Source organism: Nyctereutes procyonoides, unplaced genomic scaffold (genome assembly GCF_905146905.1).
Source record: "Nyctereutes procyonoides isolate TBG_1078 unplaced genomic scaffold, NYPRO_anot_genome, whole genome shotgun sequence".
NCBI lineage: Eukaryota > Metazoa > Chordata > Mammalia > Carnivora > Canidae > Nyctereutes > Nyctereutes procyonoides.
The window spans coordinates 35,966,698-36,074,031 of NW_026575049.1; the positions used below are offsets into that span (position 1 = coordinate 35,966,698).

The 107,334-nt window shown below is 35.9% G+C and overlaps 1 protein-coding gene and 1 pseudogene across 3 annotated transcripts; one reads left to right on the plus strand and one right to left on the minus strand.

Annotated features, from left to right (window-relative positions):
• The first annotated feature begins 2,395 nt into the window (after positions 1-2,395).
• LOC129512252 (U4 spliceosomal RNA) lies at positions 2,396-2,572 on the plus strand (annotated as a pseudogene).
• A 7,697-nt stretch (positions 2,573-10,269) lies between these two features.
• CCDC138 (coiled-coil domain containing 138) lies at positions 10,270-104,674 on the minus strand. Of its 3 annotated transcripts, none has more exons than XM_055328528.1 (15): positions 104,543-104,674; positions 102,918-102,975; positions 100,908-101,028; positions 98,149-98,276; positions 93,475-93,659; positions 88,975-89,133; positions 79,746-79,865; positions 70,131-70,208; positions 69,914-70,021; positions 67,810-67,974; positions 47,910-48,026; positions 33,963-34,155; positions 27,089-27,265; positions 12,547-12,685; positions 10,270-10,751 (listed from the first exon to the last, which is right to left on the minus strand). In XM_055328528.1, the coding sequence occupies exons 1-15, from the start codon at positions 104,633-104,635 to the stop codon at positions 10,586-10,588; spliced, it is 2,007 nt and encodes a 668-aa protein (XP_055184503.1). In that variant the 5' UTR covers positions 104,636-104,674; the 3' UTR covers positions 10,270-10,585. The 3 variants fall into 3 exon arrangements, with proteins under 3 accessions (XP_055184503.1, XP_055184502.1, XP_055184501.1); XM_055328527.1 differs by having other exon boundaries at positions 93,475-93,662; XM_055328526.1 differs by lacking the exons at positions 10,270-10,751; positions 27,089-27,265; positions 33,963-34,155; positions 47,910-48,026 and having other exon boundaries at positions 12,587-12,685.
• Between the last annotated feature and the right edge of the window lie 2,660 nt (positions 104,675-107,334).

Sequence of the window (107,334 nt, forward strand, 5' to 3'; positions counted from 1 at the left end):
TGCTCAGGTGGCACCTGGGGGGCTCACTTAGTTAAGTGTCCAACTCTTGATTTCAGTTCATAATCTCAGGGTCATGAGATCAATCCCCGAGTGGGGCTCTGTGCTCAGTCCTATTAAGATTCTCTCTTCTAAAAAAAAAAAAAAAAAAAAAAAGATTTCTCTCTTCCCTTTCTCCCCTTTGCCCGTCCCCTCGCTCATGCTTGCCACCCCCAAATAAATAAATAAATAAATAAATAAATAAATAAATAAATAGAATCTTTTAAAAAGAAAAAAAAGAAATGATACCCTGGAACACTGAAATGAGCCCTGAAGAGAAAACTTGAAAAGGTCTCCAAGAACAGAAAAGGATAAAAAGAGGACAGAGATGAGAGAAAAAAAAAAAAGTTATGAAAAAATAGAAATAAGACCTAAAATATATAAATATTTCAAAACAAAAACAAACTAAAAAAACTGCAACAGAATAAATAATCCAACATGATTTTTAAAAGTATTCTGAGATAAAAGATAAAGAAAGATGCAAATCTAAGTAATCACCATGTTACAAACAAAATAAAGGGGCCCTGGATACATTATGAGTAAATTTCTGGGTTTAAATGCACATGTACTAGTTTTTTCCACTCCCTAAAGGAACAAAATTCAAGCTGCCCCAGCACTTCCTACTACTTCTCACTCCTAGCAATGTGACATTTTGTGTTGTCTCTCTCTTGTTAACGATCAATCTTGTCAGAGATTTTAGTCTTTCAGAGCACTAGCTTTTAGTGTTGATCCTGTTTTATATCTTTGTTGCACTGCTTTTTTCTTTTTAATATTCCTTCTTTACACTTTATTTATATTCACTTTGTTGTTCTTGTTCCATCTTCTCTTGATGTTTGGTTCACATATTTTCAGCTTTTTTCCTTTCTGATAATTCAATCCCACGTTTCTGTGTAAAAATGAGTTAGCTGCATAAGTTTGATAAGCAGCATATATATTATTGTTTAGTTTTAAGTATTTTTCTAATTTCTGATATGATTTTGTCTTTGACCCTTCTGTTATTTAAAAGAATGCTGTAAATGTATGAGTTTTTACATTACTTTTTGTTACTGACCTCTAATGATTATACTGTAAGTCAGAAAATGTGTTCTTTGATACTGATTCATTGAAATGTTAAGACCTGTAGGTGGCTTGTAGGTGGTTAATTGTTGGAAATGTTCTATGTGCATGTAAAGAGTGTATTTTGTTCAGCTAACATTCTATATATATTAAGCTTATTGCCTTGTTCAAATCTTTCATATGCTTAGTCCTTTTTATGACATGATTTATTGATTACTGAAAGAGATGTATGAAAATCTCCACTTATGATAATGGACTTGTCTTACTCTAAGTCTTCAAACATTTTTACTATGCTTGAATTTTTAAGCATATATATATAAAATTGTGATATTCTCCTAACTAAAATTTTTATCACTATATAATGACCTATTTCTGATTTTTAAATATCATTGACATTTTGTATTTTAGAGTTGTACCACCTTTTTGTTGGATAGGTCTTTCACTCTTTCTGTGTCCTTATGTTTTTAGAATGGTTCTTGAAAACAATTTATAGCTGAATTTTTAAAATCCATTCCAATAATCATTGCCTCAACTGTGAGTTTAATCCATTTATATTGATTATGAGTACTGATATAATTATATAACTTCTATCTTATTTGGTAGATATTTCCTTTCTTCATGCTTATTTTTTTTCTTGCCTTCATTGGTAGAGTCCTCTACCTCTTCTGTTAGTTTAGAAATTAATGTTTTTAATCTTTTGTTTTTTCCTAAAAATTTTAACATCATGTTTAATTTAAAAGTCTGAGTTACCTTGCTAAACAACATGGTACCTTAAAACATTTTAACTCTAATTCTAGTTACCCCTCATTCCTGAGTCACTGTCCTTGTCCTGGATTTAAGTTTTTTTCTAACCAAACTATGGCTAATTCACAGAATGGTTTTATTCATATTTTCATCATTCTCTTTGTTATGTCTTTGCACCTCAACTTCCTGAGACCATTTTGCTTCTTCCTAAAGTACGTCCTTTAGAAATTCTCTTAAATGTAGTTTATTGGTAGTAAGAATTTAATTTGGTTTCCCTGAAATATTTTTATCTTGCCACTGTTTCTGAAAGATATTTTGATGAGTAGGCAAACTCTAGACAGCCATTGTTTTTCAGTACATTGAAAATATTCCACCATTTATTGGACCATTTTTACACAGAAATGTGGGATTGAATCATCAGAAAGAAAGAAAGGCTGAAAATATGTTGTTGAAAGTCATTTTCAATCTATGTTGTCCCTTTGAAATTAATCTGCCTAACCTCCGGCTGCTTTTAAATTTCTACTGTCTTTGGTGTTCTTGGTGTTCATTTTCTACCATAAGCTTTGCACACTGGCAGTACCGTAGCCAATGAGGTTTATCCGAGGCACAATTATTGATAATTGAAAACATTTTCTATTAATATGTTTTTAGATTTGAGTATCTTTTTATTTATCTTGCTTTTAACCTGTTTGGATTCTTGAACTGGGATTCGTATTTTTCACCAGTTCTCAGTAACTTATTCTGTCATTATTTTTTCATGTGTTATCTCTGCCCCATTCCCTTCTGGAACCCATTTACATATATGTTAGATCTCCTTATGCTTTATCCTTCATGTAATACATACTCTTAGACTTTTCGTTTCTCTATGGGCATTCTGTGTAATTTCTACAACCATTTTTCTTTTAAATCATATCTTGAATTTCTCATTTCACTATTTTCACTTGTAGAAGTTACTTTCCAAAACTTTTCAAGACAATTATTAATCTTCTGTTTCATTTTATTTCTAATTGTCTCTTGTTTCTTTAAAACCACTGAACATAATTTATGTTGTATTATTGTATCTTAGTTGTGAGTCTATTCTGTTGTTTGTAATTTCTGGTCTCACTTGTGTGTGTTCATTGTGAACTCATGTTCCTTGGCACCTTATCTGAGGAAACTTCTAAGGTCTGGGATGCTTCTAACAAGCTCCTGAGAGTAACCAGTCTGGGACTTATTTCAACTAGATTCTCTGCTTAACTGTTTTGACTGTCAACACAGTGTGAATTCAAGCCCCATGTCCATGTAAATGTGGACCATTCTAAGTAATCACTTCATCTGATCTTTTTATTCTCCTTTCCCAAAGTTATGCTTCCTCAGTGAACTCCTTTATTCCTCATCTGAAGCATGTTTATACTGCTTCATAGTAAATTTGTTACTGATTTCATATTCCTTTAGGCACATTGTAATAAGTTTTATCAGAGATGTAAACTGAATTATAACATTTTTAGACATTTATTAAAATAACGATATGACTTTCTTCCTTTAAAAATACAGTAAAATATACTTTTAAAAATTTTATTTAAATTCAATTTCATTAATATATACTGTATTATTGATTTCAGAGGTAGAATTTAGGGATAAAATATATTTTTCTTACCAGAAGGCCAACCTTGTATTTCTAGAATGCATGTTAGTGTACTTGCTCATGGATTGTTCTGGTGATAAATGATTGGTATTGATTTGCTCATAATTCTTTAGACTTTTGAATCTATTTAATTCTTTCCAACTTCCTTTGACACTTTTGGTACTGGGTTCATGCTAACTGTATAAAATGAATTAGGATTTTTTTTTTTTTAGGATGCTTTTTCTACACTCTGGGACAGTTTACATGCATTTAATAAGTATTTCTTCCTTGAAATGTTAAAAACAATTTGTCTGTAAAACACCTGGACTTGATGTCATTTTTATTTTATTTAATTTTTTAAAGATTTTATATATTTATTCATGAGAGACAGAGAGGGGCAGAGATATAGACAGAGAGAGAGAAGCAGGCTTCCTGTGGGAAGCTCGATACGGAACTCCATCCCAGACCCCCAGATCACACCCTGAGCCAAAGGCAGATGTCTTTGGTGCCTCTTGATGTCATTTTTAAAAAGAATTCTTCCAAAATTTTATCAAAGACTTCACTGATTTTTATATTGCAGATTTCTTGTTTTCTAGAAAATAGTTCATTTCATCCAGATTTTCAAATTTATCTGCAGAGGCTAACACAGAATTTATAATTTAAAAATTTACAATTTTTATACTTTTATTTATCCTAATAAATAGTTTTGCTCTTTACAAGTTACTATTTTTCTATTTTTTTTTTTGCTAAGACTATACATTTTTTCTTCTTCAGTTGGAATATTTATCCTGTCTTTAATTTTTTATTTATTTTTTTATTGGAGTTCAATTTGCCAACATATAGCGTAACACCCAGTGTTCATACCATCAAGTGCCCCCCTCAGTGCCAGTCACCCAGTCACCCCCACGCCCACCTCCCTTTCCACTACCCCTTGTTTGTTTCCCAGAGTTAGGAGTCTCTCATGTTCTGTCTCCCTCTCTGATATTTCCCACTCATTTTCTCTTTCCTCTTTATTCCCTTTCACTATTTTTTATATTCCCCAAATGAATGAGACCATATAATATTTGTCTTTCTCTGATTGACTTATTTCACTCAGCATAATACCCTCCAGTTCCATCCACATCGAAGCAAATGGTGGGTATTTGTCGTTTCTAATGGTTGAGTAATACTCCATTGTATACATAGACCACATCTTCTTTACCTATTCATCTTTCAATGGACACGGAGGCTCCTTCCACAGTTTGGCTATTGTGGACATCACTGCTAGAAACATCGGGGTGCAGGTGTCCCAGCGTTTCACTGCATCTATATCTTTGGGGTAAATCCCCAGCAGTGCAATTGCTGGGTCATAGGGGAGATCTATTTTTAACTCTTTGAAGAATCTCCACACAGTTTTCCAGAGTGGCTGCACCAGTTCACATTCCCACCAACAGTGCAAGAAGGTTCCCCTTTCTCCACATCCTCTCCAACATTTGTGGTTTCCTGCCTTATTAATTTTCCCCATTCTCACTGGTGTGAGGTGGTATCTCATTGTGGTTTTGATTTGTATTTCCCTGATGGCCAGTGATGCGGAGCATTTTCTCATGTGCTTGTTGGCCATGTCTGTGTCTTCCTCTGTGAGATTTCTGTTCATGTCTTTTGCCCATTTCATGATTGGATTGTTTGTTTCTTTGCTGTTGAGTTTAATAAGTTCTTTATAGATCTTGGATACTAGCCCTTTATCTGATACGTTATTTGCAAATATCTTCTCCCATTCTGTAGGTTGTCTTTTAGTTTTGGTGACTGTTTCTTTTGCTGTGCAGAAGCTTCTTATCTTGATTAAGTCCCAACAATTCATTTTTGCTTTTGTTTCCTTTGCCTTCTTGGATGTATCTTGCAAGAAGTTGCTGTGGCCCAGTTCAAAAAGGGTGTTGCCTGTGTTCTCCTCTAGGATTTTGATGGAATCTTGTCTCACATTTAGATCTTTCATCCATTTTGAGTTTATCTTTGTGTATGGTGCAAGAGAGTGGTCTAGTTTCATTCTTCTGCATGTGGATGTCCAATTTTCCAGCACCATTTATTGAAGAGACTGTCCTTCTTCCAGTGGATAGTCTTTCCTCCTTTATCGAATATTAGTTGACCAGAGAGTTGAGGGTCCACTTCTGGATTCTCTATTCTCTTCCATTGATCTATGTGTCTGTTTTTGTGCCAGTACCACACGGTCTTGATGACCACAGCTTTGTAGGACAACCTGAAATCTGGCATTGTGATGCCCCCAGCTATGGTTCTCTTTTCTAATTTTCCCCTGGCTATTTGAGGTCTTTTGTGATTCCACACAAATCTTTTTTTTAATTTTTCTTAAGATGATTTGTTCCAACTCTCTGAAGAGAGTCCATGGTATTTTGATAGGGATTGCATTAAATGTGTAAATTGCCCTGGGTAGCATGGACATTTTCACAATATTAATTCTTCCAACCCATGAGCAGGGAATATTTTTCCATCTCTTTGTGTCTTCCTCAATTTCTTTCAGAAGCATTCTGTAGTTTTTAGGGTATAGATCCTTTACCTCTTTGGTTAGGTTTATTCCTAGGTATCTTATGCTTTTGGGTGCAATTGTAAATGGGATTGACTCCTTAATTTCTCTTTCTTCAGTCTCATTGTTAGTGTATAGAAATGCCACTGACTTCTGGGAATTTATTTTATATCCTGCCACACTGCTGAATTGTTGTATGAGCTCTAGCAATCTTGGGGTGGAGGCTTTTAGGTTTTCTATGTACAGTATCATGTCATCTGTGAAGAGGGAGAGTTTGACTTCTTCTTTGCCAATTTGAATGCCTTTTATTTCTTTTTGTTGCCTGACTGCTGAGGCTAGGACTTCTAGTACTATGTTGAATAGCAGTGGTGAGAATGGACATCCCTGTTGTGTTCCTGATCTTAGGGGAAAGGCTCCCAGTGTTTCCCCATTGAGAATGATATTTGCTGTGGGCTTTTTGTAGATGGCTTTTAAGATGCTGAGGAATGTTCCCTTTATCCCTACACTCTGAAGAGTTTTGATCAGGAATAGATGCTGTATTTTGTCAAATGCTTTCTCTGCATCTATTGAGAGGATCATATGGTTCTTGTTTTTTCTCTTGCTGATATGATCAATCACATTGATTGCTTTACGAGTGTTGAACCAGCCTTGCATCCCAGGGAAAAATCCCACTTGGTCATGGTGAATAATCTTCTTAATGTATTGTTGGATCCTATTGGCTAGTATCTTGTTGAGAATTTTTGCATCCATGTTCATCAGGGATATTGGTCTATAATTCTCCTTTTTGGTGGGGTCTTTGTCTGGTTTTGGAATTAAGGTGATGCTGGTCTCATACAATGAGTTTGGAAATATTCCATCTCTTTCTATCTTTCTGAACAGCTTTAGTTGAATAGGTATGGTTTCTTCTTTAAACTTTTGATAGAATTCCCCTGGGAAGCCATCTGGCCCTGGACTTTTGTGTCTTGGTAGGTTTTTGATGACTGCTTCAATTTCCTCCCTGGTTTTAGGCCTGTTCAGGTTTTCTATTTCTTCCTGTTCCAGTTTTGGTAGTTTGTGGTTTTCCAGAAATGCATCCATTTCTTCTAGATTGCCTAATTTTTTTTTTAAAAGAGAAGTTTTTTTTTTAATTTTTATTTATTTATGATAGTCACAGAGAGAGAGAGAGAGAGAGAGAGAGAGAGAGAGAGAGAGAGAGAGGCAGAGACACAGGCAGAGGGAGAAGCAGGCTCCATGCACCGGAAGCCTGATGTGGGATTCGATCCCGGGTCTCCAGGATCGCGCCCTGGGCCAAAGGCAGGCGCCAAACCTCTGCGCCACCCAGGGATCCCCATAGATTGCCTAATTTATTGGCATAAAGCTGCTCATAATAAGTTTTTAAGATCATTTTTATTTCCTTGGTATTGGTGGTGATCTCTCCTTTCTCATTCATTATTTATTAATTTGAGTCTTTTCTCTCTTCTTTTTAATAAGGCTGGCTAATGGTTTATCTATCTTATTAATTCTTTCAAAGAACCAACTCTGGTTTTGTTAATCTGTTCCACAGTTCTTCTGGTCTCTAGTTCATTGAGTTCTGCTCGAATCTTTATTAACTCTTTTCTTCTGCTGGGTGTAGTGGGATCTATTTGCTGTTTTTTCTCCAGCTCCTTTAGGTGCAAGGTTAGCTTTTGTATTTGAGTTCTTTCCGGTTTTTGGATGGATGCTTGTATTGCGATGTATTTTTCCCTCAGGACTGCTTTTGCTGTATCCCAAAGATTTTGAACGGTTGTATCTTCATTCTCATTAGTTTCCATTAATCTTTTTAATTCTTCCCTAATTTCCTGGTTGACCCTTTCATTTTTTAGCAGGGTGGTCCTTAACCTCCACGTGTTTGAAATCCTTCAAAACTTCTTCTTGTGATTTAGTTCTAATTTCAAAGCATTATGGTCTGAAATTATGCAGGGGACAATCCCATTCTTTTGGTATTGGTTAAGACCTGATTTGTGACCCAGTATGTGATCTATTCTGGAGAAAGTTCCATGTGCACTTGAGAAGAATGTGTATTCAAAGTTTGGATATAAAGGTCTGTAAATATCTGTGAAATCCATCTGGTCCAGCGTGTCATTTAAAGTTCTTGTTTCTTTGGAGATGTTGTGCTTAGAAAATCTGTCGATTGTAGAAAGCGCTACGTTCAAGTCACCAAGTATAACTGTATTATTACCTAAGTATGTCTTAAACTTTGGTTATTAATTGATTGGTATACGTGGCAGCTCCCACATTTGGGGCATAAATATTCATGATTGTTAGGTCCTCTTGTTGGATAGATCCTTTAAGTATGACATAGTGTCCCTCTTATGTCTTACTACTCTCTTTGGGATAAACTTTAATTTACCTGATATAAGGATGGCTATTCCTGCTTTCTTTTGAGGACTATTTGAATGGTAAATGGTTCTCTAACCTTTTATTTTCAGGCTGTAGGTATCCCTATGTCTAAAATGAGTCTCTTGTAGCAGCAAATAGATGGGTTTTGCTTTTTTATCCAGTCTGAAACCCTGCGCCTTTTGATTGGGTCATTAAGCCCATTCACGTTCAGAGTTACTATTGAAAGATGTGAATTTGGTGTCATCATGATACCTATTCAGTCCCTGTTTTTGTGGATTGTTCCCTTGGACTTCCTCTTTCTATTACAGAATCCCCCTCCTGTCTTTAATTTTAATAGTTACCTTGACCTTTTCCAAAAGCATTCCTTTATCCTTCATTTCTCTAATTGTCAAAGTTAATTTTGACTCTATTTCTGATGAATATATAAAACTTTACTTACTTCCTCCTCCATCTATACGTCAATCTCAGGGTCTCATTTTCAGCTTTTAATACCAGTTAATAAAGCTTATCCAAATATCACTAAATTATTGCTTTTCCCATTATTCATCCTTTTGAAGAACTTAACATTTCACTCCATTTCATAAAGAGATTTACAATTATTTAAATTTATTTATATTTAAGTGGTTTCAGTTTCACTACAGTCTTTTGGTATGAGGTGGATTTAATATACCCAATTTTCTTTTATGTCTAAATTGGCTAGAATAATCTAAGTAGCTTCTTTTCTCAAAAAGTGGTATAATTTCTGAACACTTGCATATCTGAAAATGTCTTTCTTCCATTGTTTTCACCTGTGCAGGTATCTTCACTAGGTATAAAGTCTTGGGTTAAAAATTTCCCTCTCCAAAAGTTGAAGGGATAGTTTCCTATCAACTCCTGGCACTCCATGACGCTCACTGGGTTTTTCTTCTCTTGCAGGTAACTGACTTTTGTTTGTTCTTGCCCTTATCCTCATAATTTAATACTTATATAATTAAATTATAATTTGTGTCTAAATTACAGGATGTGTCTAATTATTGAATGTTTTTCTCACCGATTTTTCTGGAACATGATGAGTTCATTCAATCTCTACATGTAGGTCTTTCTTCGGTCCCCCAAGTCTTTTTTCCCCCCCAAATCTTTATTCAACTCTTTGAACAAGGCTTCTGCTCCACCTGTTCTGTTCTCTTTCAGAAACATCAAATATCCAATGCTAAAGTGCCAACTTTTGTTCTGCCATCAGCTGTCCACTCTCTTGTTGGCACCATCTCTAGGTACTCTGTATTTTGAGAGCTGCTTTCTTTTCTTGTGACACTGATTCTATTTTCTGATATGTCAATAATGATATATTTTTGTGTCTGCTGTGCATTTTTGCTTCTGCATTTAGTTCCTGTAAGCGTCACCATACTCACCTTACCCTGTTCTCTCTTTATGGCTTTCTGTTTCTGCTTCACAAACAGCAGATTTTCTTATATTCTTTTGAAGAGATCAAAAGTTTCCTGAAAATTCCTCCCAGTTCCTGGAAATGAGATTACATACTGAGAGAGCTTAATTTTATGAGTGTTTAGGACAATGCTCCTTTTCTTAGTTTTGCAGTATTCTGCCCCAAATCCAACCACTTCTACCTTACCCCAACCCGTGGCTACTTCATTCATCTTTGGCTGTAGCAAGAAATATCCCCGGGTGTTCAGACTAAGATATTTTTGCTTATTTTTCAGGTTTTTTTTTTTTTAAGATTTTTGTTGTACATATATACTTTGGTGATAATTATTTTGGAAAAAATAAAAATAGAAAAAAATTCTTTAAAGCACTCTGAACAGCAGTTTTTGTGAATGCACAAAAATCAGTTTTTGTGAATCTAGGATATATACAAAAGTTATGATATGAAGATGGAAGGTAAAAGTTATGTACTTTTGCTTCAAAAAGAAGAAACTGGTAACATATTAAGAAAGAATGACAATATGATCTAATCTTCTTTCCCACACAAACACCGATTTTATTCCAAATAATCACATAATTTAAAAAATTTTCCTAAAACATTCTTACAAAAAGTAACCCCAATGTCATTAATTCGGAAAATTCCATTTTGTACATTAGTGAGTACTACCTTAGTTGAACTGAAAGAGTTCAAAAATTCTATAGCTTCTATAGATTTCATTTTAAAAGTTAAAAAAAAATCTATTTTTCATGATAAATGATGCTACTGATAACTTACTTGGTGGACTTGTAGTTTAGTAATTTTTACAATCTTACAAATAAGCAACACACATATAATATATATAAAATAATAATCAGCTAATCTAATGGCTTGCATTGGAGGCCAAGGAGTTGCATTTTGTCAAACCCAAATTGAACAGAGTGGAATTTAGGTTGATACAGAGAAAGGCATGCTCTGGATGTGTTGTCCTTTGTAATTCTTGAAGCATCAGATGAATAGTAAAAAGTTCAAAGAGCTTCTTATTACTCCTGTAAGAGAATGAGTATATTGACTTAGTCGGACACTCTTAAGGAGTTTGTCTGAAATGACAAGAAGAGGTCATCTATTTGTAAATATGGGCAAACAGCACCTGGTTTCAACACAGTGCAGAACATAGGTAACTAAAGGATTAATATGCCGAGACAGACAAAACTGGTTTTAGGAGATAAGCCTAAAGTGGAAAAGTATTCAAGGAAAAACAAAATATGCTTTATAATACTTAAATCTGCAACCTCATCACCATCAAAATGCTTGAGAATTTTTCCTCACAGCTAAAAAGAATAAAACACTTGATCATCTTATTTTAAGCAGCAGAGTACTGGGTTACCTTTTGACTTAGCTACAAAATATCTTTTCAACCATCTTCCTTCTAATAATCAGTAATTTCATTTTCAATTAGTTATAACATCTGAAACACATTTATTTCCCTGTCTCCATATGTTTACCTCTTGAAAGAGATTATTAAATAACCTAAGTAACCACCCACTTAATACAAAAGGATTCACATCTCTGTGGTTTTAAAGCTTTACTTGAAGACTTGCTTGCACATCAGCTGTTGCCAGCCCTCCTGCAGGGGCTTTGTTTCAGCTCTTATCTCTGGCTAAAATGAACATAAGCTATAACACACAGCAGGAATAGGGTAGGGTTGCAAGTTGGGACTGCATAAAAAAATCCCATGAATTAAGACCTAAGACCCAGTTAAACCTAAATAACGTTACTGCAGCTTCGTGACAGCACAGGTAAACTAAAACAGCTCTTCCTGAGAATTTACAGACTATAAATTAAGACAACCATGGTACAGTCAGTCTGCAAGCAAAGGAAGACGATGAATTGGTAAGTTTAACTGATACCAGTCCAAAACCTGCTGAGTATGAGGTTAGAGTTTGACAATAACTTACTGTGGTGTGGTATTGTGTGCTAGGCACCAAGCAGATCATATGGACCTTCTATCACACAACTACAGATAATTTTAAGATGTATTATACTTACTATTCAAGTATACTGAGGCCTGGTAACATATCTAAGTTCATGACCATGCAAATCACAGGTGAGAGGAAAGGTAGGGCAGGGGCAGAGGAGGTGAACCAAAACCGAAATTTTACTGTTACAACATGAGACAGGCGTTTAATCCACCTCCAAAGAAACTATAGACTGGTATAGCTAGACTATACCAGGATCAGGAAAATAAAGCTTAAAATCTGTGTCCTTTATTTGTAATTTAAAACCTGGTTATACCAATGTTTGCATCAGGGGAAAGAAGAGGAAATATAAAAAGAAAGCCCTTGGTTCTTACAACGATATCCAAATTAGTGGCATAATAAGCCCATAATTATTTCCTAAAATAAAACCAGTTACCAACATTATTTTAAATCTCTTCTGCCTGCTTCATTCTCATTCCCCAAATTCATTTCAGTATGTCAATAGGATCTGATATATTTTTATTTTTATCTGTGGTACTACAGTGTATCAGTGTGTAATAATTCACTCTGATACTACCACTTGGTTGCTAAAAACTGCTTACTTCTGCATCCTCTATGGTTCCTAAAGTTTACTTAGCAAAAATGAACTACAGAAACAAGACATGCCTAGACAGACACTCTGATTCTCATCTATCACTGAGTATGTATCTTAGACATGCATTAATAGTTCAAGAATCTCAAGATTCTACATTTATTGGGAACTGTTACTTAATAACGTTGAACCAGTATAGGATTCAGAAAGGCCTAAATCCTCACAATAATATGTCTTTCAATAAAAAAATATTGGAAATAAAAAAATTCTTACTTGATTTTGGAAAGCTTCTGCAGGATAATACTGAGCTTTTCTAGAATCTGAAGGTCAAGTTTAGGCGTTCGGAGCAGCACAGAGCAAGTACGGAAAAACAAAGTGTTGCTACAGGCTTCCAAGAAGGGCTGCAGGGACTCTGCAAAACAAAACACCAGGGCTTTACTGTTACAAAGTAGCTGGAAGGGAAAGTGATAACAAAATAAACCAGAACTATGTGGTACTGGTACCATGTGGTTCATCAAGTACTGATTTGGACTTTCATTCTTTCATACTTAAACTTTGGGGCAACAATACAGTCATTTGAAAAAAGAAAATCTCTAATGGCTGTTGTGGAACAAGGCAAACCAAAGATCCAACCTCCAATAGGTATTATGTAGCAGAAATCTCATGTTTGAAAGAATGTGGGGAGGTCATTCGTCAAGAAGTTCATAATAGTAGGCTGCATTTAAAAGTAATTAACAATAAGAAATACTTTGGGGATAGAATTTTTTAAAAAATATTCTACATTTAAGAATTTTATTTGAGTGACAATTCACATAATCAACAGATGGGCAATAACTTTTTAAGCACAGAAGCCAAAGGGTGAAAAGATTTATAAAAGACTGAAAAATTTTACAAAATAAAAAATTTTAATGTCTATGTAAGGTCTGTATAAAAACAACTACAAAACTTAAAAGGCAAACGCTCTAAAAAAACAAAGGGAAATGTGAAACTCGAGGCAGAGGCATTGGGAAGAAAATCCCTTGTAATATATTTGCCAGGAGATTGATACTATTAAAAAAAGCCCTTATAAATCAGTAAGAAAAAGATTGATCTAATATTTTCAGTAATGAGCAAAGAGCACAAACAAGCAATCACAATGGAATAAATACAGGAAAAATATTCAACCTCAGTAGAAATAAAATAATTGGAATTTGGCAAATTTGTATCAAAAGCAATGTAAGGAAAAAAAAAAAGCAATGTAAGTGGGGATATCCTTTGATTCAGCAATCCTGCCTCTGAGACTGTGTCTGCATTGAATGTATGCACAGGTTTGATAATTAGGGCCACAGTAAAGTTTGCAATAGTGAAAACTAAAAGATCTGTTAAGGTGGTTATGAGTTCAAAATACAGCATCTATTTCTGATTAAAACTCTTCAAAGTGTAGGGATAGAGGGAACATCTCTCAATATCATAAAAGCCGTTTTTGAAAAGCCCACAGCGAATATCATTCTCAATGAGGAAAAACTGAGAGCCTTTCCCCTAAGATCAGGAACACAACAGGGATATCCACTCTCACCACTGTTATTCAACACAGCAGTACTAGAAGTCCTAGCCTCAGCAATCAGAAAACAGAAATAAATAAAAGGCATTCAAATTGGCAAGGAAGTCAAATTCTCCCTCTTTGCAGATGACATGATACTGTATATAGAAAACTCAAAGGAATCCACCCCAAGATTGCTAGAACTCATACAGAAATTCAGCAATGTGGCAGGATACAAAATCAATGCACAGAAATCAGTGGCATTTCTATACATTAACAATGAGACAGGGATGCCTGGGTGGCTCAGTGGTTTAGTGCTTGCTTTTGGCCCAGGGTGTGGTCCCGGGGTCCCGGAAGCGAGTCCCATGTCAGGCTCCCTGCATGGAGCCTGCTTCTCCCTCTGCCTGTGTCTCTGCCTCTCTCTCTCTTTCCTCTGTGTATTCTCATGAATAAATAAAATCTTAAAAAAAAATAACACAGAAAAATGCAGAAGTCACAGTAAAATAACTATTCCTGAGCACTTAATATAACTGAATGTAAAACTAATTTAAGTAGTAAGAAAACCAGTATGAAGCATATGTGCAAACTGTGGTCACAGAACAGAATGAACTGTGATAATGAAAGGGAAGTGGAGGAAGGAGAGATGGAAAGTGCACAGTGCTGCTGTCTTCATCTTTCCTGGCTGGGAGCCAATGAATGGCTAAAACTGAAAACAATACTTAAAAGACAGGATACACTTAAAAATGACTAATATGGTAGGGGTGCCTACGTAGCTCAGTTGGTTGAGTATCTGACTCATGATTTTGGCTCAAGTCATGATCTCTTGGGTTGTGGGATCAAGCCCTGAATTGGGCTCCATGTTCATCATGGAGTCTGCTTGGGATTCTCTGCCTCTCTCTTTCCCTCTGCCCCTCCCCCTGCTTATTCATGCTCTCTCTCTAAATTAACTAGTTAATTAATTTTTTAAAGTGACTACTATGGTGAATTTTGTTATATTACTTTACAATAAAAAAAAGAAAAAGAGAGACTCAATGCTTTTTACCTTTTCTTAACAGAAGGAATTTGATACAAAATATTTGTAATTCAAATCCATTTCATTTTTCCTGTTAATTTACTCTTTTGCTTAGGTGGCTAATGACTTTTATCTTTGAAGTTAGGGTATATCTTGCTGTTGAATATTCTGAGGCAAATTTTCCTGAGTCACTATTGGGCTCTTTCAATCTTCATCTTTCTTTGTTCATTTAGCATTTGTAATTCAAATCCATTTCATTTTTCCTGTTAAATAGATTTCAGTAGGCTAACTGGAATTTAAATAAAAATTTGAAAAAAAATAGATTTCATGGGACGCCTGGGTGGCTCAGTGGTTGAGCATCTGCCTTTGGCTCAGTTTGTGATCCTGGGGTCCTGGGATTGAGTCCCGCATTGAGCTCCCCACATGGAGCCTGCTTCTCCCTCTGCCTGTGTCTCTGTGTGTCTCATGAATAAATAAAATCTTTTAAAAAATAATTTTCATTAAGTACATGTATAATAAATCCCATTTCTGTAACAGTATTTTCATCTGTTTATCCATTCAATATTTTCATATGTACAACTACAGAAAAGTATCTGAAATAATATTTAATGATGATGATGATTACTAAATGATGAAGTTTATATGGTGATGTTTTAAAAAAAAACATGCTTTCTACATTTCTTCTTGGTCTCATTTTTTTCTTTTTAGCTCTAAAAGCTTATTATATTTAGTTTCTAAACTGTGGTTAAATATGCAAAAAAACCCCAAACCCTTACATTTTAACCATTTTTAGGTGTACTGTTTGTTAGTATTAAGTACATTCACATTGTTGTGCAACCATCCATCTCAAGAAATTTTCCATCTTGGGATCCCTGGGTGGCGCAGCGGTTTGGCGCCTGCCTTTGGCCCAGGGCGTGATCCTGGAGACCCGGGATCGAATCCCACGTCGGGCTCCCGGTGCATGGAGCCTGCTTCTCCCTCTCCCTATGTCTCTGCCTGCCTCTCTCTCTCTCTCTCTGTGACTATCATAAATAAATAAAAATTAAAAAAAAAAAAGAAAAAAGAAATTTTCCATCTTCCCTAAAAGAAACTGTACCCATTAAACACTAACACCCACTTCCATCTGTCCCCCTAGATCCTGGCAGCCAACATTCTACTTTCTTTCTTTGTAGATCTGACTATTCTAAGTATCTCACATAAGTGGAACCATATAAGATTTGTCTTTTGGGGGGCCCCTGGGCAGCTCAATGGTTCAGCATCTGCCTTTGGCTGAGGTCATGATCCCAGGGTCCTGGATTGGGCCCCACATCAGGCTCCCTTCCCTGCCTATTGGGGAGCCTACTCCTCCCTCTCACTTGTGCTCTCTCTTACTTTTGCTATCTCTCACTCTCAAAAATAAATCTTTATTTTTTTAATTTTTAAATTTATTTATTCAGAATTTATTTTTATTCATGACAGACACACAGAGAGAGGCAGAGACATAGGCAGAGGAAGAAGCAGGCTCCCTGTGGGGAGCCTGATGTGGGACTGGATCCCAGGACCCCGGGATCATGACCTGAGCCAAAGGCAGATGTTCAACCACTGAGCCACCCAGGTGCCCCAATAAATAAAATCTTGAAAAAAAAATTGTCTTTTTGTATCTGGTTTATTTCACTTAGCATAATGTCCTCCAGGTTCATTTGAGGTGTAGCAGGTACCAAAATTTCCTTCCTTTTTAAGGCTGAATAATATTCCTCGTTATGTATATACCACATTTTCCCTTGCTGCTTTCAAGATTCTATCTTTGACTTTTGGAGTTTAATTATTATGTATCTTCTCTGTGGGCTCTTTGGGCTCTTCCTGAGGTTCACTGAGCTTTGGAATTTTGTGAGCTTCTTAGATTTGTAAAACTATGTCTTTCCTTACATTGGTAAATTTTCAGCCATTATATCTTTAAGTAGATTATCGAAGAGGCAGATTATTCTGCCCCTTTCTCTGTCTCTTCTTCTGGGACTACCAAAATGTGCATATTAATCTGCTTGATGGTGTCCCGTAAGTCCTTTAGGCTCTGATCTGTTCCATTTTCTTCATTCTTTCTTTTTTGCTCCTCAGTCTCGATAACTTCAAATGTCCTGTCTTTAAGTTCATTCTTTCTTGTGCCTGTATGAATCTATGAATCTGATGTTGAACTTCTCTAGTGTTTTTAAAATTCAGTTACTGTATTTTTCAGCTCCAGAATTTCTATTTGGTTCTTGATAATTTTTGCTCTTTGTTCAAATTCTCACTTTTTCATATATAATTTTCCTGATTTCTTTTGGTTCTTTGGTCTTCTTTTAGCTCTTTGAGTGTATTTAAGATAGTTGCTTTAAAGTCTTTGCTGAATGAGTGTACTGCATGTTTCTTTGGGGATATTTTTCAAGATTTATTTTGTTTCTTTGAATGGCCATGTTCTCGGTTTCTTTGTATGTCTTGTGATTTTTTTTCTGAAAATTTATCATTTGAAAAATAGCCACCTTTCCTAGTCTTTGCAGACTAGGATGAAAGATCTTCTTCATTAATTAGCAGTAACTTGAGCCTTTGGGAACAGTGCCAGGCCTAAGGCCTAATGTCTTCTCGGGTATTTTATAGGCATAAGTCCTATCTGGGCCTATGAATGTGCTTCTTCCTTTCTAATTTCCCCCTGACTGCTTTTATAGGTCTTAATTTCCCAGAGTCTCACCCCAGCTTATTCTCAAGACCTCAGACGTTGTACTGTACTCTTCTGTCCATAATTTTTTGTCCCAGGCATCTGCAAGTCTATACTCTCGTGCAGCTTTCAAGCGCCATGGTACTTACCACTGCCTTTCTCGCTTTCAGTCTGAGATCCAAACTATTTGCATATGTCCCAGTCTGTGCTCTGAGTCAGGCAAGAGAGAAGAACCCAATCCTTTGGACCACCCAGAAAGGCCAGAATATTGCATACTAGTTCTACTGTCTTTTCTGTCTCAAAGAAGGAACAGGAATGAGCCACTCTCTCCCATCTGCCCTGTACCACACCAGGGGTGGGGCAGTGTAAAGACAATTAAAAAGTAACAAAATTTCTTAATGTTTTGAATAAGGCTTTTTTTGAATGTGCATTAGGTTGACTGCTACAGATCTTTGACTAGTTTTCAGAGCTCCTATAAAGTTAATTTAGTCAGTCTATAGTTGTTAGTTTGATGTTTCTGTGAAAGAATGAGGGCCTGGAGCATCCTAGTCTACCATCTTGCTGACACCTGTCTTTACTTGAATTTTAAAATGATAAACCTATACAATTTTACCTTCCAAAGAAAGACTTTAAAGAAAATAGAATTTTTATAGGGTAAAATAAAACTAACTTCAATTATGATGTGAAGTATATGTTGGTTCAGTTGGAAATGTAACAGAAAGTCCAATTTATAGTGGCTTAATCAAACAGATTCTTGGTTCTCTCTTAAAAGGAGGCACTTCCTGTAACTGGTTCAGGTACAAGACAGTGTCATCAAAAACCCAAATTCAGACTCTCTGTTTCTTCATGTGTAATTCATGGTCAAAAGGCTCTAGACAACAAGGCAAAAGAAGGGAGTCAAGTAAGAATAGTACTTATCATCTGTTCCCTCTTATCAGAAAATCAAAACATAAAGTGTCTCAGAACCTCTCAGTGGATTTCCAACCTCACATGCATGACACATGTGGACATTCCTGCCAGCAAGAGGGCTGAGAGCAAGGGAAGGAGAAAGAGATGAGAATGGTGATGGGGAAGCCAGCCCATAATGTTTGCCACAAAGGACTAAATTAAATTATCTCTTGAAAACAATTATTTCCAATGCTTTCTTGAGTCACAGTATTTCATGTAAATTTGCAGTTCACAAGCTTGGTGGGCAGTACTTAAGTCTTCAATCTCAGTTACCCATTACTTTCAATATTTAGGGGAAAGTGGCATAAAAACTCTCTGTACCAACATTACACTAATATCTGACAAAATACTGTATTAGTGGGCAACTTAAAATAAACACATTCTTATTAATTTAAAAGTCAATCACTGAAATCTCTCAAGAGAATTATTTATTCAAGATCTGCCAATTCAAAAGTGGTTGTATGTTTTAAAAAGTATGTGCTGTCAGCAGTTCAGTACACTTTTTGGTAATGATTATGTCTCTGCATGTTAGACATCAACCTGTTGTTAACTGATTAGAATACTTTATGTAGTTCATATGCTAAGAATCTAAGTCTGTATTTTCCAGATAGCAGTTATTTTAATCTTTTCAGAATTCTTTTTTTTTCTTTTCAGAATTCTAAGGCAAAGTGGTAATTAGAATAAAATTATTTTAAAAGCAAACTCTCAACTCTCAGATATATATATATATATTAACATGTTATTACATGGGACAAAATATATAATTTTTAGATAGTATGGCTTTTTGTATTTCTACTTCTGATGGTTCAAAAGTTAAAAGCTGGGGTGCCTGAATGGCTCAGTTAAGCAGCCAGCTCTTGATTTCAGCTCAGGTCATGATCTCAGGGTCCTGAGATCAAGCCCTGGAACAGGCTCCACGTTTAGTGTGGAGTCCACTTGAGATTCATTCCCTCTTCCTCCTCCTCCTTCCCACTCCCCTCCCCCTACTTGCCCACTCTTTTTCTCTCTCTAAAATAAATAAATCTTCAAAAGTTGTAACATCGTGACATTCAATATCAACCAAAAAATGTCAGCTGCCCATCCTTGTACTGAATAAAGGTCAATAAACTCTTAAAAAGTAAACAAGCAACAGTAAGAAGGATATACATAGGCAATCTTTCGAAAACACCCAATTCTACATAAATTCCCCTCTTTAGTTTTTTTCCAAGTCTACCTTCATTCCTTTATGGAACAAGGCAGGTTGTAAAACACACTGAAGATGACCTACTACTTGAAAGACAAGTAGGAGTTTGTCAGGTGCCTAAGTGGGAGAAGTGCTAGTCCAGAGACAATCTCTCTTCAGAACAGAACAATCCTAAGCAAAGTTCCTCGTCTGCTCAAATTCCTGTTCCTCCCTCTACTTCTTCATTCTGGAGAGAGAATTCCAAAGCTCCCCCGCAACCAACGCCATCTTCCTTTCTTTCTTTCTTAATCCCTGGGACATAGTGAGTGCTGCAACTACTTTCTGCTCTGGAATCCCTCAATTCTGGGGTCCTAAGTCCAAGGGAAGCTTCTCCCTTGTCTCTACCTCCTTTTTCTGAAAGACTTACTTATTCCTCATCACCACCCTGTCCATAACCATGTGACATTAAACAAGTCATGTAATTTCTCAGAGCATCGGGTAATCATTTATCTACAAGCATACCATGTTTTATTCACTTCATTTGTTTCACTGATATGGTGGGGTTGTTTTGTTTTCCTAATTGAAGGTTTGTGGCAGCCCTGTGTCTAGTAAGTCTATCAGTGCCATCCTTCCAACAGCATTTCCTCACTTCATGTGTCTGTGTCACATTTTGATAATTCTTACAATATTTCATTATGATTTTTGACTTATTATTTTTGTTATGGTGATCTGTGATCAGTGATCTTTGTTGTTACTATTTTAATTGTTTTGGGGGGCCACAAACAACATCTGTATATAACATGTTGAACTTAACTGATAAATGCTGTATGTGTTCTGACTGCTCCACCAACCGCCATTCCCCCATCTGCCCTCCTCTCCTCAGGCCTCCCTATTCCCCGACACACAACACTATTGAAATCAAGCCAATTAATAACCCTACAATGCTCTCTACATGTTCAAGTAAAAGCAAGAGGAAGACACTGAGGAAGGCATGTCGAAAGCCAAGATATGCCAAAAACTAGGCATCTTATACCAAAGAGTTAGCCAAGCTGTGAATACAAAGGAAAAGTTCTTGAAGGAAATTAAAAGTGCTATTACAGTGAGAATATGAATAAGAATGCAAAACAGTCTTATTACTGATATGGAGAAATAGTGGTCTGGATAGAAGATCAAGCCAGCCAAAACATTCCCTTAAGTCAAAGCCTAAACAAGCAAGGCTCTAAACTCTTTTTAATTGTATGAAAGCTAAAAGAGGAAAGGAAGCTACAGAAGAAGAGTCTGAAGCAGGCAGAGGATGGCTTATGAGGTTTAAGGAAAGAAGCCATCTCCATAACATAAAAGTAGGAGGTGATGCCCCAAACGCTGATGTAGAAGCTGCAACAAATTATCCAGAAAGTCTAGGTAAGATAATGAAGGTGATTACACTAAACAAAAGATTTTCAATGTAGATGAAATGTCTACTATTGGAAGAAGATGCCACCCAGGACTTTACAGCTAGAGAGAAATCAATGCCTGGCTTCAAAGCTTCAGAGGACAGGCTGATTCTCTCATTAGGTGGTGCGCAGCTGGTGACTTAAACTGCAGCCAATGCTCATTTACCATTCCCAAAATCCTAGGGGCCTTTAAGAATTATGCTAACAGGAAATACAACTGAGTATTTTAACTGTTACAGTAAATGTAAATGCTAATATTCAGCCTAGGATTTTGAATAGGTAACCATAAGTGAGACTAGTTTATTATTTTCCTTTGTGATGCAAACAAACAAAATCAGCAGTACACTATAAGAAAAACATCCCATGGCCAAATGTAGTTTATTTCAGTAATCTAAAGATTATCACTTTTTTTTTAAAGATTTTATTTATTTATTCATGAAAGACACCAAGAGAGAGAGGCAGAGGGAGAAGCAGGCTCTATGCAGGAAGCCTGACATGGAACTCGATCCTGGGACTCCAAGATCACACCCTGGGCCAAAAGCAGACGCTCAACTGCTGAGCCACCTGGTGTCCCAAGATTACCATTTTTTTTTCCTTTATTAATCACATGATCCTTTTTTGATATATCAAACTCCATAGATACTAAAAGTTCATTTGACAAAATTCAACATCTACCTTTAAATATAATTGTATGGAACAGATGAATATTTTCTTACAATGATAAGATATATGTATCTCAACCCAAGCCAGCAACATTTTGCTTAATGAAACAACACTAGAAGCATTCTTATTTAAAATGAGGACTAAGATGAAAATGTTTACTATCATTGCTATTATTTAGCATTGTACTAAAGGTGACACCCAAATTCAATGAGACAAGGCAAAATAAAATTTTAAAGATTGTTAAGGAAGAAATAATATTTATAGATAATATGATTATGTATCTGGAAAACCCAAGAAAATGAAATGAAAAACCATTACAAACAATAAGGGAATGGAAACGGGCAGTTTTTAGGCCACAAAATAGAATGAACTAAATAATACAAATACAAACTTAAATCCTTCTATTTAAACTAAGTCGGATAAGAAAAGAAAAGTACTCTTTGAAATAAAATAAGACTCAAATTCTTACACAGCTAACCCCAGGTAAGTGAATAATCACTTTTAACCACTGACAGGAAAAAGAAAAACCACAAAGTAATTTTCTAAAATCAACACTACTAAGTTATTATATATACTCACACCCTAAAGGAGGTATTATCAGAAACCCTCAATCTAAAAAAAAATGTGCTCATAACATATAAGTTGAGGTATATCAATGAATAGATCTCAATTTATACTCAAATGTATTTTAAAATAAAATATATTTAGATCATTTTTTAAAAAAAGAAATGCATTTTAGTAGCTTTCAAAAAACAGTAAATACCAATGCAGCTAATAACATTTCTCATATCTGAAAAGATGAATCTTCTGGGGAAAAGCACAAGGGGGACAAGAAAAAAACAATCACTCTGTAACAGTACAAACTACAACACAGCTTAACATGAAGTATCCGGTGGAGATGAAGTATTGTATTGCTCCTCAAACTATTGTAAGAACTGGTCTGAGATTTTCAATCTGGCATACAGAATGCAACAGATAAAATACTGTTTAAAATAGTCCAACAAAAGGATGTGGAGAAAGGGGAACCCTCTTGCAGTGTTGGTGGGAATGTGAACTGGTGCAGCCACTCTGGAAAACTGTGTAGAGGTTCCTCAAAGAGTTAAAAATAGATCTGCCCTGCGACCCAGCAATTGCACTGCTCGGGATTTACCTCAAAGACACAGATGCAGTAAAACACCGGAACACCTGCACCCCAATGTTTATAGCAGTGATGTCCACAATAGCCAAACTGTGGAAGGAGCTTCGGTGTCCATCGAAAGATGAATAAAGAAGATGTGGTCTATGTATACAATGGAATATTACTCAGCCATTAGAAATGACAAATACCCACCATTTGCTTCGATGTGGATGGAACTGGAAGGTATTATGCTGAGTGAAATAAGTCAATCAGAGAAGGACAAACATTATATGGTCTCATTCATTTGGGGAATATAAAAAATAGTGAAAGGGAATAAAGGGGAAAGTAGAGAAAATGAGTGAAAGTATCAGTGAGGATGACAGAACATAACAGACTCCTAGCTCTGGGAAACAAACAAGGGGTAGTAAAAAGGTAGGTGGGCGGGGGGTTGGGATGACTCGGTGACAGGCACTGAGTGGGAGGGCACTTGACAGGATGAGCACTGGGTGTTATGCTATATGTTGGCAAATTGAACTCCAATAAAAAAAAAAAATCTTGTTGGTAAGGTTGGTGTTTGATGAGGAAAAAATAAAAATAAAAATAAAATAAAATATAAAATAGTCCAACAAAAAGGCTATATAGACTGGGGAGCTCTCATGCCTTCAGCAGGATACCCTACCTTGACATTTTACAAGTCAAATTCTAATACAGTCAATAGACTTGAATCTAAGAAAATGAAACTCAAGAAAAACTAACCATCAACAGTCAGCTGGAGTTTCTCAAATTGGAGAAAATGAGCCTCCAGAAAAAACTATCATAACAGCCAACTAATTAAATTTTAATTAAATGTTTGCCACAACAAGGCAAACATTTATATTACAGCCAATTAAATAATTTCCTTGCTTTGCTTCCCTGTCTTTTCTATAAAGACCTCTGCTCTAGGCCCCACCTGCAGAGCACACCCCTAACCATTTTCAGATTTGGTGCTGGCCTACCGTAGTCACTGTTCAAATAAATTTTTCAAAATTTATCTTATTTTTAAGAATGTTATTTATTTATTCATGAGACAGAGAGAGAGAGGCAGAGACGTAGGCAGAGGGAGAAGCAGGCTTCCTGTGGGGAGCCTGATGCGGGACTTGATCCCAGGACCCCAGGATCACAACCTGAGTCACTCAACCACTGAACCACCCAGGTGCCCCAATTTATCTTTTTACAATACCATTAGAAAACATTAGAAATGAAATAAGACAAACATAAAAAATCCAAATCCAAATGTTTTAAGTTATCATTGAACTTGATAAAATTAATAATCTGACAACTACCATACAGGTTTTATTTTATTTTATTTTTTTTAAATATGGATTTTTTAAATTTTTATTTATTTATGATAGTCACACAGAGAAAGAGAGAGGCAGAGACACAGGCAGAGAGAGAAGCAGGCTCCACGCACCGGGAGCCCGACGTGGGATTCAATCCCGGGTCTCCAGGATCGCGCCCTGGGCCAAAGGCAGGCGCCAAACTGCTGCGCCACCCAGGGATCCTCCCATACAGGTTTTAAATACTGTTTCTATACTAACTTGTGTTAGAGAACCAATACTAAGCACTTTGAGTGCTGCAGGGCTAGAGCTTGCCCCACTGACACTTTCCTCCAGCCTCTTGCTCCAAAGCCCTAAACGGACATTGGAGGAAGCCCTAGGCTCAGCACCAAAGCACTGCAAACACAATGCTTGAAACATACTGCCTCACGCACAGCTGGCTACCAAGTCCCATCGTGAGATAAGCATCTGCAAATCCATTCTACCAAGATTTCTCTTCCAACAACTTTTTCCTAGAAACTTAAAAAAAAAAAATGGCATGTGGAAATTATGTATATGGTGGAATGAGTTTCTCATGTCAAATCTCATCTCTTTCCCAAGAACAGAACAGAAAATCAACAACTAGGTAAGTATTTGCTGCATTTTTATCTATCAATCATTTAATCTCTTCAACACATTTCTCTGGTTAACATCAGGTACTGGATTTATATTAAAAATGAAAAATATATCAAGCAAATAAATATACTTCAGTCAGAGATCTCAAAGATTCACTCATTTCTAATCTTCCAAAAGTTTTCCATCACTAAAAATGATATGGCTTTCTAGCAATCCACATTAGAAATTGCTTTATTTACTCAATTTGAACGAGAAAGGATAACCTTGGATTTGAGCATAATCTGAACACGTGGGAATGAACTGAACACCTGTTGACTTTATCTACCATTATTTCTCCAAATGTGAATGTCATGGTGCCACAAAGTCATTTCACCCAAGTAGGTCCACTATTTGATAAAATTATATTTAGTTTTCCTTTGGCTATAAGATTTCCTCTCTGTTAGAAATATTCAGACAGATTTGTTTCTAACAAATAGACATTTGCATCTGATAACATTTTTGTTTTCCTCATTAAGAAAAATCCTATGGGGGTGCCTGGGTGGTTCAGTCAGTTAAGCACCCAACTCTTTATTTTTTATTTTTTTTATTTTTTTATTTTTTATTTTTTTTAGCATCCAACTCTTGATTTCTGCTCAGGTCATAATCTTAGGGTCATGAGATTGAGCCCTGTGTCATGCTGTCTTGGGCTCTATACTCAGCAAGAAGTTGGCTTGAGATTCTCTCTCCCTCTGTCCCTCCCTACGCTCTCTCTCAAATCTTTAAAAAGAAAGAAAAATCCTATGAAAGTAAACTATAAATCTACCCACTTTAAACAAGTAATCTTGAGTATCTCTCATTTTACTAATTTTTCACCTTTTTGCTCCATAGCATATATTAGTAAATCAAGATATAAAACCCCAAGATTATTTAACTAGGTAGCTAGACCCTCAACTATAAGTCCAATATCTTAACAGTCACAAATGGCTAAAAATATTAATAAAATATGTCAGAGAAAATTTAACATTTTGGGGAAGGAAAAAAGCCTCTGGAAAACCTAATCACAGTGCCATAGGAGAATGCATCTTGTTACTTCTAGAATCAGAAACATGGTTTCAAGTCTAAGTCTTACATGGTTTCAAGTCTAAGTCTTACGATGGCCTAGCAATGGAAGCCATGGACAAGTTACCGGATTTTTCTTGGCCTCAGTTTTTCTACTCAGGCCCTTCATAGGGATGTTGTAAAGGAAAAACAAGAAAGTATATAAAATGAATTGAAAATGTGAAGTCATACACTGAAGGTACCTAGTTAGAAATATAACTATGCTTGGGCACCTGGGTGGCTCAGTGGTTCAGCGTCTGCTTTTGGCTCAGGTCCTGATCCCAGGGTCAATCCTGGGGATCAAGTCCTGCACTGGGCTCCCTGAAGAGAGCCTGCTTCTCCCTCTGCCTGTGTCTCTGTCTCTGTGTGTCTCATGAATAAATAAAAACAATTAAAAAAAATAAATATAACTATGCTTTACATCCAGCTGTTAGGGATTCACCCACAAGCAGCAAGCAGCACCAAGTACCAGACTGCTTACTACCACACTGAGCAATGACTTTCCAGTTTTAGTTTCAACCTTCTGGAAGGCGTAAACATTTCATCTTTAGAAGTGCCACAGAAAGAGGAGAGAATAGGGAAAAAGAAAAGCTACACTGAAAAAGAATTACTGAGGCAAAATCGTTGCTTATTACAAGTCAAGGGGCTATTTGAGGTTCAAAGAGCACTACCAACCAAAGCAAATGAAAATACATATTTTCATATGTACCCATACATATCTGGGCTAAATTAGGAACCATTAACAGCAAGTTAAAAGAAACTGTTACACCAACATAAGAACCGAATAGAAAAAGTAAAGCCACAGGCTACAAAATGTTACAAATATGCATGAAAAAGAGTAGCCACATGTACAACTGAGTGCCTTTCCCACCCCCCACCCCACCTTCCCACAAAACAGTAAGGTTGAAGAGGAACAGGAATACAGCTCTGTCATTACTCTCCTTTAGACAGGAACACACCTGAACATCTCGCTCCCTCTGAGAAAATAGGGAATACAGGTTTAGATCTTTCAGAACGATGAGACAGAGATGCTTGAAAACAGGATTCACGATGCAGAGTATATCCACGTGACTGAGATAAGTACTGGAAATTGTGCTAGGTTAATGGAAATTTGAACATACAACTTCTAGAAATGTTATTAACCATTGTATTACACAGCTATCAAAAATACTTTTTAACCATTTCTATTATAAAACACATTATGTCTGATATGTAGTTACATATTCAAAGTGCAAAGAAAATCATCCTACTGTCACTTCTTACTGTATCTAAAAACTTTAAAACTTACTAGATTCCACTGTCATCTGAAGCAAACTATCAATGACATTAGAGAGGAGTCCTTTACTGGAGATTCTTAGATGATTCAGTATTACCGGAACAGCTTGATACTCCAAAAACAAGACTTTTCCTTCATCTGTCTTCAAGTCCAAACATAGAGAATCAAAAGCCTGAGCCAGGTAGTCAGCTGAAAAACAGTACATAAAACCAACTGACATTATCAGTCAGGAGTATAGTTGGTAATAAGAAACAAAAGAAAGAAAAAACCACCATTTAAATTCAAAAGGGAAACAAAAATAAAATGACCAGAGATCACCGGCTAAATTTAAAATGTTAGAACCCAAAGGCTTGAAACACGAAGAGGAATTACACTATGATGGGGTAAATTTCATTCATATTTTAATATCTAAATAACAGTAAATTCCATTTTTAAAGAAGACAGTTGATATTTAATAGTAAAGACCATAAATAATGTTTATTTTCCATATTTGATAACTGCCATATGCTTCCAAAAGCATATTTATCTTTACCTAGCTTTTGAGATATTTTTTTGCTAAGTAACTTTATGCAAATTTTTAAGCAAGGACTTTTAATCTCTTAATAAAAATCAAACAGCCATTCAAAAGACAACTTCAAAGAACTAGATGTGCTCTGGCGTATTACCTTTTGTGATATATCTGCCATTAATGCAGCAAGGTTTTGCCAAGGCCAATGTTATGATGGAATCCATTAGATTAGAGTCCCTGGAACTCTCTTAAAGATGATTGGGAAGCTTAAAGCCAGGATTGAGAAGCATTAATTTAACCAGAATCAATGCAAGTGAGATATTAAGATACTTAAATTGTTACACTTCAATACACTAAATCCAACTCAATAGTCTTAACAAAGTTTTACATTGTGCTTTTAATTGTACAAGAATACTCCAGTTTCCTAAACTCCTTCAATATACTATCGAAAGGAATTTAAAAAAAAAGTGTTTGTGCTGTTCAAATAGTAGTGAGCTAATTTTTCTATTGAGATTTCTGTTTAAAGAAGCCTTGAGAGTACTTTGAAAGACTGAAAATATGACAGAGTCACCTCCATTAAAATTTACTATCTTCTGGTTGATGTGTTGCATTTCATTTAAAAGCCTATTAAGAATGAGTAGCTGAAAATAACCGGTGTGAAATACCTATGAAAGAATTGAAATGCATAAACACATATTAAAATACATATGAAAGAATTTTGAGAAATTAAAATCTGTGCCTCAATTTATAGTATATTCTATTCTTATTTTTGGTAGAATTTAGTTCAAGGAACACTGCTACTATTACACTTACTTTTTGTGATTAAATAAAACATTGCAAACGAGTGTTAGGGTAAGCAAAGCTGCTGGATTCTGTTCAGGTTTACCTCATTAGGAACCTATCCTTATTTAGCAAAAAATCAGTAGAAGAGTATATACATTAATTCTGAACTCAATTCTTCACAGAAAAGTGTTTATCACAGTGCCACCTGCTGTATTTGACACAGATTACTTCACTTCTCATTAATATATTATGAGATTAAATAAGCTAAATGCTACATAATACAGCAAATTTATAAACTTAAAAAATTGTCCCTTATTAACTTGGGGAGGGGGAGATGGTATTTGGTGATTTTTTTTTAAGTTGACTTACCTTTTAGGGAGAAGTAAAAGAATCATATTCTTATTTTCATTTCTCTACTAGTGAAGATTTTCTAAAAATCAAGACCAATTTAACTTCTAAGAGAGTATTTTAAGAAATTTGAGTTACCAATTTTACCAAAACTGGTTGTTGTCTTAAGCAACAAGTGTTTGGTGGTTTATTATGAAACAGTAGAAATCCAACGCAGCCTAAGAGACCTCAATTCTGATCTCAAGTAAAACCAACTCTTAGAAGTTAAATAAAATAAATAATAATGTTTATGATAATGATAGCAGCTAGTGCTTACTGTATGTCACATTCTTTTCTAAACTTTCACATTAATTCTAATTTAATCTTCAAAAAAAAATGTGGTGAAACAGAAAAGAAGGGACCTGCCCAATGTCACATCCTTAGTTATCTGACTGTAAAACTGAAGTTCTTAATACTACATTGTTCCTGCTATCTGAGAATGGCAATAATTCCTACATTTCTACAGGCCTCAAGTATAAATAAATACATAATTTATAAATATATAAGTCTGCATAAGTTGGGGACCAAGTGTTGCAGGAGCAGGACAGCACAACTGGCCGATGCAGACAACTAAACAGGGGAGAGAGTCTAATGAGAAAGACAAGAAATCTGTCCCTAAAACAATACTATCACATAAGATTCTTATCTTTCAGTTCTCATATCTTTACATAGATCAAATGAGTATGTACATACTGAAGGTTTTATTAATTAAAATATTTTTACATTGACTGCCACACCTACATACTTAAAATTGCTAATAACATATAATATCCTACTCTCCTCATGATGACACTGTTAAAGCTCTGAATATTTAGGGTCAAGAAAAGATCTAGGTCCCTTACGAATGCCTGACCCTCAATTTGCTCTTTTGTAAAAATGACATCATCATCTACCTCATAAGGTTACTGTGGGGAATAAATTTGAAAAAACCAAATGAATGATTAGAAAAATGTCAACAACAGTGCAAGAACTTATTTCTTTCACTATTCCAATTGTGGGTTTGTCAATTATTTATCCTTTGTCATTATTAGACAGCACAGTAAATCTTATTAAAGGTTATGATACATTTGGTGGTTCCTGTAAGCATTTTGGTGGTTCCTGTAAGCTACAACACAATCAAAATTGTACTTGTTTCAACTCTGAACTAGACAGCACAAAGTTACCAGAGGTTACTAGAGGGGAGGTGGTAGAGGGGTGGGGATAGAGTGAAATAGGTGATGGGGATTAAGGAGGGCACTTGTCATGATGAGCAATGGATGACACATGGAAATGCTGAATCACTCTATTGTACCCCAAAAGTTACATAACACTGTATGTCAACTAATGGAATTAAAATAAGAACTTTAAAAAAAAACTCCACATTTCTAAAGATAGTTTTGGTAAATATTATATATTAATCTTAGAAGTGAACTATTGCATTATAATTTGAAATACTGAATATCGAAATATTGTATTATAATTGGAAAATACATGAATTTTATCAATAAAGACTTTTAGTTGGCATTATATTCAATTACTTTATTTTTGTGAGTGTAATGGATATAAGACTATACCTTACAGTTAAATTTTATTTCAGAGAATCAGTGTAGCACAGTGACTAAGAGTGCAGACTTAACCTCTCTATGCCTCAATTTCCTCATTTATAAAATTTTATAACCTTGTTATAATAAATGAGTTGGTACACATAAAGTGCTTGGCCCATAACACAGGAAATGCTATGTAAGTATTTATTATTATTTCTTTCATTATCTCAGGAGTACCGGCTCTTAGGAAGTCACACAATAGGTTCAAGAGGGTGGGCTCTAGATATGGATTAGAGGTGAGCTGAACCAGACTCTGTCAAATACTGGCTGTGTGGCCTTGACACAATTATCTAACTTCCATAAACTATTAACCACTAATATAGGAATAATAATATTCAGAGACAATCTATAAAGGGCTTAGCATTATAGTGTCAAATTTATACCAAGTATTATGTTTTTGAACAACCTATTTGCACTGTCTATTCAATGGAAATCAGGTATTATCTTACAAATATATTTAGGTTACTGAGTATTTAATATTACCTAACACATTTATCTATTTCCTCTTTACTTTTTATAATAAATTTATCAATCTTGTAATGTATACTTTTCTTTTTATAAATAGGAAATATCTTCTTACCAGAGTTTTTTTTGTTTTTGTTTTTGTTTTGTTTTGTTTTTTTTATTTCTTACCAGAGATAAGACAAGTCTGTTACTCTAAGAGTTTTTATGTATGAAATTTTAGTTCTTCCAAATTTGCTGCAGCACGTAAGACGATATATCTAACTTTTATTTTTCTCTATACTTTTAATTATTTCCCTTAATTGTATTTAACACATGTCTTTTTTCTTTTCTGTTCTTTTACTTGGCTGGCTTTGCTCTATCCCAAGAGACTATAAACTAAGGTCCACCAGCTGTCTTTCAACCCTCAGCCTACTGAACCTCTAGAGCACCTGACAATGAAGGCAGAAAACACAAGGTCAAGAAGGATCAGTTCATTAGCTCTAGAATTTGATACCAATGTGAATTTCACCTTTCATCCATTCACCTTTTTTAACATTAATTTTCTCTCCCTGAAAGTGTTCCTCAGGGTAATATGAACCTTCATAAGGTATTACAATTTTGCCTCATAAACTGAAAGACAGCATTTCCCAAATTGTTCTTTGCAGAAAATTATGCTGCATATCACTTTTCCAAAAAGGATTTGGAAGTTAAATAAGTTTCGGAAATGTTGGATAAAAGTGTATTCAAGTTTTATAGATTCATAAAGCCCACTAGTAATGAAATTAAAGTACTGGCATTATTAAGTTTTAGTTACTCCCAAATTTCTCAAACATTTTTAACTGAAGGCCATAACAGTGAATTGAATGAAAACTAATCACAGATGTGTTTGTCATAAATGGCAAATTAGGAATGGTTTTACAACTTTAGAGAACCATATTATTGCTTTATATGCTTTGTTAATCAAAATTAGGAGAGGATCATGGGTGGTAATTTTTTTTTTTAAGATTTTATTTATTTATTCATGAGAGACACAGAGAGAGGGGCAGAGATATAGGTAGGGGGAGAAGTAGGCTCCTAATGTGGGACTTGATCCCAGGACCCCAGGATCACGACTGACTCTTGATTTTGGCTCAGGTCATGATATCAGAGTGGTGAGATGGAGCCCTGTGTCGGGCTCTGAGCTTAGCAGGGAGTCTGCTTGGGATTCCCCTCTTCTCCCTCTGCACCCATCCTGGCTTGCTCTCTAAAATAAATATATATATTTTAAAAAGTGTTATGAAATAATTTGTATGTTTTTAAAAGAAGATAAAAGTAATGTGCTTTGAGAGGTTGATAACATCATTTGAGGAGCAGCTTGTGACTGTACCACATGTTATTCTGTTGAATAACTCACTGTTCTTCTTGCATGCCATGCTTTTACATAATTCCAAACTCTGGCTCATACTGTTCCTTCCGGAATGGCCTTCTTTATTTTCTCCCTATAAAATCCTACACATCCCTGATAGTCCAGCTCAAATCCTAACTCCTTATACTAAATCCTATCCTGATCTCCTAATTATACCACCAGAACTAATTTTTATCATCTCTCTTTAACCAGAAGCACATTATTTAAACTTCTGTATCAATAATAAGATGAAGCAGAAAAATATTTACAACCTACTTACCCAACAGACTCTAAGGACTTTGAAAGCAAGAACTGTCCTATAATTCTTTCTTCAAAAAGTGACTTACATAAGAAAGCAACCAATTCACTAATTCAATATGTATATATTAAGTGCAAATTGTGTCATTTCTGGACTTAATATTCCTATTGCCCTACTTTAATGTTTTAGAAGTACTTATTTTTATTATATATCATGACTATTTCAATTTAACTTTAAAATTTTATTTTTATTTTTTAAACAAAAATACAGTTGATGTATAATGTTACAATTGTTTCAGGGTTGTGAGATTAAGCCTTGCATCATGGAGCCTGCTTGAGATTCTCTCCCCCTCTGCCCTCCCCCACCCTAAAAAAGTCCTTTATTTCTGTCATTTAATCTCAGCAATAATCTTTATTACCCTGTCCATTCATCTATTATTTACCCAGATCTTTTTTTTTAAGATTTTATTTATTCTTAGAGAGAGCACATATGAGCAAATGCAAGTGGAAGAAGGGGCAGAGGGAGAGGGAGAATATCTTTATTTATGCCCTATTATATTTCACAAAGAAATGAAGTTTACAGATACCATACTAGATTTATATCCAAATTTTACACTCTTTGTTTTACTTATATTAACAAGATTTCTTTACATATATTATTGCTGTTAGTGATATTCACAGTAGTCATGATATACAGCCATAGGTAGTCATAGATAGTAATGATAATATTGAAAGTCAACAGACTGTGAATTTCTTTGAAGCTCATTTTCTGAAACACAAATTTTATCAGGCTACTATAACAAATATCAGAGACTGTGTAGCTCACACACAACAGGAATTTTTTTGCTCACAGTTCTGGAGTCGGTGAAGTCCAAGACAAAGTTGCCAGTATGGTCGACAGTATGGTGAAGACCCTCTTTCTGGTTCACAGCCTGTACCTTCTTTCTCACTGTGTCCTCACAAGGTGTAAGAGCTAGAGATCTCTGTGGAAATTCTTTTATAAGGGCAGTAATCCCATCCATGAGGGCTCCACCCTCACGATCTAAGCACCTCCTAAAGGCCCCAACTAGTATTACCATCATCTTTAGGGGTCAGCATTTCACCATATGAATTTTTCAGGAGACATAAATATTCAGAACCCAGCATATGATATTCAATAAATTTCTTAGCTAGTTTCATTGAATGTCCTCGATTTATATAGAGTATCCATGAATGAATAGTTTTCTGTATTCCTACTGGACATTCATCTTTTTTTTTTTTTAATGACTCACTGAAGATGGTCATCATGTCCAATACTCTACTACTGCACAGAAGTGGTATTGAGTCCCACATCGGGCTCCCTGCATGGAGCCTGCTTCTCTCTCTGCCTGTGTCTTTGCCTCTCATTTTGTGTCTGTCATGAATAAATTAATAAAATCTTTAAAAAATAAATAAATAAAAAAAATGGAAAACATATTTGGCTATGTAAGAATTATTTCATTACGTAGAATTCCCTTCTGTTTATGAAAAACTATATCATAAGCACATGTGAAAGCTTACCTTGAGTGACTGTTTTGAGAACAATTAAAGTTGATAAAAATCTCAATGGTAAATTGGAGCTTTTAAAGAAAGCAGCTGTCTTTGGTTTATTCTCCACTGAATGTTCTAAAGAATTATCCTGAATTCCCTTAGTTACTACTCCTTTGAATATGTCTTCACCCAATCTCCTCAATGTTGATGTCATGGTTGAATGCTGTCAAAAATATGTACCATCTTAATATATTTACTTATATCCATGATATATTTCAAATATGACAATCAAATATAGAAAATAAAAATGTCGATTTTTTCTAATTAAAAAATGGGTTAGAAATATGCAAGATTAAAAAGAAGTAATTTTATAATCAACTTTTCTAAATTATTTATGACTTTTCCTAAAAGAAATGAGCAGCCTACAAGAATTAAGAAATTGGAGATGTAATTTTCTAAGAACAAAATTAGGAGAATTGAGTCAAGATTCAATTTGAAAATGTTTAAGAATATAAGATTATGATATGTTTCTGGCACATACAAATCAAAGGAGCAGAGACACTATAGGTTCTTCACACTCCTCCACCATTACTGACAAATGGCTTGTTTGGGTATATCTTACAGTGTTGGCTTATAAAGTGATCACCTAGGGCCTTCCTGTTTTATAGCTCACTATGATCATAACCATCACAGTAATTTTGATAACTTTTAACAATTGCAGAAGAACAAGACACTAGGTTAGAATCATGGATAATTCTCATGATGAATAAACTAAAACAATGGGCAAAACAGAAATACTGACATAAATACTTCTAAATAATATAGGCTTTTATGATATTCCATATATATTTTAAGAACCAAGTAAAGGAAAATCATTTTACAGATGAGAGTGCATGAGCTAGACTCAGAAGTAGCTTAAACATAGGTAACAAGTATTTGCTTTAGAATTTCAATATATTAAAATTAGAGAGATATGGGCACGTGGGTAGCTCAGTTAAGTGTCTCTTGATCTCAGCTCAGGTCATGATCTCAGGGTGTGAGATGAAGCCCTGTGTCAGGATCCACACTGGGTGTGGAGCCTGCTTGAAATTCTCTCATTCTCTGCCCTCCTCCACTGCCTCCCTAATTATAATAACAATAATAATAATAATAATAATACATTAATATTAGAGAGATATATTGAGATTTTATGGGTATCAAAAGGCACAATGTTTCGGTGGTGAGTAGCATAACAAATGCAATCGAATTTAAATATATGGCCAATAAACTTTAAATTTGAAAAAGGAATACTTATATACTATTGGTGGAAATGTAAGGTGGTATAGCCACTGTGGAAAACAGTATGGAGGTTTCTCAAAAAATGAAAAAAAGAAATACCACACTACCCAGTAATTCTATTAGTTATTTACTCAAACAAAACAAAAACATTAGTTTGAAAAGATGTGTAGGGCAGCCCAGATGGCTCAGCGGTTTAGTGCCACCTTCAGCCCAGGACGTGATCCTAGAGACCCAGGATCTGAGTCCCACATCAGATTCCCTGCATGGAGCCTGCTTTTCCCTCTTCCTATGTCTCTGCCTCTCTCTGTGTGTCTCTCATGAATAAATATATAAAATCTTTAAAAAGAAAAAAAAAAGATGTGTATACTCCTTTGTTTATTGCAGCATTAATTTACAAGAGCCGAAATAATGGAAGCAACCTAAGTGTCCATTAACAGATAACTGGATAAGATGTGGAGTGTGTGTTTATATACATATATATATATATATACACACATATACATATACATACATACATACATACATACACACACACACAATGGAATATTATGCTGCCAAAAAAACAGATGAGATTTTGCCATTTGTGACAACATGGATGGACCTAAAGAGTATTATGCTAAGTGAAATAAGTCAGACTGAGAAAGACTGTGATTTAACTGCTATATGGAATCTTAAAAAAAAAAAGGAATAAACAAACAAAAAGCAGAATCAACCTTTAAATATAGAGAATAATAAAAAAAAACAAAAAAAAAAAAAAAATAATAAATATAGAGAATAAGCTGATGGTTGCCAGAGGGAAGAGAGGTGAAAAGAAGGGCAAGATGGGTGAAGGGGAGTGGGAGATACAAGCTTCCAGTTATGGAAGGAATAAGTCACACTAATCAAGGCACAGCACAGGGAATATAGTCAATGATGCTGTAATAGTGTTGTAGAGTGACAGTTGGTACTTATACTTCATGATGAGCAGAGCATACATATAGAAAATTTGAACCAGTACGTTGTATACCCAAAACTAATGTTAACACTGTGCATCAACTATATTCAAATAAAAAAAAAAAACTAAGTTTTTACAATCATTAGGAAAAGATAATACGTATGTATGTGTTCTAAAACTCTGGTATAAAAATAGAAGAAAATATCAGAAATTCTAGAAGTTTGTTGATGCCTCACATTTCTCAGACTTGGAGTTGAAAAAGCTGACAACCTGGAAAATGCAGACAAAAAAGACCCGACATAAGCTTGTTCTCTCTAGCCAAAAGGCTAGGAAAAGAGCAATCTTGCAAGACCAAAAACGTTTTTAAAAATTTTATTTAGATTTTTTTAAAGATTTTATTTATTTACTCATGACAGACACACAGAAAGTGAGGCAGAGACACAGGCAGAGGGAGAAGCAGGCTCGATGCAGGGAGCCCGACGTGGGACTTGATCCCGGGTCTCCAGGATCACACCCTGGACTGAAGGCAGTGCTAAACCACTGAACCACCCAGGCTGCCCTAAAATTTTATTTAGAGAGAGAGAAAGAGAGCAAGGGATGGAGAGGGAGGAACAGAGGGAGAAAAAGAATCTAAAGCAGGCTTCACACCTACGCTAAGCCTGATGTGGAGCTCGATCTCAGAACCCTGAGCTGAAATGAAGAGTCAGGGGCTTAACCAACTAAGCTACTGAGGTGCCCAAGACAAAAAACTTTTAGACAAAGCCACAATCCAACCAAATATCCCACCAAATATCTAGATGATCTAACGCCCACCTAGATGAGCAAAATTCCAAGGAGAGCTTACACTTCTACCCTCAACCAGGCAGTTACAAGGTGTCCATGAAGGCGATGTGAGGGGTAGTAATTAGATATTCCCATCCCTCCCAGTTAGGGAGGTATCAGTAGAGGCCTAGTGGGGAATATGGACTTCTACTTCACTAGGCAATAAAGAGAAGCCAACATGTATTTCCTCTGCAAGAGCAAAGTCAAAAGAAAGTCACATAAAACAGAGACTGAGAGTCTTATAACAGAATACCAAAATGTCCAGTTTTCAATAAAAATCACTAATCACACAAAGAACCTGGAAGATCTCAAACTGAATGAAAATCAGTAATTGCCAACACCAATGGCACAAAGATTTAAGAATTATCTGACAAATATTTTAAAGCAGCAATGATAAAATTAGTAATTATGCATTTTTTTTAAAAATGAAAAATAAAAAACCTCATCAAAGAAATAAAAGTCTTACTAAAGAAAACATAAGGAACCAAATGGAAATTTTATAACTGAAAATACATTAACCAAATTAAAAACAGATGGGTTTACTAGCTAATTGAATCCAACAGTACATTAAAGGGATTATTCACCACGACCAAGTTGGATTTATTCCTGGGCTGCAGGGGTGATTTAATATCTGTCAAACAATCAACATGATATATCACATTAATAAAAGAAAGGATAAGAACCATATGATCCTCTAAATTTATGCAGAAAAAGCATTTGAAAAAATACAGCATCTTTTCTTGACAAAAACCCTCAAGAGAGTAGGGATAGAAGGAACATACCTCAATATCATAAAGGCCATATACAAAAGATCCATAGCAAATACCATCCTCAATGGGGAAAAACTGAGAGCTTTTCCCCCAAGGTCAGGACCATGACAGGGATGCCCACTGTCACCACTATTGTTCAACCTAGTACTGGAAGTCCTAGCCTCGGTAGGTAACAGAAAGAAATAAAAAGCATTCAAGTTGGCAAGGAAGAAGCCAAACTTGCACTCTTCGCAGATATGATACTCTATGTAGAAAATCCACAAGACTTCACTCAAATATTGCTACAACTAAAATATGAATTCAGCAAAGTCCAGGATATAAAATCAATGTAGAGAATTTGTTGCATTTCTATACACTGATAATGAAGCAGCAGAAAGAGAAATGAAGGAATCAATCCCATCTACAATTGCACCAAAACCAGAAGATACCTAAGAATAAATTTAACCAAACAGATCAAAGATCTGTAGTCTGAAAACTATAGTACACCAATGGAAGACACTGAAGAAGACACAAATAAATGGAAAAATATTCCATGTTCATGGATTGTAAGAATAAATATTGTTAAAATGTCTATACTACCGAAATTCACAGTTTAACACCAATAAAAGTAACACGAATATTTTTCATAGACCTAGAAAAAACAATCCTAAAATTTGTTTTTTTTTTCAATCCTAAAATTTGTATGGAATCACAAAGACCCCAAATAGCCAAAACAATCTTGAAAAAGAAAATCAAAGCTGGAGGCATCACAGTCTCAGACTTCAAACTGTATTACAAAGCTGTGATCATCAAGACAGAATGACACTGGCAGAAAAACAGACACATAGATCAATGGAACAGAAGAGAGAACCCAAAGATGGGCTCTCAACTCTACAGTCAATTGATCTTCAATAAGGCAGGAAAGAATATCCAATGAGAAAAAGATAATCTCTTCAACAAATGGTGTTGGGTAAACTGGACCATGACATGCAAAAGAATGAAACTAAGACCACTTTCTTACACCATGCACAAAGATAAACTCAAAATGGATGAAAGACCTAAATATGACATAGGAAACTATCAAAATCCTAGAGGAGAACATAGGCAGCAACCCTTTGACCTCAGCCTCAGCAACTTATTACTAGACACATAGCTGGAAACAAGGGAAACAAAGGCAAAACTATTGGAATTCATCTAAATAAAACACTTGCACAGCAAAGGAAACAACAAAACTAAAAGGCAGCCTACAGAACGGAAGAAAATATTTGCAAATGATATATTGGATAAAAGTATAGTGTCCAGAATGTATAAAGAACTCATCAAAATCAATACCCAAAAAATAAATAATCCAGTTAAGAAATGGGCAGAAGATATGAACAGACATTTCCCCAGAGAAGACATACAAATGGCCAACAGACACATGAAAGTGCTCAACACTGCTCATCATCAGGGAAATATATATCAAAACCACAATGAGATACCACCTCACACCAGTCAGAATGGCTAAAATTAACACCACAGGAAACAACAGATGTTGGCTAGAATGAGGAGAAAGGGGAACTCTCTTACACTGTTGGGAATGCAAACTGGTACAGCCACTCTGGAAAATGGTATGGAGATTCCTCAAAAAGTTAAAAATGTAACTACCCTATGACCCAGCAATTGCACTACTAGGTATTTATCCAAAGGAAAAAAAAAGTGCTGATTTGAAGAGGCTCACATACCCCAATGTTCATAAAAGTCCTATGGACAATAGCCAAATTATGGAAAGAGTCCAAATGTTTATGAACCAAGGAATGGCTAAAGAAGTAGTAGTGTATATACAATGGAGTATTACTCAGCCATCATAAAGAATGAAATCCTGCAACAAGGTGGATGAAGCTAGAATGCATTATGCTAAGTGAAATAAGTCTGTAAGAGAAAGACATATTGTATGATTTCATTCATTTGTGAAATTTAAGAAACAAAACTGATGAACACGGGGGAAAAAAAAGAAAAACGAGACAAAAATAGGGAAGCAAACCATGAGAGACAACAAACTAAGGGTTGCTGGAGAGGAGATAAGTGGGGGGATGGGCTAAAGGCTGACAGGTATTAAGAGGATACTTGTTGGGATGAGTACTGGGTGTTATATATAAGTGATGACTCACTAAATTCTACTCCTGAAACCACTACTACACTATATGTTTACTAACTTGTATTTCAATTAAAAAAGAAAAAAATACACAAACAAAAAAAATAGGTTCAATAGCAGAATGGAGGACACAAGGAAGTAACTGGTTAACTGGAATTTAAAACAATCTGAACAATGAAAAAAAAAACTGGAGGGGAAAAATAAACAGAGATTCCAGGAACTGAGGAAATATAACGAAAGATTTAATAATCATATCAATCAGAATTCTGGAAGGAAAAACAAACATGAGGTGAGGCTGAAAAAGAAGTAATGGCTGAAAACTTCCCAGATTTGGAAAAAAAAAATTTAGAGACTGAAGAAGCTGACCAAACCCTAGAAAGGATAAATCCAAAGTGATCAACAAGATATATCAATAGACCATCTTATGAAACCTAAGGAAAAAGAAAACAATTAAAAGCAGTAACAGAGAAATTAACATAAAAGAAGCAAGCAATTCAAGTAACAGTAGATTCCTTATCATAAGCCATGGAAGTTGTCTAGAAGAAATTAGCACCTACATTTTTCAAGTATTAGAAGAAAAGAACTATCGTCTCGGAATCCTCTACCAAGGAACATGTGGGTGGCTTAGTTGGTTAAGTGGCTGCCTTTGGCTCAGGCCATGATCATGGGGTCCTGAGATCAAGCCATGAGTTGGGCTCCCTGCTCCCTGGAAGGTCTATTTCTCTCTCTCCTTCTCCCTCTACTTGCTGTTCTCCTTGCTTGTGCTCACTCTGTCAAATGAAAGAAAAAAAATCTTAAAAAAAAAAAAAAAGAATCCTATACCCAGTGAAAATATATTTCAAGGATGAAGAGGAAACTTGGACACTCTAAGATGAAATGAAACTAAAAAAAAAAAAAAAGAAAAGAAATGAAACTAAAATAATTTGTCATCAACAGACCTATTCCAAAACTGCTTAAGAGAAGTTCTCTATGGTGAAATGAAATAATAAAAGAAGGAACCTTGGAATATCTGGAAGGAAGAAAAGAACTCAATAAGCAAAACATAGACAAATGCAATAGACTTTCCTTCTCCTTCTGAGTTTTATGTTTGACAGTTGATGCAAAAATGATAACACTGTCTAATGTGATCCTTAATATATGTAGAAAAATATTAGCACAATAATATTATAGACAGAGGATTAATAAAGGGATGAAAAGGCAAAGTTTCTATACTTCAGTCAAATTAGCAAAATGAAAACACCAGCAGACTGTGGTAAGTTATTTATATACAGTGTGGTACCTAGAAGGACTAATAAAAAAAATACTATAAAAAGAGACTCAAAATTCTATAAATAAACCAAAATGGAACTTTAAAAAATGTTCAAGCAACCCACAGCAAAGCAGGGGAAAAGAAAACCCAGAGAAGTGAAAAAGATACACAAAAATAAACAGTAGCAAAAAATAAACTTAAGCCCTAACATATCAATAACTACATTAAATATAAATGGCCTAAATATACCAGTTATAACACAAAAACTCAGTAAAGTTGATTTAAAAATAAAATCTAGCTATCTGCTATCTATAAAAAATTCATTTCAAATATAACAATGTAAACAGATCAAAATTAAAAGAATGGAAAAGACACTATGAATCTAAGGAAAGTAGAGTGGTTATATTAATACTAGAAAATAGCTCTCAAAGCAAAGAAAACTACCAGGGAGAGTGAGAAACTTACATAATGATAAAAGAGTCAAACCACTAAGAACACGCAACAATCATAAATTTATATTCATAAAGCAAGAGAGTTGCAGAACATATGAGGCAAAAGATGATAAAACCAACAGGAGAAAAATTTAAATTCACAATTACAGCTGAAGACTTCTCTGAACACTCAATACAAATAGACAAAATATTAACAAGGATATAAACTAACTCAAAACACCACCAACCAGTAGGATCTAATCCACATTTCTAGAACACTCCACATAATAAGAGCAGAATACACACGGTCAGCCAAACAATGTCAACAATACAACCAAACCAGAAAAACAGAAAGGTAAAAGATCTAAAACGAACTTCTAAATAATTCATGAGTCAAAAAGGAAGTCTCAAGGGAAATTTTTAAAATAAATTAAACTACAAGAAATGAAAATGCAATATACCAAAATTTGTGGGACACAGTTAAAGCATCACTGACAGAAAAACAGCATTAAAAATGGCAATATATTAGAAAAAAAAGGAAGTCTCAAGTGAATAATTTAAGCTTTTACCTAGTAAACTAAAAAAGGAGAACAAAATAAATCCAAAGCAAACTGAAGGAAGGCAATAATAAGGGATAAAAGTGAAAACTATAAAATACTCAAACTAAAAGATGATCCTTTTAAAAAAAATCAACATAACAAACTTCTGGCAAGAAAGACAAAAAAATGACAAATTAATCAATACTAGGAATGAAACAGAGGATATTGCTACAAACACTGAGGACATCAAAAGGATAATAAAAGAATACTATGAAAAACTTTACACATACATACTTAACATGTTTGAGCTTAGACAAAAGGGTTCACTCAATTCCTTGAAAAGCACAAACTTCTACAAATCACTCATATAAGTTACATGATATCCCTATAACTATTTAAGAACTTGAATTCATTAAATCTTAAAACCTCCCTGGTGCACCCAGTGGCTCAGTTGGTTAAGTGTCTACCTTCAGCCAGGTTATGATCCCAAGATCCTGAGATCGAGGCCTATATTGGGCTCTCTGCCCAATGGGGAGCCTGCTTCTCCCTCTGCCTGCTACTCCCCATGCTTGTGCTCTCACTCTTTCTCAAATAAAATCTTTAAAAAAATTATTAAAAAAATTCCCCAAAAAAGACATCTCCAGGGTGACAGTTTCATAGAAGAATTCTACCAAATGTCTAAAGAAGAATTAACAATAATTCTAATTTCTTTCAAAGAAAGATGTAACACTTACCAATTAATTCTATGAACATAGTATTACCTTGATACAAAACCAGACAGATAGTATAAAAGAAGAGAAAACTGCAGGCCAATATCCCTAATGAATATATACTCTTTAACAAAATATTAGCAAACAGAATTCAGTGAATATAAAAAGAACTATACCACATAGCTAAGTGGGGTTTATTTCAGGAATACAGGGCTAATTCAGTATTTGAAAGCCAAACAGTAATGCACCACATTATCAGGTTAAAGAAAAAAAAATCACATGATTATATCAATAAATGCCAAAAAGTGTTTGAAAAAAGTTTCAATACTCATTCATGATTAAAAAAAATCTCAGAAATATAGGAATAGAGGGGAACTTAAATTTGATAAAAATCATCTATAAAACCACAGCTAAAATTATGATTAATAGTGAAGGACTATTTTCCCCTCTAAATTCAAGAAGAAGCCAAAGATGTCCATTACCATTCATATTTACTATAGTCCTACATATCATAGCTAATGCAATAGAAAAATTAAAGGCAAATGTATCAAAAAAAAAAAAAAGGAAAACAAAAGAGCTTTCTTTATTCACAAATGCATGACTATATAGGAAATCCCAAATAATCTTTAAGACAAATCCTAAAACTAGTAAGATCATGGTCACAGGATACAGAATAAACAGAATATCAACATGGATACCAAAATTTAAAAATAACATTAAATATGCAGCTGAAAATCTAACAAATAATGTACAGGAATTTTATGCTTAAAACCATGTAACATGGATGATAAAAATCAAATTTCTAAATAAAATGGAGAAACATATCATTTCCTGAAATGGAACACTCAACACAGTTTTCTCAAATTTATATACAGGTTAGCGCAATTCTATCAAAATCCCTTCAAGATATTTTGTAGATAAAGAAGATTATTCCAAAATTTATAAGGAAAGGCAAAGGAACTATTATAGTTAAAACATTTTTGAAACACAACAGTAAAATGAGAGAAAACCAATATACCCAATTTCAAAACCTATCATAAAGGTATAGGAATCAACGGTATGGAATTAGCAAAGAACAGACACACATATACCTGGAAAATAACAAAGAACTCAGAGACCCACACAATTATTTCCAACTAACAAAGGTACAGAGGAAGGAAAGCCTTTTTAATAAGTGGAGCTTCACAGTCTAAGATTAGTTAACAAATTCTTACACTTGACCCCAAGAGCAACATCTGCAAAAGGAAAAAATCATTAAAACTTCAAAGCTCTGCAAAAGACTATTTGTTAAGAGGATGAAAATACAAGCTACAAAAAAGAAAAAAAATATTTCCAAACGACATACCCAATAAAGGACTAGTATCTATAGTAAATAAAGAGCCCTCAAAACTCAACAACAGAATACAAAGAGTCCGATTACACAATGGGCAAAAGACACAAACAGAATAAAGAGGCTACACATGTGGAAAGCAAACACATGAAAACATATGTTCAGCCACTGGTGAGATGCAAATTAAAACTCCAATGAGAAAACAATACTATCAGAATGGTGAAAATAAAAAATAGTAACAACACTAAATGCTGGTGAGGCCATGGAGAAACAAGATCACAGATATTGCTGGTGAGAGTGTAGGCCCATTAGCAAACTAGACATGGATGAAGAAATAATCTTTAAAGATACATCAACAGAAACTTCAAAAATTAAAATATAAAGAGAAAAATACACAGAACAGAATATCCAGAAATTATGGGATAATTAAAAATGGTGTAACATATAGGTAATGGAAATAAATACCAGAAGGAAAAGAAAAGAAAGTAATAAGAGAGATATTTGAAGCAATAATGACAGAATTTCCTCCAAATTAACATAGGAAATAAAACCAAGAAGTTCAGAGAACACCAAGGAGGATGAATACCAACCCCATCCCCAAAAGACGACACCAAGGTATATCATATTTAAATGGCAGAAAATGAAAAAATAAAGATTTTTCAAAAAATTGATAGAAGCCAGAGGAAAAATATAGCTTATTTATATGGAAGCAAAGATAAGAATTATATCCAAATTCTCTTCAAAAACCATGTAAGCACAAAGAAGTAGAATGAAATTTTTTAAATATTGAGGAAAAAAAACTCCACCAACCTAGAATTCCAAATACTGTGAAATTATCCACCAATAATAAAGATTTTCTCAGACCAACAAAAATTGAAGGAATCTGTTACCAGTAGACCAGCCTTGAAAATAATATTAATAAAAGGTCCTTAGAGAGAAGGATAATTATATCTGGATGTGCATAAAAGAAGAAATAGCATTAGAGAAGGAATATGTACATAAAATACTTTTATCTTATTAATTGATCTAACATAAATTTCTTGAAAATAGCAACAATCATTGATGCTTCTGTGTGTGCACATGTATGTGTACATATGCATGCTTATGTATGTCTATGTATAAGTGAAATGAACGACAGGAATGATACAAGGGAATACAAGACAGAAGAAATGAGCAGTATTTTGTTACAGTAGTACCCCTTTATCTGAGGGGCAGATGTTCCATGACTCCCAGTGAATACCTAAAACCATGAATAGTACCAAACTATTTATAAACTATTCTTTTCCTATACATACATATGTATGATAAAGTTTAACCTATAAGTGAGGCATAGTAAGAGATTAGCAACAATAACTAATATTAAATAGATTATAATAATATGAGTTATGTGAAAGTGGGCTCTCTTTCTCTCTCCCTCCCTCCCTCTCTCAAAATATCTTATTGTAACTGTACTCACCCTTCTTATGATGATGATGTAAGACAGTAAACTATTTACAGGATGAGATGAAGTGAGGTGAATGACACAGGCATTATGACCTTACTTACTTAGCATTAGGCTAATAATGACGTTCTGACAAAACTTCAGAAGAGGATCATCCACTTCCATACTGTGGTTAACTGTGGGTAACTGAAGCCACAGACAGTGAAACCACAGATAAGGTGGGTCTACTGTATTATAAAACACTTATATTACATGTAAAGCTGTATAGTGTAATTGTAAAGTGGATTTACATTAGTTGTAAATTGTATATTGCAAACTGTAGGACAACCACTAAAAAAGGTAAAGAAAGAGATGCTAAGAAAGAAGGGAAAGTAGAAGCATATAAAATGTCCAATTAAAACCACAAAAGGCGGGAAAAGAGAACAAAACAGGAACAAAGAAAATTGTTAATGAATAAAAACAGTAAAAACTTATGGTAGATATTAATTCAACAATATCAATAATCACTTTCAATATCAATAGTCAAAATACAACAATTAAAAGAGACTATTAGAGATGCCTTGGGTGGCTCAGCAGTTTAGCTCCTGCCTTTAGCCCAGGGCGTGATCCTGGGGTCCTGGGATCAAGTCCCATATCAGGCTCCCTGCATGGAGCCTGCTTCTCCCTCTGCCTGTGTCTCTGCCTCCCTCTCTTTCTCTGTGTCTCTCATGAATAAATAAATAAGATTAAATAGAGAGAGAGAGAGAGAGACTATTAGAGTGAATCAAAATAGAAGACCCACTATACAATGTCTATAAGAAACTCACTTTATAAAGACAAATACAGACTAAAAGTAAATGGATAGGTAGATAGACCATGCTAACACTAATCGATAGAAAGCTAGAATAACTGTATTAATTTCAGACAAAGCAGACTTCAGAGCAAGGGAAGTTACCAGGGAAACAGGGGCACTACATAATGATAAAGAGTCAATTCTCCAAGAATACATAATACCTTTGATATAGTAAATACTTTTTAGATACAACACCAAAGGCATGATCCACAAAAAATAACTGAGAAGCTGGACTTCATTAAAATTAAAAACTACTCTGTCAAGAGATTGAGAAACAAGCTACAGATTGGGAATAGAAAATATCTCCAAAGACAAATCTGATAAAGAACTGTTAACCAAAATATAGAAAGAACTCTAAAAACCCAACTGTTAGAAAACAAACCAATTAAAAAAAAATGGGGAAAGAACCTGCAAACCTCACCAAAGACATACAGATGGCAATAGGCATATGAAAAGATCCTCAACGGTATGTCATTAGAGAATTGCAAATAAAAACGAGATCTGACTACACGCCAATTAGAACAGCCAAACTGAAAACACCAAATGTTGATAAGGATGTGGAGCAACAGGAATTCTCATTCACTGCTACTGGAAATGCAAAATGGTGTAGCCACTTTGGAAGGCGGCTTATAGTTTTTCAAAAAAACTAAACATACTCCTTTTACCATATCTATCCAACAATTGTGCACATGCACATGTGCATACCTGCTCACATTGCCTACTTATGCACCACAGAGGCAAAATATTTGAAATACTACCCGAGGAAAGTTATTTCTCCTTAAGTTTAATAATCATACTATATAATAATCAGTGTTATTACTATGATTTATATATAATTATAATCAATTAACACTACTTGATCATCAATACTACACTAAGTGGTTTAGCTGTGTGCTTCTTAAATTCCACAGGACCAAGATTAAGATTACATTACCCAAGCATAAATTTGCATCTCTCCTTTAAGTAAATGAAAGCTATAACAGTGTTTACCAATATTAACTAGGGAAATAAAATTTTACAAAATTACTACAGCTAATAGCACAAATGATTACATACATATGACATAATTTAAATTGAATGAACCTTATATAAATAGGTAACATGTATGATTCATTTTATAGATACTGGAATAATTTTTCTGCTTTGATTAGGCTACTGTAAAAATCACTGTCCAATTTACCTAGTGTGCACTTATTGGCATTAACACAAGAAATCTTTAATTTCTATTACCTTCAGTAAAATATGAAAAATTATAAGTTAAATAATGGGGGAAGGGGACAGTGGTTTTAACAACAACCTAACAGTGATATTTACTAAGTACTCCAATTTTCAAACTTAAAAAATGTTACATATTAAATAAAACCTATAGCACTGAGAAACAGTATTTATAAAAGATAATAGTGAATAAAACGAAGAAGGCAAAAAGTCCTGAAATATAAACCAAACAAAGAAATCTGTAAAAGAACAAGATCAAGAGAAATAATACTGAACAGAGTATCACTTAAAGAGACTCCTATCAATCAATTACCTGTGCTGCCGCATCCAGCTGTCTTAGAGACCAATATATAAATTTCACAAAAGGCTCGTGAAGTTTGGTATTCACAAATGGCATCCACTGTAGCTGCTCTGTCATCAGAGGCAAAAGCTAAAGATAAAATAATGGAAGTTATAAATGTACAGTAATGTTAGGTGGCAAAAATCAATTACCATGATTTCCCTAATATTTCCTTTTTCAAAAGAATAAAATTCTGTAACAAAAAAACCTCACTTTGGAACCATGTGCAACACAATATAGAAATACATATTTGAAATTTTAAATATGCACATCCTTTAACCCACCAGTAGCACATCTAAGATTTTAAGGAGATGAACCTATATAAACATATTCTCTGGACTTTATTATTATTTTTTTTTTTTTACTTTTTATTTATTTATGATAGTCACACAGAAAGAGAGAGAGAGGCAGAGACACAGGCAGAGGGAGAAGCAGGCTCCATGCACCGGGAGCCCGACGTGGGATTCGATCCTGGGTCTCCAGCGCCCTGGGCCAAAGGCAGGCGCCAAACCGCTGTGCCACCCAGGGATCCCCTATTCTCTGGACTTTAAATGGTTAAATAAATTTATGATAAATATATAACCATTAAAAATAATAACAGAACCTGTATATAGATGATAAAAGCAGGTTACAAAAGAGCAGATATAACTGGGTCCCATTTATATAAAATACCTATATGAATTTATATTGAAAAAGAGATATATGAAAGAATGTTTTTTAAAAATATTAACAGTAGAGGCACCTGGGTGGCTCAGAAGGTTAAGCCTCTGATTCTTGGTTTTGGCTCTGGTTATGATCTCAGGTTTGTGAGACTGGGCCCCATGTGGGACTCTGTGCTCAGCTCAGAGTCTGCTTGAGATTCTCTCCTCCCCTCACTTGACCCCTCCCTGCCACACTCACCCTCGCTCACACACGTGTATGCACACCTGCTCTCTCTCTAAAATGAATAAAAAACAAAAAAATAATAGCAGTAAAATTTTAGCAGTTGCTGTAATACTTTCCTCTTAATATATCTGCCTTGCATAAATAAATATCTTCATTAAAGTCAATTTGTAAAAATAATAAAATGTTTAAAAAAGATGTCTATGAACACTGCTTCAAAAATATGTTACTTGGCTATAGGACTTCAAGACCATAGAGATATTCTAAGACTTTGATTGAATAATCCTACTTCTGGTATATTACCTAAGAAAAACACCTAAAATACAACCCTCCAAAAGTACAGTATTATTACACTGCTTGTAAGAATAAAAATGCAAAAAAAAAAAAAAAAGAATAAAAATGCAGAGGTAACTTAATCACCTAGCAACACGGAAATGGTTAAAGTCAAGTGTACAGCCACTCAGGGAACTAAAGATTATGAACAAAAAAAATATTAATGTTAAATTAAGTGAAAATAATAAAAGTTAGGATACAAAATCATATGTAATTAGATCACAGATATGATCAATAAATATGGAAATAAATGTATGAGTTTGGAAGGACATATATGACCTGTCATAGTACCATCTAGGGACTACTGACCACCTCCTCCTTTTGTTTTTTTTTTTTCGTTTTTTTTTTTTTTATAAAATTTTTTTATTTATTTATGATAGTCACACAGAGAGAAAGAGGCAGAGACATAGGCAGAGGGAGAAGCAGGCTCCATGCACCGGGAGCCCGACGTGGGATTCAATCCTGGGTCTCCAGGATCGCGCCCTGGGCCAAAGGCAGGCGCCAAACCGCTGCGCCACCCAGGGATCCCCACCTCCTCCTTTTGAAATACTCATTGGTAGTGGGGGAGGCAAGATGGCCGAAGAGTAGGGGACCTCATTTTATCTGGTCCCTGAATTTAGCTAGATATCAAATCATTCTGAATACCCATGAATTCAACTTGAGATGTAAGAAAATATCTGGAGCTCTACTCATAGTTTTTGTAAGGTAGGACACGCAGAGAAGTGATTCTGAGGGGATATGTCAGAGGACAAACAATGAGCGGGAGGGAGCCTCTTAAGCCAGCTACCAGAAAGTGATATAGCTCCAAAGGGCAAAATAGGAACTCTTAGAAACCCGCTCCAGTGAGAGACATCCCTACTTGAAAGGTGCTCAGGTGGTGAAATGGGGCAGAATTCTAGGCAAGAAAGTATGTTCTCAGGATCCCTGGAGTCACAGAAAGAATGGGGGTGCCTGAGCTGGTAGAGTTCCCAAGCACTGGAGCGGAGAAACATTATAGTCAGGGAGCCCAGGAGAGGGCTCTCAGCTCAGTTTGCCATAAAACATGAGCCACAGCCTAATCAAGTGATGGTTCGCTACATGGGGACCCTACAAAGGACAGGAACACAGGAACCCTCCACCTTCCCCTGGGAGGGTCCGGGTGGCTGTGCATACCACCAAGGGGAGAGCTCTCAGTGCCAGAGCCCTGTAAAAAACAGCAAAGCAGCGATCCTCTCCTTACCCCAGAAGGGGCAGATCAGCTCTCAGGGTGGGGGTCTGTAAAGGACAGTAATAGGCGACCTTCTGCCTTCCCCTGGGAGGAGTGGAGCAGGTTCATGCAGGATTGGGCGGATCACTCTCTGAGCCAGGGCCCTGCAAAAAGCACAAATCAGTGACTCTCCACCTTCCCCTGGGAGAATCCCACCGCAGGAGTCTGTAGAGTTTGGCAGACATAAAAGTGAAGACCATTTATTCCTGAGGGTTTATTGCAGAGAATGGACCACGATCTTTTGATCTTTCAAAAGGCTTTGGGGCTAGAGATCCAGCATGGCCCTTTTTGTTTTGATCCTCTAAAGAGGCACAGAAAGTCTTCAGAGAACAAAAGCCACATAGAGCAACCAAAAACAGCTTACACTGAGCTCTGCCCCTCAGTGTAATGAGGGGCCCAGTACAACTCTGCCAAGGTACGAAACCTGAGAATCAGCATAGCAGACCCCTCCTGCTGGAAGGAAGATGAGCTGGAAGAACAGTGAACAGCAAATTTATAGACCACATAAGACTGTAAAACTCAGAGTGAGAGAGGAGAAATAGTATATAGAATTCAAGGTTTTTCCTCATGATTCACTTATTTTTCAGTCTAAAATTTTCCATTTCTTTTTTTTTCTCTTTTCCCTTTTCAACTAGTTTCTTATTTTATCAATCTTTGATTTTAAAATATTTTTTAACTTATTTTTTTATATTTACATTTCATATGTATACTCTTCATTTTTGGCTTCCTTTCACTCTATTCAATTTTATTTTTGTATATATATATATATATATATATACACATATATAAATTTTACATTCTTTACAATTTGGGATTTAGCATCTCCTAATACACAGACCAAAATACACTCAGGACCAACTGGATCACCCTGTTTTGTCCATCCTGTGAGATTATAGTCTTTTATTCCATTCCCCTTAATTTTTCTTCCTTTTTTAATTTTTTTTTTCTTTTTCTTCTTCTTTTCTGGTTTCTAATCTCTTTGGATTTGTCTAGTGTGTATCTTACTTGGGTTGTGGTTGATATTTTTGAAAGTACTCACTCATTCATCTTCTCTTCTCTGGGCAAAATAACTAGAAGGAGGAATTCACAACCAATGAAAGAACCAGAGGTAATACTCTTTGCCACAGATATAAGTAAAATGTCAAAGATGGAATTCCAGATAACAATTACAAAGTTACTAGTTGGGCCTGAAAAAAGCATGAAAGACTCTAGAGAATCTACTAGTACAGAAATGAGATCTAATGCTCTGACATGCAGTCTAAATTGGATGCTCTAACAGCTAGGGTAAATGAGGCAGCAGAGAGAGTAAATGACACAGAAGACAAGTTGATGGAAAGGAAGGAAGCTGAGGAAAAGAGAGAAAAACAATTAATGGACCATGAGGGCAGGCTTCGAGAAATCAAAGATCCAACACAACTTAAAAATATTGGTACTACTGGAATCCCTGAGGGAGAGGAAAGAGAGAGAGAGGACCAGAAAGTATATTTGAGCAAATCATAGCTTAGAACTTTCCTAATCCGGGAAAGGAAATAGGCATTCATGCCCAAGAGGTAGAGAGGTATAATAGTGAAGACTGAAAATTTCAGGGATAAAGAAAAAATCCTGAATGCAGCTCAATACAAGAAGTCCTTAACCTCGAGGCATAGGAACACTAGACTGGCTTCAGATCTACCCATAAAGACCTGGCAGGCCAGAAAGGGCCAGCATGATATAGTCAGGGTACTAAATGAGAAAAACATGCAGCCAAGAATACTTTATCCAGCAAGCCTCATTCATTTGGAAGGAGAGATAAAGGGCTTCTAGGACAGACAGAAACTGAAAGAATATGTCACCACCAAGCCAGCCCTGCAAAGAATACTAAGGGAGATACTGTAAGCAAAGAGAGAGCCTAAGAGTAACATGAACCAGAAAGAAACAAACACAATCTACAGAAACAGGGACTTTATAGGTAATAAAACGGCACTAAATTCACATCTTTCAATAGTTACTCTGAATGTAAATGGGCTAAATGCCCCACTCAAAAGACACAGGGTATCAGATTGGATGAAAAAGCAAGACCCATCCGTATGCTATCTACAAGAGACCTAAGGACACCTCCAGATTGAAAGAGGGGGTGGAGAACCATTTCCCACGCTAAAAGCCCTCAAAAGAAAGCTGGGGTAAGAATCCTCATTATCAAACTAATTAGACTTTATTTTTTTTATTTTTTATTTTTAAAACTAATTAGACTTTAAACCAAAGACTGTAGGAAGAGATACAGAGGAGCACTATATCATACTTAAATGGTATACCTAACAAGAAGATCTAACAATTTTAAATATTTATGCTCCTAATATGGGAGCAGCCAATTATATCAACCAATTAATAACCAAATTAAAGAAACATTAATAATAACACAATAATAGTAGGGGACTGCAACACCCCACTCACAGCAATGGACAGATAATCCAAGCAGGAGATCGACAAGGAAACAAGGACATTGAATGACACACTGGACCACATGGACTTCACAGATATATACAGAACATTCCGTCCTAAAGCAACAGAATACACATTCTTCTTGAGTGCAAATGGAAATTTCTCCAGAAGAGATCACATACTGGGTCACAAATCCAGTCTCAGTACCAAAAGACTGGGCTCATTCTCTGCATATTCTCAGACCACAACACTTTGAAACTTGAACTCAAACACAAGAGGAAATTTGGAAGGAACTCAAACACTTGGAGGTTAAAGAGTATCCTATTAAAGAATGAATGGGTCAACCAGGAAATTAAGAATCTTAAAAATTCATGCAAACTAATGAAAATGAAAACACAACTGTATGAAACCTTTGAGATACAGGAAAGGTGGTCCTAAGAAGGAAGTACATTGCGTACAAGCCTCTCTCAAAAAATTAGAATAATCCCAACACAGCCTAACCTTGCACTTAAAGGAGCTGGAGAAAGAGCAAAGTCTAAGCCAAGCACGAAAAGAGAAATAATAAGTATCAGAGCAGAAATCAATGAAATAGAAACCAGAATAGAACAGATAGGCAGAACTAAAAGCTGATTCTTTGAATTAATAAGATCAATAAACCCCCAGCTAGACTTAGCAACAAAAAAAAAAAAGAGAGAGAGAGAGAGAGTAAAGACTCAAATTAATAAAATCATGAAAGAGAGGAGAGATTACAACCAACACAAAGGAGATACAAATGATATTACGAACATATATGAGCAACTATGTTCCAACAAATTAGGAATTCAGGAAGAAAACAGATGCATTCCTGGAAACTTAAAAACTACCAAAACTGAAAGAGGAAGAAATAGGAAACCTGAACAGACCCATAACCAGCAAGGAAACTGAAGTAGTCCTAAAAAACTTCCCAAAACAAATGGCTTCCCAGAGAATTCTACCAAACATTTAAAAAGAAGAAATAATACCTATTCTTCTGAAGCTGTTTTAAAAAAATAGAAATGGAAGGAAAACTTCCAAATTCTTTCTACGAGGCCAGCATTACCTTGATCCCCAAACCAGATAAAGACCCCACCAAAGGGGATCCCTGGGTGGCTCAGTGGTTTAGCGCACCTGCCTTTGGCCCGGGGCATGATCTTGGAGTCCCGGGATCAAGTCCCACATCGGGCTCCCTGCATAGGGCCTGCTTCTCCCTCTGCCTGTGTCTCTGCCTCTCTTTCTCTGTCTCTCATGAATAAATAAATAAAATCTTCAAAAAAAAAAAAAAAGACCCCACCAAAAAGGAGAATTACAGACCAATATCCCTGATGAACATGGATGCAAAAATTCTCATCAACATACTAGACAATAGGATCCAACAGTACATTAAAATGATTATTCACCACAACCAATTGGGATTCATTCCTGGGCTCCAAGGGTGGTTCAACATTCACCAATCAAAAAACATGAGAGATCACATTATAAAAAAAAGAACCACATGATCCTCTCAAATAATGCAGAAAAAGCATTTAAAAAAATACAGCATCCTTTCTTGATTAAAACTCTTCACAGTTTAGGGATAGACGGAAGATACCTCAATATCATAAAAGCCATCTACAAAAAGCCCACAGCAAATACCATTCTCAATGGGGAAAAACAGAGCTTTTCCCCTAAGATCAGGAACATGACAGGGATGTCCATTATCACCACTATTGCTCAACACAGTACTGGAAGTCCTAGCCTCAGCAATCAGACAACAAAAAGAAATAAAAGGCACTCAAATTGACACAGAAGTCAAACTCCCAGTCTTCACAGATGACACGGTATTCTATGTGAAAACCCAAAAGACTCCACCCCAAAATTGTGAGAACTCATTCAGCAATTCAGCAAAGTGACAGGATATAAAATCAACACACAGAAACCAGCTGCATTTCTATACACTGACAATGAGACAGAAGAAAGAAATTAAGGAATCAATCCCATTTACAGTTGCACCAAAAACCGTAAGATACCTAGGAATAACCAGAGAGGTAAAGGATCTGTACTCTAAAAACTAAAGAGCACTTATGAAAGAAACTAAAGAAAACACAAAGAAATGGAAAAACATTCAATGCCCATGGATGGGAAGAATAAATATTAAAATGTCTATGATACACAGAGCAATCTACACATTTGATGCGATCCCTATCAAAATATCACTGACATTTTTCATAGAGCTGGAACAAATAATCCTAAGACTTGTATAGAATCAGAAAAGACCCCAAATAGCCAGAGGAATGTTGAAAAATAAAACCAAAGCTGGGGGCATCACAATTCCAGATTTCAAGCTGTATTACAAAGCTGTGATCAAGACTGTATGGTACTGGCACTAAAACAGACACATAGATCAATGGAACAGAATTGAGAACCCAGAAATGGGCACTCAACTCTATGGTTAGCTAATCTTTGACAAAGCAGGAAAGACTATCCACTGGAAAAAGGACAGTCTATTCAATAAATGGTGCTGGGAAAACTGGACAGCCACATGCAGAAGAATGAAACTAGACTACTTTCTTATATCTATACACTAAGATAAACTCAAAATGGATGAAAGACCTAAAGGTAACATAGGAATCCATCAAAATCCTAGAGGAGAACACAGGAAGCAACCCCTTTGACCTCAGCCTCAGCAACTTGTGCTAGACACATCCCCAGGGGCAAGGGAAACAAAGGCAAAAATGAACTACTGGGACTTCATCAAAATAAAAAGCCCAGGGGCAGCCCTGGTGGTGCAGCGGTTTAGTGCCGCCTGCAGCCCAGGGTGTGATCCTGGAGACCCAGGATCAAGTCCCACGTCAGGCTCCCTGCATGGAGCCTGCTTCTACCTCTGCCTGTGTCTCTGCCTCTCTCTCGCTCTGTATCTCTCATAAATATCTCATAAATATCTCTCTGTAAATAAAATCTTTTAAAAAATAATAAATAAATAAATAAATAAATAGCCTTACACAGTAAACAAAACCGTCCAAAAAGCTAAAAGACAACCTACAGAATGGGAGAAGATATTTGCAAATGACACATCAGATAAAAAGTTAGTAACCAAGATCTAGAAAGAACTTATCAGACTCAACACCCAAAACACAAAACACCCAACACCCAAACACAAAACACAAAACACCCAATCAAGAAATGGGCAGAAGACATGAACAGACATTTCTCCAAAGAAGGTATACAAATGGTCAACAGACACATGAGAAAATGTTCCACATCACTTGGCATCAGGGAAATACAAATCAAAACCACAATGAAATACCACCTCACACCAGTCAGAATGGCTAAAATTCTGACATGAAACAACAAATGTTGGAGAGGATGTGGAGAAAGGGGAACCCTCTAGCACTGTTCATGGGAATGCAAGCTAGTACAGCCACTCTGGAAAACAGAGTGTAGGTTCCTCAAAAAATTAAAAATAGAGCTACTTTTCCACCTACTAATTGTACTACTAGGTATTTACCCCCAAAATATTAATGTTATGATCTGAAGGGGCACCTGCATCCGAATGTTCGTAGCAGCAATGTCCATGATCGCCAAACTGGAAAAAGCCGAGATGTCCATCAACAGATGAATGGATAAAGAAGATGTGGTATACATAAAATAGAATATCACTCAGCCATCAGAATATTACTTCAAGATGTCCATCAATAGATGAATGGATAAAGAAGATGTGGTATACATATACAATGGAATATTACTCTGCTTACCATTTACATCAACCTGGATGGAACTGGAGGTTATTATGCTGAGCAAAGTAAGTCAAACTGAGAAAGAGAATCATCATATGGTTTCACTCACATGTGGAATATAAGAAAAAGCGCAGAGGATCATAGGTAAGAGAGGGAAAACTGAAGAAGTCATCAGAGAATGAGAAAAACCATGTGAGACTCTTATCTATAGGAAACAAACTGAGGGTTGCTGGAGGGGAGGTGGGTAAGGCGATGGGGGTAATTGGGTGATGGGCATTAAATAGGCCCACATGTGATGTGATGAGTACTGGGTGTTATACAGAACTGACAAATTATGAACACTATATCTGAAACTAATGATGTACTATATGTTGGCTAAATGAATTTAAATAAATTTTTTTTTAGAAAGAAAAGAAATACTCTTTGGCTTTTGTGACACCAATTTCTCCTAGTTTTCCTTCTACTACTCTAGGCACTATCAATCTCCTGGGCTGGTTCACCATCACTTGCCTGATCATTAAATGTAGGGGTTCCTCAAATTCGGTATTAGCCCATACAGCCTAATGACATATCTAGCATAGACCTCTCTCTCTGCTGAGCTCTGGTCCCTTATATCAAAACCTACCAGAAACACCCACTTTGGTATCTCAAACTCAGCTTTTGCAGAATATATCAGATTAAGGAGGCTCAAACCGAGATGCACTCCAACATTTCCTATTTTGAGTGAATACTACTTACATTCATCGAGTTGCAAAAGCCAGAAACCCGGGAGCCAAAACGGTCACATCAACTGATATATTAGATGCCTTACCAAGTCTCATCTGTGTTACCTCCCAGTTTACTTTTAATTCCATAACACAATCTCATTTCACCTCAACAACTTAAGAGTTTCCTAACTGTTCTCCAGCATCTGCTCTGGTGCCATGTAACCTGTCTCCATGTAGCAGCCAATGGGATCTTTTTAAAAGCATAAACTTGATGCTATTTTCTCCTTAAAGGTCTGCACTGGTTTCCTACTGTCTTAGTAATCATTTTCTGGAATGAAATCTCAGGGAAAATTGAAAAATTACACACATGTCAAGTTGAAAAATGTCTAAACTGTACTTCTGTGTGTGAAAGGAATTTAGTACATACCTACTCTCTTAATTCCAGTAAGATCTTGTATACTTAATTCCCCCCCACCCTATATTTTAATATGAGATTTAAAACTAGTAAGGAGTCAGTAGAGAAAATGATCCTTGATCTTGGGATTGTGCGAGTTCAAGCCCCAACGTAGGCAAAATAGGCAAAAAAAAAAAAAAAGGAGAAGGACGAAGAAGAAGAAGTAAGTAAGTTTGGTCAGTGATTTTTTTCAGAGTGAATCTTTCAAATGCAACTACAAATATGTAGGCACAATAAAATACACAGAATTACCTATAAAGTATCTGTCATACAAATTACATAACACCAAAAGAACGTATGTAGAAAAATTAACACTGTGACATACTCAACTGAATTTGACTCTTCAACAAGTTATTAGCATAAAAAATGGGAAGGAATGGGCGGACCCAGTGGCCCAGCGGTTTAGCGCCGCCTGCAGCCCAGGGTGTGATCCTGGAGACCCGGGATCGAGTCCCACGTTGGGCTCCCTGCATGGAGCCTGCTTCTCCCTCTGCCTCTCTCTCTCTCTCATGAATAAATAAATAAAATCTTAAAAAAAAAAAAAAGCGAAGGAAGGAAGATAGTGGAGAAAGTGAAGTATCCCAAGGTTAAAGAGACTTAGGAGACACTAAGACCAAGACAACCACAAAGGGCTGGTTATATTTTGTTTCTGTTGTGGTGGTGGTGAATTTTTTGTTAATAGTTTTACAATTTGCTCATCATACAATTCACCTAAAGTGTACGATTAAGTAATTTTTAGTATATACACAGTTGTGAAATCATCATCACCATCAGTTTTAGAACATTTTCATTGCCTTCTCCCAAAAGACTAACATTAGCAGTCACCTCAATAGTTTGCTCCAACTACTCCAGCCCTAGGCAACCACTGTTCTGTCTTCTTTATATACATTTACCTTTTCTGGATTTTTCATATACATGGAATCATATAGTATTTGGTCTTTTGTGACTTGCTTCTTCCACTGTCAATATTTTCAAAGTTCTTTCATGTTGTAGAATACACCAAAAATATCATCCCTTTTAACCACCAAACAATATTCCACTGTACAGATGTAAACCATTTTATTTATTCATTTGTCCACTCATGGACATCTGAGTTATTTCCACTTTTTGGCTATTATGAATCATGCTTCTATGAACATTCATGTATAAATTTCTCTTGTGCACACATAACTTCATTTCTCCTGTATATACCTAGAAGTGGAGTTGCTGAGTCATAGAGCAAATTGATGTTAAATCTTTTCAGGAAGTGCCAGACTTTTTCCAAATGTGCTACAGAGTTTTACATTTTCACCAGCAGTGTATGAGTTTCAATTTCTTCATTCACATTTTGGTCACAATTAAGATTATCTGTTTTTATTGTCGTTTTTTAATTTTAGTCATCCTATGCGTAGGATATATCAATGTTTTGATTTGCATTTCCCAAATTAGTAATGCTGAACATTTCATGTTAATTGACCGTTTGTATATGATTTTTAGAGAAATGTCTAATCAGATCCATAGTACATTTTAAATTACGTTTTCTTTTTATTACTGAGTTATAAGCCTTTTTAAAAAATATTTCAGATGGAAGTCCCTTATCAGATACATGATTTGAAAAATAGTTTCTTCATTAAATAGGGTTATCTTTTGACTTTCATGATGGTATCCTCTGAGGTATAAAAGTTAAAAAAAATTTCGTCTCAGATTTCATTTTTTATTAGTTAGAATTTTCTCAACAATGGAGGTTTGTGTGTCTTCTGGATTTGGCCTCAACAACAATTCACATTTACTGGAATGTGGTTTTATCAAGGCAATGTAATAAGCTGCAGAGATGCAGAAGCCAAATTTGTTGGCAACGCCCCCAAAGATAACCATACTCCAACCCTGCCTATTACTCTGTTCATATCCAAATCTTTAGTAAATAATTAAAATACACTGCTCTTTCCCCCAATTCCATGTTTTTTCACATGTTATTTCCACATCCCTCCCATTACTGAGATATGACTGACAAAACTGAATATATCTAAGGTCTATAATGTGGTCTTAATATATGCATACTTTGTGAAAAGACTACCACAAGCAAGCTAATTAACATATCCAGTTATCCATTTTTTTTTTTTTTTTGGTGGTAAGAACACGTGAGATCTCATTGTAGTTTTGTTTTCATCTGTACTTCTCAGATTATCAGTGATACTGAGCTTTTCATATACCTGTTGACCATGTATATGTCTTCTTTGGAAAAATGTCTATTCATAGGGCACCTAGGTAGCTCAGTCAGTTGAGCATCCGACTCTTGATTTTGGCTCAGGTCATGATCAGGGTCATGGGATCAAGTCCAGCAAAGGGCTCTGTGCTCAGCAGGGAGTCACTTGAGATTCTTTCTCTCCCTCTGTCCTTCTGCAACCCTCCACCACACACATGCACGTACACTCTCTCTCTAAAATAAGTAAATAAATCTTTAAAAAAAAAAGTCTATTCAGGTCAACTCGTTTATTTAAGTAGTTAATTAAAATATTTTGATAAAGCCCAATTTACCCTTTTTCTTTGGTTTCTTATGCTTTGTGTCATATTTAAGAAAACACTGCCAAATCCAAAGGCACAATTTACTTGTATGTTTTCTTTAAAAGAATTTTGTACTTTTTAACCTCTTGTGTGTAGGCCTTGGGTGCACTATGAGGTTCAGTTCTGGAGTCTGAATTCTATTCCCTTGATTTGTATATCTATTCTTATGCTAATATCACACTCTATTCATTACTGTATCTTTGCAGGAAAACTTAAAATCAAGAAGTGTGAGTCCTCCAACTCTGTCCTTTCTCAACCTTGTTTTGGATATTCTGAGTCCCTGTATTTCCATTTGAATTTCAGGATGAGGTTATTAATTCCTGCAAAGATGCCAGCTGGGATTTTATAATAAAGGTTGCACTGAATATGTAGATCAGTTTAGGAAGCATGCTAGCTCAATCCATGAATAAGGATGTCATTCAATTTTAATTTCTTTCAACAATGTTTTACAGTTTTCAGAGCATGAGTTTTACACTTCTTTTGAAAAACTGAGTCCTAAGTATTTTATTCTTTTTGATGCCACTGAAAATGGAACTGTTTTCTTAAACTCATTTTCAAATGGCTCGTTGCTAGTATATACACACAATTGCTTTTCTGAATATTGAACTTGTATCCTTTAATCTTAATTTGTGTAATAGTTTTAACAGTTTTTTAGTGAATTCCTTAGGCTTCTACATAAACAAGATTATGTCATCTGCAAATAGTTTTACTTTCTTCCTGGATGGCTTTATTTCATTTCCTTGGCTAACTGCCCTGCACATGTCGAATAGAAGAGGTGGGAGTATTCCTCTCTTCCTAATTTTAGAGAGAAATCATAGTTTTTCATCACTAAATATGATGTTCGCTGTGTAGGTTTCGTAGATATGCTTTATCAGGTTAAAGAAGTTCCCTTTTATCTCTAACTTTTCACAGCTTTTATCATAAAGGTATGTTGGACTGTCAAATGCTTTTTCTGTATCTACTGAGAAAATCTTGTGATTTTTGTCCTTATTCTACTGTTATCATGTATTACATGAGTTGATTTCTGGAGGTTAAGTGAACCTTATATTCCTGGGATAAACTGCACTCGGTAATGGTATATAATTCTTTTTATAATGGCTGGATTCAATTTGTTTGTATTGGGTTGAGAGTTTTTGTGTAATAGTAAGAGATTGGCTTCTCGTGTTTTTGTGATATATTTGTCTGGTTTTGTTATCACTATGATACTGGCCTCATAAAATGAGTTGGTAAGTGTGAGATCCTTCTCTATATTTGAGAAGAGTCTGTAAAGAATTTATATTAATTTTTTAAATGTCTGGTAGATTTCACCAGTGAAGTCATATGGGCCTGTATTTTTCTTTCTAGGCAGACTTTTGATTAATTTAATGTCCTTGTTACAGATCAATTTAACTTTTCTATTCCTTCTTGAGTCATTTTTGACAGTTTCTGTATCTCTAGGAAGTTGTCACTTATTTATCTTATTAGCTCATGATTATTCATAGTATTTCTTTATAACCTTTTTACTTCTATAGACTGGTAACGTCTCCACTTTTATTCCCAATTTTAGTAATCCTGGTTTGGTTTCTTCTTTACTTTGCCAATCTTGTTAAAGGTTTGTCAAGTTTCAAAATCTTTGCAAAGAACCAACTTTCAGTTCTGTTGATTTTGTTTTTTTTTTTTTTCTTTAAGATTTTATTTATTTATTCATGAGAGACACAGAGAAGGAGGCAGAGACATAGGCAGAAGGAGAGCCAGGTTCTGTACAGGGAGTCTGATAAAGGATTTAATCCCAGGATCACGACCTGAGCCAAAGGCAGACACTCAACCACTGAGCCACCTAGGTGCCTCGCTCTGCTGTTTTTCTACTGTCTGTTTCATTAGCTTCTGCTCTACTCTTTAGTACTTCTTTCCTGCTGGCTTTAGAATTAGTTTATGGGACTATTTCAGTGTCTTATGGTAGAAGGTTACATTACTGAGATTGTTCATCTTTTCTAAGGTAGGCATTTGCAGCTGCACATTTCTAAGTATTGTTCTAGCTGTATCCCATGCATCCTAGTACATGCATTGTCTTTTTTTTTTTTCATCTTGTTTTCTAATTTTCCTTGTGATTATTTCATTGGCCAGTTGTTTACTTAGGTATATATTATTTAATTTCCATATATTTGTGATTTTCTCGAATTTTTTCTGTTACTGACTTCTAATTTCTTTTTTTTTTTTAATTTTTGTATTTATTTATGATAGTCACAGAGAGAGAGAGAGAGAGAGAGAGAGGGGCAGAGACACAGGCAGAGGGAGAAGCAGGCTCCATGCACCGGGAGCCCGACGTGGTATTCGATCCCGGGTCTCCAGGATTGCGCCCCGGGCCAAAGGCAGGCGCCAAACCACTGCGCCACCCAGGGTTCCCCTGACTTCTAATTTCATTCTACTATGGTCAGAAAACATACCTTGTATAATTAAGATTTGTTTTATGAAAAAAAAAAAAAAAGATTTGTTTTATGGCCTGCCATATGGGCTAGGCTGGATAATGTTCCAGATGCACCTGAGAGGAATGTATACTCTAAAACTGAATGGAGTGTTCTAATGAATATGTGCCTTGTTAGGTTCTAATTTGAACTAAATATAATAAAGCACTGAGAGAGCCACCTATAGACATCTATATATGGACCAGTTAATAAGTATTTTAGTAAGATCTCTAAGCTTCCACAATTTTACTGATTCTTGCATTCCAAATATTTATAACAGAAATTATTACTTCAAATCTTATAGGCTAGAAATTCTAGGTTATTTTTCTTCTGGAATCAATACATAGAGGGAAACAATACTAAAAGCTTCATTTTGGGTCTCTAACAGTTTCCCAAAATATGAATGAATTTTGACGTATAGAATCAAGATGTTATAAGCAGTTATTTTTAAATACACAAAACAGTCAATTACTTAGCATTCAGGATATATGTAGAAATAAGATAATAGCCAGTGCACAGAAAATACACAGTAATGAAAAGACCTGACAGGAAATCTATTGATACCAAATGTGTCAGTCCTAAAGGAAGCTCACAATTCTTTTAACAGTTTTTTTGCATGTCAACCTTCAGCTTTTCAACATGGAGAAAATACCCACATTTATCATATATTAAGAATAACAGGAACTTAATAGATATTTGTGAGGTAAAGCAAAAGATATAAAACAGTTGATCCTCTAACGGATGGATAAATGAATGGATAGATACAGATGGAGAGATATGGCTATCTTAGGGACCAGTACTTATGACAATCTTAGCTACCATATAAAGTTTCAAAGCTGTTTTAAACCATTATTTCATATTCTTTTACTATTTTAACTATGCAGTTTAGAATAGACTTTTGTACATCACTGAAACTTGAACTTTAATATTTTAGTGGATAATGAGTTATATCAACTTTAAAGAAAATTTTTATTTACAAAGGTAATAAAGCGATGAATAGCTAGCTCCTCATGGAAAACCGTATTGATGCTTATAACCTTAATAGAAATTTATTTCAATTTTGTTTTTCACCATGTATTATTAGAGACAAGACAGTAGAAAGTACATGTATTAAGTTCCAAATTTGCCATTTCCTTCCTAGCCATGTAAAATACTAAAATCTCAAAACACTCTTATCCTGCTTGTAAAATTGGCATGATAGGTGTGCTAATTATCTCACAAAAACTGTTATGAGGTTTATGTGAAAAAATAAATGTGGAAGCATTTTTAAAACTATGAATAATAGGTGATCCTGAGCTTACCTTGTCCCATGGATGCACCCACACTAAACAGTTACACCGATGTAACTTACTATGCAAACAGCATGAAGACTGGAAGAAAGACAGACATTCCACAGTTAATTGTAGAGAGGAGGCAACTTCAAAAAGTGTAAGAGGGGTGGGATATGGTTGGAAACCAAACCTCTGGTAAGACTAACCACAAATGGGAGGAATACCACAAGTACAGAGAAGCAAAATCAGACTCTATAGAGGCACTCCAGCCACTGGAGAGTTGAACTGGGAAGACTCGGAAGAGGAGTTACTATAACATCTGGCTTTGAAAACCAGTGGGGCCTAACTCTGGGAGCTTTTGAAATCAGATGGGCTTAACTCCAGGTATTTTGAAAATCAGCAGGCTTAACTCTAGGAGAGCCAGAGGGCAACAGGAAACTGAGTCCCCACCCTTAAAGAGCCAGCATAACTCCAGCCCCAAGACACAGCACAGAAGCAGCAGTCTGAAAAGCACCTGGAGTTTATATAAAGAAGATTCATTTACTAATCTCAGAAGGTACAATGGAGAGGCAGGGATCTTCAGATTCCTCGAAGAACAAAAGTGCCAAAGGGCCCCATTTCAATTTCCCTCCTCCAGACCTGATAGCCAGACACTTGTTGGAGCCAGGGCTAAAACTCTCCATCTATCTTGCTAACACTGCATGCCTCATGCCAGCCCAGTGTTCCCTTAAAAACCTGCCCCAACCGAAGGATCGCTCACCGGGGATCCATCCAAAGATGCTCCAGCCCCAACACACCCTGCAAATGCTCCAGCAGGCATGGGCACCACTCCAAAGTGACTCTTGCTCTGGGGAGGAGAAATAACCCCACACACTAGCACACCCACAGTTCCAGCAGCTGAGTCTTCTAGCTGGCTGCACTGGGAGAAAGCCCTGCCATTGGGTGCACTGGTGTCTATGGTAGAGAAGCCAAGTGCAGAATCTAGTCTGACTGCCAGCTCCACTCACAAAGGAAAGCCTCTTAGTTGGTCCTGCAGGTAGAAAGTAATGCTGCTCAGTACCCTGCAAGTGCAGCTGAGAGGTTAACTGCAGACTGCTGGCACCACCCACCTACAAGCCCATGGAAGCCTCAGACAAGCCCCTGAATGGCACAAAAACCAAATTCTGCCCAGTATGCCAAGAGCAGGCAAAGCAGGATCACTGTAGCCAAGGGGGCTAAAGGCTCAGATCCAAAAGGAGAGCACACACAGCCTACATCAGAGACACATCTGGAGTACCTGGTCCTGGTCACTGGGGGCACAGCGCTACAGGGCACAAAGGGACCTCTTTTACACAAGGCCAGCATTTTCAAGATGAAGTGATACTGCTGACCTACCTAACACGTAGCAACAAACAAAGAGAATTACATGAAATGAGAAAACAGAGAAATATGTCCCAAAAGAAAAAACAGGACAAAACCACAGCAAAAGAGCAAAAGGAAACAGAGATAGATAATATGTAAAAAGATATTCAAGGCAGTATCTTTGATATTACTAACAAAGAACTCAAAGTAATGACCAAGAAGATACTCACTAAACTTCAGAAGAGTGTATGAATTCAGTGAGAACTTCAACACATACATAAAAGATACAAAAACAAAAACAAAAAACAGTAAGAGATGAAAAATCTATTCAAATAAAAAATACAGGGTAGCCCCGGTGGCGCAGCGGTTTAGTGCCACTTGCAGCCCGGGGTGTGATCCTGGAGACCCAGGATCGAATCCCACATTGAGCTCACTGCATGGAGCCTGCTCCTCCCTCTGCCTGTGTCTCTGCCTCAATCTCTCTCTCTTTCGCTCTCTATGAATAAATAAATAAAATCTTTAAAATTAAAAAAAAAGGAAAGAAAATGGATCTCTACTACACTCTTTATACCAAAATATATCACAGATGAATTAAATATTTCAAAGTTAGCCATGAAATAAATAAAAAGCCTAGAAACATAAAAAAATACAAAGTTAAATATTTTCCAAATGTTGGGGCAAGAGAAGTCTATTTTAACACTGATGCAATGGTAAAAATAAAAGAAAGGATATGGATTTAACTACATAAAAATGTAAAACTTTTCTATTCCACAGAATACTATTCATTCTAAAATTCATATAGAATCTCCAGGCAGAGTCAACAAAAAATGATCTTGAAAATGAAAAAAGCTGAAGGTTTCACACTCCCTGATTTCAAACTTGGTGCAAAACTACAGTAATCAAAATAGTATGGTATTTGCATAGAGATATACGGGTCAATGGGATAGAGATTGTGAAATGATGTTCATCATTCGTGAGAGACGCCAATATCACTCAATAGGGAAAAAGACAGTCTCTTCAATAAAGGGTGCTGGGAAAACTGGATATCCACATGTAAAAAACGAGCTATACTTTTATCTTGTACCAGAGACAAAAAACCTGAAAACTAAAAATGAAGCAAAGACTTAAATGTAACTAAAACTAAACTAATTTCTTGAAGCATTACTTAGCTTTTACTTCACCTACAAAGCCAGCAAGCATGGGCTGAGTCCCTGACCTGCTTTTCTGCCCCTCTGGTTAAAAGCTCACATGATTACTGAACCCACCCAGACAATACTGGTCAATCTCTAATGGAAGGTTATCTGATTAGCAACCATAATTCACTTCTACCACAGAATATAACATACAGGGATTAGGATATGAGTTTCTTGAAGGAAGCAAGCCTTCCAGCAAGCAGAAAAGGCATTTAGAAGACAGATTCTAGGTAAGGATGAAAACTAGAAATAATTTTCTAAAATGAAACTCTAGGGCAGCCCAGGTGGCTCAGCGTTTAGCGCTGCCTTCAGCCCAGGGCTTGATCCTGGAGACCAGGGATGGATGGAGTCCCACATCGGGCTCCCTGCATGGCGCCTGCTTCTCCCTCTGCCTGTGTCTCTGCCTCTCTCGCTCTCTCTCTCTGTGTCTCTCATGAATAAATAAATAAAATCTTAAAAAAAAAAGAAACTAATAATTATGAAATTGTTTCTGAAAACATTAAACCAACAACTATAGATGTTCAGTCTAAAAAGTTTTAATATATTTCTTGTAGAATATAATCATCAACCTCTAATGACCACATAGACTAATGAGAAATCATGAGCACCAATATCCAAATTAATGTCTGTAACTTAAGAAAATGATCACTTCTTTTTGTTAATGAGAAGCCTCTTGCAAATAGACTTTTTATCCCTTTGTGACAAAAAAAACAAAATTATTTTAGTGGAATTAAAATCCTAAAATGACTGTTATCATGAATTATTCATAGCACTAATCATTTGCCTAACAAATATTCTGCCATTTTTATTTTTTTATTTTATATATTTTAAAAAATTTTATGTATTTATTCATAAGACACACACAGAGAGAGGCAGAGACATAGGCAGAGGTAGAAGTAGGCTCTATTTTTTTTTTAATTTTTATTTATTTATGATAGTCACACAGAGAGAGAGAGAGAGAGAGAGAGGCAGAGACATAGGCAGAGGGAGAAGCAGGCTCCATGCACCGGGAGCCCGAAGTGGGATTCGATCCTGGGTCTCCAGGATGGCGCCCTGGGCCAAAGGCAGGCGCCAAACCGCTGCGCCACCCAGGGATCCCAGTAGGCTCTATTTTTAAAAAGAAACTCCCATTATGCTAAGAAAAATAGAAGTATGAATTAATTTTAATTAAGTCTGAAGTGAATCATTTTATAACTACCAGTATGGTCAATTTTTTATGAAAAGTACTTTAAATATTTTTTTCTCTTGTAACATATGCAGCAGGCTCTCCAGTTTCATTCTCCATGAATCATATATAACAAATCAAAAAACAAACCTTTATACACTTTTCTTGAATATCATTTCTCTGAGAAGCAAATTTGAGTAGTGGCTTTTCACCATCCATTCCAGATTCTTCACTTTTTATTTTACTAAGGTGATGATCTGAAATCCAGTCCATGAAGACAGTTAAAAGTTCATAAACTTGTGCATTAAGTGGTACCTATATGTAAAAAATTAAATCAAATATTTATTTCCACTCACAATCGCATAAAATTTCAAGAGCAAGCTTTAAATTTGGGGAACATAGAATAATTTACCTAAAAAGAAGGTCACTAAAATATGTAATGAATGACAAAGCTTCTCTAAACAAAGGAAATTCCAAATCAAATACCTCCAATTAACCTTAGAAACATGTTAAATGATGGCTGAGAGAAGAGAAGAAAACCCATCTTAAATAGGAAACTGAGCAAAGGGTTGTAAAGGGGAGGTGGGTGGTGATATAGGGTAACTGGGTGATGGGCACTAAGGATGGCACACGAGATGAGAAGTGGGTATTATACCATACGCTCGCAAACTGAATTTTAATAAAATGAAATTCCTGGAAGAAAAATGTATGAGATGCAAATTAATTAATTAATTGCTTGATTGATTAATTAAAAATATAGAAGATATATGAGACAAAACAGAACTTTATTTCTGAATGAAGTAGATTTGAAAGCAGAAACAAGATTTTATTTATTTATTTTTTAAGATTTTATTTATTTATTCATGAGACACAGAGACAGAGACAAAGGCAGAGGGAGAAGCAGGCTCCATGCACAGGGAGCCCGACGTGGAACTCAATCAAACAAGATTTTAAATAACTCTCTTGTACCCTAACAGTTCTGTCTTCAGAGGAGCTGAGGTCCCATTATAATTAACAGGGTCCCATTAATAATTCAATATTTTACATGTAACAGAAAAATAGTTTCATTTTTCTGAATGTAGCTGTCCAATTTTCCCAGCACCATTTGTTGAAGAAACTGTCCTTTTTCCATTGGATATTCTTTCCTGCTTTGTCAAGGATTAGTTAACCATAGAGTTGAGGGTCCATTTCTGGGTTGTCTATTCTGTTCCATTTATCTATGTGTCTGTTTTTTATGCCAGTACCATACTATCTTGATGATTACAGTTTTGTAATACAGCTTGAAGTACAGAACTGTGATGCCTCCAGCTTTGGTTTTCATTCTCAACATTCCTTTGGCTATTTGGGTTTTTTTCTGGTTCCATATAAATTTTAGGATTGTTCTGAACAGGGGTAATTGTAACCTATTTTTTTCAAACAGAAACTTTAGATGATAAGTTCAATCATTTTAGATACTAAGTATAAAAACATCTCCTTTAATAAACATGGAAGGTTGTATGACAGGAAAAAGGTGAAGGTGGGAATAGTGAAACATTTTCATTTAGAACCACAAAAAATCTATTTACATATGTGTTGCCTGGCAGGCCAGAGCCAGCCCTACTTGTACAAGAAATCAAAGGTCCAAGCCCAGAGAGAAAGCAGACCTTGGACTTGGAACCTCAGAAAAGATGTGCAGGTTGGTGTTGATGCCTTCACTGAGGTCCCCTCCACCCACCTGGATTAACAGCTACTTCTTGTAGGAAAGAACTGAAAAAGACACAAGAGCACTTTCTAGGATGATGGAAATGTTCTAAATCTAGTTGTATGCTACATGAGTATAGGCATTTTTCAAAATTGACTAAGCTATATACTTAACAACCTCTGCATTATGTTACTGTATGTTATACCTCAAAGTAAAAAAATCCTTAGGAAAAATAAACAAAGCCCATTCAGGCATGGATTGGAATCTAGACAGAAAATATTGAAAGCTTGTAGAATCTTCAAATACAATGAATAATAAAGCTCTTAATAAGCTTAAGGTCTGCGTCTGAAACACTGCTGAAATACTTTGTTTAGCTCTTGTAAATAAAAGCATATTAGAAATATTATACAAATATCTCCTGTAAAGCAATTATTATGGTGAATCCTTCCATACCACACAATGATGTTGGCAAAAAAAAAACAAAAAAAACAAAAAACAAAAACAAAAAAACATTCAAGAACAAAGCAAAAATGTCTTTGCTTTCTATTGGAGATATTTTCTATTGTATCATACCTTGTGAGTTTTTAAGACTGGTACTTTTTCTTGTTTTAAACTTTTCATTTCATTGGCAGCATGCGAATTTCCTTTCAACCTCTGTATTGTCAAAAATTCATACTTCCTCTGCAACAATACATTTCCATGAATTAAAACACAATTGTTTAATTAAAGATAAGAAAGCCCAAAAGTAATCATTTAAAATTCACTTGCGTCAAAAGAGCAGGCAACTTACCTGTAAATTATCTAAGCGAGCTTGAACTCTCTTAGCCTGAATCTCCATCTTCTTGTTTTCTTCACTTACTTCATTTAACTAAAGTGAGAAGATATTAAATATTTCAACATAAAAGTTAAGCTGATTTCATACTAAAGGTTTCCCAAATAATCTATCTTATTTAATCCGTATAACCAAAAAATGTAACAAAACAGAGTTAGCAGTCATGACTAAAGATCATAGCTGATGGTAATTAGACATCGTAGAAATCATTTTGAAATGCATAAAAATACTGAATCACTATGATATACACCTGAAAACAATAGGATATTATATGCCAATTATAGTTCAATAAGATAATAAAAATTTTAATGTAAAAAAAAATCATAGCTAAAATCATCATTGGTCCCTAAGGTACTAATAGTATCTAAGTTTACTTCATTCTATAAAATTTGCAAGTCTCTTGACATCTTACAAGTATATGTTTTAACGGGAAATGTCTTTTGATTGAACTTTTTATGTATATACAGAAAATGTACAAATTAACTATGCAGTGTAACTAATTATTGAAATTGGAATATGTAAATTTAAGAACTGACATGTTTATAAATATTGAGTCTTCATATCCATAGTCTTCAATTTACCTAGATGTTCTCTATTTTCTTTTAACGTTTTGTACTTTTCAGTAAATATATTATGCATATCTTTCCTTTAGATTTATTCCTGGAAAGCTATCTTTTTTGATGCTATTATCTGTGGTATCTTTCAATAAATAATACTATTTTACTGTTGGTATATAAAAATACACTTGATTTTTGTATATTGAACTTACATCCAAAGACTCTCCTACATTTGCTTACCTGTCTGTATATTCATTTGGATACCTACATATACAGCTACATAATCATGTTATCAGTAGATAATTCTTATTTCTTCCTTTCCAATCCTTATCTTCTTTTTCCCTATCATACTAACTAGAACTTTCAGTACACTGTTCAATAGAAACAGTAAGTACTCTTACTTCCTTCTGATTTCAGAGGGAAAACACTTCAATAACTTATTTTGTTGTTGGATTTTTTTTGTAGACACTTTATCAAAATTAAGTTCTCTTTTATTACTATTATCATGAGCTGGTGAATTTTATTATCAGTAGAAATTATGATTTTTCTCCTTATCAGATGTGTTTCAAATGAGAAACCACCTTTGTATTCCTATATTAAATCCACTCAGTTGTATTATTTTATGTATTGCTAGATTCAATTTCCCAATTTGCATCTATATTCACGCAACTGGTTTGAATCTTACTTTTCTTGTAACAATTTTGATACATTTAGTTTCAAGGTTATGCTGGCCTTGTACAGGGGATTTTTTTCTCTACTTATATTTAAGGTACATGATTTCCTCCTTAAAATTCCTAAGTCTTACCATTCCTTCTTTGGAAGTAAAGTGTCTTGTTTTTCTTTGTTCACTTTTAAAATTTTATCTTTATCTATTGTTTTCAGCAGTTTTAAAACAATGTTCCTATGTATGGTTTTAATAATTATCCTACTTAAGCTTAAAATAATTTCTTGAATCTGTTAAATTGGCATTTTCTTTTACCAGTTTTGGTAATATGTGGCCATTTTACTTCACATATATTGTTTTTACTCTATGATCTCTTTTTGGATTCCCATGTTAAAAATTTTAACTAAACATCTCTTTTATTTTTTTTAAAGATTTTATTTATTTATTCATGACACAGAGAGAGACAGAGACAGAGGGAGAAGCAGGCTCCTCATGGGGCAGGTAACCCAATGTGGGACTCAATCCCAGGACCTCAGGATCACATTAGCCAAAGGCAGAGGCTTAACTGACTAAGCCACCCAGGCGCCCTAAACATATCTCTTTTAGAAATTTTTTTTTATTCTTTCTGTACTCAGTGTTTTTATTCCAAAACTTTTTAGGAAATTATCTTCCAGTTCATTAATCCTGTCTTCTGTTGCACTCATCTGCTATTAACCCATTCATTGCAGTTCTGAAATTCAATTATTTTTTAGTTTTAGAATTTCATCTTAATTTTTTTTATAAATTCTGCTTCTCTAATGAAGCTCTCAATCTTTTTTTCTACTCTCTTGACCATATTAATCATTATTTTAAAGTCATTGACTACTAGCTCCAATATCTGGAACACTGGCAGGTATATTCATATTATCTGAGGCATTTTTGTTTTCTTCATATTGAGTATGTGATCCTATACGAGAAAGTCATATAGGAGTCAAGTGCAAAAATAAGAACTTTTAGAAGTCTGCTCTGGTGAGGGATGTCCCTGCCTAAAAGGCACTCAGGTGGGTGAAGTGAGGCAGAATCCTAGGTGGGACAGTGTGGTCTCCCTGGGGTCACAGAAAGAACAGGAGTACCTGAGTACAGCCGGATTCCCAAGGACTGGAGTGGGGAAGCTGAATGCTATCCGCAAACCCAAGAGTGGGCTCCCCGCTCAGGGTTGCTATAAACCACAAACTGAGCAGAGCCTAGTAAGTGGCAGAACGATGGTGAGACTACCCTCCCTCATCGGGGAGAAGCAGCACGATGCGTGCCACAGGAGTCTGCGGGTTTGGAAACTTGAAGCAGGATTGTGTGCCTGAAATAAAAATGCTTGGTCACAGGCTGGGTGAGCATGGAGTGCAGACAGAGACAGGACAGACAGGAGTGACTGCTTTCCCCAAGGACACACTGAGGAGTTGGGGGCATGAGCTTTCAGCTCTGGGGCTGGAGACTGGGAGGCTGCCATTTCCATTCTCATCCTCTAAATCAGTGTGAAAGCCTTCAGGGAACAAAAGCCACACAGAGCAATCAGAAACCGCTTACAGAGCCTGGTCCGCGGCAAGGGCAGTGCGGTTCCACCCGGGGAAAGACAACTGAGATTCAGTGCAACAGGTCCCTCTCCGAGAAGACCAGCAAGAACATCCAGCTGAGACCAAGCTTACTTATCACACAGAACTACAAAACTCCAGTCCTAGGGGAACACAGTATATAGAACTCATGGGTTTTCCCTCCATGATTCTTTAGTCTTCCAATTTTAATTTCTCTTTTCTCTTTCTTTTTAAACCAATTCCTTATTTTATCAACTCTTTTTTTGTCTTTTTAAACTTTCATTTCCACAGTTACATTCTATCCATTCTATCCATTTATCATATTTAATTTTACTTTTGTACATATATATAAGTTTTTCTTTCACAATACAATGTCTTTCACAATATAATTTTGGGATATAGTTTTCTATTCTAATAAACAGACCAAAATACACGCAGGATCTACTGTGTATTGGTCTGCTCTGTTCACCTATTTAATTATATTATCTCTCTAATATTTTAGATTTTCTTTTTCAGTTTCAGGTCTCTTCTGATTTGTTTAGTATATATTTCTCTGGGGTTGTTGTCATTTTAGTACTTTGATCTCTCATTCATCTATTTTTCTCTGGATAGAAACAAGACAGAAAAACTCACTCAAAACTCACTCACTTGTTTACTTAGAAATTCACTCAGAAAAACTCACTCAAAACTCACTTGTTCTCAAAAAAGAGAACAAGAGGCAGTACTGATTTCCAGGGACTTAATCAGTATAGATATAAGTAACATGTCAGATCTAGAGTTCAGGACAACAATTATAAAGATACTAGCTGGGCTTGAACAAAGCACAGAAGTCACTAGAAAATCCCTTTCTGGAGAAATAAAAGAACTAAAATCTAATCAAGTTGAAATTAAAAAGAGATGAGATGCAACAAAAAATGGGAGTCTCTAACTGCTACAATAAATGAAGCAGAGGAGAGAATCAGTGATACAAAAGACAAAATAAGAGAATAAAGCTGAAAAAAAGAGATAAATAACTACTGTATTATAAAAGGAGAATCTGACAGATAAGTGATACCATAAAGTGAAATATTAGAATAATTGGGATCTCAGAAGAAGAGGAAAAAAGAGGGGGGGGGCAGAAGCTGTATTTGATCAAATAATAGTTGAGAACTTTGCTAATCTGGGAAAGGAAGCAGCATGAAAGTCCAGAAGGCACAGAGAAACCCCCTCAAAATCAGTAAAATAGGTTAAAGGGTATCCTACTAAAGAATGAGTAAGTTAACCAGGAAATTAAAGAATTTTAAAAATTCATGGAAACAGGGGATCCCTGGGTGGCGCAGCGGTTTGGCGCCTGCCTTTGGCCCAGGGCGCGATCCTGAAGACCTGGGATCAAGTCCCACGTTGGGCTCCCGGTGCATGGAGCCTGCTTCTCCCTCTTCCTGTGTCTCTGCCCTCTCTCTCTCTCTCTCTCTCTCTCTGTGTGTGTGTGACTATCATAAATAAAAAAAAATTAAAAGATTCATGGAAACAAATGAAAATGAAAATACAACTGTTCAAAACCTTTGAAATGCAGCAAAGGTGGTCCTAAGAGGAAAGTATATAGCAATACAAGCCTTTCTCAAGAAACAAGAAAGGTCTCAAAAACACACACCATCTAACCTTAACCTAAAGAAGCTGGAGAAAGAACAGCAAATTAAGCCTAAACTCAGCAAGAGAAGATAAATAATAAAGATTAGAGCAGAAATCAATGAAACAGAAACCAAAAGAACAATAGAACAGATCTACAAAACTAGGAGCTGGTTCTTCAAAAGAATCAGTAAGATTGATAATCCCCTGACCAGACTTATCAAGAAGAAAACAGAAAGGACAAAAATAAAATCATGAAAGAGGAGAGATCACAACCAACACAAAGAAAATACAATTATAAGAACATATTATGAGCAACTATATGTCAACAAATCAGGCAACCTGGTAGAAATGGTGCATTCCTAGAGACATATAAACTACCAAAACTGAAAGAGGAAGAAACAGAAAACCTGAACAGACCCATAAACAGCAAGGAAATTGAAGCAGTAATTGAAAATCTCCCAACAAACTACAGTCCAGGGCCGGAAGGTTTCCCAGGGGAATTCTACCAAGAATTTAAAGAAATAATACTTGTTCTTCTAAAGCTGTTTCAAAAAACAGAAATGGAAGGGAAACTTCCAAACATGTTCTATGAGGTCAGTACTACCTTGATTCCAAAACCAGACAAAGACCCAACCAAGTAGACCATAGACCAATACCCAATGAACATGGATGTCAAGATACTAGTCCATAGGATCCAAGAGTACATTAAAAGGATCATTCACCACAACCAAGTGGGATTTATTCCTGGGCTGCAACGGTGGTTCAACATCCACAAATCCACAAATGTGATATACCATATTAATACAAGAAAGGATAAGAACCATGTGATCCTCTCAATAAATACAGAAAAACATTTGACAAAATACAGCATCCTTTCTTGATTAAAACTCTTCACAGTGTAGAGTTAAAGGGAAGATACCTCAGTATCATAAAAGCCATCTATGAAAATCCCACAGTGAATAATATTCTTAATGGGGAAAAACTGAAAGACTTCTCCTAAGGTCAGAACACAGCAAGGATGTCCATTATCACCACTGTTGCTCAACATAGTACTGCAAGTCCTAGCCTCAGCAATCAGACAACACAAATAAATAAAAGGCACTCAAACTGACAAAGAAGTAGTCAAACTCTCACTCTTCATAATGACATGATACTGTATGTGGAAAAAATAAAAGACTTCACCCCACAATTGCTGGAACACATACAGGAATTCAGCAAAGTTGCAGGATATAAAATCAATGCACAGAAACCAGTTGCATTTGTATACACTAAGAATGAGACAGAAGAAAGAGAAATTAAGGAATTGATCCCATTTACAGTTGCACAAAAATCATAAGATACCTAGGAGTAAACCTAACCAAAGAGGCAAAGGATGTGTACTCAGAAAACTATAGAACACTCATGAAAGAAATTGAGGAAGACATAAAGAAACAGAAAAATGTTCCATGTTCATGGACTGGAAGAACAAATATTGTTAAAATGTCTATGCTACCTAGCACAATCTATACATTCTATACATTCAATGCAATGTCTATCAAGCAGGGATCAAATAGGATCAAAATACCATCAACTTTTTTCAGAGTTAGAACAAATAATCCTAAAATTTATTTGGAACCAGAAAAGAATCCAAATAGCCAAAGCAATCTTAAAAAAGAAAACCAAACTGGTGGCATTCAAACTCGGACTTCAAGGTATTAAAAAACCATAATCATTTTCAAGATCTACAAATCTGTAATCATCAAGACAATATGGTACTGGCACTAAAACAGACACACAGATCATTGGATCAATTAATCTTTGACAAAGCAGGAAGAATATCCAATGGAAAAAAGATAGTCTCTTCAACAAATGGTGCTGGGAAAACTGGACAACCACAAGCAAAAGAATGAAACTGGACCATCTCCTTAAACCATACAAAAAAACTAGACTCAGAATGTATGAAAGATCTAAATGTGAGAAGGGAACCCATCAAAATTCTAGAGAAAAACACAAGCAGCAACATCACTGTCCTCAGCCAGAGCAACTCCTTGCTAGACAATCTCCAAAGCCAAGTGAAACAGAGGCAAAAATAAACTACTGGGATTTCATCAAGATAAAAAGCTTTTGTATAATAAAGGAGACAGTCAACAAAAGTAAAAGTAGCCTTTGAGATGGGAGAAGATATTTGCAAATGTCTTATCAGATAAAAGGCTAATATCCAAGATCTATAAAGAACTGATCAAACTAAACACCCAAAACACAAATAATCCAATCAAGAAATGGGCAGAAGACATGAACAGACATTTCTCCAAAGACATGCAGATGGCCACCAAACACAAGTAAAAATGTTCCACATCACTCGGCATCAGGGAAATAAATACAAATCAAAACCACAATGAGATACTACCTCACACTGGTCAGAATGGCTAAAATTTCCAAGTCAGGAAATGACAGATATTGGCTGAGATGCAGAGAAAGAAAACCCTCTTACACTGTTGGCAGGAATGCAAGCTAGTGCAGCCACTCTGAAAACAGTATGGAGGTTCCTCAAGAAGTTAAAAATAGAACTACCCTACAACCCAGCCATTGCACTACTAGGTATTTACTCCAAAGATACAAAATGTAGTGATCTGAAGGGGCATTTACACCCCAATATTTATAGCAGCAATATACACAATAGACAAACTGTGGAAAAAGCCCAAATGTCTATTAGTAGATGAATGGATAAAGAAGATGTGGTTTATATATAGTGGAATATTACTCAGTCATCAGAAAGGAGGAAATCTTACCACTTACATCAACACGGATGGAACTAGAGAGTATTATACTGAGTGAAATAAGTTAATCAGAGAAAGACAATTATCATGTGATCTCACTCATGTAGAATTTAAAAAACAAAACAGAATATTATAGGGGAGAGAGGGAAAATAAAACAAGTTGAAATCAGAGAGGGATACAAATCATAAAGAGACTCTTAATCATTGGAAACAAAGTGAAGGTTGCTATACGTGAGGGGGATGGCAAGATGGGATAACTGGATGATGGACATTAAGGAGGGCACATGATATAATGAGTACTGGGTGTTATATAATGAATTATTGAACTCTACCTCTGAAACACATTAGATGTTTATATCTCAGTTAACTGAATTTAAATTTTTAAAAAAAAGAGGGAAAGAAAAGAAAAATGAACATTTAAAAAAGAAGAAGAGGGGTGGATGCTGAGGAAGGGAGGAGGAATGGAACAAAGTGACCCAGATCAGCAAAGCATACTCTTGAGAAGTGATGGGAGAATGGAATTCCCAGCCAGATATTTCTCATTTCCAGTGTTACTAAAAAAGAATTTTCCTGAATGTAATGAGGAAAATAATAATAATAATAAAAGATGGTAGACTCTGACATGAAAAAAAAGAAAAGAAAATCATAAGAGAATATACATTTACAATACTGTATTGCATTTATCGAAAAAAACTTCATATAAGTGGAACACAGTTCAAACCCATGTTATTCAAGTGTCAACTGTATATATTATTCATCATGCCAAAAGCTGGCAAACTATAGCCCATGGGCCAAATCTGAACACGGCCTACAATTATATATAAAGTCTTATTAAGAACATAGTCATGCTCATTCACTTTCTTATTGCCTACAGTTACTTTTGCATTATGTCAGAGTTCAGTCACCATGACAGACTGTATGGTTCACAGAGCCCAAAATATTTACTACCTCATCCTTAACAGAAAATAATTGCTGCCCCCTATCTACACTAAACAAAGTGACCATAAAAAAGCATTCTGCCAGCTAGTACCAAAGGGTTTCTCCCACGTTCTTTCAGTTTAGACACACTAGATTAAAAATCCAATTACCAATAAATCAATCACTTAAAAATTTATTCCACTCAGCACACACTCATGCAAAGACATACAAAATTATTAAGAATTATATAATCTTAAGAGAGAGGTGTGGGCAATAATGTTCTTTGGCTAGCAATTAAATCCTTCTAAAGAAGAATGCTAGAGTTGTATGGTGACAGATAGTATCTATACTTGTGGTGAACATAGCATACCATACAAAGTTGTCAAATCATTTTGTTGTACACCTGAAACTAATATAATGTTCTGTGTCAACCAACTATACTTCAATTAAAAAGAGAAAGAAAGAGTACATGTTAGCTTGAGTGTAATGGGAAAAAGTCATGTCTCCAGAGATAAGGCAGGCTTCCAGACAGCAGTAAGTTAAGGCCATCCATACTCCTGCTGTGGGAGGCCATAAATGAAGCCAAAGAAATTCAATCAAATGAGAAATGGTGTAGCTAAGTATCACTGCCTATGAAAAAGACTTTAACAAGCAATAACTACAGAACATCAAAAACAGAAACTGAGAACAGATAGCTAAGAATTCTAGGATGCATATTATCTGAGAGTCTAATCTCAGTTACATTTTAAAATCCATGAAGTCTTCCAGCCCAAAGCTTTCATTTTTGAAGTGACTGGGTTTATCCCAATTTCTGTTCAGTCTACTATTTCGCCTCACACAAATGCACACATAATCATTCTCCTGTCTCTCTTCAACATACTTTCACATCTTTCAGTCAAAAACTGGCAAAAGGTAAAAAAACAAACAAACAAAAAAAACCCCAAACAGATACAACTCAAAATATTTGCTTTGCAACTTCAGTATTAAGCAGTGACCTAGATTATATCAGTTACATAATCACAGTACAATAGGAGAGCACTCTGTATGACAGCACTCTGTACTCACGAGACCATGAATAATGTGAAGGCTTCCTTCTAGTACAGTGCCCAGCATATAATAGATGCCCAGAAAATAAACAAATCTTAAATAAGCAGTGGTATAAAATAGCAATTATAAGTATTAGATAAAATCAATGCCTAAAAATCTCCAGATTATCATGTCTTTTATTTCTTTTGCTTGTTTTAAATCTAGTAATTGCTCTTATATTTTAAAAATTCCAAACTGCAAAAACATCTCAGCTGGATGCTAAAACAGATGATGAGAAATCAAAAGCTTAAGAATATCATATTTATATTTGAAAGTATTCTAGGAAATAAAGTTAGCAAATAAGGTTAATCAAAATTTTCTCTAGCCAGAATATAATCTAACACTTGGATATATAACTTGTTAAATATACATAAGTTTTTAAAATCTTATAATCTAGTATTTATCAACATAAATCTTACCTGTTTTTTTAAGCTATCATTCAATTCTTTCAGTGCATCAAAAGAGGATCTTAGCCTCTTACTTTCTTTCTTTCTTTCCTTAAGGACTTCAGTTAAGTGCTCAACTTCTGCATCGTGTTGCTAGAAGGGAAGAAAAAAAGTCTGATCTAAAAATTAGGTAAGGATTCCATGTCACTAATGCTACTGAACACAAAATAATTAAAATTTAGAACTCCTTAAATCAGGACTTTAATCAGTGCATTTAGGCATACATGACTAATACTGCAAATAATTTATAAAAACTGTATCATCAACCAATGTAATAATTAAGTGTTAAAAGCATTTGTTAAGTCCCTATTAAAAAACTATTTTCTGCTTCTGCTCAAAAAAAAAAAAATCCAATGAAACTCACTGAAATAATTTCTTTCACATTATGGAGAAAACAAGGATTTCTATCTTTTTTTTTTAAATTTTTATTTATTTATGATAGTCACACACAGAGAGAGAAAGAGAGGCAGAGACATAGGCAGAGGGAGAAGCAGGCTCCATGCACCGGGAGCCCGACGTGGGATTTGATCTCGGGTCTACAGGATCACGCCCTGGGCCAAAGGCAGGCGCTAAACCGCTGCGCCACCCAGGGATCCCGGATTTCTATCTTTTTCAAGAGACTAGCTATTCGTATTTATAAATTAAAGATTTAAATTACCCTTGAAAAGAAATATTCATAGATAGAACAAACTAATTTCTTGTTCTCATTAAATAGCTAAAATTGTTTACATCATTTAACCCTCTAATTATATTTAAATGAGATAGCACATTTTGATTTAAAGTGCAAACATGTATAGTTTATTTCACCTTTTATTCTGAAATTATTTATAATGTATTAAAACAAGCAATTTTTTACAGGAAATAAAAAAAACTGAATCAATTTCTTTCTTCCAAGTAAACATATAGGTATCATTAAAATAAGGCTGTTATCTTTACACTTAATAAGAATAACAACAAACAAATCTAAAGAGAAAAAAAAAATCAAGCATAAATCTAGGATGGAAACTTCTTGAGAATCCAAGCATTTCTTCTCCTGCCCTATTTAAAAATCCAGTCATGTGAAAATATTAGCTTTAAGTAATTTAACTATTACATTAAATGGTTCTTTAAATAACTTAGTATATAGTCACAAATACAGTTATTTCAGTTAACATTCTCATTTTCCAAATTAAAAAAAAAATAGGATATAAGTTCCATTTCCAGAAAGACAAGAAAAGCCCACTACACTCTAGTTCTGTTACTAATAACAACTAAAATCCTTAGAAAAAAACACAAAAAGTAACTACCCTAAAGACTGTAAAAAGTAAACAGAAGCAGGGAATTGTAAAAAGGAGTGAAGACACAGAGCAACCCTCAAGGTGAAGTTTTCAGGGTTTTTGTTTTTCCCTTTCTCTAGTAGTCTTGCCCCCAAAGCAGGCCCCTAACTACTTAAGTGCAGCTTTAAGCTGTATAAGCTGCTAAAACTCTAAGAGAAAATTCTGCCTTTCCATCCAGGGAAGCCAGGAAACAGGCCACTGTGAGCCAAGGAATGTGGGGAGTATATTAAAGAAGAGACGCAGAAAGAGGATCCTTTCATTACAGTGTACATAAACCTGTGGAAAACTGGCTAAAGCCTAAGCTGCTTAAGCACAGACAAAAGCAGCAGAGCAAACGTAGCGAGATCAGAGCTCAGTTTAAATATACTACCCAAGTTGCAGACTAACCTCCCAATTCCTTAAGCACGGAAAAGACACTGAGCACCACAATAAAGGTCTTGACAATTGAACTAATAAGATTTCTATCACTGCCTGAGTATCAGACTAAACCTAAGTGGCACATGTATAAGACAACTCTGAAGCAACATCATAAAAGCTTTGAAAACTGAACCAAGATTGGGTCACTTCCCACAGAAGGTGACAAACAACTCTGGCCTACACCTAATCAGGATGGAGGAGGGAAAATGGAGCAGGAAGATCCTGAACTCACCTCTTTCCATGAATACACCAAGGTTGCAACTACATGGAGAGCAATCTCCTCTGAGAATAACGTGAAGATGAGCAAACAGCTCTTCTACAGGTAAAGATATGAAGAAACAAGGACATCAAGAAGGGTGAGAGAGGCAGAAATAAAATCTGGTCAGGAAACAAACCCAGGCATGGCAACCCACAAGCAGAAGGGATAGCACAGAAATGGAGGTCCTAAGGAGTGGAGTTCAAAGCCCCATATCAGGCATACTGCCACCCTTGCCCTGGGATCTGCTCTAGGAAGACAAGTCCCCATAATATCTGGCTTTGAAAATCAGCTGGGCATAAATCCAGGAGCACTGAAAAATCAGCATGGCTTAACTCCCGGAGAGCTGCAAGCTAACAAGAAACCAAGACTCCACATTAAAGGGTCTGAACACAATCTCACTCACTTCAACACCCACCATACAGGTAATGTGAAAAGTGCCTGCACCATATATTAGGGATATTTACTAATTTTAGCATATGTGCCAGAGGATCAGGGATCTGCAGGAAATGTCTCTGGGAGAAGCAGCCATGGAGTGCCAATTTTTGGTCCCTTTTTCAGCCTAGCTGTTCCAATGCTAGTAGGTGCCAGTTTTAACACTCTCCATCCACCTTGCCAGCACTGTTCACCTCACTCTGGCATTCCCCTAGAGATCCACCCCACCCAACTCACTCAACCCAGCAGGCATCCCTGGGGACCCACTATACTTGGCAAGCAATCTCTATAGCAACTACCCTGACACAACCAGTTGGCATCCTTAGTCAGGATGGGCAACCATTCAAAGAAACTGTTGTCTCAGGGAGAAGGAGCCAGACCCACCCTGCAGAGTCACAGTCACCCACTCAGGCAGCAGCCACAGATGGGCCTCTCAGCCAGCATGCTGGCCAGCCCCAAACACCAATGCACCTGCAGTAGTCATGGCCAGGTAGCCAGGTGCTGGGCCAGGGCACAGTCCCATCCTCAACAGTACCAGCAGCAACTATAGCACAGTCACAAGAGGAGGGCATACATAGTTCACACAGGGAACACCCCTGAAGTACTTGGTTCTGGTGACCAGGGGATTATACTTCTGGGTCCTACATATCACCCTCTACTCATTGTCCATACTTTCAATGTCAGGAGATGGAAGTGTCCTACCTAATACGCAAAAACAGAAACTCGGACAAAATGAGAAGACAGAGGGATATGTTATGAACAAGAACAAAAAAAATCTCAGAAAAAGAACTAAATGAAACAGAGATAAACAATTAACCTCATAAATAATTCAAAGTAACGGTCTCCTCTACTTTGGGGAGAAAAATGGATGAACTAAGTGAGAATCTCAACAGAGACAGAAGATATAAAAAATGAAGATGAGATATAAAATATAAAAAATGAGATGAAGAATATAATAACTGAAATAAAAAATATACTAGAGATAATCAACAGCAGATTAGAGGATGCAGAAGAAGAGAAATCAGCAATCTGGAAGACAGGGTAGCAGAAATCATCCAAGTTAAACAGCAAAAAGAACATGAAAATATGCTAAGGGACCATAGTGAAGAGATGTAAAAAGATATTACAATAAGTGGAAATGAAAAAAAAAAGCTGGAATATAATTCTTGTATCAGACAAAACAGACTTTAAAACAATGACTGTAACAAGAGACAAAGAAGGGCACTACATAGTGATAAATGGATCAATCCAACTAGAGAACATAACAATTATAAATATTTATGCACCCAACATATGAGCACCTAAGTATATAAAGTAAATCTTAACAGACATTAAGGGAAATTGACAGAAAAAGAGTTACACTTGGGGACTTTGTCACCTCGCTTATATCAATGGATAGATCACCCAGACAGAATGTCAGTAAGAAAACAGTCATTCTGAACAACACATTAACAGATATATACAGAGCACTCCATCCAAAAACAGAATATATCTTCTTTTCTAGTGCACATGGAAACACACTTTTCCAACCATAGTGGTATGAAACTACAGATCAATTATAAGAAAAATGGAAAAAACCCCACAAATACATGGAGGCTAAACAACATATTACTAATAACCAGTGGATCAACAAAAAAACAGAGGAAATTAAAAAATACCTGAGACAAATGAATATGGAAACACATCATTCAAAAATTTTTAGGGCACAACAAAAGAAGTTTTAAGAGGGAGATTTACAGCATTACACGCCAACCTCAAGAAACAAGAAAAAAAATCTCAAACAATTTAACCTCACACCCTAAAGGAATCAGAAAAAGAAGAACAAAGTCCAAGTTCACAGAAGGAAAGAAAATATAAGTATCATGAGCAGAAATAAATGAAATAGAGACTTTAAAAGCCAGGAGAAAACAGAAAGAGAAAAGATGAACAAAATTATGAGATTTAAAAAGATAAAATAGATAAAACTACAGCCAGATGCACCAAGAAGAAAAGGGAGGACTCAAAAAACTAAAATCCAAAATTAAAGAGAAGTTACAACTGACATCACAGAAATACAAAGACTCATAAGAAACTATTATTAAAAATTATATGCTAAAAACTCGGATGACGTAGAAGAAATGGATAAATTCCTAGAAATATACAACCTTCCAAGATGAAATCAGGAAGAAATAGAAAATCTAAACAGACCAATTACTAGAAATGAAATTGAATTAGTAATCAAAAATGCCCAACAAACAGATGGCTTCAGAGGAAAATTCTACCAAACATTCAAAGCAGAGTTCACATCCATCCTTCTCCCAAATATTCCAAAAAAAAAAAAAAAAAAAAAACTTAAGAGGAAGGAATGCTCCCAAATTCATTCTGTGAGGTCAGCACTACCCTGATATATTCCAGGGATGTAAGAATGGCTCAATATTCACAAATTAATGTGATATGCAATATTAACAAAATGAAGAATGAAAATCGTATGATCATCTCCACAGATGCAGAAAAAACATTTGTCAAGACGCAATAACCATTCATGATTAAAACTATTAACAAAGAGAGTATAGAGGGAACATATATCAACATAATAAAGGATATATGAGAAAGCTACAGCTAACATCATACTCAATGGTGAAATGCTTAAAGCTTTTATTCTAAGATTAGGAACAAGACTAGAATGCCTACTTTCACCACTTTTATTCAACATAACACTGGAAGACCTAGCCATAGCAATTAGAGAAGAAAAAGAAAAAGCATCCAAGTTGGTAAGGAAGAAGTAAGACCAACATTATTTGCAGATGACAGTATGTTATATATAGTCAACCCTCAAGAATTCACCAAAAATTATTAGAATATGTGAATTCAGTAAAGTTGCAAGATACAAAAGTAACATACAGAAATCAGTTGTGTTTCTATACTAACACCAAAATAGTAGAAGGAGAAATTAAGAAAACAATCTCATTTACAATTGCACTAAAACAATAAAAATACCTCTGAATTAATTTACCCAAGGAAGTGAAAGACCTGCATTCCAAAAATTATAAGGCATTAATGAAAGACATTGAAGATGTCACGAATAAACAGAAAGATATACCATGCTCATGGATTAGAACAATTAATACTGTTAAAATTTCCATACTACCTAAAGTAATCTACAGAGTCAGTGCAATTCTTACCAAAAATGCCAAAAGCATTTTTCACAGAATTAGAATACTAAAATTTGTTTGGATCACAAAAGACCCCAACAGCCAAAGCAACACTGAGAAAGAAAAACAAACTTGGAGATATCATACTTCCAGATTTCCAACTTTACTACAAAGCTATAGTTATCAAAACAGTATAGTGCTGGCACAAAAACTGATGTGGAGATAAATGGAACAGAACAGAGAGCCCAGAATTAAACTCATGCTTATATGGTAATCTACTACAAAGGAGGAAAGAATATACAATAGGGAAAAAATAGTCTCTTTAATAAATAGTGCTGAGAAAACTGAATAGATACATACAAAAGAAAATGGACCACTTTCTCATACTATATACAAAAATAAACTCAGAATGAATTCAAGACCTGAAACCATAAAACTCCTAAAAGAAATCAATGGTAATAAACTCTTGGACATCAGTCTTAACAATATATTTTTGGTCTGTGTTTTCAGGCAAGGGCAAAAAAGCAAAACTAAACAACTGGAGAAAAAAAAAACACAATTCAATTTACATCAAACAAAAAAGTTTTTGCACAGTGAAGGAAACTTACTGAATAGGAGAAAATATCCGCAAATGATATATCCAATATATATTTGGATCTTTGTATTCAAAATATTCAAATAACATGAAGAACTCCTACAACTCAGGGCAGCCCAGGTGGCTCAGCAGTTTAGCGCTGCCTTCAGCCCAGGGTGTGATCCTGGAGACCCGGGACTGAGTCCCACATCAGGCTCCCTGCATGGAGCCTGCTTCTCCCTCTACCTGTGTCTCTGCCTCTCTCTCTCTCTCTCTCTCTCTCTCTGCCTCTAATGAATAAATAAATAAAATCTTAAAAAAAAGAACTCATACAAATAAACAAACAATACAATTGAAAAATAGGAAATGGACCTTAACAGATATTTTTCCAAAGAAGACATATTGATGGCCAAGAGGTACATGAAAAAATGCTCAACTTCACTAGTCCATCAGGGAAATGCAAATCAAAACCACAATGAGATATCACCTTAAACAGTCAGAATGGCTTATATCCAAAACACAAGAAATAAAAATGTTGGCAAGGAGGAGGAGAAAGGGAAACCTCATGCGTGAACTGTTGATGCGAATCAGAGCAGCCACTCTGGAAAATACATGAACGTTCCTCAAAAACTTCAAAATAGAGCTACCATATGATCCTGCAAGTCTACTTCTGGGTATTTACCTAAAGAAAATGAAAACATTAATTCTAAAAGATATATGCACACCTATATTCACTACAGCATTATTTATAACAGCCAAGATATGGAGGACACCTAGGTGTTCACTGAGAGATGACTGGATAAAGATGCTGCATAAATATACAGTGGAATATTACACAGACTTAAAAAAAGAATCAAATTTTGCCATTTGTGACAACATGAAGGAACCTTGAGGGTATTTATGCTACGTGAAAGAAGTCAGAGAAAGACAATCACTATATAACTTCACTTTTACATGAAATCTAAAAACAAAACAAATGAGTAAACAAAATAAAACAGAAATAGAAACAGACTCATAAAAGAAAGAACTAGTGCAGCTGCCAGATGGGGAGGGAGGTGGGCAGTGGGCAAAACAGGTAAAGGTAGTCAAAAGGTACAAACTTCCCAGTTATAATAAGTCAGGAATATAATGTATAGCATAGAGAATATAGTCAATAATATTATAACAGCATTATATAGTGAGAGATGGTAACTAGTTTATCATGGTGAGTGTTTCATAATACATTTAAAAATGTCAAATCACTATGTTTACAACTGAAACATAAAGTATGTCAATTATACTTCAATTTATAAGTAAACAAACACCTCAATTGGGCTGATTGCTTAAAAAATAGTCTCCAGAGGATTATAACCAGATCCACAATCTGTACAATATCCAAAAGGTCCCAAATACAATAGGGACAAAAAGTCACTGAGCATACAGAGAGCCAGAAAAATGTGACTAAATCTCAAGAAAAATGCCAATCCTTACATGAGCCAAATACTGAATTTTTAGATATGTTCCCTGAGGTAAATATGAACAAATATAAATGGAAAGATAAAAATTCTCATAAGAAAAATTAAACTTAATTAAAAGACCATAATTAGCAATCTTAGAACTTTAAAATATTAAAAATAAAATTCACTAGATGATTTCAGTAGCAACATGGAAATAAAAAACAATGAACATAATGGTAAGTAATAGATATTATCAAATCTGAAGAACACAGAAGAAACAAATGAGAAAAAAGAAGCAGAGACTCTGTGGTATAACAGCAAAAGACCTAATATGTAAGTCACTGGAATTACAGGAGGAGAAGAAAGAAGTTGGAAAATTAAAAAATAAGAGAAGAAATATCAGTTGAAAACATCCCAAATTTGGTGAAAGACATTAATTTAAAAAGTCAAAGATGTTCAGTTAACCCCAAACAGGATAAACTCAAAGAAAAGTATGTGGAGCTATCTCATAACTAAATGTCTGCTAAAAACCACAAATAAAGAAAAATCGTAATTTTATTTACATGACATTCTGGGAAAGGCAGAAGTACAGGGTCAGAAAATAGGTCAATAGTTATTGGCAGGGGGCACAGAGCGCTAGGGGTGGGTAAGACTACTAGCCTGGAATCTTCAAAGAAAGTCTCACAAAAAAGAAAATGGTTGACTGCTCTAGATTTACAGAAACCAAAAACATATAAAAATCAAGTACAATGCGTGAAATTCTGTCTAGTTCTTTAATCAGAAAATAATAATAAAACATGCTGGGACGTCTGAGTGGCTCAGCAGTTGAGCGTCTGCCTTCAGCTCAGGATGTGATCCCAGCATCCGGGATTGAGTCCCACATCGGGCTCCCTGTGGGGAGCCTGTTTCTCCGACTTTGCCTGTGTCTCTGCCTCTTTCTCTCTGTGTCTCTCATGGATAAATAAATAAAATCTTTAAAAAATTGTTTTAAATAATAATGAAACATGCAATAAAAGATCTCAAGACAATGGGGTACCTGGGTGGCTCAGTCAGTTAAGCATCTAACTCTCAGTTTCAGGTTAGATTATGATCTCAGGGTTGTGGGATTGAGCCCCACATTGGGCTCCATGCTCAGTGGGGAGTCTACTTAAGATTCTCTGCCTTAAATAAATAAAATCTTAAAAAAATAATTAAAAAAAAGATTCTCTGCCTCTTCCTCTGCCACACACACACACACACACACACACACTTTCATAAATAAATAAATAATAAATAAATAAATAAATAAATACATTCTTAAAAAAAAAATTTCAACACCTAAAAGTGAATACAGACTATATATCAAGTTAAATTATTCAATTAGCATTAATTTCCTAATATGATAATGATGTCACAAATATCTTTATGCTCAGGAGATACACAGTCCTAAGATTAAGTATTGATAATACTAAGGAAGTTTTAGGGGTGCTGAGTCATGATTTTTGCAAGTTAGTTTCAAATGGTCAGGAAAAAATTGGTGGGGTAAGGAAGGACAAAGAAGAAATAGAGCAAATGTGGCAAAATGCTAATAGTAAGTGAATCTAAATTAAGAAAAACAAATTATAATATTACTCTGAAATCAAATGTTATATAGTTACCTCCTTTATAATCTGAAATCTTGTAAGAACCTCTTCTTCAACACCTTTAATTTTACTCAAAGCAGTTTCATGTCTGAAAAGCAGCTGTTCTCTTTCAACTAAAAAACGTTCCCGCTTCTGAAGTTCTTCAGCAAACTCCTGTTGTGCTGCAGTTTCACACTGCATTAAAATGTCAGATTCAAATATTTTTAGAAAGTTCATTCACAAATTCTACAAATTAGGTTTTATTTACTGAGGCTGTAGCTTAATCAAATGGTATTTAGGATTACATGCGTACAAGTAAAATCTGTCTTATAGCAACAGCTAGACTGGCACAGCAAGTAAGCCTACACAGAAATTCTATCTTGTTGCAAAATGATGTGACACCATAGTGAGATTCCACCATGAAGACTCTAGAGAATTTGAGGTCTAAAATGCATCAATACTATAGAGTATTCCCCTATCCAGCTTCTATTCCATGCTCCACTTCAACTGTACCATCTTTTCTTTCCCTATACTCTATCCCCCTCTTCTTCTTGTCCATCACTTAGGCTGAAAAATCTTAGCCCCACATTACAGCACTAACCTCAATGCCGCGCTGCTCAATACCAATGGAGAAAACACACATCGGAAAAAGTTGTACTATTTTAAATTCAGGGAACCTCTACTGCATTCTCAATGTAGTCCAGAAATCGTTTTATATTTTCATGGTTGGCTCTCTCTCTCTCCCACTCATCACAGTGCCTATTTGCCTATTTCAAATCTTCTCTATTCTTTACTTCGAATACCTCTATAGCCAGAAAATAGACTAATAGTTGCCTAGGGTTGACAGGAAATGGCGGGGGGTGTCAGGGGAGTGTGGGTGGTTAATGAGGAGAGCTATCTAATGAGTAGGGGGTTTCTTACTTGGATAATGAAAATATTATAAAATTGGCTACGGTGATGGTAGCATAACTCTTTGAATATTCTAAAAATAACTGAATTGTACACTTTATAAAGAAATTTTAAAGAGGCCCTTTTAACATGTGAGAACACAGCAAAAAGATAGCTGTCTATGAACGAGAAAGTGGGCTCTGAATAGACAATGAATCTGCTAGAGCCTTCATCTTGGACTTTCTAGGTCTGGAATTATTTGCTGTGAGTTCATTGTTTCCTTCAGTGCTCAGCAGGCCATTGTGAACGTACATCACATTTTCCCTATTTGAAGATAGCTCAAGATGTATGGAAGTTTTGAATCACTACATTGCACATCTGAAACTAATATAACACTATGTTAACTAATTGAAATTAAAATAAAAACTTAAAAAAAATATTAACTTTTTTTTCTATCATTTCTGGATGTGGAAGCTTTCTGTATGGGACCAGGCCACTACTCTGGAAACCCAACACTTGCCTTCACCTGTCTCAGGTCCAGCAGTTCCTGAGGCAGATATATATAGCCTTGAAAGAATTGAATTCTAATACAATCACTAACAGATTCCCCATCATTGGTCAACTGTTAATAAAAAATTTGCTGGAATTCTTTTATCTCAGCATATGATGAAATCCAGAAAGTTCTACTATCGTGCTTACATTGTTTAACAAAAAACTGTAGAATTCTAGAGAATCGAAACTTAATTCCTGGACACAGGGTTGTCATCTCATTTACTTTCAACATTTAGATTTGATATAAAAGAAACTGGTCTTTTTACTCAAAGTCCTGGGTATGCACCTGCAGATTACTATCTTGGTTCGCTTAAAAATATGGTCTCATCAGGATCCCTGGGTGGCTCAGCAGTTTAGTGCCTGCCTTCGGCCAAGGGCGTGATCCTGGAGTCCAGGGATCGAGTTCTACATTGGGCTCCCTGCATGGAGCCTGCTTCTCCCTCTGCCTGTGTCTCTGCCTCTCTCTCTCTCTCATGAATAAATAAATAAAAGCTTAAAAAAAAAAAAAAATATATATATATATATATATATATATATATATATATATAGTCTTATCATTAGTGTCTCAACTCAGAATCATCTTAATGGATTTAACACTCAAAGGCAAAAAAATGTAAACTACAACATCAGTGAAGCTATCTGTCATATTATGGGAGAAGATAACTCCAGAATGTTGCTGATGGGAATGTAAACTAATAAGCACAGTTACTTTGGAGAACAATTTGGTAGCACCCTACAACTATTACCTCTTACAGGCTAAGGACACTTAAATAGAGCTAATCATAAAATATAAACTCCATCTTGTATATTTATATAGACATAAACAAATAGGGGTACCTGAGTAGCTCAATCAGTTAAGTATCTGCCTTCAGCTTAGGTCATGATCCCAGGGTCCCAGGATCAAAACCCCATGTTGGGCTCTCTCCCTTTCCTCTCCCACCCCCACTTGTGCATGTGCTCTCTCTCAAAAAAAAAAAAAAAAAAAAAAGCTGTTTATTTAGAGGCTAGAATGCTACATGGCAGGTATGATGAATGAACTAGAACTACATTTTCCAAACACATACAACTAAAAAATTTAGCTACAAATGAAGGGTGCTACAAAAAGAAATCCACGATACATCACTACCTACGTAACATTTTAAAACATTCAAAGCAATACGTATATAAGAATATATAAAAGGGTTAAAAAAGGATATAATGGATCTACATCAATTTCAAGGGAGTGCTTAATCCTTGGGAAAAGGAAGAGGGTATGGGATGGAGGAAAGCTGTTTCAACTGTAATTGAAACATTTTATTTTCTTTCTAGTATCAAACAGAATTATTAATAAAATTTTAGCATTATGCAATATGGGCAATGAGTATATAGTTGATGTTATAATATTCCCTATGTTTTTCTATATGTCATAAATATTTTATAAACTTTTTTTTTTTTTTAAGATTTCATTTGCTTATTCGTGAGAGACACAGAGAGAGAGGCAGAGACATAGGCAGAGGGAGAAGCAGGCTCCATGCAGGGAGCCTGATGTAGGACTCGATCCCAAGATCCTGAGATCAGGACCTGAGCCAAAGGCAGATGCTCAACCCAGGCATCTCATTTTATAAACTTTTAAAAACAAAAACACTGTGTTACCTAGAAGAATACTGCAAATGAAAAGATAATATTCATAATAAAGGAATTATTTCCTATACAAAAATTAAAGTTACAAATTAAAAAAAAAAATAGAATCCTCTCCCTCCAGTGTTGTTTCCTATCTCAGCAAAAAAGGCAGTATCATTTATCCAATAGCCAAATTAATAAAGCTGCATTTCATCCTTGACTGAAACCTACTGCAGACCTCCCACATCAAAACAATCTTCAAGATCTACTGATTCCATCTCTTAAAAATGTTTAGAATCCATCTACTTCCCTCTATCCCTACTGCCCTCATCCTAATACCCACCATCAGAATACCTACATCTCTTCACACTCTGCCCTCTCTCTAGATCTCAACTACTGGTGACAGTTTTTAATATCTATATGTAAATAACTCCCAATTTAGATACCCATCCAAGACCTATGTTTTAAATACTGAGCTGGTACATTTAACTACTTACCTTAGGTCTCCCTTAAACTCTCAAACCTAACCAATTCCAAACTAAAATCTTGATCTTTCTCCCTATAATATAATCTGAATTATTCAGACAAAATGAGATATTAGGGTTTTTTTTTTTAAGGTATTGGGTTTTTTTTTTAAATGTTTAACTATTTCATTGTATACAAATACAGCAGAATTCTAACTATAATAACTTCAGTCAGCAACTGTGTATTATACATACTTTTGTTCCCTTCTGTACCCCTACCTAGTGGATACTTAATACAAGAATTACATCCTTTGGAAACAAAAAATCTCAAAGAAGACAAAGACCAATGTTCCAAATAGAATTTTGGTGAGAATGGACAAGAGAACTTCTTACAAATAGGTATTTAAAACAATGAATCAGGAACACTACTTCAAAAAAGCATACTTTAGGGAGACCCGGCTGGCTCAGTTAAAGGAGCATGGGACTCTTGGTCTCAGGGTTGTGAGTTCAAGTCCCATGCTGGGTAGAGAGATTACTAAAAGAGTAAACTTAAAAAAAAGTATACCTGGGACACCTGGGTGTCAGGGTGTCATCCTGGAGTCCCAGGATCAAGTCCTGTATCAGGCTCTCAACAGAGAGCCTGCTTTTCTCCCTCTACCTATGTCTCTGTGTCTCTCATGAATAAATAAATAAAATCTTAAAAAAAAAAAGTATACTTTACCAGCAGATTTTATTTCTTAAGCAAGGATGGGATGGAAATAAAGAAATAAACACAAAACACAGAACAGTGTGAAATCTAAGAAATATACCTATACATAAAAAATCATTTATTTTTTTCCCTTAGGGATAAATTTTTCCCTTCAATAACTATATTAAATGTTTGTTCCTTGTAATAAATTTGTCCTCTTCTACCTTTGTCTTGACATACTTATTTAAATAATTAAAATTAAATACTCCGTATTCAAATTTTATACATGTTTGGTGCACAGAACATAAATATTTCTGAATTTTCGATTCAGTTTTTAGTTCTTACCTGCAGTTTCTGATGTATTTGAAATAATTCATCATATATCTGATTAATCTGATGTGGAAGTATTCTCTGCTTGTTTGGTGCTTTAGATGTTGGATAGCTGACACGTCTGAGAGGGGAGTCACTTTCATCACTACAACATTCAGTCCAATTTCTTAAATTTGAAGCCAAATTGGTTGGCTGGGGAACTGCTAAAAAGAAAAAAATTATAAAGCTTATCAATTTGCGGTTTTAAGTATTCTCAGACAGACTACTCTTCAGGATGAGTTACTTTAAATATGAATTTTAGTACTGTTAAAAAGTTTCGAGTATTAGAAACAGTATGGAGGTTCCTCAAAAAGTTAAAAATAGAAATAGACCTACCCTACAACCCAGAAATTACACTACTAGGTAGTTATCCAAAGCATACAAAAATAGTGATTCTTTTTTTTAATAAGATTTTATTTATCTATCTATCATCTATCTATTTGACAGATTTATTTATTTATTCATTTATTTATTTATTTATTTATTTATTTATTTATTTATTTATTTATTTATTTATTTATTTATTTGACAGAGAGAGGGAGCACAAGCCAGGGAAGAGGCAAACAGAGGCAGAGGGAGAAGCAGGCTCCCTATTAAGCAGGGAGCCAGATGCAGGACTTGATCCCACGACCCTGGGAGCCAAAGGCAGACACTTAATGGACTGAGCCAGCCAGGCGCCACCAAATATAGTGATTCGAAAGGACACACACATCTGTTTATAGGAGCAATGTCCACAGTAGTCAAAATATGAAAAGAGCCCAAATGTCCATGATGAATGGATAAAGATGATGTAGAATATATATATATATATACACACAGAATATCACTCAGCCATCAAAAAGAACAAAATCTTGCCATTTGCAATGACGTGGATGGAGCTGGAGGGTATTATGCTCAGCGAAATAAGTCAGAGAAAGACAAATACCACATGATTTCACTCATAGGTGGAATTTAAGAAACAAAACAGATGAACATATGGGAAGGGAAGGAAAAATAAGATAAAAACAGAGAGGGAAGCAAATCATAAGAGACTCTGAACTATAGGAACCAAACTATGGGTTGTTGGAGAGGAGGTGAGTGGGGCATGGGATAACAGACATTTCTGGTGGGCATTAAGGAGGGCACTTTGATGATACTGTTTCCCTCAGGGATAGCTATTACAAGGTAAACCTTCTCAGAGTATGGCTACTGGAGCTATCTTAACACTCACCCACACTGACAACTATGCAAAATAGAGAAATAAAGGAAAAAGAAGAAAATACAAAAAAATAAAAAATAAAGGAAAAAGAAGAAAATACAACAACAACAACAACAAAAAAGGGCACTTGATGTAATGAGCACTGTTATCTTCAACTAATGAACCACTAAATTCTACCTCTGAAACTTAAAAAAAACACTAGATGTTAACTAAATTGAATTCAAATTAAAAAAAAAATTTAAGTCTCCAATATTATATGCAGAAAGAATTATATAGCAAACGTGGTAAAATGTTAAAATTTAGAAAAACCTGTCTGAAGGCCTTACAGAAATTCTCTATGCTCTTCCTGTATGTCTGAAATTATTTCAAAATAGATTTTAAAGTGCATGAAAACACTTATGTATGAACCACCTAGGCCAAGAAATGTAAAGTTACTTCAGAAATGCCTGATCACATTCCTTTCTCTTCCCTAAAACCAAATTAATCTCTAACCAAAATATAGCTTTATTTTTAAGTTTTTACTATCTGGGTAAAAATTAAAAAATTTTTAAGACCTTGTTTTGCCTGTTTTGTTTTTTAAGATTTTATTTATTTATTCATGAGACACAGGGAGAAAGAGAGGCAGAGACATAGGCAGAGGGAGAAGCAGGCTCCACGCAGGGAGTCCGATGTAGGACTCGATCCTGGGACTCCAGGATTACGCCCTGGGCTGAAGGCAGGTGTTCAACTGCTGAACCACCCAGGCATCCCATTTTGCCTGGTTTTAAATGCTATATAATGTCTATAGTTTATATAATGATATAATCATGTAATTTCTATAACCTTTAAATATGTTCTTGTATTTTTTTTAATTTTTTTTTATTTATTTTATGATAGTCACACACACATACACACACAGAGAGAGAGAGAGAGAGAGAGAGAGAGAGAGAGAGAGAGAGAGGCAGAGACACAGGCAGAGGGAGAAGCAGGCTCCATGCACCGGGAGCCCGACGCGGGACTCGATCCGGAGTCTCCAGATCGCGCCCTGGGCCAAAGGCAGGCGCCAAACCGCTGCGCCACCCAGGGATCCCAATGTTCTTGTATTAATGACAGAATCAGGGTTAGGGTTAGGGTTGGGGCTAGAGATTACTAAAAAAATAAACTTAAAAAAAAAAAAAAGTATACTTTACCAGAAGATTTTATCTCCTAAGCAAGGATGGGATGGAAATAAAGAAATAAACACAAACACTGAACAGTCTGAAATCTAAGAAATACACCTATACAAACTTATAACCCTGAGATCAAGAGTTGCATGCTCCACCAACTGAGCCAGCCAGATCCCTTGACAAAGCTACTTTTATCCTATTTTGTATTTTTATATGCCAACGTTTTACTACAGGTGGCTATTTGAGCTCTTTGTCGCCACAGGTGCCCTACAGTCCTGCATGTGGCTGCTGGTACACATGTTCAAGAGTTTCTCCAGGGTAAATGACTAACAGCAACATTGCTGGATGGATTAGGGAACATGTGTAGGTTCAACTGTGCTAGTGATGACAAAATGCTTGCCAAAGTAATTATATTAATTTACTCTCCCAACAGCAATGGATGAACAGCAATGGATGAACACTTCTTCGCCAACGCTGCACTGCCAGAATTTATTTTCTGTTAGTTTTAACTTGCATTAGCCTTCCTGGGAACCCTAGCTTTAAGAAAGGGGTCTCCTATTGTACTCTGCATCTTGGACAGACTCTAGGGAGCCAAAATAAATAATAACATGAATTTTTAACAAAGAAAAAAGTTTTAGGGTGCCTGGGTGGCTCAATCGGTTAAGTACCAACTCTTGATTTCAATTCAGATCATGATCTCAGAGAGTGAGATCGAGCCCCATGTGGGGCTCTGCACTCTGTGCAGAGTCACCTTGGGATTCTTTCTCCCTCACCCTCTGTCCCCCACTCCCCTGCTCCTCACTTGTGCATGCAAGCAGGCCCATTCTATAAATTTAAAAAATATTTAAATAGAAAAAGAAAAAAGTTCCATTTCACTTAGTTCAGCAAATGCCCTTAAAGTAAAAGTTTCATTTTTTAAAAGATTTCATCTATTTACTTATTTATTTACTTATTTAGCACATGTATTCACAGGAGGGGAGGAGGGGCAGAGGGAGAGAGAAAGAAAGAATCCCAAGCTGACTCCAGCAGAGTACAGAGCCTTACACTGGGCTTGATCAGAGGACCCTGAAATCACAAGACACCCAACCAACTGAATTACCTAGTGGAAATCAAGAGTCAGACACCCAACCAACTGAATTACCCAGGTCCCCCTAAAGTGAAAGGCACTTTCACTGCTTTGCTTGCTTCTCTAGGTTCCCATCTCACAAACTGTAGTTTAAATATTACTTAATTATGTCAACTTCTGAATACATTCAACTTTTTTTTTTCATTATCCTATATTTTCAGTGGGAAAAGCTGTAAAACAGCAAGAAATATAAGTCCAGGCACAATTACTTTTCATTTTCCTCAAATGCTAAGATGAATGGGAAAAGGATGAAAGAGAGTGGGAAGGGACAAATGAGTATATGTTCTGTGTAGACAATGTATGCCCAGAAGAGATGCACAAAGGCTATCAAAGGAGCAATACTGTTCTCAAAGTCTTATAGCCAAGAGGAAGCCATTTCTGGTTGCCTCCTTCCTTGAAATCTCAACATGCAGCCACGTGCAGAGAGTTACTAAAAAAGTACCTGAAGAAGTCATACCTTAAGTAATCTGGAGTACTGTCTTAAAATATTCAAAGATTACTCAAATCTACCACAGTATTTAGTGACTTCCTAACCAATACTTAAATGAAAAAATATGAAGAAATTATAAAAAAGTATGAAGAAATATGAAAAAATTATAAAAAGTATTCACTTGATTGCTAACTTACTACTTGATAATTTGAGAGCAGTGGGATACTACTGGAAAATAATGATGCTTACTTTTCTCTTTTCCTTTAATTAATAATCAGTTACTATCTCATGGCTTACAAAAATGCAGAACACAGAAATATACACACACCTGAGGACCAGAGTTATTACTAAAGGATAAGCTTTATGTGCTCTATTTGACAAAGCCTTTTTTTTCTTTAAGATTTTATTTTATTTTATTTTATTTAAATTTATTTATTTATGATAGTCATACAGAGAGAGAGAGAGAGGCGCAGAGACATAGGCAGAGGGAGAAGCAGGCTCCATGCACCGGGAGCCTGACGTGGGATTCGATCCCGTGTCTCCAGGATCGCGCCCTGGGCCAAAGGCAGGCGCCAAACCGCTGCGCCACCCAGAGATCCCTAAGATTTTATTTTTAAGTAATCTCTACACCCAATGTGGGGCTCAAACTTACAACCTTGAGATCAAGAGTTGCATGCTCTACCAACTGAGCCAGCCAGATGCCCTGACAAAGCTACTTTGAAGTAATTGTTCTAAAATGAATATCTCTTACCTTTTTCTATATCTTTAAAAGACTGCTTGGTTAACTTAGAGGTACTAATTCTAAGATCATTCTCAATTAACTCTTCTTTTGTTTCTTGTTGCTTCAAATCTTGAAAAGAATCCAGTTCATCATCTAGGCTTTAAAAAAAATAAATTTATTACAGCATTCTGGAAGTTTACTGTAGCATTTTAAAAAAATAAAACTGCTTTATTATTAACAGCATAACAATTGAAAAAACGTAATAAGTAAACATTTTTAAAAATGGAAAACAGGGCAGCCCGGGTGGCCCAGTGGCTTAGCGCTGCCTTCAGTCCAGGGCCTGATCCTGGAGACCGGGATCAAGTCCCACATCAGGCTCCCTGAATGGAGCCTGCTTCTCCCTCTGCCTGTATCTCTGCCTCTCTTTCTCTCTCTCTCTCTCTCTGTGTGTTTTTCATGAATAAATAAATAAAATATTTTTATTTTTATTGTTTTAAAAAAGGAAAACATAAAAATGTGAAAAGTAACAGTCACTGATCTTAAAAATTCACTACAGGTATCTTTCTACATATTCCAATGGGCTTAATCTAAAATGACATATAGAGGGGATCCCTAGGTGGCTCAGCGGTTTGGCGCCTGCCTTTGGCCCAGGGCATGATCCTGGAGTCCTGGGATCGAGTCCCGCATCGGGCTCCCGTGCATGGAGCCTGCTTCTCCATTCTGCCTGTGTCTCTGCCTCTCTCTCTCTCTGTGTCTATCATAAATAAATAAATAAGTCTTTAAAAAAAATAAAATAAAATGACATATAGAGCTGTAGAATGCTCTATAACCGTCAAACTTTTCATTCCTTATACTTCTGTAAGGTAAATATCACAGGTACTGTTAGCTATAATTTTAGCTAAAAGAATTAACATTTAACAGAAAGAAATTAAACTAGTTAAAAGCAGAACTAGAACCTCAGGTATTGGGGCAGCCCGGGTGGCTCAGCGGTTTAGTGCTGCCTTCAGCCCAGGGCACGATCCTGGAGACCCGGGATTGAGTCCCATGTCGGGCTCCCTGCATGGAGCCTGCTTCTCCCTCTGCCTGTGTCTCTGCCTCTCTCTGTGTGTGTGTCTCTCATGAATAAATAAATAAAATTTTAAAAAAACATCTCAGGTGTTCTCTCCAAAAAGATGGTCTCAAAGTTGAAATTTCTAGAGCAGTGCTGTTCAAAGGAATATAATTCAAGTCACATAAGGCAATTTAAAATTCTCTAGTAGCCATATTAAAAACATCAAAACAGGAAAGCCTGGGTGGCTCAGCAGTTTAGCACCTGCCTTCAGCCCAGGGCATGATCCCGGACTCCTGGGATCAAGTCCCACATCAGGCTCCCTGCATGGAACCTGCTTCTCCCTCTGCCTGTGTCTCTGCCTCCCTCTCTCTCTGTGTGTGTGTCTCTCATGAATAAATAAAAATAAAATCTTAAAAAAAAAACAAAACAAAACATAAAGACACAAAATTTTAACATGTATTATACTCAACCCACTATATCCAAAAGATTATTTTAATATATAATCAATACGAAAAATTATTAACGTATTTTGTATTCTTTTATCCATCTTTAAAATCCAGTGTATATTTTGTACTTCTATTTTAAGTACTCAAAATAGCCACCTGTGCCCTATGGCTACTATGCTAGACAGCACTATAATTCCAGACTAGATCATAATGAGAGATTGTGAAAAAGCTGTCCAATGTTATAAAAACTTTCATAGTTTAAAAGCTTCAAATTATAACTTGAAATATACCCAGATCATTTATGAAAACAAAAAATGGTATCAGTTAATATAAGAAACTAATTTCCAGAAATTCATAATTATCTGAAAACAATGTTTACTTTCCTTACTCTATATTCAATCTACCTCTTGTCCAAATCTTAAATCCAGATCAACAAAGCTACTTGGTGAATGCCAAATGAAACAGTAAATAACAATAATGGCACATCTGAATGCTTTTCAATATACTAAGCACTGTTCTAAGTGTTTTACATGGATTAAATCATTTAAGCAGAGAATGAGAAAATTATGTAAAAAAATTCAAGCTCCCAAATATCAATTACATTAATAATATCCATATATTTTAGGCACTGTTATCTTTTCTTCTCCCCACAATTATCTCAATATTTACTGTATATATACATCTTTATGGTTTAACATTATTTCAAAACGTTCACTACTTCTTGATATCCATAGCTCTTCCTTCTGCCACTTATTTCTGACATTTAATAGTATCTAATTCACAATTTTATTTCACCTTAGCTGCCACTGTTTTTATACTGTTTTCACCCACTCACAACCCAGCATTCTGCATATTTGTAGTTATCATTTCCCTAGACTGATTTCCTCAATCTCTTTCAACTACCTAAAATATAACTTACCACACTAGTAGACACACAATGGATACAGTTAAATATCACTAGTAAACCTGCATTCATTTTTATCCTGGCTCCTTTAACCAAAAAAAGGGGGAGGGGGCAGGGTCTTCATTTGGGTCCTGGATGAATAATCATAAAAATAATTTTTCATCTTTCATACTGTATAACTTTGCATTATACCACTAACCATAATGCTTCTATCACAGAGATTCTCAGTAAAAATTAATAAATCAGTCTCTTCAACCATTCAGCAGGCTCCAGAATGCTTGCACGTCCTCTCAGAAAAAAAGCAAAGACGTAAAGAATCCACCCTTTAATGTCTCCATTTTTTAGATACCAAAGGGATAGCAATACTAAGGATTGAGGGATACTTTACCAATTCACATTTAAGAGTTTGAATGAACTACAAAGCGGTGTTGTGCAATGTTTTCTTTCATCAGAGTGACACCTCAAAGATGAACCCACTTTATCTCCAGGTGAGAAGATGTCCAAATCATCTGTTAACAAAAAAGCAAACAGCAGAGATTACTAAGATCACATACTAATCTCATTCTAGGCTTCTGAAGGTAAGACAGCAAAATTACCTCATGATTTATCTGTATGTCTGTGTAATGCAAACTTCAGAAAATAGGCATCAGTTCTTATATAGCACTTTACTCATTACAAAATGTTTTCATTTATTACCTTATTTGATCTTAGCAACAACTAGTTCACTGTGAAGTAAGGAGAATGGGTGCCTTTAACCCTATTCTAATGGTGTGAAGTCTAAGGACCACAGAAGTTATGTGAAGTTATCCAAGTAACAGAACCAGCAAATGGAAAGATTAAAATTCAGAATCCTGTCTTCTTTCTACCTATCATGATATTTCATCAGTCCTCAAATATTAAACATTTTATTTTTTAATTTTATATATTTTAAACACTAAACATTTTTTTTTTTATTAGAGAGAGAGAGCATGAGTGGGAGGGGCAGAGAGAAAGAGAGAGAATCTCAAGCAGACTGCATTGACAGTGGAGCCAAACCCGGGGCTTGATCTCATGATCCTGAAATCACGACCTGAACTGAAATCAAGAATCAGACACTTAACTGACTGTGCCACCCAGATGCCCCTAAACACTAAACATTTAACAGACTGTTAGCCTATATCTAAATTCAGTGAATAAAATGCAAAGAGAGCCTCTCTGATAAGAAATTCAGAAATATTTTTTAAGATCTTTAAAAAATTTTCTGGAATTATCTGACTTTTTAAAAATTAATTTCATAGGTAGATTTACTGATTCATCAGTTGCATATAACACCCAGGGCTCACGACATCAAGTGCCCTCCTTAATGCCCACCACCGAGTTATCCCATCCCCTACCTACCTACCCTCCAACAACCCTCAAGTTTGTTTCCTAGAGTTAAGAATCTCTTACGGTTTGACTCCCTCTCAATTTCATCTTATTTTATTTTTCATTCCCTTCCCCTATGTTCATATGTTTTGTTTCTTAAATTCCACCTATAAGTGAAATCATATGGTATTTGTCTTTCTCTAACACATTTATTTCACTGAGCACCTCTAGTTCTATCCATGTCACTGAAATGTATGCACCTTTTGTCTAACATGCTTTTCCCCATCAGAAATTAAACAAGCTATACTTTTTAGTTATAGTTTAGAATGTTGGAAATTTTAGGACAAATTTCAAAACTAAGATACAATTTAAAAAATGTTTTAAGATACTAAACTCAGTAATAACTGGGTTTGTTCATGCTGAAGGAATGTTTCAGAAGATTGTTTACAAAATTTCAAAGAGAAATAAATAAACTTGGAAAAAAATGAAATTCTCTAATCTACCATCTCATAAACTTACTGTTTCTGCTGCAATGACCTCAAAATTCAATGATAATACTTACTAGTAAAAACATCACTGAAGAAGTATCAACAAATCAAAAGACTAAAGGTTAATTAGCTATATATGTTAGTTCCAGATTACCATATAATGTTCCAACCGACCCCATTTCACAGTATAATTATCTTTATCAAGTACATTTGAAAAATTCTTCTGGTGCAACAATTACTACCCCTGTAACTTGGAAAAGTTTGTGCCTTAAAAAAAATAGCAATTAGTTTTCTTTCCCCAATATACTGTTTAATTTTTAACATTTTTAAAGGCAAAAATACTGTAACTGAAACACCAAAAAAATTCACTCAATTTGATTTTAAAGATATCATACGTTTACCACCCAAAATCTTGATGACTATTAGTTCATTACCTGAATGAAAAAAGCCTAGTATCACAAGATATCTGGCACTTCGTGTTAAGCCTAAACATTTTTTTTTAAATGTTTTCCCTCAAATCAAATTTGTTAAAACCCCCAAATATACAAAATACTCCATCAGCTTACCTGGAGAGATTAGCGATCTTCTCTTCCACCTAGCCTGATCAAAATTCGAAAAATCATACTAAAAAAAAATTTAAAAAGACATTTAATTTATATATTAAGAATCAACCTACAGTCTCAAAAGAGTTCCCCACAAATTATGTATTAAGTACAAGAATTAATAACAAAAATTAGCATGGACAAATCTAATAGATACTATCTTAATCAAGCGGTCAAAGTTAGTATCACCAATAACAGGACAAAGAAATGTTGTATCTCCTAGTGAACAAGAGAAACCTACACATCACTCCTGCCAAAAACGCACAAAATCAGTATCTATGTACAATCCTGAGGTATACGCATCAGAGAAAATCTGACTGAGGGACGGTCCCATATACAGTTGTCCTGTAGTCTTCAAAAATACATCATAGGGATCCCTGGGTGGTGCAGCGGTTTGGCGCCTGCCTTTGGCCCAGGGCGCGATCCTGGAGACCAGGAATCGAATCCCACGTCGGGCTCCCGGTGCATGGAGCCTGCTTCTCCCCCTCTGCCTGTGTCTCTGCCTCTCTCTCTCTCTCTGTCTCTCTGTGACTATCGTAAATAAATTAAAAAAAAAATACATCATAAAGACAGAGACTTAGGGACGCCTGGAGGCTCAGCGGTTGAGCGTCTGCCTTCCGCACAGGGCGTGATCCTGGGGTCCCCGGATCGAGTCCCACATGGGGCTCCCTGCATGGAGCCTGCTTCTCCCTATGCCTGTGTCTCTGCCTCTCCCCTCTCTGTCTCTCATGAATACATAAATAAAACCTTAAAAAAATAAAGACAGAGACTTAGAACCTGAGCCAGAACAAAGGCAACAGGAGAGAACCAAATACAGATGGATTCTATCTGCACCGGGGAAACAAATTTTTACAAAGGACATCAATGAGATAATTGGAAATCTGGATATTAACTCTTTGTTAAGTATTACTGTACAAATGGTCAGTTTGTTCAATTTATTACCATGGATATATGAGAATGACCCTATTCCCAGAATATGCACGTAGGAATCTACACGTGGGGGTGAAGGTGTGACAGCCTGCAGGTACCCTCCATCAGTTCAGGGGGAGTGTGTGCACGCCGTGCCGAAAACGGGAGGAGAGAAGCAACGCAGATGCGGCAAAGTATGAACGACTGGTGAGCCCAAACCAAGGGCTCAAAAGACCTGTTGACATGATCCTCGCAGCTTAAAGTCGGTAATCACTTCAAAATAGGAAGGTTTTTGGAGGAGTTAAAATTGCTTTTTGAACTCCGCACAAGTGACTGTGATACAGGGGGCCTGCCACCACGTGCGGGGAGTCATACACCTTCCAGGCTCTGTGCTGGGTGAGGGGCTTTTTCTGACGGAAAATCCGCTTCTCCAGCGTACGGAGCACGTGCTGCCCTCCGGCCACCGCTCCTAACCCTGCTGGGGCGGAGCGGAGGGCGGCCCCGGGCTCGGGGCTGTGGCGGAGCGGGAGCGGCGGCCCCCGGGGGACCGATCCCTCCCGGCCCCGGGCCCCGGGCCCCGGGCCCCGAGCTCCGGGCGCAGCCGCCGGCAGCCCGCTTTACCCCTGCACAAACCAGCCCGCGGACCCGGGGCCAGCCCGAGGGGAAGGGCGAGACCTCACCTCGGCCGGGCGGCTGCCCCCGAGTCCGTAGCGGCTTTTGAGTCGCTCCACCACCCAATCCTGCCCGGGGGCCTTCACCAGCCTGGGTTCCATAGCGAGTCGACGCCACCGTCGTCACCCCGGGAGCAGCGTTCAAACCCACGGCGGCGGGACGCGCAGGGGCGGAGCTCGCGTCCCGGAACTGCGACGTGACGCAGCACGCCCGCCCCCCCCCCCCCGCCCCCCCCCCCCGGGGTGGAGAGCGACCCTGGGAGCGCGCGCGGGCTGCGCCAGGGGCCCGGACCAGGCAGCGAGTCCCTCGGTCTCACGCTCTACGCAGTGTTCAAAACGGCCTCTTCTGACAAGTGTTTTTCCTGCTGAAGGATTTAGTAACTAATTTCTCTACCACTGCGTTATTTGGACTGATAAATGGCGTCTCACCTTTTGTCTTAAAAAAATTCCGCTTCAGTTTTCCTCGGTCCTGTCCACCGCAGTCACCTCTGCAGGTGGCCCCTCTGGGAGGGCGCTGGCGGCCGCAGCATCCCGACCCCGCGGGACGCCGCCGCTTCCCCGTCCCCCGTCCCCCGTGCGCCGTGCGCCCCGCGCCCCCCGCGAGCGTGCAGGAATGAACGTGCACACGCGAGGCCCACAGACGCGGCGGTCACCACCAGCACCGTCCACACCCGACTGCCGGCGACTCCCTCTTCCTCGAACCTGACACATTTAGGGTGCGTTCGGGCATACAAGAACACACCTCATGAATCGGGATGGCCTTTGCTAGCTAAAAAGAGGCAAAGATCAAGGACGTCTTGTACTCAAAGCACAGAATTCTCAAAGGATGACTCCCTCACTGTCCCTGCCATTGGCCTGGGATTAAAAAGCAGTATTAGAATGTAAGCCCCCTGTACGAAGGTAGTGAATTTAAGAACGGGCATGTACTTTCTTTTTTGAACAGTTTTTCCCAGTACTTAAGAACAGTGCCAGGCATCTAGTAGGTGGCTCGATATTTATTGGAATGGTGTATCGACCTAAATCCTTTATCAAACCAAGACTAACTGAAAGGAATAACTGAATCCACTTCATTAATTTATACGATTACATTAGCACGATCCTTTACCTTTCTAAATCATGAGTTCGACGTGTCTGGACTAACAAATCCTAGATTCTCTGGATTATCTTTCAAGTTCTTCAAATGACAAAGTTTTAGAATATCATAAAATGAAGCTATCTGAAAATTATTTTAACCAATATTCTTTCCCATCGAATATTACATGTACAAATACTTTTTTATGCTCTATTTTAAGCAGATTTTTATTGAGACACTATGAAGTTGAGCCAGTTGGGGCAAAAAGTACTTGTCATTGTGGATTTATACTGCATTAGGATTAAATAACAGAGAGAAATCACAAAGTCCTTTCCTGAAATGTCTTTTGTCATTAATGTCCCAAGCCATCTTTTTAAGCACCTTGGAATACTAACACTGGAAAACAGTTTACATGTCATTGAATCAAATTTTTGGTTCAAGCATTAGCTTTTAAAGCTCTTTTAATTCAGTCTTAATGCTTTAGGATAGCATAGAAGATAGTGTAAACTCATTTGTCTAAAAAATATGTAAAGCATAATTCCCTTACTTGGAATTTATTCTAAAATCATGACGAAGCCATCAGCTGTCCCAGCTGAAAAACTATAACACACTATATCAATTTATATTACATAGGTCTCCAAAGAAGCCAATTCTTAATATTAAATGTACATACATGTAGTCCAAGTTTCAGGTAATTTCAAATGGTACACTGCAATAGGTTTATCTGCCTTTGTGGCCAAGTGGGTTCAGTGAGTGTTCCACCACTCATTACTCACACACACCACACATGACATCCTTCTCCTCCTCCGTCAGTCAGGTGGTTAAACAGGTATCATATGATAACCGATTTCCAAATCCCCAAACAACAGAATAAACCCCACTATCTTTCACTAAACAAAATGAGATGATTTCACTGGGAAGAACACAGGAGGGTAGAAGGCAGTCATTTTTGGTAATCAGAATACACAATATTTTGTGCTCTAGATTCTTTGTAGTTCTACATTGAGTAGGCTGATTGATATGAGAATACCTCCCCCTCCTGCCCCACCACCTTTTCAGCAGTTTGCCTAACTTTGACAGTAGCCATTTCCAAATAAATCTTCAGTGTGTATGTATCAAATTTGAAGCCACTTTTTTGGGAGCTTTGGAAATTATGTAGCAGTCTGATTTACAGAATTTTTATTGTTCTCCTTACTTTGGCTCTAGAATGAACAAACAACTAGATGCACAAGTAATAAATTTTTTAAATGTCATGGCTGTTAACAATTGTCACTTTATTTTTGCTACAAAATTCACCAGAAAAAGGTACTGCAACAATCTAGTATAAAGCAAATCTTTAACCAAAGAACATGGTATAGACCTTTTTAAAATAGTCATACTTTATCACAGTAACTGCAAGGAAAAATTCAAGTTCTATCAGAACCAAGCTGCAGTTTGAGGTAGTAGAAACAGATGACAGAAAAGTTAAAAAACAAAACAAAAAAACTAAGGAAATACTTGTTTAAAATGTAAAAATTAATTTAATACCTCTGAAAGGGCACAGGAACTACAGATCATTTTAAGAAGGTATTCTACTTAAAAGTTAATTTAACTATACAGGAGGTTCAAGGATTATAGAAGAGCACTTTGGTTAAGTCTCTACCCTCTGTGGCTCTACCCATTCATAAGTGAGTCTCTATGCATAAATGAGCACACCAATAGTTAATATTACCAAATATATTTCAAATCT

Excerpts from the sequence above, each read along its gene's own strand:
- CCDC138 (XM_055328527.1), bottom strand. The coding sequence starts at position 104,635 with ATGGAACCCAGGCTGGTGAAGGCCCCCGGGCAGGATTGGGTGGTGGAG. Across the intron at positions 67,975-69,913 it reads CAGTCTTAAAAACTCACAAG|GTACCACTTAATGCACAAGT; the intron begins GTATGATACAAT and ends TTTTACATATAG. Across the intron at positions 34,156-47,909 it reads AGCTGGATGCGGCAGCACAG|CATTCAACCATGACATCAAC; the intron begins GTAATTGATTGA and ends TATTTTTGACAG.